The sequence below is a fragment of the Drosophila subobscura genome, chromosome O (genome assembly GCF_008121235.1).
Source record: "Drosophila subobscura isolate 14011-0131.10 chromosome O, UCBerk_Dsub_1.0, whole genome shotgun sequence".
Lineage (NCBI taxonomy): Eukaryota > Metazoa > Arthropoda > Insecta > Diptera > Drosophilidae > Drosophila > Drosophila subobscura.
This window is the reverse complement of record NC_048533.1, coordinates 9,270,523-9,389,299: the sequence shown is the minus strand read 5'-3', so window position 1 is coordinate 9,389,299 and position 118,777 is coordinate 9,270,523. Positions and strand designations below refer to the sequence as shown.

At 46.2% G+C, this 118,777-nt stretch overlaps 9 protein-coding genes across 12 annotated transcripts; 5 read left to right on the top strand and 4 right to left on the bottom strand.

The window, feature by feature from the left end:
• The first annotated feature begins 19,589 nt into the window (after window positions 1-19,589).
• LOC117898057 (mpv17-like protein) lies at window positions 19,590-35,837 on the top strand. 2 transcript variants are annotated; one of them, XM_034807224.1, is made up of 4 exons: window positions 19,590-19,709; window positions 33,168-33,350; window positions 33,419-33,626; window positions 35,398-35,837. In XM_034807224.1, exons 2-4 carry the CDS (start codon window positions 33,199-33,201, stop codon window positions 35,617-35,619), a joined length of 582 nt encoding a protein of 193 aa, XP_034663115.1. In that variant the 5' UTR covers window positions 19,590-19,709; window positions 33,168-33,198; the 3' UTR covers window positions 35,620-35,837. The 2 variants fall into 2 exon arrangements, with proteins under 2 accessions (XP_034663115.1, XP_034663114.1); XM_034807223.1 differs by having other exon boundaries at window positions 33,130-33,350.
• A 1,923-nt stretch (window positions 35,838-37,760) lies between these two features.
• Window positions 37,761-39,753, top strand: LOC117898791. Its single transcript, XM_034808428.1, has 2 exons — window positions 37,761-39,504; window positions 39,561-39,753. The coding sequence occupies exons 1-2, from the start codon at window positions 37,781-37,783 to the stop codon at window positions 39,751-39,753; spliced, it is 1,917 nt and encodes a 638-aa protein (XP_034664319.1). The 5' UTR covers window positions 37,761-37,780.
• Window positions 39,754-40,058: 305 nt separating this feature from the next.
• LOC117898778 (nuclear RNA export factor 1) lies at window positions 40,059-41,141 on the bottom strand. The gene has a single exon (XM_034808414.1). The coding sequence runs from the start codon at window positions 41,067-41,069 to the stop codon at window positions 40,059-40,061; it is 1,011 nt and encodes a 336-aa protein (XP_034664305.1). The 5' UTR covers window positions 41,070-41,141.
• An 8,651-nt stretch (window positions 41,142-49,792) lies between these two features.
• LOC117898014 lies at window positions 49,793-52,296 on the bottom strand. Its single transcript, XM_034807142.1, has 4 exons — window positions 52,037-52,296; window positions 50,803-50,912; window positions 50,129-50,543; window positions 49,793-50,063 (listed from the first exon to the last, which is right to left on the bottom strand). The coding sequence occupies exons 1-4, from the start codon at window positions 52,098-52,100 to the stop codon at window positions 49,912-49,914; spliced, it is 741 nt and encodes a 246-aa protein (XP_034663033.1). The 5' UTR covers window positions 52,101-52,296; the 3' UTR covers window positions 49,793-49,911.
• Window positions 52,297-56,135: 3,839 nt separating this feature from the next.
• Window positions 56,136-60,240, top strand: LOC117897500 (protein takeout). Its single transcript, XM_034806390.1, has 7 exons — window positions 56,136-56,237; window positions 56,704-56,785; window positions 57,700-57,818; window positions 57,875-57,996; window positions 59,592-59,725; window positions 59,790-59,942; window positions 60,008-60,240. The coding sequence occupies exons 2-7, from the start codon at window positions 56,719-56,721 to the stop codon at window positions 60,160-60,162; spliced, it is 750 nt and encodes a 249-aa protein (XP_034662281.1). The 5' UTR covers window positions 56,136-56,237; window positions 56,704-56,718; the 3' UTR covers window positions 60,163-60,240.
• Window positions 60,241-61,514: 1,274 nt separating this feature from the next.
• On the top strand, window positions 61,515-63,413 carry LOC117897501 (protein takeout). The gene is made up of 3 exons (XM_034806391.1): window positions 61,515-61,704; window positions 62,452-62,544; window positions 62,610-63,413. The coding sequence occupies exons 2-3, from the start codon at window positions 62,475-62,477 to the stop codon at window positions 63,278-63,280; spliced, it is 741 nt and encodes a 246-aa protein (XP_034662282.1). The 5' UTR covers window positions 61,515-61,704; window positions 62,452-62,474; the 3' UTR covers window positions 63,281-63,413.
• Window positions 63,414-64,329: 916 nt separating this feature from the next.
• Window positions 64,330-68,304, top strand: LOC117898718 (ubiquitin-conjugating enzyme E2-17 kDa). The gene is made up of 3 exons (XM_034808335.1): window positions 64,330-64,493; window positions 66,042-66,327; window positions 66,405-68,304. Exons 1-3 carry the CDS (start codon window positions 64,450-64,452, stop codon window positions 66,528-66,530), a joined length of 456 nt encoding a protein of 151 aa, XP_034664226.1. The 5' UTR covers window positions 64,330-64,449; the 3' UTR covers window positions 66,531-68,304.
• Window positions 68,305-68,636: 332 nt separating this feature from the next.
• Window positions 68,637-107,573, bottom strand: LOC117898716 (FERM, ARHGEF and pleckstrin domain-containing protein 1). Of its 2 annotated transcripts, XM_034808333.1 has the most exons (13): window positions 107,382-107,569; window positions 97,871-98,700; window positions 90,855-91,087; window positions 90,578-90,799; window positions 90,264-90,507; window positions 90,044-90,204; window positions 89,905-89,979; window positions 88,078-88,184; window positions 87,633-87,748; window positions 87,307-87,577; window positions 69,941-71,209; window positions 69,244-69,724; window positions 68,637-69,183 (listed from the first exon to the last, which is right to left on the bottom strand). In XM_034808333.1, exons 2-13 carry the CDS (start codon window positions 98,114-98,116, stop codon window positions 69,105-69,107), a joined length of 3,504 nt encoding a protein of 1,167 aa, XP_034664224.1. In that variant the 5' UTR covers window positions 98,117-98,700; window positions 107,382-107,569; the 3' UTR covers window positions 68,637-69,104. The 2 variants fall into 2 exon arrangements, with proteins under 2 accessions (XP_034664224.1, XP_034664225.1); XM_034808334.1 differs by lacking the exons at window positions 68,637-69,183; window positions 69,244-69,724; window positions 69,941-71,209 and adding an exon at window positions 74,553-86,419 and having other exon boundaries at window positions 107,382-107,573.
• Window positions 107,574-108,157: 584 nt separating this feature from the next.
• On the bottom strand, window positions 108,158-111,607 carry LOC117897255 (replication factor C subunit 1). 2 transcript variants are annotated; one of them, XM_034805978.1, is made up of 5 exons: window positions 111,481-111,601; window positions 110,182-111,414; window positions 109,970-110,151; window positions 109,063-109,917; window positions 108,158-108,999 (listed from the first exon to the last, which is right to left on the bottom strand). In XM_034805978.1, exons 1-5 carry the CDS (start codon window positions 111,487-111,489, stop codon window positions 108,210-108,212), a joined length of 3,069 nt encoding a protein of 1,022 aa, XP_034661869.1. In that variant the 5' UTR covers window positions 111,490-111,601; the 3' UTR covers window positions 108,158-108,209. The 2 variants fall into 2 exon arrangements, with proteins under 2 accessions (XP_034661869.1, XP_034661870.1); XM_034805979.1 differs by having other exon boundaries at window positions 109,970-111,414; window positions 111,481-111,607.
• Window positions 111,608-118,777: the final 7,170 nt, after the last annotated feature.

The window sequence follows — 118,777 nt, the reverse complement described above, 5'->3', positions numbered from 1 at the left end:
AAATATTATTTAGTTAAAGTCATCCCATTAAAAGGATTTCCAAACCATGTGAAATTGTAGAGAATGTTTGCATCAGCAGAACCATAATTGGTGAGTGTGAAAAACTCAGCCCCATATTCCCAGAACTCTGTTGAGATTCTGTGAACTAATGACTAATCCCAAAATCCTCGTAATTCGGTAGACAAATAAGTAAACTCATTGCCGTAAAAAGTAAATAAAATATCAACAGTCCGCTGGCACTGACGCAATGTCTCGACTGACTCACATAGGCCCATGCCCCGTAGGCAATCTCCTCCATAAATTAACCCATACGCAGACCCACACAAAGTACACAGTATAGAGACTTGCTCAGTTCTTAAACTACAAGTTTATGATTTTATTTTGAAAAGTCATACGCATTGTTTGAGCAACAATTTATCACAGACGCAGACTCAGACTCAGACTCAGATATGACATCGGAATCGACATCGGACTGGGACTGGGACTGGGACTGGAACGGAGCAACTCTGACTTCACCAAATATGGCAGGGAGCTGAGCTCTTGCCGGCACGAAAAGCCGCCACATCAATCACGGGCCTGACAAGCCACCTAAATACAATATAAATATATTGTGTGGCGTTGTTGCTGTGTTTGGGGCCATTGTGTATTGTATTTTGTATATTGTGTGTGAGGCCAGAGTCGTTATAATCTCGGATAGAGTAACCCCAACGACTTATCGCATATGTGCATTACATTAAGCTTAATTAGTATTTCAGAGAGCGGCACTGCACTCCACTGCCACAGCCGCTGCCGCTGCCACCGCCTCTGCGGCTGTCACTTCCTCCGCCAGGCGACAAGGCAAGGCACGGCACGGCAGGGTCTGGACGGACGGGTCTGTGGGAACGCTCGGACCCCCTGATTAATGAAGCGTTTTGTTCAACATTTTATGCATAAATTGAGGCACGTACAATAAATTACGCAAAATCATAAATTGTAAATTATGCAAAAGTTTTCAAATAATCAACGGAAGGTCGCCCTGTGAATTGGACTGGGTGTCCGACTGGGGGGAGAATTTATGCTCATTGGATTGTGTCATGGATGTGAAAGAAAATTTGCAAACCTGATTCCATTGAAGCCAAAGCGGCGATTGCACAAACTTGCTTCTGATTTCGGATTCCTTTTTGCCTAATTAGAGATACACAGACACACAGATACATCCAACCAAATTCAAACGAAAATGTACATAATTCGCCTTTGGAGTGAATGGTGAGTCGAGTGACCGGCGAATCAAATATTAATTGAAACGACTTTTGAGAATTTCCTTTGAATCATTGCAGCGACCTTTTCTCGGTTTTCTTCTTCTGTAATTCCCTCGTTTTCGTTTTCGTTTTCTTTTTCTTGTTCCTTTTTTCTTTATGCAATTTATCGTAATGAGTTTTATTTTTATTGCGCCAACGTGTCGAGTGTCTTCAAGAGCCCTAGATGGACGATGGGAAGATGGGCAGACGGGCAGATGGGTGCTGGGAGCCCGATGAGAGTGCAAGTGGCATGAGTCAGAGTCAGCAATTAATTTCCCAAGTGCCAGTCGCTTTGATGAGGTTGAAAGTTGTTGATAATGAAGAAGAAGATGCTGCTGCTGACTGTCGGCCGCCCTGCACCTCTGCCGCCCGTTGGTGTGCATTTTAATTAGAAATCAACCGAGGGCAAGAAGCGCTCCCAAAAGGTAAATGACATTAAAAATGCATGCAGCACAATTAGCAGATACTTACAAAACATTTCCCACTCACACTTTGCCCTGGCGGATTGTCAACCAACGAATGAATGAATGCCTCTGGGATTGCAGGGGGAAAAGCGAGGGATTTATGTCTGCCAAAAGAGGCAAAACATCAAAGCGGTTCGATGGAAGTGTAGCAAGTGGGGAGTTTGATTTATAGAGGAACTCTTTGGGAGGTTGCTGCTATTAAAACAGATTTATTGGCAGGAGTGGAAAGGGATAAATTATGATTATAAATGCACAAAAAGCTATAAGGAATATGAAGACTCTAAACAAAGAAGAAGTTACATTTGCAATCTATTCGATCCCTCATCACCTCTCACCTGTGTGATCCACAAATTGAGAACTTTTGCACTCTGTAAATTATCGAACATGGCGGGGAGTTACGAGCTGCGCGTTCACACCATCCTCTGTGCCCCTTGCCCCGTGCCACCCCACTGTTGGCAACACCACACAATGGCAGGCACCCCTCTGCATGTTGTTTGTTTGTTGCAGATGCATGAAACCATTTCGCAATGCAACCTCAGCAACAGACGAGAACGAGTTCACACACAAATACGAGTACGAGTGCCAGTACGAGTGCAAACATGTGGAAGTAGCAACAATTAAAGCGCTTTAATGCCAAGTCTTAAGTACTCCCAGTTACCCGTATGCCAACCCCTCTCTGCACTCACCCTTCTGCTGAACAATGGCTCATTTGCAGACGCGTCGGCAACTAAAAACAATTTAACAGACACGATAATATACATCTTATGTGCGATGTTTTATCGCCTGTGTGTGTGTGGGGGCCCGGACCCCAATGTGGGGCAATACTCTGCTGTCTGACTGTCCGTTGTCCGCTGTCCGCTCTGCGACTGTCCGCCTGGGCCGTGGGATGGGGAAGGCTATACCCCCATAGGCAAGTGTGATTTACAATTTGCCCAATACGGATGGATGCTCGTACTCACTCGCTCGATCGTAAAAAGCCAAAATATGTCGGCATATCTCTCTCTCCCCGGGTCCGCGTCTCTGGCAGGCAGAACCACTTTCGTTAGCTCGTAAAACTGTCTATAAAACGCAATGATAATAAAAACTGAGTCGGCCAGGCCAGCGGACAAACAACAGTGGGACCAACGGACGGACGGACAGGGCCGGGACGACTCATTTACGTACATGTTTCCAGCGAGGCCAAGACCTCAGACCTCAGATCTCAGTTCAGTTTAGTGCAGTGCAGTGTAGCGCAGGCTCTGACGCTGTGACTGAGGCTGATGCTGATGAGGAGCCTGGGACCTGCTCTCAGAGGCAGGCAGGCATTTCGTTGCGCTTCACCGCCCTCGTCCTTTAGTGGCACTTAGAGCTCGAGAGTTCCGAGCCCCGGGTCGGAGAGACGCTGCCTGAGCGTATCGCCTTTCACGATGCCTTTTGTAAATTGCTTTTTGAATTTTGTAAAAGCGCATACCCATGCCCCTATAGAGACACAGTGAGTGTTGGAAGCGGGAGGGGGGAAACGGCAACGGGAACCTCATAAAACGTCGCGAGGAAGAAATCTTTTTATGGATTTCTCTCCGAGTCTGAACCGAGTCTCACTGAACCCATAGCCATTGCCATAGCCAGAGCCAGAGCTGGACTCATTTTTATTGTTGCCCCGTTTTGTTGTCACCAACTGTTCGTCGTTTCTTTCACCAGATCCTTTGACATTTGAATAGTTCATTAATTTCGCAAAAGAAAGAAAAATATATATGCTATAAAACACACTCGCACACACACACACACACACACACACACACACACTCTCATACACACACTTATACGGCGACCTGAGCTGAAAACTTTGAAAGTCTTTTTCTATGCTCGGGATTTTCCTTTGTCTGGGTCCAGCCTTTTGTTGCTGTTCATCAATTTGAAAGGTAAGTCAGAGCAGAGCAGCGCAGAGCCATGCCCGGCAACCCGACCGGCATTTCCTTGAGCTGTCCAGGCCAGAAACGGTTTCAATTGAAATGTGCGTCGCACTCCATGGAGAGTGTCGTTGTGCCGTGTCTGCCCCTCCCGCCCGAGCCCTCGCTCTCGCACTCGCACTCATTCATTCGGTCATTCAGTCAAGCAGTCATCTGGAGGCGGCCTTGCAACAATGGCCTGCACATGGACTGGGCAACCGTTTCCATTGTCCACCTCTCATTAGCATTTCTTCTCGATTGTTGCTTTTCTGGCCAATTTCGACAGGAACTGGCGCAGTCAGAGCTTCGCTCTAATGGCATCCCAGCCCGATGCCGTGATTATAGGCCCAATCTGAATCCGTATTCGGAATCTTTGTCTAATTGCGAACGGTTTGCAGATGGCCGGAAGTGATTTGCGGATGGCGAGGAATAGAGGCGATGTTCAATTAACATAATTGGGGTGTTTTATGCCATCGTTATAAATAATGGAACCACATTATAGGAAATATATAGTATGTATATGGCATGCGCTAATTGGGAGATATTTTGCAGTGGAGATCTGAAAGTGTTACCAAAAGGTTTGTGTGTAAAACGTTCATCCAACTGATGAGTGTGTCAAATCTTCTACAGGTTTTATTTCAAGCCATAGATTCCTTTCTAATCTCCCTAGATTTGTTCCTTCTCCTATTGCATATTCGTTGCATAACCAGCTTATCAAATCCCTGGTCATCTGTCTTCAGACTCCATTCGAGCGTGATGTTGTATCAAATTCCAAGACAAGAACATTTCACACAACTGCAGATCCTGTCGACTGCTGCCATAACTAATTCCCAGATTAATGTATTCGTATGAAAATACTTATCAGGCAAGTTGTTCGTACAATACCCGGTGGGTTATGCTCGTCTTTCGCAGAACCAGCAGACGGACGGACGGACGGACGGACGGACGGACGGACGGACAGAAAACATTTTCTAGTTGGCCCCCGCTGAAGCAGCAGCAACGAAAATATGAAGAACAATTTATACTCAGTGGAGTAATCGGCCTTTCTGCACAACTAAGCAACCAGTTGGAAACAAAAGCAAATAAGTGGAAACTGGGAATTAAACACAGAAACAAAAAACAGAAAAAAACAGAACACAAAAACCAGAAAAACACACACACATTTTTCGGGCAGTGGGCTCAGAATTCACTAACTAGGTTGGATTTCCTAGAACCCAAGCCGATCCGATCCGATCCCATCCGAGCAACACGTACATACACTCCGGCAGCTAAACCAACTACAATAGACCCTCCTTGGAGAGGAAGGGAGATGGATACCCGCAGGAGCTCGGCTCTCATATCTATTACTACGAGCATTTTACTGCTTCATTTTCAATGGGCGAACACAAAACGAATGTTGTCCATGGGGACCTCTGAGGGTCCGCCTCGGCTCTGCTCTCATCTCCATGTGGCCTCCATGTGCATGTCCATGGCCAGTTCTCATGTTGCCCAAAATGATTATGTATTAATAAATGTACAATATTTCGCCATAAGGACGGACCAAGATAAAGTTTTGTGGGTTGGGGTGGGCCATAAAAAGCCAAAATGTAGTTAAAATAACATTTCTGGGGTCGGAGAGGGCGTGCCGTGCCCCAGCCCCAGCTCCGGCTGCGGCTGTGCGTGAGTTTGCCCATTCATGCCGAGCTCTATCCCCATTCCCATCCTAAAGAGTCTGCCCCATTTCCAGGGAATCTTCTGTGGTCTCGTGCGATTCTGTTTGAACACCGAACGAACACCGAATTGGGGGAATGAATGAGTCTCTGTTCTGGTTTTAGGTTCTGGTTTTGCTTCTCCTCCTTCCCGTTCTGGCACTGGCTCTGAGTCTGTCCTGGTTTCGGGTTGTTGTGTTTCGCTTTGTTTCACATTTTCAGTTTCAGTTGAGTTTTTATTCTTTTTCTGGTATTTTGTTTTGTCATGACCGAAAAACACACAAAAACCGCCTGCCTCCAGAAAAAGTTTTCACGAGATTTTGTATGCCCTTTTGTGAGGCCGCAGAATTTACCGCCGCGCCTCCCAGTGGGTTTTGAATCCTTTCTAAAGTCATCTTGTGTCATTCTTTTCATCGAATATTTACAACTTTTCGCTGATAAATTAATTTAAAATTTCTATCAGAGTTTTCCTGTCGATGGAACTTAATTTTGGGGTGCTGTAAAAATTATCCAGTAATTGCGGAAATGTAAAGAAAATATTTAATTATATCCTACACTTATTTTCTTCTCTTATGATTTCCATTCAATCAAAAAACATGATTTCCTGTCATTGTCAGGGGAACAGCCTGAGAAAACCCTTCAGTGGGCTTCAGCAGGGCATATCCAATTCGTCGTCAGGGACAGGGCTCGAGCTATTCATCTTGTTTTTCGACTTTATTGTTCTCAATGTTGACAAGAATGAACCGAGGATGAGGCAGAGAATGAGGCAGAGGATGAGACAGAGGACAGGACGTGCTCTGGCTGCTGCTGCGCTGCCGTTGTTCAGGGGAAAAATGTTCCAAGTTTTCTTTGAACAATCCACTTTGAAGGCATAAATTATGCCTTCAGTTTTCACTGTGTGTGCATGAGTTGTTGGCTGTCAGCTGTCGCCATGCCAGGCCCCGTCCTGCGCTGCCCTGCCCCTGCCCCGTCCTCTGCCTCTGCCCCTGGCCACCGCCTTAGCTTCTTCCCAGATTCTGTGTCCCTGCCATCTCATCCTGGCCCTTCCTCCATTGCAGTCACAAAAGCTTAACTCGCCTTTTGTGCAAAAAGTTTTCGGGCTCGTTGGATGGCTGCAGCCCCTCGGCATAAGAAAACAATCTTCAAGGGTTGTCTGACAGTTAGTCTGCCCGACAGCCAGGCAGACACTCTTCGGTAGGTTCTGCCCTGCTCGGCTCTGTTCTCTCCCTCTTTTTTGGGGGGCCTCTCTGTAATTAATTTGATATGCAACGAAGCGTTTTTGAAGTTTATATTGTTTGTCTTACTTGAATACGTCCGAAAACGAGTAGGGGTAAGGGTACGGGTACGGGTACGAGTACGAGTCAGAGTCCGAGGTCTCGACCCAGAGAGCGGGTTGAAGTGCCAGCCGGCACTCGAAAATTCTTCTACTTAAGCACTTTCAAACGCACACACTCAAAACGCAGAGCGATATTCAAACTCATCTCCCGCATTGAAATACAAAATTCATAAATTTTGAGTTATGCCCAACTATTCAGACAATAGTTTTTCCACTCCATTCCCTCCCAAGACACTTTTGACAGAGTCCAAAGTAAAGCTTCAATTCGCTTCTCTGCGGCCTGTTTTCGGGCTTGAGGGGGGCCCCACCGGAACACTTGTGTTCTTTGTTGGGAGCGGGACCCGGACTGGGGACTTTGATCAGGTTCGTTCGGGGTGTACTGAAACTGGAACTCGTCATTGTTATGCATATTGTAGGTACAATTGTTATGTGAAATTTATATTGTACACCACACACACACATACGGCTCATTCGATTGTCTGAGCTACTTCTTAGAATTGTAGTTGATGTGAATATTTCATGACAGCAATTTTCAATTAAAGTTTAGCTGGGCAAGGGGAGGATACCCGATCAAGAGGTGTGGCTGGCTCTCTGCTCTGTTGATTGAGTTACGAACTAGAATTGACTGGAACTTTGTATTGATTGCAAATTTACACAATTTTTGGACAAAAGAGAACTTTTGATAATTGATTGCAGGTAGGGTTAAAATATTCGAGAGAATGGAGAGGGAATGGCTTGCAAATGAATGCAAAATTTACATATTTACATCTCTGATGCTAAATTTAAATCTAATCTGAACACATTCCTGCCATCAACTAATTTGTTGTACTTCATAATCTACTTCATATCCAATGCAAATATTTTTGTTAATTTAGACACATTCCAATCAAACATGTCAACATATTTACCCTCCCCCAAACGAAGGCTAATGGAATTCTTTCTTAGTTTCTTCATTGTTGCGCTGAAATATTCATACGGCATCGCTGGGGCTCCGCCAAGAAAGCCTTTCCAAAGTTCTCTGAGTTGTGCACACACATCTGGCATGGAGCTAGGCGCAGGGGGCATGGGCAACAGAAACGTCTTCCCGAGTCAAGCTCTCAGCTCATGTGGGACGGGTGTGGCAGTTCCTTCGCAACATCTCAGCATTGTTGTCGCAAGTGTTTCGCTTTTCTCATTTTAATACTTTTATTTTTTGAAGTTGTGCAAGCAAAGTCGTCCAAGCGGCATGTATGTACATATGTATGTATATACATATGTATATATATGTATATATATATATGTAAATATGTATCTGCAGCATATGTTATAACAACAATGTGCCAATGGACCTGCCGCTTTTGTTAACTTTTCGCTCTGTATAAATGTACATATCAATGTATGTAAGTTCCTGAACAGCAACCTTTACAGCTGGGGTCACAATAATAGTAGTGTTGGAGCGAGGACAGCCTTATTTAAGTATTTCTGCTTAATACAACTTTTCAGCGTTTTAGAGATTGTAAAAAAAAGACTTTTACTTATTAAAATTTAGTTCAAATCTAATATCTAAAATTCAACAGCATTCCATCGGTTGCTCTCTTTATGAACCAAAAATTTGGAGCCCTTCAATTACTTGGATGCTTATCTATCGTTCAGCTGCTTGACTATAATTTTGACCTGACCTGTGCCCCAACATTCAGCACTTCGTAATGGTTCATATGAACATACATACATAAATATGTATGTATGTATGTACGAGTATGTATTGTGCCTCATTTGTTTGAGCAAGTGCCGGCAAACGACCTCGAGTTATGTACATTTGGGCACATGGCATATAGCCCGCCCGTGCTTTTGCCAAAACATACCCACACACACACAACACACATCTATAGATACTTATTCGTACTACCATTTCTCCCTTCTAACGTGGCATATGAACATCTGTGTGAGTTCACGTGTATCTGTGTACATGGCGCACACTTGCGTCTCTGCCGCCTGTCTCTGTCTGTCGCTCCCGTCTGGATCGGCTTATGTCTCGGCATTCACCCATCGACAGCCCATACCATGGCATGCCATGCCAGACCAGACCATATTCCATCCATGGCACAGCCCAAGCCCAAGCGCAACCCAACCCACCCATCGACATCGACATCGACATCGTCGGGGCCGGGCTCGGCTTAAGTTAATTACATGCCGGTCGACGCCTCGTTGCATAAATGTGTGACCCTCTTCTATATGTCTCTCTCTCTCTCTCTCTTATGCATTCTCTTCTGCTCTCTCTTTGTGCAAGTGTGTGTGTGTGTGTGCGGTCCAGCTGTGCCGTTTGGGCCATTTTACAACTGTTCGCAAACGACCTTCCCAAAATGCGGCTTATTGTTGTATCTTTGAGATGGCATTGTTGCTGCTCCTGCGACACGCCCGTCCAATGCGCAGGCTCTCTCCCACATTCAGCTGAATGAGAAATGAGAAACAGAGAAAGAGAGTTGCAGACAGAGAGAGTTGCGCAGAATCTCTCTCGAGTGGAACCCACGGGAAACCTTCCGCAGAGGAAGGCTTTTTCCAATGAACCTGAAATAGACAGCCGCCTGTCTGTACTGTGGCAGAGAGAGGGGGCCGTGTGGGAAAACTCCTGCAAGGCGTGGTACCATGGAGAGTGGAGACGGGAGACGCAGAGAGGGCGGCGGCACCGGTCTGGTCTGGCTCATGAAGTTACTCAGACATGCATAAAAATGCCGGTTTTATTATGTCGTTAGGTGCCGCTGAGTGTCTGTGTTTGTGTCGGTGTGTGGCTCTGTGTGGGTGCTCCTGCGAGTGAGTATCTGTGTGAGTGTGTGAGTGTCTGTGTGGGTGTATTTTTGTATCCGAGGCGAGTTGTGGGTGGTCTTGGGCATGTCCTGCCCGCGTCTAGCATTCCGAAGACTCCTTTAAAGTTGCCTCCAAAGAAAAAAGTTGCCCAAAAAAAAAGTGCAGGAATAAGAAAAATATCTTTTTATGGCAGCACATTTTGGGGTTGCAGAATAGATAGTTGCAACGGCAGTGGAAGAAGCAGCACGAGCACAGGCTGTCGTAAAATTTCCGTAGACCCCCAACCCGGAACCCAACCCTTTTGGGCCATAAACGAGTTTTATGTAACAGTCGCCCACGGCATACATAAAATGAAATAAGTACGAATAAAAATGTCGCTCGTTTCGGACCAGGCTCTCCTCCGGTTTTCCTATGTTTTATTTGCTGGCCTGCATCCTTGGCCCTCAGCCCCCTACACCACCACACAGAACACAGAAAAAAAGAGAGAGAGAACGATTTATATAGATCGTTGCTGGGGTCTGAGACCATCCATACGTACTCGTATATGTCCTTGTGTATATGCCACTCGTACAATTTTGAAATATGCTTGTGACTAATTTAATTTATTTGCCATTGTTGTTTGTGAATTGTGGGATTTCCTCTTGCTTTTCTAGGTTTTCTATAGCTTTTCATTGTTGCTCGCAAATTCCTCACGAGCGCCCTTCGCCCCCGCAAGCTGTTCGGGAATTGCCCTGCCATTGATTTCATTTTTCTTTCCGTCTTTTTTATTGCCCTAACGAGCCACCAAAGAAGAGCTCTCCCCCCATGTGGTTGTGGGTGGTGGATCTGCGTCCGTAATAAATTGTTATAATTTTGTCATAAAATGAAAACTTTTACAATTAGGATTTTTGGCATTTTATTTATGTGCTGAGGCTATGCATGGCCATTTGTTGGATTGCTCGAACTCGCAGAATGGGGGAAGGCAACCATGTCAGAGAAATGGACAGGGACAGCTAGCTGTAGAGGGAGACACAGAGACAGAGACAGCGACAGAGGTTCTGGGGACAGGGTAAAGTTATTGCTTAAGTGGACCTTGAAGTGAGTGCGTTTCGCTCGGTTGGGCTGACTAGAACTGGCGCTCAGCGGAAATCTTGACAAATTGTCGGGCTGCATGAGGGCGCCATGGATGACAGAGGATGACATCGGACAATGAAGACCCTGAAGAAGTGTAATGAGCTCTCAAGACAACTCAATCTATGACAGAAAAATGCTTCTACATAATAGAGCTGCGAATGGTAAGTAATCAGTGGGGCAGAGGGGCTTTAATAGTGTTCTCTCACAGCTGGAATGAGCTAAAATATAGGAGAATTTTCTTGCGAATGCTCAGCTGAAGACTCCAACCCGTTAAGGTTTTAATAAAAAGTCTTCCATGCTTATGACGCATGAAAAATCACCCTCAAAGTGCATTTCAGTACTCGGCATTCAGCACTCGTTCACTGCCAACTCCTTCTCCTTCCACATCTGCGCACACAAATGCGAATACGAATGCCAACAATTTACGCAAGCATTTCCCATTTATATAATTCAATTTGCTTTTATTGTCCGATGGACATTACAAAACATTTTCCCAATGGCATTTATCAAATTTTCCAATCTCTTCACTCGTGTGTGTGTGTGTGTGTGTGTGTGGCTGAATCTCATTGATTTTGGCTCTTGTGGCAATGGCAGGCAAGCCCACGCCGAACAACCCGCCCACCCACACGACCTTCACAGCTGGTGTGCCATAAGCGCCCCAAATATATGGCCAATAATTTTGTGTGCATGCCAATGCCAAAAATATGCAAACTATGGCCGAGAGGAAAGAAAAAAGTTATCAGCCCAAGCCATAGCCGAAAGCAAGTCCAAAGCCGTGGGCCACATAATAAATTCAATTGAATTTCTGGTTGCGGAAAAGAGCCAAAAAACAAAAAACAAAAACCAAATAAAACTTTGCCGGATAAGAGAAGAAATAAAATTAAAAATACAATTTTTAATTCCGCTTTTCTGCGTCTGTTGACACAAACTAATTTATGGCATTTACAAGACAACAAATGCAGCAACAACCAACATTTTTGCACATCAACAATTTCCACTGCCTGCTGTGGCAAATTAGCCAGCAACAGCCAGCAAAGTTGGTTTTTCTTTTTGCCTTTTTTCACAGCCTCGTGTATAAATTTTGCAACAGCAGAAAAAGTCAGAAAAATGGCAAGAAATACTGCAAGAGATTTGCCTGCTGCTGCTGTTGTTGGTGGTGGCACTGCTGCAGCTACTGCTGTGGCTGCCACTGCCACTGCCACTTCTGGTGCTGCACAGTACTGCTGATGTTGCCCTGCTGGGGCTGCTGCTGCTGCTGCATGTATCTGTCGCTTGTTTTCTGCTTAAATTATAGACATTTGACTTGGCTGCGACTACACAAACAACATTTGGCATGCAATTTTTCTTGCTAATTTGCATGACAGTCAGCAGTACGAGTCGTACGAGCAGCAGCCAGCACTGCGCTGCCTTTGGCCTGGGAAGTTCTCGGGAATAACACTTCCTAGGACCCTGCCCCGGCTCCTACAATATTTGTAATTAAGCAATTTATTTGCTGCCTGCTGCTGCCGCTGCCGTTGCTGCTGAGCAACATTTCCGCTTTGACTAAGCTAAAATAAAATCGATTTTCAATTGATTGAAGGGCCCTGAATGTGAATGGAGTCGAGAGTGGACCCGACACGAGCAGAGCGGAAGGGAGCGCAGCGGATGTGACCATTTGGCTTTGCAACATGCCAGCAATTAGTGAGGAAATCTTCACTGAAAAGAGATGCCCTCGAGCTGCGGGCCCAGAAAGCAATTCACTGGCAGGCAGACTCTTGTCATGGGCGGGCAGGGCGTATGCGCAATGATACTAAAAAGCAACGAAGGATAGGGTAGCAAGGGGTAGACTGTTGCATCGACTGGTGGATTAGATTCCGGTTTATTTGTAACTTTAAATTCTGTTTTAATTGCAGTTGCACCTGAAATGAGGTTTAAGCGAAAGGAATCCCCACATTTATTTTGTGTTTAAGCTTAGAAATATTCTCAATTATATTCCTAAAATATGTATTGCCATTACAAGTGCATTTTAATTGGTAAAAGAATTCCATTAGTTAATTCACAATAAATGAAATACATTTCGTTGCATACTTTCGGGAGCACACTGATGTGCAATCCGAAGGATTTGGAACATTCCTGCATGGCATGGAGCAACTATTTGAGCTTAGAAACTTTTCCTTTATAAGATGCTGCACTTGGCAGTTACATTTCCATGCCACAAACCCACACACACACACATGCCACATGGTTGCACAAAAGAAATGCTTGCCAGCATCTTCTTATGGGCATTCCCATGATGATGATGATGAGGACGATGATGAAGATGCTGGAGAATGGGATGCTTGGGTTTGTTTGCCTTGACTTGGCTTGGCTGAAAGCAAGTAACTTTGTCATGGAGCCAAACTTCCTCGGATCCCTGGACCCTTATTGAGCTGTTCATGTGTGTGTGTGTGTGAGTTTCCGTCTGCCAGACATTCAGATTCTCCTTCCTTCAGTCAACATTCAAGTCAATATTGATTTTTCATTGCTCATGCAGGCGACAGCAGCAGCAGCAGCAGCAGCAGCAGCCACAATAATAATATAAAAAGCGTAGAGCAATATAATTGGAATTTGAAATTGGAAATTGGATATTTCTGCAACAAAAAAACACGAGTGGAAAAGAGCAGAAGCTGAAGCAGAAGTAGTCACAGAGTAGAAGCTCCACCAGCAGCAGCAGCAGCATATTTTATTCGATTATTTATTCAATAAGCGTCGCTCTGTTTGGATTTTATTGTGTGGACAAATCGGGAATGGGAACATGTATGCCATACACGAGTACCAACCAGTACGAGTGTCCGCACAAAGGCCAATTCAATTTAAAGCAGCAGCAGACGGACAGAGCGGACACAACGGACACAACGGACAGACACCCAATGGACACATGGAGAGTCACTCAGTGCCAGAGACGATGGAGGCCCAGAACTTTGAGCAGACAAAACGCAAATAACTCAATTTAATTGCACGAAAAACTAAAACTAAACCGAAAACTAAACCTGAAACGAGTATCTCTCTCTCGTTGGCCCAAGTAAAGCATGAAAATAAATTGGAAAAACATTTACCATCGCCTGATCGATGGCCACTGACGAGCGTCTGACGTTATGCCTTGCCTGCCTGTCTCTCCATCTCCCAATCTCCAGTACTCCTCCGAAATGGTCGAGTGACCAACTGGTTTCGTCTCTGAGCGATTGCGAGCTGGACAAACAGCAATGCTCGTAAGCGGCAGCGCTGGAGTGTTTATATGGAAAATATAAATCAAATAATGGTGCAGACATTAACAAACAACAAACGACTGTGTCCAGAGGGGGGCAGACGGACTCACGGCGCAGACATCGAGATGATTATCGGGTCTTACAAAGGTTTCAATGTGTATTTAATTGCAGACACATAAATGTGCACCGCTAGGGGGTACCGGAAGACGGGGAGGGAAATTACTATACCAGCACTCATATGCTTCTCGATGGTGGATTATTTCTAGAAAACTCTTTCCAATGGGGTGTAAAATCAACCTATTTAATAGGTTGGAACAATTCGTTTGTAATTGCCGAGTTGTGGAAATCTGTTCGTAAATGCCCGCAGCGTAGTAGAGCTGTACAAATTTTGTAATTCTACATTTCACAATCAAAACAATCGGCGAAACTAATGAAAGATTTGAAGAGTATTTATTGGAAACAAATTCGAGTAGTCTCTGATATTATAATTCCCTTCTAATACCTATTTATCTATATGTAAATTGAGAAATATTCTCCGTTATCTGAAATGATCTCTCAAATTTCCCTTAATTTAATTCGCAAACTATAAAATAGTGGGCTGAAGTGCAGCATGAAATAGCCGATAATTGGCCAATTGTATTGGGACAGATTCGACTTTGGCTTGAACAATAAGTGGGGGGCAGGCAGACTGTGCAACAGCCTCCTCTGCCCACATCAACACGTGTTTTTGGGCAGGGAGTGAGTTGAGAGAGTGCCGGCTGGATCGACCGGTGTATCAGTGCACACAGCCCACTTAACGAGGTCGGGCCCCATAGCAGCACGTAGCCATTACCCATGTACACACTCGCAGCGTAGTCAGGCAGTCAGTCAGACATTACAACGAAGCCTCCAAAGCCAAAACGAGACCATAGCGAAATATCAAGTATACGGGTCTATTCACTCATCGAGGGGAACAGCTCGTACTCGCATTGTTCGTGGCAGCCCGGCTTATCGTTGTGGCTGCTGTCGGGGGTAATTATAATGCGGCATAGTCACGCCAGACACGCTGCATAAATATTAAAATTAAATAATAACAAATGCTAGAAAATAAATAAGTCGAACAACTGTAAAAACAATACGTAATACCCACGGCGCAGGGCAAATATTAACCAGCGTTAAATTCCAATTGAATAATGTTTTTGCTGCTGCCGAGGAAGGGGATGCGGACGGGGGGGAAGGCTGATTGTGGGCTGTGGTTTGGGGACTGGTGATTGGGGAATTTTCGAAATGAGTTGCTGTCAACAGAGTGGGATCGCTTTGTTCTTTCTCTTTATGAAGATGGCCTGCGTCTGGCACTCCCCCGAGTTTATATTTTAATTTCTGTTATGGGCCCGAGCTCGAGTTTCAAAAACCAATAATGCGGCTGCCATCATCAGCAACAACGGCACGGACAACGACTGACGACAGCAACATGGCGCACAACAAGCAATAAAAATGGCATAAAATTCAAAATGAAAGCTAAATGCTGCTGGGTCATATAAACTCTCGTATAGCCCCCCGGTTACACCCCCTCCATGGCCACAATGGAATGGCCGCTCTTGTAGCTGTGTAGCTGTGAGCTGCATAAAAATAAGTAATATCGTAAAAATTACAGGAAATAAAAATCGCAACGTAAATACGTGTAAGTGCGAGAGTCGGCCAACTTTCCCGACTTGCTGAAATTGGCAGTAAAATTATGACCAAAAGAAAGAGAAAGAGTGAGAGAGAGAGAGAGAGAGAGCGAGAGCGAGAGAGTGCGAGGAAAAACAGTAACAATATTTGGGGTGGGACTCGGAGTTCAAGTTGGCCATTACATGGCCATATTCTGGGCAAATGTTTTGGAAAATAAATAATTCCCAGTTGCCATAAATGTGTTTTAGGGGGGACTGCGAGGACTCTCCGCTTTCGGGCGGTTGAGCCACGCCGATAAAAACAAATGAGATAAGTTTCTGCAACAATTATTTCCAACTTGAGCGGAATCAGCAAAATGAAGTCAGGCAGGAAATTAAGCCAAGAAAGAAATAATAATCTCCTAAGTCCCTGCGTTAATCCTGCAATTAGGCTTACAATTAGACTTTTGCCCATGTCTCAACTCAATTATAACAATCATGCTGCTGGCCAGCCAACCTGCTGCAAAGTGTGCAACATTAATTGGCCACTGGACAAACAATCGCCTTCGAATCGGTTACTTCAAGGGTTTCCAGTGGTGGGGGCAATTTAATAATGAAATGTACATAAATCGCAAGAGACAGGGGCCACAACTGCAGTGGAAATCATAGCCATAACTCTGCATGTTGTGCATTAATATTTCCTCTGCAACAGTAGAAACATCAGCTGCAACAGCAACAGCAAGAGGCAGAGGCAGCCACACTTTAGTTACAACTTGGAGATACCCTTGCGACTCGTTGACTTCCCTCTGGGATGCGTGTCAACTGAGAACGATGGAAATACCCCTTTGGAGAGGGTATAACAACATCAGCAATTGCAATTACCGTCCGTCCGTCCGTGTGTCCGTCTGTCCGTGTGTCCGTGTGTGTGAAGCACCATAATCATTTCAAACGGCAAATTATGACAGCGAGGAGGGGCCCATAACAACAATTGCAACTGCAACTGCAACAACAACAGCAAAGCGAACAATTGCAACTGCAACATGAGCGTACAGCAAGCAAATGAAATGAGCTTTTAATCAATTTCCGGTATTAAAGCCTAGCCAACCCAACCAACCAACCATCCATTCAGGTATGGCATTCAAGTATCCGCCCGTCCAGCCATCCAATCATCCCACCACATCCCACCACAGTGTTTGCCGCTGGCCGTTCGTTATGAGCCATTGTTGTTGCTGTTGTTGCCGTTGTTGTTGTTGCATTTAATTAACAAACAATTTATATTCATAAACCTCAATCGGTCACATGCAAATGCACATATGATTGCCCGCTGGGAGAGTGCGCGGAAAAAGCAGAGCGCGGTACAACAATAACAAAAATTGAATGAGAGATAATTTCATTCAAGTGTGAGTTAGAAAATAAAGAATAGAAAACAGAGAATAGAGATACTCTACTCATAGCGATGGGGAAAGCCAAGCCTGAACTTTGGTGGGAAGCAAATCTAAATATTCAATCTAGGGGTGGACTGTGGGCGCTGTTTTAGTATTTTATTTAATAGGTTCCTCTGCCTACGCCATGAAATGTTTTATGAACTACTAAAGTCAACTACTTTTATGACCTCTCTGAGTGCTAGAGTGCTGGCTTGATATTCGCAGCTATAAATCGATGTTTTAGCATAAGCCACAACGGGAAAAGGTCAAGTTTCAAAGAGCAATTAAATTTGGGAATATTATTTTCAGAAGACCATAAAAGAAAGAGCTGCGAAAGGAAATTAAAAACTATTAAAAAATACATCAAATGGTAAGAGATTTCCTGGGAAATATGAAAATATTTTACGTGCTTCTAGATCTTTAAATATTTAAATCTTTCCCTAAGTTCCGTGTCGTAATGTCCAACAAAGTTTAGATACCTTTGCGTTAGCATGCTAAAATGATATTTCTCAATGTGAATGTAATAAATATTGCAAATGCGTGGCCTGGCAATAAAAAACATGTGCACACAGATGCGCTTACATAAATAAATGTATACAAATATGTATAAATATGCAGGTATAAATGTGTGCGTGTATGAGTGGTGGTGTGCTTTTTGTGTAACAGAAACGTGGCACCGGAAAAGAGCAGTTGCAACGAGGCGAGTTACAGTGCCCCCGTGTACTGTGCAGCAACAATATGAAAGCTGATTGGGGGCGCCCGGGTTCGAGATTTGTGGCTGCCACGTGTTGCCAGCACACTCGCACACTCCGACTGGTACACATCGCAGACACATGTTCATTTATATTGCAACAACGGGCACACTGCTTTCGACGGCCACAATTGGACATGGCCCGAACGGATTGCGAGGCGGTGTCCAGGGATGATGGTGGCCAAAGCCCTGACACCCAATTAACCCTGACGTACGAGCGCCAACACACACAGGGAATACAGGGACTCTTTGGGGAGGTGTGGTAGGTCTGGGCAGGGCACTACACACTCAAACCAGCTTAGCAAATCATTAATTAAACCTGGCCGAAAACAGAAACCAGACACAAGAGCACCAAAAATTATAATAATGAACAACGCATGGGAAATAAACGCAAAAAGCTTTGCGTTCAGGCATGGGCATCCCTGTCCACCAGTGGCTCTGCAACCCCCCAAACTAATTAGCATGTTGAAATGTGTTTAGTGGCTGTTGTTGCTGCTGCTGGTGGCAGACACCACTCAGGGGTCAGAGCGAGGTCCAAGCGAAACGAGCATTAAGCATGTGGAAATGAAAATGGGAGTGGGCCAGCGGCAGTGGCAGTGGCAGTGGCAGAGAAAACACAAAAGTTGCAGCCGAAAGGGCAAGTAACATTAAGGCAAGAGGTCAGAGATAGACCAGGGATATACATGAATCTGTGGGAAATAAAAGAAAGAATGAAAAGCACAAATCTATGCCTCAAAAAACATTAAGTTCTATCGATAAAATACCCAACCATCTAATTGTGTTGCCCTGAACTGCTGGGTACTTTGCGGCTTTAATCGATCACTGCCAACTAAAAATAAAACTCATTTGAGTACACGCTTTTGTAAGTCTCCATCTCTCCCACAGCGTTCTGCCTTATTATATTTATGATGTTCTTTTTTGCAGACTTTCAGCGACTGCTGTGGCATGGCATGGCATGGCATGGCTGTGGCATGGGATGGGTAATGTTAATGATGATTATGTACAGTCGCTAAAATAAAGTACTTACAGAGTGGAAAGCACATAACATTGTATGGATACAAATTGCAGAGGGAACAAATATAAATATGGGCACTTATACATCATAGTCTGTGGGCAGATTCAGTCTAACCGCAAACTCATTATGGCCCATTCTCTGGCGGCTGGCCCCCATTCTCCTGCAACTCTCCCTCTCTTCGGGGGCCCATTCGGGGGCTCCTGCCACTTCCACTTTTGCCGCCCTCTCTCCCCGCGCACTCTTGCTCTGTGGCAGAGCTTTAATGACGGGCGAATATTTTGTATAATATAGACATTTTCTATGGCCCCGACATGGCCAGGCGCTGAAGAGGAGACAAAAGCGGCAGCAAGAGTAAGCCAGCAGCTGAATGGCAACAGCGAATGGCGACCTGGCAGTAACCACAAAAACTTGCCTTTTGGTTATTTTGTGTCTGGCATTGTCATTGTGGTTGTTTCTGCTGTTTCTGTTGCTGCTGTCATGGCTGTTGTTGCTGGCCAAAAGTGCAATTAAATGCTGTATAGAAGCTGCCGCAGCCATAAGCTATCGCCGATGCCCGCAGCAGTGGCCACAACTAAGGCTATATGGTCGAAGCCAACTTATTGGCAGTTGCTTGCCAAATGCAATGAATGAAAATTGCACAAAAACACAAACAGCAGAAGCGAAACAACAAAATAAGGAAAAAGAGAAAGAGAAAGACACAGAGAAGAACACAATTACCGCAGAGAGGCATTCGCCAGGCATATTATTGATTGGCAACCGCAGAGATACTCTCAACCAGAGACCAGGAGATACAGATGCTGATGCTGATGCTGATGCAGATGCAGATGCAGTTCACATAGTGACTAAGGCTCTCTCACTAATGATGATGATGATGGCTAGTGGCTCTGGCTATGGCTGTGGCTCTCTGTGAACGTTTTCGGCTGCCATTGACATTGAAAATCTGGCAATTTGCAATCATTGCAATTAGTTTTTATTCCCTGTCGGACCACAACGCGTCGCGTCGCTAGTCGCTTGGCCAGAAACTTTCCCATACAAATTATTGCCCAGGAGTCGAGGAGAGGAATTTGTGCGCGAAATTATTGGGTAATTTATAAACAGAAATGACAAAAACGAGCAATGCGAACGGAATGATTTCCAAGGCTTGGGCCTGGGCTTGCATAACGAGAGGTTTGTTCGCATTTGAGAAATGTTAATTATCTTTCGCGCATTTTCAATTTCTCATCGTGCTCGGGAATCGACCCTGAAAACGGGAATTGCAATTGCAAATTGCTAATTGCCAGCCGATTATTTATAACCGTGCATTTGCAAAGTTCAAATGTGCGTTTGGTCGGAAGTAATTTGCTCGTTTAACGCGTCTATAAATAGCCACCCCTCCCTCCCTCCATCCCTCCATCGCTTCCCCCATTCATCCTCTGATAGCGACGACAATCGTTGGGCCGCCAAAGCTTTCGCGTCAGCACTCACGGGGGCAAGGTGGCGTATACGTAATGGCATGATATGAGCCCCCAAGGCGAGGAGTGACGACGATGTTGTGTGCTATGGTTTGTCATTCTCTTTGCATGTGGGTCGGTCACACGGGAGAGGAGCGTAGGAGCCTTGCTCCACATTTATCCTATGGGTTGTGGCCCCTCCTCTCTCTCTCTCCCTCATTGAATCATTGAATTTTCAGCTTTGTTCTTGCTTCCGCTAACCTCTAGCTGCGAATGGGAAATGGGCTGCAATGAGTATCCATGAAGCATCTATGGAATACGTGTACTGACAGCTTATAGATCTCTGCTGTCGCGAGTGTAACTCTGACCTCATTTTTGGCACACTCCGGGGCGTGTTTTCATTCAAAGACTGCCGTAAACCGAAACATTCTCAGTATTTTACATACATTTAAATTACAGAAGCTTCAAAGTGTCGAAGTACCTTTCAGTCGAGGCACTCTGCTTTTTCTTTTATGCTTTTCTTTTGCCGCCTTTCCAATGTTTGTGATTAGGCCCCCAAAGAGACGTAGTCCCATTCCCAAACCCAATCCCATTCGCATTCTCTGTCACATTAATCATGGCAACATTTGCCATGCAATTAAGCAAATGAAGCCTGCATTTAAGTGCTGACAATGATGATGATGAGGGGTCTTCGACTCAGACTCTGATTCGGTCTTGGGTGCCAGGGACTGCGACTGGGACTGGGACTGGGTCTGGGTGTTTGGACAGTGGAAATCTTGACGATATCATTAGGCTAATGTGGTTAGTCGAACATCGATAAGTGAGTGTGCCCCAAGCAGGCGCCTAATGCGCATTTAATACCCCTTTGAGTCATTTGAAATTCAATCGAGTCACTCGCAAATATTGCCTAACCGCTCCCGCCTCCCCCTGCGTGTGATCAGAACAAAGAACGCAACGCATTCGATTTCAATTGAATTCGAGTCGAGTCGAGTCGACACTCATTTCTGGCAATTCATCAAACCCGAATCACAATTGAAATGCAATTTTCTGATTTTGTGATGTGGCAAATTAAAAACCAGACAGACAGCAACAGCAAAAAAAAACCCATTGACGCAGACCGCAATTCAATCAGTCAACGTTGTCGTGGCCTTTTTCGTCAGTCTTATTGGCCATACACTTAAATGGCCAACAAATCCCCGGCCAGCTGTCCGTTTTCAGATTTCAGGCAGCCCAAGACAGCGCAAATGTCAAACGTATTCCGCCATAATTAAATTATAAATATTACAACAATTTGTTGCTTTCTTTGCGCAACAAACAAACAGTTCATTTAAGTATTTTGAGCACAAGCCGCCATTGCGCATTCGCCACGTTGCATGGCCAAATGAAATCGCATTGAAAGCCAAACGAAATTGCATTGAAAGTGAACAAATGGGTTCGGTTTATGGGCACACAACGAATGGGGAATGCACTAAAGAGGGGGATTTCCGCAGCCGAATATTGAAATATCCATTTAATCCCACATCCCGCGTAACAGCAATAGAAACCCAAAGGACCCAGAGTGTTCCCAGAGTATTCCGAACAATGCGAAAATTCGCATATGTCATGCGAAGCGGCATTCGGTGAATGTAATTTCTCGTGCTCGCTTTTCCGGCTGCCTGCGCCCCTTAACCCGTTGCTAACCCACACACCACACACCACCATCCTCCTCCCCCCCTGTCTGGGGGTCGCCAATCACGTGTCGCAAACATGATTTATTTCGTCAATTTATGCCAAAAGTGTAAAACGATTTTCTGCCGTGCCAAATGAAATATTATGACGTGCACTATCATTTACATGTGTTTCACAGCCTCCCACTTGTGTGGGCGTGGCATTGCGTTTAGGAATGCGACAGTTGACTGACTGACTGACTGAAGCCATCTCTCTCTCTGTGGCAGTCTCTTTCTAACGCACTCTCTGCCGTCTCTGTCGCACTGCTTGAATGTGTTGGCATTTTGCAATTTAGCAAAAAGGGAAATTACATTTAAATTGAATTGTAAACCGAATAAATTGTGTGGATGTGCAGAGGTGTTGGGGGTGTGCGTGCGCTGTACATTTACGATTGAACTGTGGAATGGCATTCGAGTATTTCTGCGGGTGCTCTTCTGAATAATTTAGCATTTGAAAGTTATCAGTCACGATGAGGGCTTTTCCCCAAAGTGGAAATTGCAGAAAGAGTGAGCAAGCGACAACAAGAGGCAGAGAGAGAGAGGGAGCATTGATGAATGATAAAGTCAATTAGCAAATGCTAAGAGAACTTTATCAATTTCCTGTGGGATCTTCTGCCATGATTCATTTAGTCCGATTTCGATTGGAAAAACGTTGCAGCTTTAAATTGTATTTTTGATTTAACATTGTTTATTGTTTTTGGCAACAAATGCAAAGAGCAAACGCAAATGTGTTTATCATGGCCAACGCACACTCACAAAGTGTCTGCGGAATAAAATGAAAATTTTAATTTATTTAGCATATGGAAATATTTCCACAAAGCCGACACAAAAACCCAAACACACACAAACAAAATTAAAACCCGCATTTATACGTGAACGAGTGCAGTTATGGGATGGGTTGGCAAAGAGGTTAAGTAAAACAATTCTATTTAATCTGCCAGATATATATCCTCCATGCACAGCAGGTTGGGTAAACACATAGAGCTGGGTTATGCCCGTAGAAATGCGCAATGGATTGCCAAACCGCAGAATGGCAACTAATTTAATTAATGGGAAACAAATGCGTGACCAGGATTGCAGCCCCACAACATCCCATACCCAAGCACTATCCATTCAAATACAAATACAAATGTGTATCTGTATCTGCAGCTACATCGGCGGGGAGTCAATTAATGTTGTCCAATTGGAGGCTGATTTAAGTGCAATTAAAGTGCAAATTCTCAAATATTTTTTCTGCTGATGTGCTGCCAGTCGTCCGTCTTGCCGGACGTCCATGCGATATGCAAATAAAGCAAATGCCAGCTAAGCGCAATGCCAGTCGCAAACGTACTCGTATCTATGCATATCTCTGGCCAAGTACGAGCACAGATAGCCGTATCCATAAGATACCAGAAGCCAGACAGCGGCAGCAGCTACACACAACTTTTATCGCATGTGCATTTTCTTAGCCCACGACGCCAGAGACGACGATAAATGCAAATCTTGACAGTTTTCTTTAAAACATTTTTATTTATTTCGGTTGCAGTTGCAGTTGCATTTGCGTTCCGTTTCGTTTTTTTTCAGTTTCTTCTCTTTTCAATTTCGCTTCGTGGACGAACAAAGTTTCTTGGCTTTAGTTTTCATTGTCTGGCGGGGTCTGAGGTGGGGGCTGGGCCATTGGGAAAGCACGTTTCGTGCTCGCATATCCGCCGTGCACTTCCAGCAGATATGTGGATACAAATGTGTTTCACACACAACCCACCAACTCACCCTCACTCAAGCTCACATAGACCCCAGCAAGATTGTCACATACAGCACCGTTCGCTTCAGAGTTGTCCAAATAGTCTCGAGGTGGCTTGAAGGGCTTGAAGACTTTTCAACATATTTTTAAGCAAGATAAAAGTCTTGTACCATTGGATATCCATTATCTGTCTCAGACAGTTGTCGATAAGTAATTATCAACTTTAATTCTGTAGATACTTTCAATCAATATCAATTGTGGGATTAAAATGTTCAAGTTTTCGTTGCTTATCTTTCCTTTGAAATATTTGCTCAGCTAAAATATGCCGTATACCTGTGCAACGTACTGTCCACCAGTTCTGCCTGACTAGTAATTGTTTACTGCATTGAAAAGATTTAAAGCTCTTCCACTCGAAGATGGTTTCTCATGCGTTGGCCGCATTTCCTGTGAATCAGCTCACCCATTCAGTGCTTCCCCCATTGAATGAACGTACGTGCGACTAGGGAACTACTCATCTGCATTGCAAATAAGTAGCGGCTCTTATGATACAAGGAATTAATTACAGCGGAATGTTTATTAATCCATCAGATCCATTTCGCGGACGATTACAGCTTCCGTTTGGCATCGGGATCGGGTTTGCCAGCCCCTGCCAAGGGCAGAAATGTTGTTCGAATAATTGTGTTTTTCCGCCCTGTGCCTGGATGCTCGCAATCACAATCTAAATCTCAATATCGATTGGTATTTACCTGCTCATACATAATTCATGGCGCTGGGTGGGTCTAACGTTTAATATGAAAACCAATTAATTAAACTCTCAACAACAAGCGTCACGACTGAAAGCTTAGAAATTACTTAATAAATTACTTTCATTAAAGCCACAAAGGAAAAGTCGAACCAGCCGGCAGCAAAGGGCAGGGCACGGCACCCACTTCCCCTTCCCTGCGCTTCCCCATCCGACTTTCCCCCCACTGGATGACACCGCCAAGGCGTTGATTTATATTAATCGACCCGCTGGTACGGCTCAAAGCATTATTTATGTGAGGCAGCAGCAGAAACAAAGCAGCAAAAAAGAATATGCCAAGTAAAAAATTGAATGAAATCTACACATCGTGCGAGTATAGGGGTGGTTGGCTATACGATATATAAAAATATATATAAAGAGATCTGCATTGGCGAGGAAAGAAAATGCAAAATATGCGCTAATTTTTTATTTAAATTGCGTATGCCAAACAAACGGCTCGGAACGGAACCAATGTGCGACATGATTTACGAGTATTGGCCAGAAGAAAAGTCCCCCACTACAAGCGGAAAATGTGGTATTGCTGCCTAAGTGCGGGGGACAGCGGTTTCTCGAGTGGGTCAGAGTCAACGCTTGAAATCAGCATGATCCAAATGTTATACTAAAACTGGGAGTAAAACACAGAGATTGGAGGATGGGTTCAGTTGAGAATCGGGCCAAGGAAATGCTGACTACAAATTGCAGTTGCCAGCCGGACCGAACCAAGAAGAAATTGCCTCATGATTACGTCGACTGTCCGCTGTGTCCGCCCGCCTGTCCGCCTGTCGGTCTTGGTCCGTCACGTCCATGTCGTCTGGCTGTCTCTTTGGGTCTCTGAGGAAATACAAAAGTTTCCAAATTTCTGCGCTATAAGCACGTGCCTGCTCGTGCCCGACTATTGCTCGAATGCTTTGCCAAAAATTCAGTCTTTTCCGTCAGCCAGAGCAGGCCAGAGAGTCAAGCAGTCAGTCAGGCAGCCAGTCAGTCAGTCGGTTGGACTGTCTTTTCCCCCTTTCGAAATTCACTTCATGTTAATTCTCTTTTCTTTGATTTTGCGTTTGCATTTTGGCCTGCCACTCGGGGTTTAATGTAATTCTTAAGCATTTGCCTTTGCCTTCGCTCTGTGTGCCCGCTCGAAATGCCTGTGAAATGGGGTTAAGCTGCCTGAGCGCTGAATGGCAAATGCTAGATGGTTGATGGTAAATGGTAAATGGTAAATGCTAAATGGCAGGCACTGTACGAGCACTCGCATCCGAGTGCCATGAGGCATAGCCACCGAAATGGGTCACCTCGAGCCAAGCATTTTTCGGCGGCTGCTTTCGTGTTAGAATAAAAATATAAAACGCCAATCGGGATGCAATCTGTACTGTACCTTAATAATCAACAGAAAACACACATCTGTGTCTCCCTCTTGAGGGTTTCCCCAATGGCATTCAATCATCTTTTAATCATCATTTGTCATAAGCAAAGACTCATTACCATTAGACTTCCTCTGCAGTAAGCAAGTTCCGCCCATCTACAGTCAGCACTCCACTCATTAGGAGCGCATCCCGAAAACTCTTAAGCTGCTGCCTGATTGATAAGCAGTTAATAATAATAAGTGAGCCCCAGCCAAGGAACGGAAGAGGCCCAAAGGCAGGGAGCGCAGTGCAGGAAGGGTGTAACTGGGCTCATAAATGCACTGACTGGCCATACATATAATTTGAGGCTCACACAAGCGGCACGCAAGGTGGGGCCCAGACAAAGTTCAAAAACTCTGCAAGCCATCAATGTAATTACGGACACGGCACGCAGTCAGCGCAGTCATACTGGTATTCCCACTGTCCCTGTCCCTGGCCCTGTCCAAGCCCCTGCCCATCGCTCCAACGATAATGACTACACCTCAAATTGCACAGTGGAAAAAGATACACTCGAAGAGCGCCTTAGGTTTCCAGGCGAGAGATCAAAACGAAACAAGGAAACGATGACGTACCGAAAAAACAATAACCCCAAATGGAAAAAAAGAAGAGAGAAGGAAAATGAAAATCAGACAAACAACCGAATTAACAGAACGCAAAAAAAATATAACCACCAAAGCGAGCGAGGGAGGGGGGAGCGGGGAACAGGAACATAATGCGAGTTTAAGTGCATGAAATTACAAAAACAGGCTGGAGTTTTCGGAAGGGTTCCTCGAGCGTCGGAACGGGGAGGACTGGTTCTGTGACTGGAACTGGGTCTGCGCCTGTGTCTGGCCTGGTGCCCTGTTTGCCGTTGGCTTGCACCCTTTTTGCTTCCTCCTCCTGCTCCGCTGCGGCTACTGACAACTAATTTTGTACTTCGTGTTAGTTAGTTATTTTCGAGAATTAAAGGGTGTCAGCGAGGGAGAGGGAGAGGGAGAGGGGAGAGGACATAGAAAGGTTGCATTTAAATAATTGCGGAAGTTCGTTCGTTTGAGGCTGACATTTGAAATTTGCAGAGTGTGTGCACAGATGTGTGTGTGCTTGCCCTGCCCTGCCCTGCCTGCCCGCCTACCTGGGGGCCAGGGGTTCAATGTTGGCCGTTTGCTTATCTTGTAATTGTTGGTTTAGTGTGTGTGTGGTGTGTGCTGCTGCTCAATTTTTATTTTCGTTCGATGGATGGCAGTGCTGCAATGGGCCAGAGGGGTTCGGGTGTGGGTGTGCTGGGGGTGGGGTAGGTGTAGCCCGTTGGCGGTGTGTTTGCCCGCCTGGTTCATTGTTCGATCGTGGTCGCGGTCGTGGCTCGTTGGCGTTCCCGGCGCGTGACAAATGACTTTGACGTTGCATTCGCATATTATCGTTAATACACTGGCACACACTCGTATGCGTACACCCTATATGAAAATACCTTCAATACCTTATGGATGCCTGGTGTACGAATACAAGCTGCACCGAGTGAATGACTTGGGATATGTTTGGGCCTCCACAGCGTCCTACGTAGCCATCAATCCAAACCGAGTCAACCCCCCTCCCTGCCGAATCAACAACAAATTGAACTGCCGCTGTTTGTGCCTACAAAATTTCGTATCTACACACACGTACTCGCAGATACATCTATCTTAGCTGGATGTTGTTGCTGCACGGTGCACCACCACCATAATTGACAGTTGTGTCGGCATTTATTTATTTTTATTTATTTATTTTCTAGACAAAACACAAACAGACACACACACACATAAATATTGAACCTGGCAGTGCACTGAACCGGTCGGTCGCTAAATTCGGGCCCAGCTTTTGACTGGGTTCAATGTAACCCCACGGGGCTTCCACCTAACGTGGCCGCTCCCCTCTAGTCAGAGTCGTGGTCGTGCCTGATGCAGCGACTGTTGGGTAGGGGGAACACCACAGTGTTCGAGGCATTATCAAGGATTGATAGTGCGCCCTGCACCTGAATAGATGGGAGCGCAGATGCAAATACAGATACAGCAACAAATGTTGTGTCAGTTGCAATGATTGCGCATTGGAGACTCTTCAAGGAAGAGCTGAGTTCAACCCTTGACAAGGGATTGGCGTACAAGTAGAACTTAATCGTATCCACAAGAACAATTTTGACACCTGCAGCGACACTTCAACGCTACAGTCAGATTCAGAGTCCTAAAATTTGTATACTCCAGCCTAAATATTCTGCCCTTCGATTACATCTACTTAACAGATTTTCAACCCATTGCCTGATGGCTGCAGATGACACCGTTCTTCACTCTGCTTCTCTCACTCTCCGTACACTTTCGCATCTCGCTGACACGCTCTCTCCGGGGTACAAGAGCGGACACCAAACGTCAATTTGGCGTTTCTGCCAGAGCAAACTGTCGCATCCGCTGAGGGGTCGAGGGACAGATACAATATACCCAGAGTGAGCGGGATAGACGAGGGGTAGAGGTGGAAACTAACTAACTAAAGTGTCATACGCGCTTGTTGCCAGACTAATATCTGCGGACCGCCGCCGCGTCAGCTGCATTTGACACTTGTGCGTGGCATGGCCTGTCGTGGGGTACACAAGTATTTATGATATGCCCCGGGAACTCGACCGATTTCTAGCGATTCCCGGCGATTTCTTTGTTTCTAATTTCAATGGATGGAATGAATGGTGTGGTGTCCCTGGCAATCTGTCGACCTCCCTGTCCGTCTATCTGTCTGCCCTGACTTTCTGCCCGAGTTTCTTCCTGTCCCTTGCCTGTCCCTGGCACTGACACTGTCTGTCTTCTTGCTGGGACTAGCTATGCTTCTGGGTCCTGTCTCTTTTATGTGCTTCCTCGTTATTTTGGTTGACAATCAAATTCTAACGAAATTGGATTCCCTTGTTCTTGGGCACGCTCTGTCGGGCCCTGACCTCATCACCCTTACCCTCACCCTCACCCTCATCCCCTGGTAAAATATTAAAAAATAGCAAATGGCAAATGGAAAATGAACAACAAAAAATCAAGTAAATTGCCTGCAATTGCAATTGTTTTTCCTCGCTGTCCAGCAGCATGTGTGCTGGCAGATATTTTCGAATTGTTTTCTTTATTTTTATTTGGTCCCAGAATTTTTAATGCGAAAATGATTTCTTAAATAGTTTGCCGGCGATATTTATTTTTGAAAAAACAAAATGTAGTTGCCGTTGTGCCCCGGGGACGATGTACTAGCTGGAGAAGCACCCATCCCCCGTACCCCGTACCCCATACCCATTTCCATTCTATTATTTCAGCTGTCAGACATTTCGACACTTGAAATTGAGCGCCGTGTGTGATATTTTTATTTCGAGGCAGGGAAAGGGTGGGTCGCCTGCAGTCGAGTTTGTGGGAGATATGCCATGCCTCCAGGGGAAAAAAAAGGGAATATAAAAAGGGAGCAAAAGAAATTTGCACAACAGGAAGCTGTAATTGGCCCAGGAGCGCTTAAGTAAACAGCGCCAAAGCCAAAGCCAATGCCAGACCCCGGCCCAAGCACAGACAGGGGAGAAACAGCAATTGGAACAACAGCAGCTGTTGGCTGATAAGGTCGCACCCAAAGCCAGAGCCAGAGCCATTGCCAGGAGCTCCATACACAATGCCAACTGATTGCCGTCTTGCGTGTTCATTCGGGGTTTCCTTTCCTTGCCTTTCCTTTCCTTTACTGCCAGCCAGCCAGCCAGCCAGCCAGCCAGCCAGCCAGCCAACGAGGGTGAGGCTTATTAATTATGACGGACCATGAATTGACAATGGGCGCAGTCCCGACAGTGCCAGCAACGGGAGGCGTGCACCGAAGACACCAAAGAAATAAAAACCGTCCCTCATATGAGCAACATCAGCGTCGGGCATCAGCCATATGCACTTGATTGCTTTGCCCATAGATACATAGATAGTGTGCCTAATGGCAGTGGAAATAAAAATGTATAAAAGCATTAGGACGAGAAAATGGTCTGTAACCGAAAGCGTTGAGATATACCGACTGAAACATAATTTACATGCATGCAAATCAATTGAATTTAAATCGAAATCAGCCATAACAAACACACCCTTTTAGGGTTTAAAACCAGAGTGGTGGAATAGGAATTGCATTTTGTATTTAATTATTAAAATGCGCTTTATTTGTATCCTGAATATGCCTAAAACTATTCAGATAAATACGAGGGGAGGTCTGATAAATAGTCCGCCTTCCAAAGAAGACTTTAAATTCGTTTATTTGTAAACATAATCCTCTTTGAGCTCTTATTGAATTTTTAATTAATTCTCTTTTCATGCCCATTAATGTTTCATACCCAAGTGATGATTCAAGTTTGAAACCATTGAACCATTGCCCATAGCAAAATTGTCTTTTCAGAATGTCTTACAATTTCAATCTCCAAACGGCCTAACCTCTAGAGTCTAGACTATTAAGACCAATCAGCTGATAGAAAACATTTAAATATTATTAATTAAATATTTATTACCGGTTAGAGATTTGTTCTATTTGTTGGTCCGATTACTTTTTAGTCCGCCCTCGCATCCCATTTTGTAATTAATTCTATCCATCATGTGCTGACTGCATTTCGGATGAACTTCGCTTTATTTATTCCCCACTTTCAGAGAACTCTGAAAGCGTCGGTGGGGCCTGCTGTGGTGGGTTGGATGGATGGTTCCGTTGCCCTTCCCTAGGTGAGATCAGACAACAGCTGGCACTGACTGTCGCTGTCTCTCTCTCAATCGCTGCTGGCACTGGCACTGGCAAGAAGGAGGGGGCCTGGGCAACATCAAAAGCCCGTTCAAGTGGCGGCTGCCACTTCTCAAAAGTGCGAAATTAAAACAAAATGTTGCAAGATGCTGCGGGCTCTGCCACTGCCTCCGACTCCGACTGCGGCTGCGAGTGCAACTCCTCCTCTGACTTCGTCTTGGGCTCTTTGATCCCGTTTGCCTGATAAGCCGAGGCGGACCGGGCTCTTCACATCATGCGTAAAACGGCGTCAAAATGCAAATGTTGCGCAGGAAACTGCCGGCCAGGCAGCTCTGCTTCGCTCTGCTCCGCTCTGTTCCACTCCGCTCCGGTCCCTTTAGCCCCATCCGCATCCCCATCCCCATCTCCATCACACAGTCAGGCCGCAGCGCAAATAAACATTTTGCGTTTTAATTTATGTTGCAATGTTTGTGGCTGTGCGGCTGTTTGGCCGTGTGGCCGTATGGCCGTGTGGCAGCGTGGAGCATGGGGAGCATTTTATTGCACATTTGCTCGGGGCCCACATTGCAAAATTTATCATCAACTATACACTAAATGGGCAAAATGGGGCCACCATTTCCATCAGCATCAGAAGCGGCACCAGGGGGAGTGGGGAGCAGCGACCAAATAAGTTTTCCGCTCTAAAACTATGTAAAATATTTGGTTATGAAAACTCTTTTGTACACATTTTTATTTGGGAATGGCGGAATTGTTGTTGTTGGTAGTGTGGTTTAATGCCACAAAATTGCTTCTATCTCTGTACATATAATAATATTATTCTCATGCATCGAGAGGTTTCTATAAAAGATCAATAAATGTATCGAAGGATGCCGCAAATTTCGGGAAATTCTTTTATAGGAGTAAACCACTCAAAACTTAAAGCAAATCAGCTGCCTTTGACATCGTTGACCCCTGAAAATGTCTAATGGCCAATCAGCAAAATCTAAACCCTCAAAGCACACACCCAATGCCACCTGCAGGCAAGTTTCGAGTGTGTGTGTGTGTGTGTGAGGAGGTGCAGAGCCTCCCGAAGTCCGGACTCATTTAAAATTGAAATGTGAAAATAATGCAAATTAATGTTGAGGCAACATTTTGTTATGGCATCGCCGATAAACAACGACAGCGGAGACCAGCAGCAGCCTGTTTGGACAGTTGCTGGATGAAAGAGGCGGCGGCAGTCATCGCCATCGGACTGACGGACACACCTTGCGCCATCTACGGATACACCTCACCTCTCGGTGATCCTATGGTGGAAGGGAAAGCGGTACGTGCGGTATGTGCATGTGGATGTGGATGTGGCTGTGGACGTGGGCCTGGGACAAGGACAACAGCATGTACATGTTAATTACTTGTGAAAATATGCAACAGACGGCAGCGGCAAGCGGCAAGAGCAGTTGCCATGAGGTAGACTTTTTTTCACACCAGCCCAAACAGCTACAACCCGAGCACCAGGAACCGGGCATGGCATGCCATGGGAGGGACTTTGGATCGTACTGGCCTGGCCTTTTGTGCTGCTCATGTGCCCTTCAAAGTAAACTGCCTGGACGGATGGACGAACGGATGGACGGACTGCCTGAATGGGCAGTTTCTAAAGGCAGGGAGGAGGGCCTCTGCCTCTGGTGCCTCTCTCTCTCTCTGGTCTCTCCCGGCTTGCTTCCGTTTCTATTTTGGCTACGGGTCGGGTTGGCCCTGCCTGTTCTTCGAGTGTGTGTGTGTGTGTGGATGTGCGGGCATACTAATTACAGCAGCCCCGAACCCGAGCCCGACGTGCCATACTGCTGTGTGGATGTGGATGTGGATGTAGATGTAGTTGTGGATCTTTAATCGCTTCCCTACCCAAAGAACCCAACCTTTTGGTGGCGGCGCTCATTAAGCGAAGGCAGCCGCACAGAAAAAAAAAACAAAAACCAAACCAGAACAGAACAGCAAAACAACTTCAAATCACACGTCGTCCACACAACGTTCTTGTTCTTTTTTGTATATTTTTTATTACATTTCGGGACTGCTGCCGTTTGCGAGCAGGGCAGGCCAGACCGGGCCAGGCCTAATTGCTTTTTATGACAGTCGAGTGAATATGATAAATCTCTCGCCCGGCCCCGACATTATTTCGACATTTGTTTGGCTAGCAACATTCTTGGCAATTAAATTTATGTTTGTCTTTCACCCGCTTCCTTCGCACCAAATAATACTTGACATGTGTTGCCTGATGGCACAGCCACAGCCACAGCCACAGGCAGCCACTCCTCCAACTACATCCATCAGGGCATCCGCACAGTCATCCAGCCATCATCCCCCACTTCAGATGCTTAATGAGAGGCCAAAAAGTGTCAGATGTGCAAGTGCCAGGCATTTATTTGCAATTGGCTTGAGGTTTGGACTTGGGATTGAGACCGAAAGTGGGACTGAGAGTCCCATTCAAGTGGGTCCCATGGGAAGCCCTTCGTCAATGGGTTAATTTTTGTCGAGGGTAACTTCTGCGGGTGTTGCGGTCCCTCCCCCCCACTTCAATTGGATTGAGAATGTGCTGAACAGATTGGGGCAAGTGTCAGGTCCATCATCAGTAGAGCGGGAGGTGGTGGATGCATAATTGAAATGAATACTTTGATGAGGTTCGTTGAGCATTTTCTGGGTCAAGCGGTCAGAGCGGCTAAAGCCTAAGCAGGGAGTTTACCCAAAAACAGCGCTAAACACACTTCACATTCAACTGAAAACAATTTCTCTTTCAGCGTTTTGAGAACTGACAATATTAGCACACACCGAGGAGCAGAAGGAGGAGGAGGAGAGCAGCTGTGAAAATGTTTCGACACATAATCAACTTTACAAACAAATATAAAGTCCTCAGGGGCATGATTTCTTATGGGACCCTCTGGCCCTGCGGCTGTCTTATCGAGCAGACGCTGATCGAGAAAAAGACATTCCGAACGTACGACTGGATGAAGTGTCTCAGGTGGGTCAGTGGTCTTATGGATTGGTCCAGATCCGCCGCTAATTGGCTCTTCTGTTGCCCCGTTGCAGGTTCAGTTTATTCGGCTTCTTCTTTATGGGCCCCACAATATATGTTTGGATCCGATTGGCCGGCGTTATGTGGCCCCGGACGGACATTAAGTCATCGCTGTGCAAGGCGATCACCGAGCAGACCGCCTACGATCCGATGGCCATCAGCTCGTTCCTCTTCTTCATGACGCTGATGGAGGGCAACTCGTACGCCCAGGCCAGGCAGGAGGTAGGGCTCCAACCGAACAATGATCATCCATCCATCCATCCATCCTCCTACTACATGCAGCGATCTATCTTTTGGTATATTTTTGCTCTTTGCTATTACTTTGTGGCTTTGTCCAGCGTCCAATTAGTTATCGCCTCGGTCTCGGCTGTGCTGTGGTCTCGTTCTCAAGATTATTTATTTTGAAATTGGGTCTCGGGTTTCCCGCTCTCCACCCCTCACTTACCGCAATTCGGTGTGTGGGTTTTGATTTCTGAAATCCATTTTCTCACGACAGATACAGACAGTCGCAGCCTCAGTCTCAGTCGCAGCCGCCGTATCTGTATCTGCGGCCCAGCATCTGTGGCTGTAATGTAAGCATGCATAAATATCACCTGTCTGTCGCTGGGCTCTCTCACTCTCCAGCGTGTGTCTCGATCTCGTTCTCCATCTCAGAGTCTGGCCTGTCTCTGCCTCTGCCTCTGCCTCTGTCTCCGTTCCGAGTTGTCAACATTGATTTGTTGGCTTTGCGGCCATACTTTGAGATACTCGCACTCTCTTGCCCCTGTCCCCTAACTCTGTCCTCATCATCGTCGTCGCCTTGCAGCAGTCTGTCTATCTGTCCGTCCGTCTGCCTGTCCGTCCGTTCGTCTGACTTCTATATCATTAGAAACCATTTATCTTGATAAATGTAAATGTTGTACCATATATTTATGTCAAACGTGCGTTGTCTCATTTGCTTTGCATGCGTTGCCCCCCAAGATCTATGGCCCGGGTTTCCTGGGGTGATTGGCTCTGGTCTGGGTCCGCGAAAGAGTTATGTGTGAGGCCAATGAAGATGTCTGCGGGTCCCCAGACCAAGCTTGATCTTGCACTGAAAGTTGTCCAGAGGAATTAATGCTGCAGCAGATGCCAGTGAATAATCATAAAATAGCTCTATGGACCATCATCTGCATGGAAAACTTTAATCTAACTAAAATGATTGTCAATTTGTGGAAAATGTTAAATGGAATACAATTGAAATCCATTATTGGCATGCAATTTGTATGGAGCTCGAGTTCAACTACTTCTGAATGGATAACCAATCGAAACCAGATTCCTTTCATGGCTGCAGAATAGCCAGGGGCCAATTCAATCACTTCAAATGCTAAAAATCAGGTTACATTTACCCCAGATCTATTGGCCTGGTTTTGCCCACACTCCCTCCCTTCCTACCTCCCTTCCCCCTCGTGCTAGAAACAAATTTTTAAATAAATGATTTTCCCTGCGAAATATTGCATTTGAATGGAAAATTGTGCAGACACAGACACAAAGGTTGGATGTTTTATAATTAATTAGCAGACCCCGACAACTGCCGCGATGCTGACTTTTAACTCCACTCCCGCTCCGCCCCTGCCCCGCTGTGTCCCGTGGATATCATTTACAAATTTACACACAATTACGGCCCTGTGGTGGCGGAGAGTAAAATGTTGGCAAAAAAAAAAAAGGGAAAATTTTCCGTGCCGTCAATGCCTTTTAATTAACAGCATTAACAAAAATGCCACGCCCTGGTCCAGGGCCTCTGCCCCTGGGCGTCCTGTTCTCGGCGTGGAATAAAACCAGAAAGCATTTTCACAGAGAGGAAGCCGCAATAAATAAAATTTTTAAGGTCTCCTGGAAATGCTCGCCCGACACTTAATTACAATTTTCCGCGCTGGCATTTTCCAGTCCCACCTCCAGCACCGACCACTTCACACACATATTATGTCATTGCGCTCCCCCTGTGGACTACTTCTTCTCGTTTCTGTCTCCCCAGGTTAGCGATAAATTCCTGGACGCCTATAAGGTGGGCGTTATTTATTGGCCCTGCGTGCAGACGGTGAACTTTGCCTTTGTCCCGGCCCGGAACCAGGTCGTGTTCACCTCGTTCTTCAGCATGTGCTGGACCACGTTCCTGGCCTACGTCAAGTTCCTGCAGCTGCATCCCACCGTGGACGTTGACCACCATGCCATGGACATACACTTCCTGGAGATGTGAGCAGTCAGCCGCAGCAGAAACACAAAAACACAAACTCTCCCAGCTATTCCCAGCGATAATGTGATCAGACACGCCCACCAATAACACGCCCCCATCCCCACCCCCTAGTATAAGTTAATGACATGTCATTTCTCTTCTCTTTTTTTTGTTTTTCTTCTTTTACATTTATTTTGTTGTGGGCCACACAAAAAGAAGTATAAATATATGTATAAAACATCCATTAACTGCGCCCGATAAATGAGTTGTGATAAGTTTGTGGCTTTTTTGCTGTTTTTGCTGTTTCTACGTGGAATTGAATTGTTCCAACGCACTGAACTGATGGCAGTTTGTGTTTTATTTTAGTTGATTTACCATCACGGCATTAAAGTTGATAATTAACGATGGTTTGTGCTCCGCATTAGAAACATGTTGCGGTCTCATGGGCAATGAAATTAATCATGGGCGGAGAACTCTCATCGGTATCATCTAAAATCTTCATAAAAAATGCATTTATTGTGTATAACAGATGGCAGGATATTGCCGTTCCTATAGCTGGGGGATATCCTTGAAATCTTTGGCAACTTCTATCGAAATGCGACTAGCGAAAATGTTTGCATAAATTTGCCTCCCATTGACCCGCATCAGCATTTATCAAAATTAATATTTATTTGTTGTTGCTGGGGATCTGGGTTCCATTCGAATGCATACGCAACATCCATGCATATTATATACATAGTAAATATATACAAATGTGTGGATTTGTGGGTCCGTCGCAGTGGAACTGTGGCCTGGGGGCATGTGATGGTTGATGGGGGACAACTACGAGTACCTAAGTGGTCGAGCTGAATGCGAGAGCTGAATGCATAAATAATGCCGATTTAGATTATTCTGAAACAGAAACATCATCTGGCAGCGGTCTGGTCTCCGCTCTCCGCTCTCTGGTCTCTGGTCTGCATTTGGATTTGGATAAAAATGCGGCAGAGGAGAGCTGCGGCGGCGGCCGTTGCGGCGTTGCGCTGGTGATGACGAGGCCATAATCAGCCAAATTAATATGGAAATTTATGCTGAGAGAAAAACCGAAACCGCAAAAGTAAACGCAGAACGCAAACCCCACACCCCCAGAGGCAACCAAAGCCAAAAACCAAACGCATGTGGGTTCTGTTATCAGGGCAGGAAAACGTGGCGCACTTCCTGGTCGATGGACGGGCCTCTATCTCTATCTCTCTCTCTCTCTGTCGCTCTTTCTGTTTTTCATGTACATCGTCAAGCTGTGAAAAAACAATTGGAACAAAAGTTTCATTAAATTTTGCACAGCCCTCGGCTGGCAGGCCAATTTCCTATCCGCCCAGCGCCCATTTCTCAGTGTCTTGCTCTCGGCTCGGATCTGCCTTCTGGAGCCGCCTGCGCCCTGCCCTGCCGGCGCGCCATCGTTATAGCTGCTTTATAGCGCATTAATTTCGAAAGTAGCGCTACGTGTGCCAAAAATCATTAGCAACGGAATTACGCTCAATGAAATGCAGTCGACGTCGACGCAGGCGACGGCAAGCAAAAAGGGGGAGAAGATAATAAAGCGTGGCCGGGACGAGGGACCAGAGACCGGGCACCCCGAACCACGAGCCGAGCCGATGTCGATGCCGATGCCGGAACAGCGAATCGGGCGATGGGTGAGTGGCGAGCGGTGAGGGGTGAGCTGTGGGTAAGGAAGGGGGACGACTGCCTGACACCCGCCCGGCAGCCGCTGAAGTTGATGTTGCCGCCGCTGCTGCTGCTTATAAATTTACCCTAACGACAAGTTAAATGTTGAATACAAAATTATGCAGCCAAGAAAGGGTAACCACTTCCCATTCCCACTGCCACTCAAATAAGTTTCAGAGACTTTTCCAGGCAAGACATAGACATAGGCGAGACCAACTACCATCCGATGCACCGATCAGATTCAGAGTTCTGTTTCTTGCTTGCAGATTTCCCACCCGACTGCCAGGCGTTGGAAAATCGCAGTAAATATGCAGAAAATATCAATGATTTGCATTGGATTCGTGTGCATTGGGCGTAATCTTATCGCGTGGGTGGGTAAATCATTAGCTGATAATAGGCTGAACTAATTTGCTAAATGAAATTAGGCGAGTGGCAGGCGCGGTGAGTCAGTTCGGTTATAGCGGGACAGGAGCGAGCACACGGCCGTATGTTCAAGTCCAAGTCCTTCGATCTGGTCAGTGAGGAGAAGACGCGGAGGGCGGAGCGGCTCTACCAGCCGCGCCGGCTGCGCTGGCTCAAGTACATCGTCCTGCCCGCCGTCTTTGGGTTTGTGCTGCTGCTGATCCTCTGCAACGTGGACTTCTCCTACGACGACGATGCCGATGATGGCTTAGGGTCAGACTCTGGCTCAGCCTTACCCTCAGCGGACGGACATCCATGGTGGAGGTTCGTGGAGGAGGAAGGTTTGACTGTGATCAACGAACTGGAGCAGATATACAGCGAGAACGAGTGTCCAAACGAGAGCGTGCTCTATGTATCGGGCTACAAGTTTCCGAACGGCAGCCTGGATGGGGACTTTCTGACTGGCAGCTTCCGGCTGCACAGCATGGAGATCGTCGACAGTGTCCTGAGCCACATAGAAGACGGCACCTTCGACCGGAGCCAGCAGCACGGTCTGGTGACCCTGCAACTGAGGGGCACCCAGCTCCAATCCCTGACCGCTGCGGCCTTTCGGGGACTGCAGAAGCTGCAGAACTTTACGCTGATTAACGAGGAGGAGTCCTTTGTGGCGGAGGGCTTTTTGGCGCCACTCGCCAGCACCCTGCTCAGTGCCAGGATCCAGCAGAGGTACACGGACAGCTTGTCCTACTCTGTCCAAGACTTCTTTGGGGTCGAGAACTACACGCTGCTGAAGTCGCTCGATCTGAGCGGCACCAACCTCGGGGAGCTGCTCTCCTGGGACTCCTTCGTCTGTCTGCCCGCCCTGGAGCGACTCATTTTGGTGGATTGTGGCATTGGGCAAGTCCAGTGGCACAGTCCCCCCCGAACGTTGCGATCCTTGGACCTGAGTGGCAATCCGCTGGACACAATCAGTGGCAATCCTCCGACAGTCATAGAGGAGTATGGCATTGCGTTGGAACAGACTGACACCTCGCCCATGATTGGCTGGCAGGACGAGCCGGACATGGGCTCAACGCCAGTCGAGACCACAGTCCAAGCGTTTCAAGCCTTTGTCCCAGATTACAGAACAACCACAGCCGCAACCACAACCACGACCCCCGAAACATCAACAGCGTTGATCACATCAACTACTGCGACTACTACGACTGCGGCACCACTTGACTGTTGGGAGGAATTATGCGAAATTCTCAGCTGCACCGATCACGAGGGACGAACCAACGAGACGCGTGTGACCTACAACGCATCGCTTCAGTTCGAGGATCTGAGTAACGCAGAGGTGCAGGTGAGACTCTCCCATTTGGGGTCGTTGCAGTGGCGGCTGGTGTACTTCGCCACAGCCTCGTGGAGCGGCTATGTGGGGCAGGAGAGCGCCGTGGAGAGCACGGATCATGAGGGAGATCTGGTGGTGGTGGTGGCCAACTTGGACTGCGGCACACCGTTCGTGTTCTGCGTGGTGATGGCGGGGCAGAATGTCACCTCGCCACTGAACTGCCGTTCGCACAGGACGCTCAAGTGCTTGGCATATCCCGGGGTGTCCTGGTTCGCGGCGAACAGCGGCCTGGTCATCGGTCTGGGCATAGCTGGCATTCTCATCGGTGTGGTCCTGGGCATGCTGATCGTCTACGTGACACTGCGACTGAAGCCGAAGTGGCTAAAGGGCAGCCGGAGGCTGGTGCGTCCTCAGCGTGACTCGAACACGATGTTCCTGATGCCGAGGGGATGTAAGCAAGAGGAATACGGCTACCAGGGGTAAGATGATTCAATATCACTAAGTCTTAGCTACATATAATGTTTGTCCTTCAAAGGAATCCCAACACCAAAAATGACAACTACGACTACGTTGCCTATCACCGCTACTTGGAGCGAGCGAACTCGAATCTCTATCAAACGGAGTCGAACAAATACATTTCCCCTCCACGGGAGCGAGCTCCGTCCGTGCCACCGTCCAAGAACTACGTCTACGAGAGCTTTGAGTTGTACGAGGAGCTGCCTCAGTAGTTGCCCTGATGCAAAGTATTTCCTCTTTCTACTTAGTCATTGCTGTGAGTAATTGTTTGCTGATTGATAATACATAAAGTGGATATTCAATATATCGATCAGGCATAATCAGCGATAGGCCAATAGCCAGCAATAAATAGGCGGAGGCCCCAATAAAAATCGGGAGTAATCAGAGCCAAATATTCATGACATTCCACACGAACAAAAGCGAAATAAAAGATATTTTCACAAACAAAACGAAACCTAAACATAAACATAAACGAGAAACACTAACTGAACTAAACTAATCAGTGGAGATACTTGATTTAGGCAGAGTCAAACGCCTTCTGGGGTATTTGACCGTTTCTGTGAAATGTCCAGAATGCCCGCAAAGTCCTTGAGTAGTTCCAGTCGTTGACTTCGAGGGCCCCACGGCTCCAATGGGCGTTCATGCCCGTCTCCTGGCACAACCTGGTCACAAGATAGCCGCGGCTGTTGTGCAGTGAGGAAGAGATCCGCTGGTGTGGCCTTGGGTACAGCTCGATATTGTTGAGAATTCGCAGACGGGGCCATTCGTTGCGGACACTCCTCTCATGGCTGGGCGGCAGACGATTGCCGCTGAGATTCAGCTCGATGAGTGGAAGAAACCGGAAGACCTGCAGCTCCGAGAGACAGTCGTCCAGTTCGTTGTTCGCCAAGGAGAGGCACTGCAGTCGAGGCAGGCGACGCTCCACGCCGAAGAACGGCCGCAGATTCCTCAAATAGTTCTTGTCCAGCCGCAGGCGCACCAGATGCGGCATTTCCTCCGCCACGATGGCGATCACGGCTCTCAGGCAGCTGGGCTGAGCCAGAGCACAGAAATCATTTCTCCACTCAGGGTCCAAGTGGAAGAGTGTCAGGTCCAAGCTCTGCCGGATGGGATCGTGTCGCGAGAGCACTGCGTTTCGAATGCTCTGCGAATACCAGGGAGTCAGCCGCATCCAGGGCATCCTGCCGTTGACCCTGACCTTGAGATGACCCAACTGCCAACTGCTCAGGCCATGCAGCTCCCTGGCTTCGGTGGCGTCGTTCACGTAGAATGTGAGGAAGGCGCCGGCGTCCTCCATTGCATCCGTCTCCCCACCCAAGTGCGTGTATCGAGCAGTCAAGGAATGTGTCAGGCGACGCAGTCTATGGAAAACCCCACTGATTGTCTCCCTGTGGTCTCTGGAGAAGACGAGCACGCGGTACCATCCAAAGGCGCTGATGGGCAGTCTGTCGCGGCCCAAACTGCGCTCTGGATTGGGTGTGGAGTGGCAGCGCGGATAAAACTTGCGGCTGCGTCTTGGTGTGCTCATCCTTCTTGAAACAAAAACAAAAACGAAAACTTTGAAACAATTTTTAAAACAAGAAAATAGACTCTGATGGGAGTCGAAACAGTTTTGAACTGATCACTGAGTTGATTCGAATGTCTGAGAGAGGGAAACTCCCACTTTGTTTCGGGGGCCGAGTTTAATCATTTCTGAAGTGAATCCTTCTCAGTCTGACACTTTGTGTGTCCGGATACATCGTAGCTCCAAGCTGTGCGGCAATGTGTAAGCATCTCGCGATGTCTGGACCAAGTTTGCACAGTTCAATGCTTTCATTAAGCTTTAATGAGCCCCAGTTTTGCGACAACTGCAAACAAACTTCCTCTGAATGCTCCCCATTGTGTGCACAGCTTCAGCTTACAGCCCAGACACTGCCATTCCCAAGCCCAACCCCAGCCACCGATATACATAGTTGGGTTCTGTGCAGTTTGTTGACTTGCCACAAGCACAATAAAATATTTTTGTAAGCACTTTTTATGGCTGACATATCTCTTAATATATATACACACAGAGAGAGATATTTTTTGCCAATTTATTCCTGCCCCCATCCTCGTTCTCATCCCCATGGCTGTGTTTGCTTCGGTGCCCTGCAGGCTGTCGCTGCCATAATTTCCCAGGCACAAGAGCTGGAGAGCTGGAGAGCTGCAGAGGGAGGGACTGGAGCGGGGGGACTCTGTCAAAGTCCAGCCAAGTCTTGGCCATATGTTGCACACATTATGCTTACTTAACAATTAGAGACGCTCTTGTAATTCCAGAAAATTGCTTTGTTCGCTGCGATTTTTTCTCGTTTAGGGCGAGAGACGAGATGTGGCACACAGGGCTGGAGGGGGGGCAGGGAAGGAAGTGCCACAGAGTGGCTTTTGTGTTCGTTCTTTAGAAGTTCTCTTTGGTCACTGAGCTGTGAATGGTTATGAGCTTTGAAGGCAACCAAAATGCATTGATAACAAGGTTAGAGCTGGATGGGAATGAAAATGGAAATGGCAACGGGGACTTCTTTGTGATGTTTCGGGAAAGGAAAGGGAAAATTGGTTTCACTTCCCAACTCTTTGAGGATGTTCAGAAAACTCTTTCCATGAGAACTGGCAACTTTTCGATGGCAACTGAATGATAACATCAACAAAAATCAACTCAAGTGAATCCCGCATAATTTCCATGGCTAACATTTCAACGAAAATATTCAGAACAGGTCTGTGATGTTCTGAGAAGGTGAAACCCTACACGAAGCACATCCTACATGTCTGTACACAGTTCACTGATGATGTCAAGATGTGTATATTTATCACCGAGTGTGCTGTGAAAGGGAAACCCTAGACGAGTGTCACAATTGAATGCATCTGGAGCATCCCACATGTGAGCACAGCTCGATCGATACTGAGCTCTCGGATATCTATGAGAGTGTCTATTGGGATTGATATTAATGATTTGCAGCAGAATGCCATTAAGTTTGTTTTGTACCTTTCGCAGCGTGAAGAGATCGCGGAGCGGAGGCGTTGCCATCAGCTACAGCTACCCCGAACGGGCACCGGGAAGCCCCATTGAGCTGCAAATGAAATCAAAGACCCTTTTGCCCATATCCCTGATAACGGACACGGACGAGCCAGCGGACAGGCCTCATAACGTGGCATTTGTTTAATGGATTAAAAATAATGCTGGAAACTCTGCCTGGGGGTGAAGGAAACGCAGATAAGAATCGTAGCACGTTTTGGGTCTGTCGGTAAACGGAAAATGGGAAAATGAAAAAATAGAAGAGCAGAAAATGTGCCGCGGCGTGTCATAAATTAATTTTCATAAATTCTGCAGCCTGTCTGATTTGGCTACGGATTGGGAACGTAACGTTACGCTATCAGCATCAGAGCTGGGACTGGGATTGGGATTGGGACTGGGATTGGCGTTGGTACTACTATTATTATTATTAATAATGCCACACGACACGGCTTTGATGGACAGAGAGACAGACAGACTGGCAGGCAGGATTCTTCGCCTGACAAAGGACTCGCCATGACAATGGTTAGATGAAAGCCAAACCACTTTCATTCGAGCACTCCTTACGTGAGGGTTGAAAGCCCCTCGATTGTGGTTGCTACGAGCTCGGAAAGCAGGCTGGGAAGCTTTTAAAAAATTATGCAAAAATCATGATTAGGCAATTTCCCCGATGCTGGAACGCTCTGACTATGGTTGGGAGAGGTTGGGCCCGAGTCTGGTATCTGGTTTGCTAATTAGCCATTCATGGTGTGTTGTGGGGCGGCTGGCATGCTCGGGGAATATTTAAACAGTTGGCTTGTTCCCAGAAAACTGCGGCAAAAGTTTAATTAGTGCAGAGGAATGAATATGCCTTATGAATATGAAATATGAAATATGAAATCTATTCAGCCCCCGATCAGACATATCCTTGAGACTGCGGGGCGGTGGGACTGCGAGACGGTGAGCCTGTGAGACGCCGCCGCATTGAGTTGGGTTTAAGTTTAATGAGCCCTAAGTAGAAGTGCTTCGCTTCGGTGCAACAGCAGAATGTAGCAATTATGGAACGAGCGAAAGGAAAAAATGCACATTAATGACAAAGGCAGAAAGAGTGAGTACTTTTGAGCACTGAAAGTACTCTGAAAGGGGAAGGGAAGGGATGTGGTGTGTAGATGCTGCTGCTGCTTAAGACTTGCTACAAACGAGGGGCACTCAAAAGATGAAACATTAAACGAAGCCCCAGAAGCCCATAAAAAACACATTGTGCCAGGGCCGCACTTAAAAGGCAACTTCTCCATGTAGCTACCTCCATCTTCCCGTTCTCCCTCTCCTGCTGATGCTGCCACAGCCCACCGCCATATGGGGACAATGACGAGTCTGGTGTGGGGGCAAAGGGCCATAAAAATTGCAGCATAAAAATAAAAATTAAACCACTAAACGCAGTTTTAGACCCGGCACCCTGGACCCTTTTGATCGCCAGTTCGTTTCTCCGATTCCGACTTGACTCTGACTTTTGTTGGGGGACACGAAGACACAAAGTCAGACTCGAGAGTCGAGAGTTCATAAAGCGACCCCCAGGGCAGAAGCTGAAGCAGAAGCAGGAGCAGAAGCTGAAGCAGTGCCTCCCGCACGTTCCTGACTGAACATTGTTTGGGTGACAGGGTGGCCCGTACCCCTAATGATATTCAATAATAATACGCAAAGCATAAAAACCACTTGCGACCCCGAACCGAACTGAACCGAACATTTCAGACATGCTCCGGCTGCGCCTTTAGAATTTAATGTGCTTATAATGCCGCCTGCTGGCTCTTCGCCGTAAACAGATGCAGACACGCATTCCCAGAGCCAGACCCAATCACAATTCCGCTTCCAATTCGTATCGGATGTGGCTCTAGGTACGCGGAGGATATTGCGTGCACCCCTCAACGCATTTTTAACAGCAAATGATGTCAATTTCGAATGGCAGGACGGAGCGCACGCCTCCCCCCCGGAGAATATCCTGAATGGCAGCTCGGGGTCTTTGGATGCCGAGCGCGTTTTTGTTATTCTATCGAAAATTGAACTTAATTGGTGCGTGAAGTGTGCACTGAGTGGATTTGATGGCTGCCAGGCAACTATTGTAGTAGAGCTGCAAATTTGTCCGCTGCCTGATGGGCTCTGTTCCTCAACTGCCACTGCCACTGCCACAGCTCTGTAGCTCTACTAAGTTCCCCCAAAACTCATCCACCTGGCCTCATTATAATTCGCCACTCAACAGGCAGAGGCAGCAATCAACCTGGAGAGGCATCTCGTCATACGAGGGGAGTTAGAACAGAAGGGAATTACTCAAGGATTGCGCATAGAAATGGAAGATATCAGACAGGAATGGTGGTTGGCCTTTTAAAGGTTGGGACTAATAAGAAAAGATAGGTTGGATTCCGAGTGAAACTTAAATAAATGTGGCATAAAGAAGTTGCTGCAACTTTCCCTGTGGGTGGACTACATTTTATTGGTCTGACAGGCGAGAGAAGGCGAACAGAACCCATTTTTGCCATAAGTAAACTCGTTTCTGGGTAATCCCATTACGTTTTGGCAATCAAATTAATTTGGCATGCCCCAAATGTTGCATGAAACACCCAAACAACCCTCGCTGCCAGGAGGGGCAGACAGGCAGTGAGGCAGACAGTGAGACAGACAGGAGCTGGCAGAGTCTGGGGCAGGCATCCAAGCTGATTAGCATAAATTCGTCTATGTCGTTCCTGGCAACGTTGTCGTCTTTTGTCAACGTGTCTGGCATGCCAAGCTGCAAAACTTTGCCAGCAAGAAGCAGCCAGAGTTGGAGGTGCCTTGAGCTTCAGCTTCAGGAAAAGCAGTCACGGACCTGGGCCATGGCCCTTGGGATGGCACATGGAAACATGTGTCACTGGGGCCTGTCTGCTTATTGCACGACTAATGTCAGTTGCACTGCCAGCATACGGCGAGGGCTCCTAGGGCAGTCGCCTAAAAGGTGGCCACTGCCTGGCCCACAGCAACTGCAAGCCGACTGCAAGTGCGGGAATATTTTATACGTTGCCCAGGCTGCGGTATGGCAGTGGGGTGCAAATTATTTCCAGGCTGGCAGGGTGAAGGACGCAGGACAATGCCCCAGCTGAGCTGAGCTGAGAAGTTTTCCCTGTCTTCGGGTTCGCTCAATGAGTTCATTCATCGGACAGGTTTTTTCCTCCTAAACAATAAAAAAGGGGAAGAAGGAATTTTTGCATTACAATGGACTGCCGCGACAGCTGCAGATCCAGATCCAGATCCCAATGCTGATGCTGATGCGGATTGAGGAGTGGGATGGGCGCTGCATAATCTCACGCATTTCATTCATTTTTCACAGCCAGCGCCCTATTTTTTCCGATATCTTTTTATTGCCTGTCAGCAAAAGGAGTGTAATTAACGCAGTTTGTCTTCTTCCATTGCTCCAAAGAATGTTTCCGAGTGGCTGTCGCTCCTCCATCCCCCAATTTGAAGTCTTTGTTGGCATTATTTACGTTTCTATCCGAAGTTCAGTCACATTACAGAGGGCACTGTGGTGGGGGATGCGAAGACTGGGAGATGGGCACTAATCATATTTTAGTGCGGTCCAACTAATTGCGGACGCGGTTTTAGCAGCCCCGATCCCCGACCTGTTGACAGACGCAATGCACACAAGCAAACACAGCACACACACACACACGGATACACGCACGAGTATGCACACACAGCCAGATGGGCAGGGGTGCGGGTAAATACGCAGAAGCGGAAGAGGAGAAGAGTGGAGGATGAGTGGAGAGAGAGAGGAGAGGAAGGGAAGAGCAATTTACACCTGAGATCTGTAAAATTCACAAAGCATTGTACAGCCGTTGCGGTCCACAGAGATTGGCAGATCGACAAGGGGATACCCTACAAAACAGCTGCAAACAGTTGAATGGAAAGGGAAGTAAATTGTTGTGGGACTTAGAACTCTCTTGTCTGTTCAAGTGGCATTGCCTTAGCCACTCCTTCGTGCTTGTACAGGGTACCAAGAGGCCATAAGAAGCGTAGCCCGGCACTAAAGACGTGTTAATGAAGCAGACATGCGGGCCAAGCAGAACTCCGAAGCAAGTCGTGGTCTTTGACGTCGTCCTCTTCGTCGCTGAATGAATTTGTATAACTTGCAAATCATGTTGACAGACGAGCGGGCTTGGGCCTACGGAGGGGAGCACAGAGCACAGAGCCGCTTGGAGTTTACTTTGGACGGGCAAAAATTTGTAAAGTGTTGAGAGCGCAGACTAACAGAATACAAACAGTCAAACATACGCGCATTGTGCGATGCCCAGCCATGCCATGCCATGCCATGCCATACATATTATGAATTTACGAGGAGCACAAGGAGGAGGAGGCGGAGCATGTGAGGCGCGGTGCAGGGGTGGCCGTTGTCTGCCCGGTTGGTTGGCTCTCTGGCTCTCTGGCTGGGACTGCGATTGGGTTTTGGGATGGCCGCCCGGCTGGGCTGTTCTACTAAATCAACATCATTAAGTTTTCTGTTTATAAAGAAAACACTCGAACATCGTTTGCGAGCTCTTCTTTCTTTCAACTTTTCTCCTCCAGTCAGCCAGCCGCTCACTTGTTCGGCTTATTCAGCTCTGTGCGGCGAGTATTTACACAAACTGAAGATGCGTGCTGTGTTATTTTAGGCTGGTTCCATCACGGACATCACTGACATCACCGACACACCACACAGACAGCCAAACGACTTGAAAGACCGATACAGCCAAGTGTTAAACACAAATTAGTAGGCAAGCTGTGAGCAGAGGCGAAAAAAGAGCCTCAAGAAAAGTGAAGTTTCCTGCATATTTGCTTGGCAATTTTACCAAAGCAAAGCCCGAGATGCATTCGAACAAAAGCAACAACAACAAAAGGCGATAGTCGATAGTTGGTGCCTGTCCCTTGGCAAGACCCTCGATCCCATTCCGAATCCCATTCCCAATCCCAATCCCAAACATCCATTATATATGTCGAACGGGGCAACGACGGCGGCGGCAGCAGTGGCGGTGCAACAAAATGTGAAAGAAAATAAACAACAAAGTCACGAAATTGTTTATACAATAAATAAAAGTGTGGAGCGCAGCAGCAGCGTCTGCAGCCCGAACAGCAAAAGTATCTTAAAGATACAAACAAGATCTGAGCATTGGCGCACGCATACCACACCGAGCATGCCATGTCTCAGGATGTTGCTGCCGCCTCTGCTGCCAAATGCATCTCTCTACCCGTACTCATACTCGCACTCACACTGATACTCGCACCATTCATTTAGTTAGAGGCCTCTGCTCTCCACTTGCATGCAGCTCAAATTACAAGCGGGCAAATGTTTAAATACTTGAGTGCCGAATGCATATTAACTTTTACCCAGCTCTCAGTATTGTCAACACGACAATTCACTTAGATCTCTGTGCCCCATAGTTGCCGCCGTACAGACAGACAGACAGACACTTTCCTCCAGTCCTAAGAGCAGATGCAGCCGTTGCAGCATTTGTAATGTCATCGGGAGGCATCCACGCCCATCCTGGCGCCTGAGGACAGACACACAAAGTGGGTGTCGTGTCCTCCGCATCGTTGGTGTCTGTGCATTCGGAGGGAACACCCAAAAGATAACCGTTGGGCTGCAGATAAAACTTGCAACTGGCAAACATATTATCTGCGGGTGCATTGTTGCCTCCCCATGTGAATGTTTCGACAAGTTTCTTGTTAAACCGAGACCAATGCGTGAAGTCACGCTACAAAATCATTTTGAATGCCTCAGAACCAAATCATTTCAGTTAACAGTCAAAGCTGCGTCATGGTAAGAGGATAAGCGGATCCAAATATATCCAAATCTTTATTTATTCAAACTTTTTAGAAAGTGCAACACTTCTTCAGAGTCCTCATGCTCTCCTTCCTGGCCCTGTCCTGGAGCACCAGCGAAGCGCGTAGGCACCGCATTCGGGTGCGGCACAGACACCGACATCGGATATCAAGATTCATGAGATTCAAACCCCCACCCATGTGGCCCACTTGCCCGGCCATGGAGCGCGGCACCCTAGTGCCCCTGGTCAAGTCTGCCATCATGGGGCAAATGAGCAAGAAGCTGCTGGAGAAGTGCGGCTATGAGGAGGAGCTCTCCCAGCTGGAGGTGTGGCGGGAGACAATGCACAGCAAGTTGGACAACGACATGGTCGTGGACGTCATTGCGTGGCTCTACGACGAGGTGCAGAATCCTATAAATACGCCGGTGGTCCCGCAGGCTGGTCAGGCCGGTCACCCAGCCGTGATTCACTCTGACAGCGAAGGTCCCACAGCGCCCGAAAATTGTCACGACTTCAGGCTATATGTGCAGGTCGTGGATGATGAGGTTAACGTTAACGATGCCGATTGGTCCTAAAAGAAGTTGGAATAAAAAAACTAAAGCACTAGGTAATGGAAAATGCAGTTGAAATCTTACCTAAAGCGCAACTTGAATTTTGCGCCAAAAGTGTTGCATTGCGCAGCCAAGCGAAAGTTGACTGCTATGACACAAGGGACAATTTAGTCATGTTTCAAACCTCTTCATAGACTAGAATACTTTGCGGCGTTCAGAGCCAGTTAAGAGTCATGCCAGCCAGCTTTCAGCAGAGTGCAACGCATATTTGATATAATTTCCCACATTGGGACTTTTTTCAAGACCGTTTGCATTCAAACGTAAATTCCTAAGAAATTTAAATTTTACATGTTTTCTACATCTGTCATCTGTCATCTGCATCTACATCACTTCTCACACCAACACGCCCTGCAGGAGTATCGCTGCATGTGAATTTCTACATTTTTAATGAGGATCCAATCTGATCCTTATTCGGGAGCTAATAGAGATGAACATTCTCTGCGGAAATGCGTTCTTAGTTTTCATCTATCTTTAAAATTGTGAATGTAACAGATTTTCGTTCTTTATGGTGGCCCTTTAAAGTCTCTGAGTCTCTCTGTCAAAACAAGGTGGACAGACGGATATCTATCTATGTCTATAACTATATCTATCCCTCTCTACTGTACGCTGCCTATCCTATTTACTTTACTTACTTATACCCTATATGTGCTGTCCCTAACAGTTTATCTCGGCTATCGATCTGGACTTGTGTCATGTCTATGCACGAGATGGCAATCGCACTTCTCCAATGCAATGCAATGCCCAATGTCTCAGCTTCTGGGCGAGGATTCCTTTCCTTTATTTAACTCCTTGGATAATAAGTAAAGAATGTTCTGGCTACGATGTTCACACCACATACAATTTAATACTTGGCTCATAGCGGCTTAGCGGGTAAGTTAACAATTAAATAAAGCTTACAGTAGGAGCTTAGACTAGGGTGTGGGGCCGGGGCTTCGACTAGTTCACGTAGAACTGCTCGATAGGAACGTTCTTCAGCAGCTGGTTGGCGAGTTTTCCGAATTCGCTGGCCAGTTTCTTCTGCAGCTGGGCTTGCATCGCCTCGAGGACAATCTGACTGTTGTCGCGCAGGAAGAGATTTGTGGCCTCCACTGTGGGTACAATAAAAAATCGATTTAGTCATTCGTTTGCCAAGAATGGGCCACAGAGAACTTACGCAGGATACGATTGTTGTTGAACGCTCCGGAGATGCTCATTTTGACATCCTTCACGTCCAGCACCAGGCTGAGGGAGTCGATGTGCAGATGGTTCTCGCCCTTGGACGTGCGCACCGAAGTCTTGCCGGTGAGATCCGCGCTGACGCCCTCGAAGTTAGCATGGAAATCGCCGCCGCCCGAGGCGGGCAGGATCAGCAGGACACCGGAGCTGGTGTACTTGGCCTCGATCTTCAGCTTGGGCATCACGATCTTCGCCTTGAAGGGCTCGTTGTTCTCAGACAGCTTCAGCGACTTGACCTGGAAGTTGCTGGCCCCAAAGGCCTCCATGTTCTTGAGCGTGATCTTGTAGCCCTGTGGCCCCTCTGTCAGCTGCAGGGCCAGGGAGTCCATCTTAAACGGCTCCACCGAGGGCAGCTGGTGGGGCGAAATGGAAAGATTAGTCGGAGATTTGCTCGATTCTGCACCACTGTTCGAAGAGTTCGAACTGATTTCCGCACTTTTCACACAAAAAGAGTTGAAAGGCGTTGCGCAAGTCAATCTCTAGCCCACTGACATCCATTTGACTTTGCAACTTATGCAACGGCAACTTCGACTTTGCAGTGGAAAATCAGCAGAAAAGAAAGTGAAAATGGAGGAAAAAGAAATGCAAATGAGGGAGAGAAAAGTAACCCACCTGGATCTCGGGAATTCCATTGGCCAGATAGGGCTTCAGGTGCTCTATGGCACTCATGAAGCACTCCACCAGCTTGGGATCATCGCGCTGGCACTGCTTGATGTAGGCAGCTGCGAAATAGAAAGAAAACGGAAAAATCACTTAGCAGAGTCAACAGCAAACACGGCAAAAATGGAGATCAACAACAACTAAAATCTCTGCTTTTCAATTCCTGTAAAGTTCAACGACTCTGCAGACAGTCGAGCACAAACCAGTCGCGGCTTTGGGCGGCCTTCAGCTGGCCAGATTGAGATCTCGAACTCGAACTCGATCTTGGTAATGATAATGATACTGATTTGAGTCTCTGTGGGCAAGGTTGAGGCTGTGCCCGAGAAGTGCAGCTCTAGAACCTGTTGTCGCCTCGATTCTGACGCACATGACACACATTTCGGCTGATAGGCGGGGCGGCGGGGGCTAATCGGTATAACCATTACACAATACTACTACAACAATGCGGCCCGGTTGCCACTCCACTGCGGTTTCATTAGCGCCATTCGCCTGGCAAGGCAAACTGCAGCGAGAGCGTTCGAAATTTCAAGTTGAAGGCTGTCCAACGGCCACACAGCTTCGAGGAGCTAATTAAATATGTATTTGGCTCATAGTCTGCATTTTGAGTTCGACGCTGAGATGCCACCTAATGCCACATGCTGTGCCATGGAGCTGCAAACATTTATAATGCGGAAGCAAAGTCTTTGTTGACACTCATCAATGCTTCCGAAGCGGGGCTTTGTCCCCCTTTTATTTGTTTCTTTTTTTGTTTCGCTCATTTGTCAAATAAAACTGTGTCGGCTTAAGCAATTAACACTTTGAATATAGTATCGCCAGATCGATTAGGAATGTGCTGCACAGGCAAATAAATTAATACTTGAATAACTTTTCCCATTAAACTTGACATTTGACATATTCGGGAAGATGCAAAATGCATCTTTTACCCCGCCAGAGTGTGAAAATAGTCGAAAGTGTTAATTGGTTTGCTTGGGGGTTCACCAAAGGTTCAATAATTTAAGTCAAGTCAAATCGAAGATGGAATACTCTTTAAAAGTTGTAGCTAAAAAGGTAAAAAGTTAGCATCTTTCCATGAGTAAAAAAACCAGAAACTTTTAGCTTTCAATTTCTAATAAGGAAAGATATTTCCCTGCGCTTATTCTCTACATTTTTTAGCGGAATATTCCCCAAGATCCTGGCTCCAACTTACGAGCTTCAGCCTGGACCATCCAGACGGTCTGCAGCACAATCACCAGGCACACGTACTTCAACATCTCGGATGCGAACAAAAGTACCACTTGATCACTTGAGTTTATCAATTATAGTTGAACAAAAACAACAACGAGCAACACGCGACACGGAATGGGAATGATAATTTATTTAAATCTTTATATGATGGGTCGTAGTCGTGGTCGTGGTGGTCGAACGTCTGTCACCGCGAAGCTGAGAACGTGAACTGCGAGACAGCCGCCAGTCGATCGCCGATTTTAAAGGCCCCTCCAGTGGTGGAGCGGGAAGTGGAGACTGGGGACTGCGGACTGTGGGGCACCACTCGCACATACTCGTAGTACATAATGCAAAGCGCGGACAAGTTAAGGCAGAGCTCAAGCCAAGTCCCGCTGTTTAAGTCGACGCCGGCAGAGAACTTCAATATTTCCGAGCAGATCTGAGCTGGAGCTGAGCGGCAATTGGCCAACTGACTAACTGACTGACTGACTGACTGACCGACTCTTTAACTGCTCTTCGGTGGCCCTCTCCTTCTGTCTGACTTCTCTGGCTTCTTGCAAATTTTTTGTTTGCCCACTTTGGCGAGTGCCATAAAAACTAATTTAGCAATTCCACTTACGCAATGCACTGCAGATTTTATTTGTCAATCTCGGATGCAGTAAGAACCTATGGGTAAGGGGAATCTGACAGCGTCACCCGATGAACTTCACACCTGGTCACATGTGACCCTCCTCCAGTTGACCGCAAAATAACCCTGAAGGCAGTCAATAATTGTGGCCATTATTTAGAAAAATAATCACTTGCATTGGCTGAAGATATAATAGATAATATCTCTTGAGAAACCAAACTTTGGCACCAATAAAAACCTACACAGAATTGGTACATTCTTGGAATCAGAATGGGAGCTAAAAGGGAGCCTCATTACGCGTACTCTGGTAAGCCAAATCCAATTAAAATACTATGGGTCGTTGTCTGCTGACTATGAAATACTCTTAAGTACTCGTTTAAGAATTTATTTCCAGTGTGGAATGGTCGTAAAAATACTTTGGCCAGACAATACAAGTTATTGGCACTTTAAGTTGGAAAAACATTCATTAACATTTGGTTTAATGTTAGTAACATTGACTACTGACTCACCCCTAAGTACTTACTATTTACTACAGTATTTACATGTTTGCTTATTGCCACTCCATTATAACTAGTTAATCGGGCACTTTTACTTGTTGCACAGCGCCATCCGTGCTTTCCTCACGCAGTGCATCGCATGAATAATGGAGGAGGTTAGACTGGTTTCCAGCATAGATCTTATCCGTTGGGTTCTAGTTTCCAGCCAGACCAGTCGCCCGAGAGGCATTTAATTAATAGTTGTCAGGCAGTGACTAAACCTGTATAACAATGCGCAAATACTGCGGACTTCAACGGAAGTCACGCTCTTCTATGTGGAAAGGGAAGCTGTCTATCCCCCACAGAAGAGCCGCAGAAAGCGCAAATACTCTGCCCCCAAAACTTTGCACTACAGCCTCGAGACTTTCGACTGGACCGCAGCTAGACGAACGAAACTGAACTCTTAAACTGTTTACAATGGCCCTGAGAGCAAACAAACAGAGCTATGGGGAAGTAGTACAGTACAGTGCTGACTCGTACTGAATCTGGGAGCGTGGAGCGAGGGCCAAATACTTATTTGCCATACAAAAGGCCTCTTCGCCGATTCTAAAGCTTGTTGACATCAGCAGGCAGCACGAGCACAATGCGAGTAAGTATACGAGTTATATGTAGTTATAAATATATCTCCATCTCCATCTGTATCTGTATCTGTATCTGTATCTGTGGCTGTACAAAGGCCTGCGAGAATAAAGAGAATTGGCTGGGAAGTGGCAGTGCGCGCGGCATGGAATGGATAAATGCGAGGAAGGAAAACATTACTCAAATCTTATTGTTTCATTCGCATCATTGTAATGCCTCCAAGTGTCTTCTATGGGTACATAAGTCCGCATCCCCCACATGTTCCCAGAAGGTGGCAATTGGCGCTGTTTGCCTGCTCACGAACCCATCATTTTTTAGTGAGACTCTCTAGCTAATTAGCAAAGTGACTAGACAAATGTTTTTTTTGCGCAAGTGGAGAATATTTAGGAAAAAAAACGACTGACAAAATAGCCATAATTTTGTTTAATTAAAAGTTAAATGCTTTAATCGTGCCTAAAGAGCGGAAAGAGTTCCAAGTTTCCAAGAAACAAGTTCTATAAAATGTCGAAGCATCTCCACATTTGCATTTAATTCTACTTTCAAACTGCGGTATAATTCCATATATTTAAGCTTCCTTCTTTTCCCCCATTTAATTAGCAATCAATTATCCAGTTTCGGCCATTAAACAGGAAGGAATATGACCCAGAAATTCATGGTTTTAGCCACACAAAGCAGTTGGTCAAAAAGGAATTGAACCACAGATCCACAATTGCATTCACAGTCGGTGGTTGACCCAATAACCGAACCACCTTGACCTTGAGGCGAGTCAGAGCAGGAGCAGTGGCAGTGGCACAAGAGCCGCACAGTGGGAGCCTTCGTTGAAATAAGATGTTAAAAGTCAAAAGGAAATCGTATATTTGGTTGTTAATGTTTGCATTGGCAATACACAAAGTACATCCCTATGCACAAGCTGCATCTGTCACGTTCTTTCAGCTTGAATAAAAAGATGAAAATGTGATTATTATCACATTATGTAATCCTTTTTTTTGGTCTTTCTTTTAAGTTATTTGAGGATAAATAAGCAACAGTTTGATTCCCTCTAACGGATCTAATCGGTCGCTGCCATTGTTTCGAATGTTTTCGAATGATTTTAGTTTATTTAAATGGAAAAGAACATTAAAAATGGCATTTCCTCGTTGCATGCAAATATTTGATTTATAAAATTTGTAATGAAAAGCGCATATAGAGTTGATTCGATCTGGATTCTGCAACAAACATGGTCTGAAGGTCGGGCTGAAGGCCTGAATATGGGAACAAACGGGAAAAACGGGACAAATAAATCAAATTTACTCTTTAAATGGGCACATGTGCACCAGCAAAATAGCTCAAGTTCCCAGCTCTAAATATTTATCACCATTCACACGTGCAGACCTCGAAGCCCTCTAAATACACTTATCTAATGAAGATATCTTAATACCTTCAGAAGTGATTAGTTTAGCGAGCTAAAATGCAAATGCCCACCACCCCACTTCCACTCTTTAGCCCTGACGTTTCCTTGGCATACTTTCAGGCGTTGCAGCTACAGTGGCGGTGCACAATATTGTGCCATGCTGAGTTTACAAGTCGTGCACGAAAGCGATGAAAAAACTATATTATTTCCTCAAAGTTGCTGGGAAATATGGACTGTCCAAATGGACAACATTCCATTCAACATCTAAACAATGCGCAGATTCATATCTCACGACCCCTTTGCCATCTCTAGATGTAGATGAAATTTAAATGCAAAACGCACAATCATAAAGAGTCGGAATTATTCTCGACAGCGAACAAAGTTCAGTGACAAAGTTCTCCGAGGCATGTGCATTTCTTTTGGAGGGCTTGTCACTCGCTGTCAATGGGCGGAATGGATGGATGGATGGATGGATGGATGGTGAGCCCAATAAACATTGCTGATTTATAAAGGAAAGGGTTCAATGAATGGCTGGATAGATGGGTGAGATAATGAGGTGCCTGCCGCTTGGCCATCGCCATCTCTTGACACTCTTTAGAACAAAGGCTGCAAAAAAAAAACAAGCTGGGAAGTAAAATGAGGTGGATGCTAATCCCAGCGTGTGGAATCGCTAATGATGGATTCATCATGCATGTCAGACTCATTACCAGACTGCAGTTTTAGATGGTGTGATGTTACAGTGCGGCACCCAAGTCAGAGACCCTTTGGGGCCGGGTTAACCTTCAACTTCGAGGCACCCAGAGTCAGGCCCCAAAACGACGACGACCTGTCTACGCCTGCCTGCCTGCTGGGGTGTGTCAGAGTCAGAGTCAGAGGCAGTGGCAGTGGCAGAGTAGGAGGCCTCTCCTTTTGTTCGTCTTTCTTTCTCTGGCTCTTTCGCTGCATTTCGTCGACGCTTTCGAGCCGACTTCTTGTTGGTTAAAATGGCTTGGACCAACGCACTGCGAGCTCATTCATTCCTCGACCGAGTCGCGTGAAAGTTGGACGCAAAGTAAGCGCAGGCCAAGTCACGCCGAAGAAAGCAGCGGACAACAATTCGATTCTTTATTCAAGAACAAACAACGACGGACTGGTGTGGACTGGTTGTGGCTGGCTTTGAGTTTGGGCCAGGGACTGGGACTGGCACTTGGACTGTGTCTTCGGTGACCCACTTTGCGAGCCCGAAAGAATTTCCGTCGAAGTGAAACCCACAGATTAGCCGAGTGCGAGTGTGTGTTCAAGATTCTTTACCAACTGTTTTCGCTTTCGCTCGTAAACCGGGACCAAGTCGTAGACCAACCAGCCAACGACGTCATTTGACCAAAAATTAGCATATAAATCCACACATTTCCGATGAGACATTAGACAGTAGACTGTGGCTGCAAAAAACGTGCTAATCAATTACGAAACTAGCGAAAAAGAAAAAGAAAAGTGAAACACCATCAATAATTTCCTCTGTTACTTGTACTTTCCTTCAGACGAACCACACAAAAATGTGCCACAAACTCGGATTCATTTTGCTCGCGTCCATCGTGGGCGCCATTTGGGCCCAAGAGCAACGTAAGTACTCGCTTCTAACCATAACCAACTGCAACTATGATTAATTGATATCAGCCGATACGATTGTGCTGAAGAGCTTTCTTTTCAAAGACCCCCTCCTTAGACACGTTCGCGGCCCCAAAGTTGGCTTAAGTGGCCCATGGATTGGGCTTTAATTACCCACCCCCAGACGTGCCCCGGCAACAACGAAAGTTGGCCAATACACGTCTCTACGGCGAATGGCAATGAAGTTCCCGGAATAGCATTTGATGGCAGTACCAGAACTATCTCTGATCTCTGACTTCTGGTTCGCTTTCGGTACTTTACCCCCTTAGCTGCAATCAAAATTCGAGCGGAATTACTTGTGCCATTTCGCTATTTTGGGAACTTTGAGGCCTATAAAGATTTTTGGGATGGAACGTGTCTGGATCTGGCTGAGATATAAAGCAAATTTCTGGAATCAAAGTTCAAGTCAATTAAAAGAGAGACTCACAGAGTACAGGGTTCTGCATCTTCCGGCAAAGCCTAGACCCTGCCGCAATTTCAGAGTATGACTTCCATTTATCATGTCTGCCTCCTACATTCGAGTACATCCTCAATTGTGTCGCTCGGAGCACACCTTTCTTAACCCGGCAATAAACCTGTCACCAGCCTCATTTCTCAGTGCAGTCTGAACATGTTCACAGCGATTATCCGCTGTGGCTGTGAGAGATCCCCCGAGATAATGGCGAACTTGAACCCAACGACAACTCACGCATGCCCCGTGCAACGGGGAAGCGCAGCTAATGGGACGAAAGCTCGAGAGCGAATCCTCAGCGACTGCTCCATTGTGCACAGTTTCCGCTGAAACAATGTAAACTGCGAACAGGCAAAAGTTGCAGCAATTATAACTCATTGCCAGGCAGCTATTCTCACCCATTACCGATCACTTTCAGCCTACTATCTGCAGCAGTGTCCGCGGGATGAGGCCCAAATCAACGACTGTCTGCGGGACAGTGGCAACAAGCTGGTCCACTATCTGCAGAAGGGCGTGCCCGAGCTGGACATCTACGAGGTGAGTGAACGTCTTACTCCATTGTGATCTTTAGGCCATGAGTATATCCATTCCAGATTGAGCCCGTGATGATCGATGAGATTGGAATCGTCTTGGGCAGCGGTCCGGATGGCTATCGCGCTCTCTTCCGCAACATCCAGGCCTACGGAGTGAGCAACATAACTGTCACAAATATCCGGTAAGTTCGGGTGCACTCAAGACCAGCTACACTGTACCTTAGTCCCCATTGCTTCTGTCGTGTCGAGAGGGTCAAGCTTAGCTCTGAACCCGCATAACTTGACCGACACTTAAAGTGTCGTTGTACATCATCACTTTGTGTCACAGAAGTTAGATAAATGTTTGCTTAAGGGGAATGAGCATTCAAAATTCTCTGTTTTTAACCAAGCCAATGAGTCAGTGGAGACTACATGCGTTCAGCTCTGTGTGGCTTAATAGAACTTCCGTTAAAAGAAGATCAAATGGCAGACAATTATGGTTAAAGTCTAAGTACATTCCATGGTTCAAATCCCAACTCTAGCATCAACCCATTTGCTCAGCATCCAAGTCAATCGGTCAGTGAGTCAATCGTTCACCTACGCATTCGATCAATGCCTCTGGGCACGCGATCTGCGCCAAGATCATCGCTCACGTTGTCAACATTGTGTTGTGGGGAGCTCATTCGAATGAGCGCAGTTTCCGATAGTATTATGTATGTGTGTGCCGCCAGTTATGGGCACTCAAGATCTTAATTTATGCCCACACGAAACGATTGGCACTCGCATTCGCACTCGGTTCGATCGAGCCACAATTGATTTACATTTGAGTGGTTCTTCAGCTCTAACTTAAACGTTTTATGTTTGCCCCGGTCGATTTGCATGCGCACGGGTTTTCCATTGCCCTGTAAGTAGGTACATTTATTTGTACTCGTATTCAAGCACGTAATTGCCCCCAGGTATCGGCTCGTGCCCGTCTGGTGTGTAGGCGAGCAGCTCCAGGGAAATCTAAGCCATGTCTTAGCTGGAATCAGCCGGAGACATTCTCGACTCTGTTCGCTGGAAATGTGTTTGAGGCTGTGTGTTGGGCTATAACCAATTAGTCGAACGAAAAAACCATTACCTGATTATCATTTAATGGGAGACTTGACGACGCGTTTCGCGGTTAACAAAAGATTCTTGGGAAAGCAGGGGAAACCTTTCATTCGGATGCATCATGCTTTCCCCTTTATTTCGTTTTCAACTGAAACTAATCCTCTTTCAAATGAAAAGCTGACCTACTCTCCTGATTGGCCGCCGTATGTGTGGGGCTCTTGGATTATGCAACGCCCCTCCCCAAAGCCAAGAGCACTTTTGGCTCAACTTTCCGGTATTTGGAACAAGAGAACAACAGCGACTCACGACTACCGTTTGGCCATAGACACTTGCCACTCAATTGGCCAAAAAAGTGACGCCAAGTCGCCACATCAACGACAGATCGTTGACCAAGAAACGAGGCATGAAAATGTGTGCCAACATGCGCCATGTGGAGTGCAATCTTTGGGGCCGGTTTCGGTATTGATTTGTCCAGCGAAGGTCACTGCGGGTTCTCTTTGGTGCTGGGGCGTGTTAAGAGAGTTTCGTTTCGGTGTTACCATCCAGCAGCAGTCAAGGTTGTGGCAATAATCCGCCGCTCATCGTTCAGCGATGAAATGGCACTTTTGTAAGGAGCTTTGAGAGTCATTACGCAGAGATTGTCACTGTCATTGCCATTAGATATTTATATTCATATACCAGTATAAACATTTCTATATCTGTGCAGCTCCGACTTGGACTCGCTGCAGTTCCAACTGACGTGCGAGATACCCCGTATTCGCGTCAAGGCTCAGTACCGATCCACAGGTGTTCTGATCTTGGTGAAGGCCTCCGGTGCCGGCGACTACTGGGGCGAGTATGGTAAGTACTTCATCAGATAGTTTGCATCGCTCTTCTGGGTGCTAACAATTCGCTTACTTGCCAGAGGGCGTCAAGGCCAAGATCTACTTCAAGGCGGTGGCCAACGAGGGAGCCGATGGACGCACTTACCTCACCACCGATTCCGTGAAGATGGACTTCAATGTGAAGGACATACAGATGGGTGTCGACAACATTGCCAATGGCAATTCAGTCATACGTAAGATTAGATCTACATTTGGTCGCTGTGAATCATAAACCATCCAATCCATCCCCCACTTGCAGAGGCTGCTCTCAATCTGTTCATCAACTCGAACTCTCAGGAGCTGCTCAAGGAAATGAAGCCGGCGCTGCGGACGAAGCTCACTCTGGTCATCAGGAACTTTATGGATCGCATATTCGCCAAGATCCCCCTGGATGAATGGATCAACCTCAACTAGTACTCCCCCAGACACTGTTCTACTTCTAAGTCCTAATTTATTGCACAGATTTCAAGCTAAATAAACAAAACAAAAACTCCAACTAAAAGCCCAGCGATGAGGGGCTGGAAAAGGGAGATCATGCCTCCCGTGTTACCCAAACTAACTGGTTGCAGGTTGCCATATTATCAGAGCTGTGGAGCTCATCAGAGCGGGCATTAGGCAACCGGGATCGGGGTTATCATTAGATGCACGTTTCAAATGTTAGAAAAGTTGCCCACTCTCGTTCAGGTTTGGCATGTTAATTCAAGGCCATCGATCGCCTCCGTCTCAATGAATGGCAAAATGTTTGTAAACAACTGGATGCAAACGCCAAGTATTGCAGAAAGAATCCATTCCTCTATGCTCCTATGAACTGAACTTTGTGCCCCCCACAAACACAAACAATCCAAAGCTGCATGACCAAAGGGAGTTGCCCTGAGGGAGGATTATCACATCCGATTGAATAATAAACGATGAATGAACAGCAATCGAAGGCGTTCCATGTTATCTAACACATAGTGGGGCCGCTAAACCGAAGCCTGGCCAAACTGATCTTTGGGTTGACCCCCGAATTGCGTGCAGTTCAACAATTTGCCCCATGCCACAATCAGTCGCAGCACCGAACCATGTCAGAGGCGGCCGCCCAAGCCAAGCGAGTGCCCAGCGTGAAAGCTGAGCTCCTCGTCACATCAGGGACATTACATAATATCCAAAGTGAACAGATTGTCAACCAACACACGACCTCAGCTCCACTACACAACACTACCCCAACCGATGCGATGCGATGCGATCAAAATCGTCTCCACAGAACAGAGCACACAGGGAAGATGTGTTCTCGACACGTAATTGCGACTGGCACGACAGCGACCTTCCTGCCCATTCCCTTCAGGCCCCCAGGCAGTGTTGAGCCCCTCCCTGATCCCCGACTGAGTTTTTTGGGTGGCAAGGCTGCTGAGGTGGGAAACAGCCCTCAGCTTCCTGCCTGACCTGCTGGCTGTCTGCATTTTCCCAGCGGCAAACTGGCAATTTTCCCCCTAGCTCGCAGATACATTTGTGTGGATGCAATCAGTATAAACATTATTATTAGTATTAAACAGTAGCTGCTTAGCGTCTTTCTTTATCGCTCCCTCGCTCTCTCTCTCGCTCTCACTAGTTGTCTAAACGTTTTGCCAGCAATGCTTGCAGCAGGGTGGTGGGAGCGGAAGCCGGGGGTATTTCTGAGTTCTACGTCGTGCTGCTGTTCTGGCCCAGCTCCACAACACACAACTTGCCCGAGCTCTCATGTAAATCGTAGCGAAATTTTTGCTATAAAACGTGCCGGTCTCAACAATTTTGCATTCAGTACGATCTGTAGACGGTTACTAAAGCAACACTCGAATCCGAGACTCTGAAACAAACACACAGAACAAACCTCAAGCAGCAGCGAGAACGTTGAGCGGCCTTCCCACATCAAGAAGTTAATCAAATAAAGTGCCAGAACCCACACCAAAAATCAATTAAAAAACTAAATAACTTCAAAGTGTAAGTTTCAAGCCAGGAATTATTTTGAACACATATCCTAGAGAACTCCCCCAGGAGAACAAACCGAACGTGAACCAGTGAAAACTTTCAAATCAAAGGAATATTCATTCTGCAGCAGATCCCATCTGAATGGGAATGAACCCTATTTACCAGGGACCAATCCTTTGAAAGTGCCCAAATTCCAATAATCCCAGGAGGTGTTCAATCTCTCTCAAACCATTCTCCATTCAAAATCTCTCTCTGTCTCTCTGGTAAAAGTTGAACCAAAGTTCGCTCTTGCTGGCAACCCCCCGCCAATCAGTGGCCATTCATAAAAACCGTAAAATATTGATAATGATATAGTGCAAAGCCCCCGATGAGAATCAGTTGAATTGCAGTCTACAAAGTGAACAAAACAGACATCTGATGATAGTAATCATTGCGGATCGGTTCGGTCTGTAGGTGCCTCCCACTTATTTGAATACGACGCAGTGACCATAATGCCTATAATCGGGACTGGGACTTGAGATGATTATGGCAGTGGGAGGAGGATCGGTTTAAAGGGGGCTGAGTGGGCCGGGCCGGGCCGGGCCGACTCGACTCGGCCATAGAGGTTAATGATTTTTGAATAGATATTCATTATGGAACATAGACTGTGACGTCAATGGGCCCGCTAATGGTGGGATGTTCGGGCATGTTCGGGAATCAAACAATAGTTTGATAGTAACCATTATTATAATACAATACCTCTTTGATATCTTCCCATAGGAAACTACACACAATCAATCAAAATGCAGTCCACACTCATTGTAGCCTCTCTGATGATGTGCTTCCTGGGAGTCTCCCTGGCTGGCAGTATGCGTAAGTGGAAGACTGATTCCATGCCATGTATCCTATGCTCACAGTATCTCTTCCTCCATCTATAGCTGAGTACATTCAGGTGTGCCATCGCAACGATCCCGAGCTGTCGAAGTGCCTGAAGAGCAGCGTCCACAACCTGCGTCCGTATCTGGCCAAGGGCATCAAGGAGCTGAATGTGCCACCGCTAGAGCCCCTCTACATTGGCGAGCTGAGCATTCTCGACGGATCCGCTGGCATCACAGTGAGGGCCAAGAAGCTGAACATCCTGGGAGCCTCCAACTTTGAGATCACCAAGCTGCGCGCCTCCACCCAGAACAGGCGCTTCGACTTTGAGCTGATCCTTCCGCACCTGCAGGGCGAGGGCATGTACGAGATTAACGGCAACATTCTGGCGCTGCCCATCAAGGGCAACGGACCCTTCACCGGCAACTTCACCAACTTTGTGGCCTATGTGCGCGTCCAGTACGACATCAAGAAATCGAATGACTTGGACTACCTGCACGTGAAGGAGTTCGCCCTGAAGATTCGCACGGGAAAGGGAAACCTGAAGCTGGAGAACCTCTTCAACGGCGACAAGGTGCTGGGCGATGTCATCAACGATACGATCAACCAGAACTTTGAGGTCTTCACCAACGAGGTGATTGCTCCCATTGCGCGCGCTCTGGAGACCAATTTCCTGGCCATCACCACCAAAATCCTCGAGAATTTCACTTACAACGAGCTGTTCCCCGTCTAAGATGAACGCCACATCATGCTAGGATTGGATGCAGCTGTCGAGATTTAGAATTAAGCTTGTGATACACTTTAATTGTTTTAATTAGTCCTAAAATATTAAAATATTCAATAAATTAAACGAAATTTAACAGAAACACAAGGCCCATACATATATTTTATTAAATTAAGATTTTAATGAGAGCAGCCCTCACAAACCATTTAGTTTTAGGATCAGCAGAAGCCAAACTTTGGATTAGAATTATTATCAGGTTGTAGTCTTAGAATTATTCCTACATCGTACTGAGATGTTCCTCCAGCCGCTGATCAATATCGCTGTCTTCGTTCTGCATCTTCTGCAGGTGTTTGCAATCATCGGCTTTGCGGTCCTTGTTATCTGGGGAACTCGAAAATTTCAATAATCGAAATATTGCGTAATATGTACAATAATTTTAATCATTGACAGACCCGACACGCGAATAGCTTAGATATAAGTTTGTTTTTTTGTCGAAGTATATGAGGCGCTAAAGGAACATTTTCAACGCCAAAGGGTTTGCTTATGGTTTTAAATATATTTGATATTTAAATATATGATAAGAAAGACTAAAAAATGAGACTTCTAAGTATAAATTTGTTTTCTTATTAATTACATTGTGTGAGTACCCGAAAATAAGGTAAGCTTTAGCGATCACACGCTTTCTATATTTTCTATATTTTAGACTTCAAGAGTTTTTAAAAAGTACTGAAAACAAGAATATACTAAAAACATGCAAAGTGTGTGACCTAAACAAGGTCGACTGAAAACCCTTCACCGCATGATTGGATGTCTATTTCGCCGATATCGAATTTTCTATACAATATTACTAAGAAATATGGCTTTCTGCCAACAGACAATTGATTCATAGGTCGAATGAAATTATTGTCTTATTGCTGAGAGTCCTAACTAGCTGATTATGTTTAATAGAACATCGAAATTGAGAAAAATGATTCAAGATTCGGTATATTTTGAAAATGAGAAAAGATATTTTGGTATTTTTTTTAGGGTCGGGCGGTATATTTTTTGACAAACCTGCGGTCACACTGGTGTCCTCAATTAAATTCCAAAATTTCACTGTTTCTGTTTATAAAAAAGGCGCATATTTGCTTAGGATTACAATTCACAATACACACAAAGTGTTAGTATCGTTGTAAAACATGTCAACACCCGCACGCAGACGTCTTATGAGAGATTTTAAAAGGTAAGAAAACGCAACGAAAAAATGTAAAGAAAAAAAAACGCAAAGTACACACACTTTGAGAGGCCTCGTCGTCGTCGTAGTCTTCGTTCGTCGCTCGTCCCCCTACCCAAATCGTGTTTCGTGGTATGAAATGGAGAAACCTGGGGGCTGCTCTGCTGCCTGCCTGCTGCCCCAATACATGTGAACGCAGACCAGACCCACCATTATGTCTGTATGTCGTGGAAAAGTTTGCGCAGCCAAAATATACACACACATACATACATATACATAGGTGCATACATACGTACGCCTTTGACACTTGACTTTGATGTGCTTTGGTGCTGCTGCAGAAGAAGAGGAAGAGCGCGAAAAACAAATGCAAGAGGAAAATACAGAATGAATATGTGAAAATTGTAACAACGAAAATTCGTCTTCCGTTTTCGCCAATTGCGTCGCAGACAAAAATCATTAACAATAGGAACGAACCATGAATGTGTGCCCCAGAGAGAGCGAGAGAGCGGAAAAGCAGATCCGAAAATGTTGGGAATTGAGTCAGAGGAGAGAGCAGAAAGCAGCAGCAGCAGCAGCTGCCCCAAAAGTCATTCGCATCCTGGTAGCTGCTCTCCCGCTCCGGCCACCACTCTCGCGTAACCTTGTTGACTCACGCGACAGAGATAGCAAGACTCGAGTGTGTTCCCAAATGGAATTTCATGTGATTTCGTCAGTGCATTCTGTTTTTGTCAATTAGATTTCACCCCTGAGATTGCACTTTGTATCGTCATGGCCCTGGCATAATGTCAAGGCTGCACCCGGGCGAGAAGTGGGTGGCACGTGACCCTCCTCCATTAACTGGTTTATCTCTTGGTACTCATCCATCCATCCCTAGTCAAGTCCCTACTCCCTAGTTCTTGTTTAATCGATGATTTCATTCGCTGGCCAGAGCAGCATTTCGCGTTTTGGTATTGATTTAAGCCGATTGAAGGGCGCGGTTGGATAGTTGGTTTTTGTTGTTGTTGTTGCGGTTTCGGTACGGTTCAGACCACCCGCTTGTTGCAGACCGCGCCAGCATTGACCTACATTCCTTGCAGATCCCCCGAACAGATAACGTGACAATTGGCAGTTGCCATATCGCAAATTGGATTCCTTTTTGGTTCGACTTTTAGTCTGTGTTCTGTTCACATGATACAAACGAATGAAAGTTGCTTAAACAACCATTTTGCGGTTAGATGATGCCCCTGTAGTTGCATCTGAGCTTTTCATATCTTTATATTGATTACATCATACACTGCTCTAAATTACCATATCTCAAACAAAAATAAAAACCAAAGGCACTTAAAATGGTACTAAAATTGTGTGTTTATGCCTATTTATAAATATATACAGATATTTACAAGCCATAAAAAGCCTTCTCTTAGTCACAAAGGAAAATGATTAATAAACAGTTTATGACTAAGAGCTGTCTCTGCTTTTGAGTGGATTAGTAAACAAACAAACAAAAATACAGATACACAGTCTGATTTTGCAAACGTATTCATATTCCTAATATCCAATTTGTAATCTCTTTTACAGACTTCAGGAAGACCCACCAACGGGTGTTTCGGGTGCGCCAACAGATAATAATATTATGATATGGAATGCTGTGATTTTTGGTCCACACGATACACCATTCGAGGATGGAACCTTTAAGTTAACCATAGAATTTACGGAAGAATATCCAAATAAACCGCCAACAGTTCGATTCGTTTCGAAAGTATTTCACCCAAACGTGTATGCAGATGGTGGCATATGCTTGGACATATTGCAGAATCGCTGGAGTCCCACATACGACGTGTCGGCCATACTAACATCTATACAGGTGAGGTCTTCTTCAATTCAACCGTGACATACTGAATGACTTTGTGCATGTTAATTGATTTTTTGTGTTTCTGGTAGTCACTGCTGAGCGATCCCAATCCCAACTCACCGGCCAACTCCACTGCCGCCCAGCTGTATAAAGAGAATCGTCGCGAGTATGAGAAGCGTGTGAAAGCCTGCGTGGAGCAGAGTTTCATCGATTAGCCATGCGCCCAAACCAGGAACAGTAACAGCAACAACAACAAAATCAGGAGCGACAGCCAGGGCAGCAGCAGCAGCAGGAAGGAAACCAGCTTCAGATTGAGAAATCAGCAAACTACAGCAAACAAAATATACAATAACATACACACGTTTAAATTAAATAACTGCATGAATATTTATAACAGAAATAATGCTATAAAATTGTAACAGTGTCACAGAAACACACACATTTACTATCCCTCACAAAGTCACTCACGAAAGTTCGATCCTAGTTAGATTTGTTTGGCCCGTTTCATCGTTTCATCCCAAAACCAGAGACACACTCCCAGAAAGAAATGCGAAATACTTCCCCCAGAAGTCAGCAGCAGCAGCAGCGTTCGCGGCCGCTGCAGCTGGAAATCTCTCTCGTAAGCTAACAGCGATTCAAATGTTATATTAGTAGCATAGATATCAGCGGCGGAAAATGATTAATAATTATAATAAAACACATATTATAAAAACTATGTCAAATAATTGCAAAAACAAAAATAGTTTCATTTTAGATGTGTGCAAAGCAACTCTACTAAGAACAACTAACTAAACCCACACTAAAACTCAATCCGAAGCAAAACCAAAAATAATTAAAAAGCCTAAAGAAACAATGATAAAACAATGATATATGTATGTTATATGTGTATCCATAGTAGTTCGTGTCGTAGCAAGCAACAGCACAGCAAAAGTTGAAAGTTAATTGATTGGCGGCAACTTTCCAGCTGCCCAAGAACCCGAAATTGAAATTGTAATTGTAATTGAATGTTGAATATGGAATGTCAATGATAACTCTCCAACCATGCCCACTTCCACGCGCACAAACACTCCAACACATACATACATACGTACACACTCGAACACATGCTACCTAGATTGAATCATAAGTTTATTGGCTATAAAATGTGAAATTTACTAGAAATTGAAATTAAATGTTAGTTATTAGCAATCAGAAAGCAACCCACTTGGGAAATGCTAACAAATCCTGTTGGAAATGCTTGGAATGAGCTAAGAAACGAATGCATGAACGAACGAGCGAGTATTGAGCATCCTATAGTAGTAGCATCCAGTGAGACCAATCCAAAATGTATTTTGTATATTCTTTTTTTGCTAACCCAGCACAGCACCACTTTCCTAGACTAACTATAAGATCTTGGTCCTCCTCTGCCAAACCTGAATTCGGGTTTGGTCTATCGCCCACGCAGAGACACACAAATTATCCCAAATGCAATGGAGACAAGAGTGTATCCCCTTTAGTGTATAGTTGGATGCAAAAACACCTCATAAACTGCCATTTGCCACGCTATATAATCTCTAGGTTCAACTGTGTCTTGGCTGCGGCAATTCATTTAGTTAGTCTTAAGCGTTTACAATCGAGTTTTGATCTGGTTTTCTGTGTTGAATGCAAATTGCTGTTCCTTTTGCTATGAAACCAACCTCCCTCCACTTTTTGGCACTTTGTGTTGGACGCGAAACGAAACGGTATGAGATGAGAGAGATCCTGCATTGAATTGGAATATAAATGAAAAAGATGGCAACGAGAACGAGCACTCGTTGACGGTGATGATGCTCTGAGCATCATGTTAATATTATATATGTATGAATAATCTACCACATAGCAACCCATTGATTTATTATTTAAAACTTATTATGAAACACCTAATAATGCAGAAAAGGTAGACAAAAAGAGTAACTTACGATAAAATATGAAAAAGCAACAGAATCCCAAAAGAATCAAACAAAATCACAGTAAAAACTAACAGACGATTGATGCAACATTTCAAATTATGTGGATTTTCAAATTACCTTATTGTAATTAATATTATTATTATTATTATTAATAAAGTATAAGATTTCAAATATCAATAAATGAGAATATGACAAAACTTATCCCCCCCACCGTTTCCAATTTCATTCGAAAACTTTTTATTCGATTTTGTTAAAATTGTTTTTATTAATTTGTTAAAGTCTATTAAAGTTAATGACTTAAGCTTATGATTAAACAATTGCATAATTTATACGTATATGAAAGTCGAATTTCAATAGATTTATTTAATTTTTGCAGAAAGTTTTTAACTCTTCAACTTTTTCTATAATTTATTTTATTGCATACCGAGTAAACATTTGACACAAGCGAATAAAAACTTTGAATAATAAAATGCATAAAACTTTCCACTTAAAGCAAAGTACAGATAAAAGACACAGGATAAAATGATGCACTAGATACCGAAACAAAGACAAGACGAAACGATAAAAGACGACGTTATTTACAGGGTTACTTAAGATACAAATAGAGTACACAGCGAATGTGTAGAATGTTTAGGGAGGGTGGGGTGGTACAGTAGAATACAATACAATATATATAAAATGGGAATATTTGTTGTGGTGTATACGTTGTATAAAAAATAGAATACTAGAGGGCATTTCTATGCGTGTGTGGTTCTATACGGTTGCTTGAGTGACTCCTCCATGGAATTGCACAGTGATTATACATAAGTTGGGGGAGGGTTACGTCAAAGTACGTCCATGCTGGGTTCAGGTGTCCCCTTCCTAATTGCCGAGCACTGCATGGCTGTGAATGTTTTTAAAGTCCTGGGTCTGGGTGGTGCTCCGCAATACCTCCAGCCATCTATGAAGAGAGGAAACCCAAAGTTAGCTGGTTCTTTAACTCATTTGTAGCTCCACTCACCTGTTGTATGTATGCGCACTCTCTGCCCGGAAGAAGTACACATGGTTCTTGAAGGAGAGCTTGAACACAAACTCCTTCTGCACGGCATCCTGGTGACCGGGCGGCCCCACTGTATATCCCAGAAGCGGGAGACTGGCGAGGGCAAACTCATCCTGGTAGCTCTTATAGAAGTACAAGCAGAACGAGGTGAACACCACCCAGAGCTTCTGCCAGCCGGAGCTGTTCTTGAATTTACGCAGCAGATAGCCGGACAGCTGGTGCTCGGCCGCGATTAGATGATCGCCCAGTCCGACGGTGGCGCCACGATGCCAGCAGACGTGCAGAGCCGTATTGCTTCGGGACGGTTGTGTCTTGCTTTGCTGCTGCTGCTGGAGCTGCAGCTGCTGGGGGGTTAGTGGTCCGCCTCCATTGATGCTGCTGTTCAGGCTGCTGTTGTTCCCATTCGTCAGTCCGAACAGATCGAGACCTTCCTCCGAGGAGCCTAAAGATAAAGAACGATGCAGAGAGGATCCTAGATTAATTATGATTCGGTATAAAGCTGAGACTGGGGTTCTGGGTGCTTGCTTACAAGGCCTTGCAGCGTGCTTTTCTTGCCAGCCATAAACAGAGAAAGTTAAAAGTTTAACAAATAAAAGAAGACTACAAAAAATACGTTTCTCGTCACGCTTCCCATTGAATCCCCTCGAGAGATACTCACTGCAGTTCTTGAGCGTCGTCAACTGGAGCTGCATGTTGGGCGGACGATTCTTGACGTCCGCCGCCGCCTTGGAGAGCTCGGCCAGCCAGAGGGTCTTCTCGGCGGTGGTGCCCGCACTCACCGTGATGGCGCACTGACCCCCAAAGATGGAGAAAGTGTTGTGCTCGGCGTTCTCGGTGAGCAGGGAACGCACCGGAACGTGGCCGAGTATGCGAAAGCTTTGATCCAGCGGCGACTTGGACCCGTACAGAAGGATGTCCGAGAACAGGAAGAACATCCGCTGCTGCAGCCCGCGCTTGGAGTGCTTCAGCAGACAGCCCTGGCGGATGAGACGTCGATGGGGCTGCACCAGCTGCTCGAAGCTGATGTCGCGCTGCAGCTCGCACAGCTCCACGAAATTAGCCGAATCGGGAAGCTGGGCACGAATTTCCTTGGTGCTGCGTATGAGCAGATGGTAGACGGCCTGGCAGTCGGCATAATCGATATGCTCCTCGGCGTAGTAGTCGCAGAGCCGTTCCAGGAGCAGCTGGTAGTGCAGCAGGCGATTCAGGGGCTTCAGCAGCAACTCCCCGATGGGCAGATAGCAGACCTTCTGCTGCTCAAAGTCCTTGTACAGCTGCTGGAAGCGATTGTCCGACTCGTACATGTCGTTCAGGCAGTGCAGGATGTCCAGGTGGGTCTGCACGTACTCATCGTAGATGGGCAGCGCCGCCATGTGCTTCATCATCACGTCTCCGATGCGGTGGGAGTCGTGGGTGCCACGGCCCTCCCACAGCACCATGCGGTGCTCAATGTCCCGCAGAAAGAGGTTGTGGTGCTGGGCCAGCGAGTCGAGCAGCTCGAACAGCGGCTGCAGCTGCTCCACATCCTCGATGCTCAGCACCTGGCGGAACGTGGTGTTCAGCACATCCAGATCCTTCTTGTACGTCCGCTCTGTCATCAGCAGCTCCTTGGCCAAGAAGTAGCTTGGCTCAGTGGGCCACTTCCTCTTCTTGACCTCCGCCTCGATGTCATGCTGAGTGCTCATCGGATGGCCATTGCCGTTGTGGCCATTCTGGTGGGGTGCCGTTGCCGTGGCCACGCCGGTGGCCAGTTCCTGCCTCTTGGCATGTTGGATCTCGGCCTGAATCACGTCATATGTGCCGGCCTCTGAACGGGAGAGCGAAGAGGACTTGTCCGACCCCAAAGTGAGGTCGTAGCGCGTCGGTGGAGTGGTGATCTCTCCCCGCCTATCCAGCGACATGTTGCCATTGATTCCGTGATAGACATCTGAAAATCAACCAAAAGAGGAACATAAAAATAATGAAATCATAAACTTAAATAATCAAATTAAGCTTAAAGCAATCTTTTAATAATTAAATAAATATCTTAAGATGAAATATTTAACGTAAGAATAACTAAACTAAAACGAGAAGGGACGTGTGAGACGCTTCTTACGCGTCACAACTTTTATACCCGGCACTCAGTACTACATCTGCACTTTAGCGGTTATTTGTCCAATTTTACATTTTTTCTTCATCTGTCATCTACATCAACAACACTACTCACGCCAACACGCTCCTTTAGCTCGCCACCCTCCCCTAGAAACACACACTGCAGAGTCGCGGCAGAGTCAGCGGCAGAGGCAGCGGCAGAGGCAGCGGCAGAGGCAGTGACGTGTCAGGGGCCAGGCCATAAACAGCGCGAAGCAGATTGTGAATGCTGCGGGACGGGGTGGGTTTGGCCACTGCAAATTAATTTCTTCATTGTGGCTATAATAATGATCCAATCGTATCCCAATTTGGTGATCTGATAGATATGGTCATTCCCTACGGAATGGCGTTTTTAGTTTTCTGCTAACTGCAAAATTGTAGATTTGGGAGGTTTTCGCCTTTTTGCAGAGGCGGAAGGGGGCGTGGCTCATTTTTGAAATACACTTGTAACAGTGTGAGCATACAGAAGTCTGGATGCAAAATTTTGTGGCTCTAGCTCTTATAGTCTCTGAGTACTAGGCGCTCATCAGGACGGACAGACGGACAGACGGACAGACGGACAGACGGACAGACAGACAGACAGACAGACAGACAGAGACTCGGCTATTGATGCTGATCAAGAATATATATACTTTATGGGGTCGGAAACGTTTCCTTCTGTGCGTTACATACAACCGTTATGTGCACAAATACAATATACCCTATTTACTCTTCGAGTACCGGGTATAATTAAAGTAAACTAAAATATATCTCCCCTTCTCTGTCTTAAAATTAAAGACTTTCCCGATCTTTTGTTTGATTAATGAAGTTTTATTTATTTAGTTTTTTGTTTCTATATAATTATAATTTAATGCTTGTTAAATCGATTGCTCGTGTACATGTCATTTTGTATTCATATTGTTTTAAGACCTTTTCCATCATTGGTTTGGGTTGCTTGAGTTAATATGGGAGATTCTTTGGTTTAAAATGGAACTGAAAATTCTTTGAGTATTATTATTTTTCTTTCTTGGGTTGTATTTTCTCAAACTTACTTTCTAAAATTCAGCTAAATGTTGTGAGTGTGTGTTTTCTCGAGATAAATACAAAGTTTCAAAGGAAAAGAAATTCTCAATTTGCACTTCAAGGAAAAGGATAAAATTACATCTAGTAGATATTCCATTTGGCAACCGAAAAATGCGGTTTATAAAAAGTATCCTAACTAAATAATTGGTTTAAGAAATCAACAACCAATTTTCGTTTAAATATCATCATTCCCGACGGAGAGCTAAACACAAATGGATGTTTTTTTTTTTTTTTGATTTGAATACTTTTGATCTGGATTAGTTTTTGTGAAATTATTGTACGTAGTACGATCTTCTCTGAAGCTCTCTTCTAGGGCCCGCTCCTGTTCCCACTAACAACTCTTAAATATCTCTTCCAACTACTATCATTTTAAACTTAAATATATCTTGATGGAGTTTCCCAATCGGTTTAAAACTTAACAGGGTCTGTCGCTTAATTCCTTTTGTTTCTCCCATTTTCAATAGTATAAATTTGGAATGGGAAGTGGGAGTTTTTTTTGTTTGGCACATTTATATACTAAAACGAGAAGGGACGTGTGAGACGCTTCTTACGCGTCACAACTTTTATACCCGGCACTCAGTACTACATCTGCACTTTAGCGGTTATTTGTCCAATTTTACATTTTTTCTTCATCTGTCATCTACATCAACAACACTACTCACGCCAACACGCTCCTTTAGCTCGCCACCCTCCCCTATAGACACACACTGCAGAGTCAGCGGCAGAGGAAGCGGCAGAGGCAGCGGCAGAGGCAGAGGCAGTGACGTGTCAGGGGCCAGGCCATAAACAGCGCGAAGCAGAGTGTGAATGCTGCGGGACGGGGTGGGTTTGGCTACTGCAAATTAATTTCTTCATTGTGGCTATAATAATGATCCAATCGGATTCCAATTTGGTGATCTGATAGATAAGGTCATTCCCTACGGAATGGCGTTTTTAGTTTTCTGTTATCTTCAAAATTGTAGATTTGGGAGGTTTTTGCCCTTTTGCGGGGGCGGAAGGGGGCGGGGCTCATTTTTGAAATACACTGGTTTCAGTGTGAGCATACAGCAGTCTGGTGCCAAAATTTGGTGGCTCTAGCTCTTATAGTCTCTGAGAACTAGCCGACAAACAAGACGGACGGACGGACGGACGGACAGACGGACAGACGGACAGACGGACAGACGGACAGACAGACATGGCTCAATCGACTCGGCTATTGATGCTGATCAAGAATATATATACTTTATGGGGTCGGAAACGTTTCCTTCTGTGCGTTACATACAACCGTTATGTGCACAAATACAATATACCCTATTTACTCTTCGAGTACCGGGTATAACTATGGCTAACAGCTAATACAACATTTCTTCGATTTTGTGATAATTGTAATTAATACTTCAATTGTTGATTGCTTCTAAAAACATTTGGCGTGTAAATTAAAAACGTATATAGCACAAGGACTATATAAAATATATGGTTAAAAAACTGTTTGGAGGCATGAAGTAAATGCTTTCATTTCAAACAGTGATAATACTGAACATTTGACGGGGTATCTGAACTGATCAGCATTGATCTGGAGGATCTATCAAGAGGAACTCCCAAAGACATTAGCCTCCTTTCTTCTTTCGATTTCAGTTGGGTATTTCAAAGCATTTGGCTGATTTGTCGTATCTTTAACAGAGAGATTACTAGACTTATAGCTTAGGCATTTGCATATGTATATGGCAACTATCGTAGTTAAGAGGTTTGATTCCATATACAATACAATAGGTGTGTACATATATGGATTGACACTTTTGACTGGAACTCAGATTGATAGCTATACGAGTATAGTTGTGGAAAACCCATTCTGACTGAATCATTGGCAACTCGAATGAAGAATATATATAGATAACTTTCATCTTAAATATCGTGTCTTCTCGATTTGTATTGTGTGTGTGTGTGTATTAGCTAAATAACAATTAAACATTTTTGTTGGTTTTATTCCATTATTCGATGATTAAACAGTGCATTAAAATTTGTTCAACTCGTTTAACGTTTACGCTCTCGATATATCTCATATACTCGTGTATATATATCTATATATTTGAATGTTGAATTGATCTATAACATTATCATATATATATATATATATATCATAATATATGTATTAGATACCGCTAATGGGCAACTCAATCTACCAACGATCTAACATCCAACCATCCATCTGCATCCATCTTTCGATTCTTTCCATCCGACATCAACGATCGTCACATCATTTCGATTATTTAAGGTATTTTGTAAGTATGTTATTTGATTTGTTTAATGTTTAATTTGATTAAAATGTCCTTTAATTTGGAATTTGATTTGATTTTCCAACGCTTCAATAATAGTTTCATGGCTTCTTCATTTTTTATTGGGTTTCAGTTTCGCAGCTGGTTGGGGAGATTCTTGGGAGTTTTCTTTCTTGGTTTGTCGTAAATCAGTCTCAATTACAAATAAGTTGGTTATACATATAAGTACTTGGATTGTGTGTAAAAGTCGTAGAGTTTATCTAAAAAATGTTGTTCCAAGGCAACGGAAGAAATCAAAATGCTGCACTCAAAAAGGGAGAGGGGGCATACGCAACATCCTATGTAGGTATCCTAGAGATCTCTTTTATCCCTTTATTATCCACTGATCCGCTACTGATCACTTAGGTCATCCGAGTCATGGAACTTGGGCGGAGGATCGACGCGTATGTCCAGGCCACAGGCATAGCGCTCGTACTCAATCGGTTCGCTTTCGTAGTCGGACAGAAAGTCGGGATAAGGCAGCTGCTGTCGGGGCTGTTGTCCCTCCTGCTGCTGCTCCATGGTTGTTCCTCCTCTGGGGGCTCCCCTTCGTATGGTTCCCATGGATCCTGCTGATCCCGAGCCGGCTGCCACTGCACCAAAGCCACTGCAGCTGTCCTCACTGGAGTTGGCCAGCTCATCAGAGAGGCCTCCTCCTCGCGTCTCGTACTCGCTCTCCTCGGGATTGCAGTAGCTTCGTCCGTGGTAGGGCTGCGCTTGAGGCCCAGCTGCTGCCGCAGCCGCAGCCGCCGCACTCGAGGTGCTAGCTGCCATGGAATCCTCCCGCTTCAAGGTCCGCTTCTTGGTGCGTGCCGGCTTAACGGGCTGCCCCGTGGCAGGTGGCATTGGGTGATTGGCCGGAGCCGGACGATCCACCAGCGCCTGGTACATCGGCTTCGTAATGTGTCCGAGTCGATCGTAGCGGGGGAAGCCCATCTCGTCCACGTTGTCGCTCATGTCGAGGCTCTCGAACTTTCCGCTGTACTGCGGATAGTCATCGTACTCGTCCGTCTCCCCTCGCTCCAGCTCCTCGTCAAACTCCAGATACTGGTCGTCGCGTTGGTACTGGGAGGAGTACTCGGAGCTGCCCGAGTCCATCTCGGGCACATACCCCTCCGAGCACTCGGAGCTCTCGGCCTGCTCCAGCAGAGCAGCGGCCGTCATGTTGGCCCTGATCCTCTTGGCCGGCAGCTGTCGCTTCTTGCGGTAGCCGCGACTTCGCAGCTTCGGGTCCTGTCCGCGGACATCCAGCGAGCTGTCCGTGTCGTTGCCGCTGGGAGGACTCTTCATGGAGGTGGCCACAGCTGCGGCTGTCAGCTGAGCGCTGGCGCCCTTCCTGGGTGGCTTCTGCACCAGCTGATTCGGGGGCGACTCCGAGCTGAGGCTGCTCGAGTAGTAGGGGGAGCAGCGGATCAGCTTGTCCGCACGCTGGGGCATGTGGGGAGAGTAGGGGTCGGTGCTCTCGCTGTTCAGGGTGTTGGTGGTTGTCGTGGTGTTGGTGGCCGACGAGGTGGAGTGCGCGTCGCGCTCCTCGTCAATCCGCATGGGCTGCTCTTGCGAGGACTGCTGCGACTTGCTCAGCATATGCTCGTGGAAGGAGCTCGACTGCCGCAGCTGCTTGCTGCTGGTCTTGAAGTCCCTTATCTGGGTCTTGGACAGCGTCTTGTCATCGTAGCTGTGATGCTTGGCCAGCGGCTTGGGTGGCGGCGCACCCACATCCCCGGGCAGATCGCTGGGCTCCACAATCGGCGGCACAGTGGGCACCGGTGGTGGAGCTGCTTTCACCACCACTGGAGGCACCTTCTTCGCCGCCTCCTCCTCTGCCTCGGCGGCGGCTGCAGCCTGCTCTGCCAATCCTGGCTGCTTCATCTTATTGAGGAGTGCCTGCATGATGGGTCGTGTCACTGCTGGCTTGGGCTTTGTGGGTGGCTGTGGTGCACGCGGCTTGGGGCGCACCTGCTGCTGCGACTGTTGTGTCTGGATCTGCGTGGTGTTCAGTGCTGCTGCCGCTGCCGCTGCAGTCGTAGTCTGAGGTCCCGCTCCATGCAGTGGAACAAACTCCTGGCTCTGATATCGCTCCGTTAGCTTCTCCGTGTGCGCATACAAACGCTCTACGAAAGGCGACTCCGACTCTGAGCAAATCTCCTGACTCTGGTAGAGTTTCGACATCATTTCGAGGGAGCGTCGCTTGCGGGCCGCCGCACTGGTCTCGGGCTGTCCACTGGCGGTCAGTGGGGAGTTGTCAGTGTGCTCCTGACTGGAGCGACCCTGATTGCCATTGCTGCCACTGCGGCGGTGCACTTGCGGCAGGGAGCAGCGCTTCTCCTCGCTGGGTGAACCCAGCGAACCCTTGGCACCCACCCGCTGCTGCTGTTGCTTGAGAGGCGCTGTCACAAGCGTGCGGCTGCTAGAGGTGGACCATTCGCTGATTGTTTGGGCCATCTCGGTGAGCGTCAGAGTGGTGTCGTCGCTGCGTGTGGCCGATGTGGGTTCGCTCATCTTGTCCGTCTCCGAGTTGGAGAGCATGTCGTAGCGCAGGCCGTCGGAGGAGCCATTGTCCCCGCTGAACTTGTGCGATAAGCTGCCGCCGCTCTGCTCGTTCAGGCTCTCCGCCGACTTGTTGATGGAGCTCATGCTGGACTTGGTCTGGTTGGATTTCTCGCTCTTGGCGCACGACTGCGTGGACACGGCCGACAAGCTGTCGGAGCCCGACAGATTGGCATACTGCCGCACCGTGTTGGTGCCCGTGGACCACTCCGAGATGCTCAGCCCAATGGAGGTGTCCTCGGAGTGGGAGCTGTGCGTGCACTTCTTGTGCTGCAGTCCCATGCGCACGGTGCCATCCAGGTCCGTGCCAATGGAGCTCGTCTCCTCCTCGGAGTGGCTCGAGTGGCTGCACTTCTTGCAGCTCCCGCCGCTGCTCAGCCTCTTCTCGTAGTTCCGCCGCACCGTCGTCTGGTCGTCCAGGTAGGTGGTGCTCGCCGACAGAATGTCATCGATGGAGGTGTCCGAATTGTTCGACCCACGCGACAGTTTCCGCAAGAGGGGATCGGGTGAGAGCTGCACCTTGATGGTGCCCGGCATAAAGACGTCGTCGTTGGAGAAGAGTTCGTCCTCGGAGAGGGGACTCCTTGGAGCTGGCGAGCGTGTGGGCTGGGCCACAATCACCTCGGGACTGGAGTTCTTGCGGGGCCCCGCTCTGGCTGTGGGCTGGGTGGACGAGGTGCTGCAGCTGACATTGAGCGAAGACGACAGACAGGAAGCCGCACTCAGCGTGGAGCTGAGACAGCTGACCGTGTCCGGCTGGATCTGCTCGCTGCCAAAGTCCTTGTCCTCGAAGGCAGAGGACATGAGGTAGGCAGTGTCCTCGTAGGGCAGCACCTTAGCCACATCGGGCGCTCCATGTCCATGGGCCTCCTCTTCGAGCAGCACCACTTGGTCGGCACTCTGGGCCTCGCTGGCGTAGTACGTCTCAATGTTCTCCACGATGATGGGAGCTCCGACAGTGCTGGAGGGCGGCGAGGGCCAGTCCACCGAGTCCTGGCTCTGTTGGAAGGACATGCTGGCCTTCCAGCAGAACGACTTGGGCACGGGTTTGTCCAGATCCGGCATGGCATAGAGGCTGTCGGGTGGCTTCACGGGCACATGATCGAAGGGTATCTCGGGCAGGGGCCAGTCCTCCGAGTCCTGGCTACCCGCATTCGACAGACACATCAGCGTGTGCCGCTCCCCGTCGTCCCCATCCTCGTGCTGCTCATCCACGTGCGTCACCGAGAAGCGTCCCGTGACGAGGGTCGGCGACTTTGGATCGTTTATGCTCCCCAAACTGGAGAGACGATCCCCGGTGGCCGAGTCGCAGGGAATCTCCGGCATTTCGGCGGAGGTGCGACGATCGGCATCGGAGATGTACGCCAGATTGGTGTTGCTCCTCGAGTCGGAGCTGAGACTGGGCTGGTGGTCGGTGGAGCCCACCGACTCGTCCCGCATGCTCACCGAGTGCGTGGAGGCCTTGCTCACATCGTCCTCCATGCTGGACTTCTCCGAGGCGGTGCTCCGCTCAGAGATACGCGACAGAGTCCGGCCCAGGGTGAAGCCTGTGCTGTAGCCAATGATGTCCGTGGGGTTGACCCCGATCCCACCCAGATTGCTGGTCATCGCCGGATAGCCGAATGTTGTGGGGAAGTCATTGAGGTCGTCCTGGTAGCTGGTGTCACTCTCATCCCGCTTCTGCTCGTCGGGTGACACCTCCTTCACGTCGCTGTCCGAGGAATCCCGCAGGGGATGCTGTGCATCGTAGCGCTCGTATCCCCCGTCCGTCTCCACGTGATGCCACGGATCGTCGGTGCTGGAGCTGTTCGAGCTCTCGATCGGGAATGGTTTCCAGGTGCTCTGCTGCTCCTTCGCGGCCAGATCGCCTCGCCTCTGGGCGGCTCCCAGCGAGCCGGAGCTGCTCTCCGTCTCGAAGGAGCCTCGCGACTCAACGCTGAGGGAACCCTTCGAGTCGAAGCTCGACTTTGACTCCTGGGAGCTGCGATCACTGCCAGATTTTCCCGGCTCCGCCTGCGTCACCGACAGCTTCTTGCCGGCATTCGCACGGGCCGGCTTCTCGATCCGCGGCGGCTTTCGCGATCCCCCGGAACTCGATTCGCTGTCCTCGGTGGTGCGCTGCAGGATCTTGGCTATGCGCTCCTCAATGGGATCCAGGTAGGACTCTGTGCTGTTGCCCAAATCGATGGGGCTCTGCTTCTCCAGGGTCGGAGTCGTTGGCTTCTTGCCTGGAGTCAGTACTTTGGGTGGCGGCTCATTGGTAGGCGTCTGCTCATTGGATCCTCCGGCGGGATCCTCCTGAACATCCTTGCCGGCGGCCACATCCAGCTGGAGCATTCGTTGCTTGAGCTCCTGACACTTTTTTGCCTCCTCGTTGCCAAAATCCTGTGAAATGCCCAGCGGCCGGGCGATGGAGCAACTGACACTCGACTCCTCCTCGACGGAGCTCTTCTCCTTGCCCACCGACAGACTCCAGTCCTGCTGCCGCTGCGGGCTAGTGTCCTTCTCCCCACTGGTCCACGAATCAGAGCTCTTCGATCTGTCGCTCTGCTTCTCCAGGCTATACTTCTTCTTGCCATCCGAGGAGGTGTACTTCTCGAAGGTTTCCAGCACGGACTTTTCGATCATGGGACTGGCATTTGGCGGAGTCACCAGTATGTTCAGGTCCGACGTGGGTGTGGCACAGTTCGAGTACTCCAGAGGGTTGGCATCCTCCAGAGTGGCCTGCGTCTCGAGAATATTCCGATCGGGCTCCAGGGTACGCGGCTCGTTCTCGGAGGTGTCAGATCCAATGAACTCGTCGCACTCCACGGTCATCCAGGAGCCGGTCTCATCGCTGCGACTGCGGTCGAGGCTCAGGCGATTTGTGTCCTGCCTCCCGACCTTCAAGTGTCGTCGCTCCGAGGAGTTGTCATCCTCCTCGATGGAGGGCTCCTCGCACTCGATGGTGGGCACGCGATGCGGGTAGCCTTCTGTACCGGGCACCGGCGACTTGCTGGCTGGGGAGTGACTGTCATCGGCCGATACGAACGAGTCCAAACTCTCGGCCGTGGAGGCCTTGCGGCTGTGGGTGCACTCGCTGTCGCGGGCATCCTCGGAGGGCAGCGAACGCTTCAGGATCTCCAGCGAACGACGCTCCGAGATCACGGCCTGCATGTCAATGTCCTCCTGGACATTGTACTGGTGGGCGAACATGCGGCGGTCGCCGATGGCGCTGCGTGTCACAGGAGCGGGCTTCTCCTCGCTCTTCTTGGATGCCGCTTCGGCGGCAGCTGCTCCCGTCTGTTGACGCTTGTCGTCCAGGCTGCGCGCCTTGATGTCCGTGCCGAGATAGTGGTGCTCGGCGGGTCGCTCCAGGCTGTTGGACTTTCCATCGATCTTCTTGTGGACGACGCTGCCCTCAATCTTCTGCTTCATCTCCTGCGCCTTGGCTATCTTCTTGGGCGACTTGATGAGCATATCTTCGGGAATATCCGACTTCTCCGAGTCCTCGAAGGACTTGTTGCGATCCTCAAAGCTGCGATTGGCCTTGTCCAGTTTGTCGGGGCTACGGCCCTCGTCAAAGCTACGACTGAACTTTACAAGCGATGTGTCCAGCTTTCGCGGTGCCTTGGCAATCAGCACGTGATCCTCCGCTTTCGACTTGAACTCCGTTTCGATGATGATCTTGTCGCCTTCCGTCTTCACCAGAATCTTGTCCTCTGGCGCTGGGAATGCGGGCAGCGTGTCCTTGACGGGACTCAGCATGGTAATGGTCTGCTTCATGGCCGATTCGTACAGCTTCTGCTGTCGCTCCTTGCGTTTGGCAATGTCCGCTTCCGTCTCCTCCTGCGACTTGCTCTTATCCTTGCTCAAACGCCGCATGTCAATGGAGCGTGGTCGCTCCTTGGGACTGGACTTCTTGCTGCCACCGCGCCCTTCCCTGGCCTTAATATCGTCCGCACTGGTGCGCCGCGACTCGGGTCGACTGCGCGACATGGGCTTTCCTTTGTAGGGCTCGGAGGTCTTGAGCTTGCCCTTGCCCGTGCTCTCGATGCTGCTGGCCCGGGACACTCCAGGAGAGGTCTTGCGCGAGCTGTTTGCCGAGCTGTAGGGCGACCAGTCGGTGAAGCGATACTTGGGAATGTTCAGAATGAGATGGTCTCCGCTCTTGAGGCGCGTCTTGGACTTCTTCTTGTCCTTGATCTTGACGCCCTGCAGGGCTATCTTCTCGATGTACTTCAGCTGGTTCAGCAGCTGCACCTCCTCGCTGTCGATGGTCACGGCACTGAGGAGCGAGTCCTTGCCATTGGCATTGTTGTAGCTGCTCTGCGTGGGAATGGAACCAGCGCAGGAGTGCACACTGTCCGCGTTGTCGTCGTCCTGTGCGGCCGTCTGATTGGCACGCTCCAGCGATTTTTCCTCCAGTATTTCAGCCTCCTCCTCAAAGCCCACAGTGTCGTCCTTCGAGGAGAAGGCATTCATGGGCGGTAGGCGATGCAGCGAGATGACTGGCGTGTCCAGGCTCTTGGCTCGACGTTCTGCCGTCGGCGACTGCACCTGTGTGGCCTTCTGGCGCTGCAGCGACACCGAACCCTCCGACAGATTGAGTCGCGCGTGGGCAAAGAGGATGGGGGCATGGCCCTTGGACCGCAGCACAATCGAAGAGTCGATGATCTCCTCGATCAGCTTCACCTTGGACTTGGCCGCCTGCGATCCGCTGGCCGTCTGCTTCTTCAGCGTGTAGTCAATGTCGGAGCCGGTGATCTTCTCCTCGTGGCACGTCTCGTAGATGTCGTCATTGCTGCGGAAGAACTCCGCGTGCTCCAGTATGGGCGAGGGAATGTTCTCATTCCGCTGATAGTCATTGGTGCACTCGTCCATGCGTCCCCGCATCGGCACGTGGGGCTCGTCCTCCGAGGAGGGTATCGAAATGGAACGCTCCGAGATGCGCCTCAGCTCTGTGGCATTGGCGTACTGTGGATCTAGCTTCTGGGTGTGATAGCGACTCTCCAGATCGGCCAGACGACGGCACTGCGGCGGCGAACCCTCGATCTCCGTGGAGCTCATGGTCTGGCCCCTGCCCCAGGCGGCCGAGATGAGGCGACTCTGCTCGATGCGCAGAATCGATTCGATCTCCTTGCGCGACTGCGGGGGCGAGAACTCCAGCCGGTCGGGTATGGCCTCGGCCGAGCCAAAGACATCGTCAGAGTCGAGACTCTCGTCGTCCGACGAGAACGAGGTGATGCGTGTCTTGCCATGCTTCTTGGACTTGACACCCGACTTGGTCTTGGGGATGACGCGCGGCTTGTTGGCCTTGCGGGCATTCGCCTGCAGCTCCTTGCGCAGGCTCTGGATGAGCTCCATCTGCTTCTGCTCAAGCTTCTGCTGCTGCTGCATGCTCTCGGTGCGCGAACTGGTGGCCGAGTCGCTCTCGATCTGGCTCAGCTTCTTGTTGAGCTTCTCCAGCGTGGAGGCATCCATCTGCTTGGTAATGTCCCGCTTCGGCGAGGACAGCTGTATGGTCGGTATGGTCTTGTCGATCTCCAGCGTGATCGGATCCACCTTGGAAAGATCAATATTCTGCGTGAACAGGAACTCCTTGGTCTCTGCCGGCAGCAGGCTGTCCAGGATGTCCGGCAAGAAGTCCGCTCCCATTACGGGCAGCACTGCTGAACTGGCCTTTGGCGACTTCGGTGACTTTGGAGACTTGGGCGACTTGGGAGACTTTGGCGACTTGGGGGACTTGGGCTTCGTGTGCTTCTTCTCGCTGGGCGAGGGCGCGGTGCCGTTCATGATGTGCCGCTTGTGCAGGACATAGGGTATGTCCTCCTTGAGCACCTTGGTGAAGCGTCGCTCGTAGTCGCGGAAGAAGCTCTTCGGCAGCTCGAACCCAGTCTTTGGCAGCTCCTGCTGCGTGGGTGTGCCGCCTCCATCGTAGCATTTGGGTATCTCAAAGTTTCCATGCGCCTTGCACAGCGGCGGGGCACTGGGTATCTGCTTGTAGATGTAGTCCTCGTCGCTGGAGTTGGAGTCGGCCGGCGTTAGGTCGATGGACTTCTGGTGCATGAGGACATGGCGACGAGAGTTGCTGCCGAGTCGCGCTCGATTGGCCAGCGAGTTGGGGTCGCTCTTGGTGCGCTCCACGGTGGCGTGGCTGTAGTTGAGCGGCACCATAATGGGATTGTACTCTTCGAAGTGCGTCTTGGCCATCAGCTCCTCCTTGCGCGTGATCTTCTGGTGGGCCATGACCCGTGCCTGCTGCTTCTCAAACTCTGATATTAGCTCCGGGGTCAGCGGATATTCGGGGCTCTGCTTGGACTCTTTGTCCTTCGGCTGGCCCTCCCACTGCTTGGTGTACTTCTGGATGCACTCGATACGATCCTGGTCGAAGCTGAAGATGTTCTCGCTGTCGGAGCGCCGTCGGAAGGCGGAGATCTTGCACGACTGCGAGTTGCTCTTGCGGAAGGGCGCCGACTGCTCGAGCGATTCGCCTGTTTGGATGTCCTTCTCCTTGCAGCGCATGCCCGAGGCGGGTGTGGACACCGATTCGGGGGACTTGGCCCCAAATGACTTGGCATTCCGCTCGATCTCCACATTCTGGAGGCTAATCGAATGCACCTTCGAGGTCTTGTGGGTCTTGTTGCTGGGGAATGTCGAGTACGTGTCCCGACTGTCGTAGAACGAGCTGTTGGCCGTCGAGCTGTGGGTGTCCGAGAGCAGGCAGTCGTGACTCTTGACCTTCGGCCGGGAGTAGAGACCCTCCGGGGCCTCAGCTACGCCACCGACAGCGACACCGCCCGTCTCCACAGCGTCATAGTAGTCACTCTTGGAGTCCTGCGAGGACTGGGCAAACTTGTCGTAGAGATCCTTCTTGTTGAACTGCTTCACCTTCTTGCAGGTGGTCGTGGGCATCTCGTAGTTGCGCCCAAAGCAGTCACCGACCAGGGACTCCTTCGAGTCCTGGCTGGAGGCCACCGAGGTCTTGCTCTTGGTGGTCTCCCGCGACTTCTTGCTGTCCGTGTGGTAGAGGCTGTCGCGTGACTTCTTGCTCGAGTCGGAGCTGCGCGAGATCTTTGTCTCGAACATCTCGCTCTGGCTCTCCTGACTGGAGGTGCGTGTCAGAGCCTCCTGGATCTTCTTGTAGAAGTTCCCGTCCGACTTCACGGAGAGCTTCTCGCGCGGCAGATAGCGCGGGTCTTCGGCGTCCCAGATCTCGTTCATTATGTCCGCTGCGGACTTGGACTTCACGTCAATGGCCGATCGGTACTTGGGCTGCTCCGAGACGGACTCGTCGTCGCTGGGTATGTAGTTGCCAGAGTCCAGTGAGCAGGAGCGCATGTGGTCTTCGGTGCGACCGCGACCGCTGAAGAAGTCAATGTCGTACTTCTCCAGCAGCTCGTAGCTGTCCTGCGAGATGTCATCCTGGGAGCCCGAGTAGTCCAGGTGCTGGCCATGGCCATGCCGCTTGTCCTGGGCGTTGTAGGTGCTGCCCGGATAGCTCGAGGAGTAGACCTTGCTCTGTGGCAGCGGGGAGAAGTCCTGGTGGGCATCGATCGAATGGTTCTTGGGGATGTACAGTGAGTGCCGCGAGTCGTCGTATCGCGTGACTGGCGAATCGATGCGGTTCGAGGAGAGGAACTCTTTGTCGAGGACCGTCATGGGCTTGGGATGCTCGCGGTCGTAGTATGTGCTGCTGTAGCGCTCAAATAGGTCCTTGCACGAGCTGCTCTTCAGCCAGGACTCTCGCTCCACCTGATCGTAGATGTTCTCGCCATCGCCATCCTCTTCGTCCTCATCCTCCTCCTCGTCGTCCATGTAGTGAGCGGCCGCCTCCTCGGGCTTCACAAACTGTGCCGTCGAATAGAGATTGCCCGAGGACAGCTGATACTCGAGCTTCTCCGAAGAGGAGGACTGGCGTGCCGGCGGCGGCAGATTGCCCACCGAATGATGGGTGATGTAGTGGCTGTCGTACGAGTCGACCGAATCCACGCCCGAGAGCTCCGAGTTACGGGGCAGCGAGTGCGTGTGCCTGGAGCTCTGCGAGTCCATCGAGGGCGTCAGGTAGTTCTCCGACTGCGCTAGCTTCGCCCTCTCGCTCTGGCCGCCGTAGCGCTTGGTGCCGAAACCGGTGCCAAAGTATGAGGAGGAGGACGACTCCGAGGGATGATTGAGATCGTTGTGGTACTGGTTGTAGTTCATGCTGTTGTAGTTGCGCTCCTGGAGAACTGCCGCCGCATAGGCAGACGTACTGGGCTGCTGCAGGAGTGGCGGGCCACCCATCTGCTTGGCCCTGGCATACTGGATGATGGACTGATCGATGAACTCATCGCTGAAGTGCTTCTCGCGCGTCTTGGACTTGGCCTTGCGATTCACCGTCGCGTAGATGTCGTTGCGCTCGTTCAGATTGAGGTGCTCGCTGTTGGAGATCTTGTGCTCCTGCGCATGCGGCAGGGTGCTGTGGAAGTCCGGGTACTTGTAGTGGCCCATGTCGTTGATGTCGGTGTAGATGATGTTGTCGGTCTCCGTTTCGGTTGAGTTGGCATTGGCGTTGGCGTTGTTCAACATGCACTGCTTAGACATCGAATAATTGGTACTGCTATAATGGACTGGGGTGACAGTTTGCGACTGGGACTCCTGTGACCGAAGCGGCTGACGATGGGCACTGGCCAAGGCCGATGCCGAGACCGAGGCCGATGTTCCCGATGCCAAGGCCGATGCTGCCGCCGCTGATGCTCCCGTTATAGTCTCCCGATTGATGGTAGATGCTGTCAAGTCCGAATCCGCTTCCTCCTCGACTAATTCCTCCTCCTCCTCCTCCCCCATAGGCTCCTCCTCCGCCTCCTCCTCCGTGTCCACAGGCCCCAGGAATTCCTCCTCCTCCTCCTCCTCCAATTCCATGGAGCTGCTGAGATCCACCGAATGACCCCCCGCCAATGTGCTGTGTGGCATAGTGTTGCTGCTGTTGTTGTTGATGCTGATGCTGGGATTGGCATTGGGATTGGCATTGTGCGTGCTGTGGGTGCTGATGCTGATGAGCTGCGGCGACGCAGGGACAAACGCCTGGGATCCCACTGAGACTCGACGAGGGGTGCTGCTGCTGTACAAGTGGGACAAGTGGTTCAGACCTGCATACGCGCGCAGAGACAGAGCATTAGCAATCAATCAATCACGATCAAGTGTGGGACTGGGACAAACGAAAGCCAAACCGAAATCATATCGAACACAAGCTATCACAAGGAATCACAAATCAAAACACTGAAAACAAAAGTGGGTTAACGGTTTCACACTTCACATTCCCTTGGAATTGAAGAGAAATAATACACGTAATAAAATTAAAGCTACAAATAACTTGGGCTTAACAAATATACACTTTAATTGAGGCTGGAATTAGAGGTCTGCATGAATGGCCATCAACAATTGTGAAATAGAATGCCACGTCCATAGAGTTGGAGTAAATGAGTGCGTGCCCTTAGACTCGGATGAACAACATTTAAACGAAGAGGTTAGGATTGAATTGACGCTGTATTATAAACTGTTTTGATTGTGTGCCTCCCACTCACTCAATTCTCCATTATGGCATTATATTCGACTAATGTTGGTAGTGTAGCCTTGCAGATCTCTAGTTGGAAGCCCCCTTTGAAAGGAAAACATCATGCAACATCTATAACTAAAGACTAGGAAGTACCAGTGGGTACCCTTCCACTTTCTTGTGGGATTTAAATTATACAACTATAACTAAATTAAATCTAAGAATTTCTTAAATCATAAATATCATCTAAATGTCTAAACTAAATATAATCCCACTATCCTTTGTTGGGAAATAAATTATATTGTAAATGATATTATAATCCATTAGGTACAGAGCTTAAGTCCACACCTTAAATGGCTTACAAATCATTGAACATTAACAAAATTATCACTAGGAATAGCTTAAACCATATGAAAATATAATTAACAATAAACTCAAATGGTGGTTGAGGTGGAGGCACTCTTTTGCTATGACAGGACTCACCTAAATTGTGATCGCCTGGATGCGCACGAGCCTGATCGGGAGCGTTGCGTGGCGGTGGCTGCGGCTGGTGGTGGCTGCTGCTGTGACTGGGCGAAGTCCACGATTGCGGACCCTGTGGCGAAAGCGAGCGGTTCGAATTCATTTGGTCCATAGCCACTGCCGAGTGGTGTTGACGTTCCGCCGCCGAGCATGCCGCCGTTTCCTCCTGCGAGGTTGGCGATTCCGCTGCATAGTTCTTCGTCTGATAGATCTCCACCTGGGCTGCTGTGACCTGGAAAAAGCAATCTTTAGATACAGAACTAAATACATGTATTTGGAATACCAACTTGAGAACGCATGTGGTCGATAGGATTGTCGCGTCGGCGATCCAAGGTATCCGCTGCCTTCTTCGTCAGAGAAGGGGTCATCGAGTCGCTGCATTGATTGCGATAGTCCCATGTCGCTGTACAGATCCCAAATGAAAATCGAAAATCATTACAAATCATACAGGATATGGCATATAGAAGACTAGAAGAAGTAGAACTCGACTCGACTACACACACACGCACACAAGACTGGTTGCAGATAGCAGATAGAAGGCACAGGCACGTGTGCCCGCACATTCTTTCATCAGCTAAGGCGCAATAACCGAAAGGCATATACATAGATATGTAACTCAAAAAAGGAACTTAAATATCGAAATAATCAAATCAGAAATCAAAATAAAGAAAATCGAATACATTGAATACTTGAATAGTTGAGAACGCATGTTGTAACGAAATAAATACAAACCAGTGTCAATTGGGAGTAGGGGATTGGCTGAAATGCTGGAATTCACATACGTATGCGATTGACTTCGGCTACTAGCATTCAGTGGCCCTTGCCGGAATGACTGAGACCTGCAGCAAAAGAAAAGACAAGAGGATACCACGCTTTATATATTTTCACATGCTCAGTTTTTGTTTTTGTTTTTGTTTTTTCTTTGTGTTTATTTTTGTTTTTCTTTAGGGTTTTTTAGGGTTTAGCTTTAGTTCAAGTTTTTTATTTACGGGATTTAGTTTTTGGAGATATTTAGTTTGTTTAGCACAGTTTTTAGTTGTAAGTTTTTAGTTTGAAAGTTGTTCAGTTTGAGAGCTTTGAGGGGCGTCAGTTAAAAGTATAACAAACTCAAGACACAACAAAACTGAGGAGAGTTTCAAATGTTAAGGGGGTTAGAGTAAACAACTAGAAAACAGAACTTGGAATAAAAAACACAACACAAATATCCATTATCATAGGCAACTACTAGGGTGGGGTTCCTTAAAGGAAGTCTCAGGACTCAAAGGCAAGGATTACTCCTATTTAATATTATAATTATCGAGTATACCAAACATTATCCGAATTAAAATGTTCTAAGCTCTAAGGGATCGCACACGACTAATAAACTACACATTTAGTGGGAGAGATGGTTGGGTGGGGTAGGAGGAGTCTTATGATCTACTTTATGCTTGTAGGTACAGTCTAAACAAAACGATAAAAGCAGCTTCATATTAAGTGTTTTTGAGTGCAGGGCAAACCAAAGATGAGAACCACAATGATTAGCGATGATTTGTAAGAGTTATTCCATGAAATTGTCAGAGATGAATGATATAAAAACTATTACTTTTCATAATACACATATGTACATACGTACATATACATTAGGGACAATTTAGTATAGTTTATAATGATTGTCTCTAGTTAATTGTGTTCAAACAAATGCACACACACCCATAAACACACAAATCTGTTAGTGAGGTAAATTATAAATGGAAAATACATTGGAAAATTAAATTGGAAATCAAGAATGATTGTAATTGAAATGCTCGTCATTGCTCTGCTGTACATATCGACTAAATTTTGGTATATTTTTTGGGGGGGTTTTCTTTGGGGTTTGTTTTTCTTTACTAGTTTTATGCAAAGGTTTTGTTTTTAGTTTGTTTTTGTGCTTTTGTACCAATTGGTTTTTTAGATCCTCTTCTCTTTTCTAAAGCGCGCCACCAACATTTCGACCAAGTTATAGAGTTTCTTGTGGTGTATTTTTTTATTGTGGGGGTGGGTTTTTCTTTTGTAGGTTTTACGGAAAACATAATATATTGATTTTGGAATTAACAACAAACGAAAAAAAGAATATACAAATGTAGTAAAAAAGTGTAAAGAAACAACAAACAAACGAACGAACGAATGAACGAACGAGCGAGCAATCGACCGAATGATCGAGCGAGCGATCGAACGAACGATGCAAACGAACGAGCGAACGAGTCGAGTTTTTGGATGAGAACGAAGTCTGGATGAATTGGCAAATGTAGGCTGATGAATATATTATTTGCTTATAAAATATATTTATATATGTATATATAAAGATATAGATAGAATATTTGATATTTTGTTAGATCATGATTTGGAATTGGTTTTTGGTTAAGGAATATACGAGTATAAGCTGCAGAAGCCAAAAATTTCACAAATTCCTTTCTCAACCGAACAAAATAGATAGAGTTAAAAAATTAGGGAGGGAAACTTGTCAGAGAAAAACAAAAACTTTTTTGCCAGAATAAGTTTTGATTCACAAGAAAAGGGGAAAATGCGAAAAGCTTTCCTTACCTTTGGAAATTCTGTCGCTTTACATAATTCTCGCGCACAAACTCGATAATCTGTTTCTGCGTCTTGCCGCTATAGCTGTGAGGGCCAAAGTCAAGCGATTAGTTATGATAAATACATGAATTCCCAAAGATAATCCTACCGAAAAGAGCTGCCACGTGAAAGCACACGAGTCTTGCGCCTGGGGGTATTTTGCACTGCGGTACAGCGAAAGAATCCATGATTCTCGACGCATTTCTTCCAAAAGTTTTTGCACTCATTGCGACCCTCGAAGAAGAATTCCACCGTGTCTTTGTAATAGCCCTGCAATATAAACAACAATCAATAAGATGCCATAAACTATCTTCATAACTCATATTTACATATCCCTCTGGATGTAGTTTGACCAGAAAACGTTTGCGCTTGAACGATATCTTGCGTATCTTGGCCCACGAGAAGGTATTGATGCGCGTTATGTTTTGAAAGACGGTGATGCCCATATGGGCAACCGCTAGATTGAGCGGCACGCCCTCCACATCCTTGCCCGGATGCATTTTCATGCCATAAAGCTCACAGCGTCGTGCGGTCTCTAGGAGATTAAGATCTGCTTCCGCTGGGGACTGTCCGCTATGGAAAGACATAGAATGGAAAATATATTAGAATCGTTTTAGAGAGCTCTAAAATTATAGCCACTTACACATGCTTCTTGTGATTCTCCATTATCTTCCGCTGCATGGTGGCATCCTGATGGGGCACAAAGCGATACGACGATAAATACGTATGATCGGGATAGTCCTCGGGCACAAAGTCCCCGCACGAGGCCTGAACAATGTAGCTGGCCATCAGGGCAGCCGTATTATCGTTGCACTGCAGACTTCCTGTGGCCAAGTCTCGTTTGATTTGCAAGCAGAAGAGATACCTACAAGAAATACATTTAACCTTCCATTCTCTCTAAAGGTTTCCGAGGGTTATACCTGGTATACTCCTCTTCTAGTTGCGCCGGATCTGGTGTATAGAACTTGATGCAGAAGCGCAGTACAGGATCGACGAGCGAGAGGCCCACCTGACGATTCATAGGCTTCTCCAGATCCAGCCAGTATTTGGTATGTGTGGACATTTCCTGGTACTCCAAACCGAAATAGTCCGCTTCAAGTAGGTTCAATTGACGGCAAACCTGTTCGAAGAGCACACGACCCAATGCTTTGGCCTAGAAAATAAGAGATGAAATTTGATTTAGTTATCAAGGCAAAAGGATAGTTTGAATTAACTTTAGCCTGTTTAGAATATCATCTAAGAGATCAAGAAACCTCTTGCATTAAATCCCCAGAATCCTTGCCACACCGCTTTTCAATGTCAGATCCGCAATTAAGTGCCAGGCTCTCCAGCACAATTAATAGCATGCCCAATTTCGAAAAGCCATGGGGTTTCGGGGAGTTCCTCCCAGCTAGTTTCTTGGACCATGCACTCTCGTGCACACTCATTGAGCTCGTTAAAATCTAATCTTGCATGCAGTTTTCAGATCATCTCAGACGACCACAACGCCGCCACACGCCACACGACAAATGCTTTTTGTGGGGGCGTTGCAGCGTCTGATTGCATTTGAATAAATTTCAATTGAGTTTGACGCCTAGGCTTGGGCCACACTTTGCCACTTCTGCGAGCAAGTAGAAATAAACTGGGCCAGCTTGTCTCGGGCCGCAATTAAGTTATATAAAAATTATTTGGGTCGTCGCTTTTCGCCAAAGTTCGAGGAGTGAATGTGTAAAATAATGAGTGAGAGAGCGAGCACTTTGCATATTTTATAAAATATGTGCCATAAAATGCAGCTTCTAGACTAAAGAAAACTCAAGCGAATGATTTGTGTGTTTCTAAAATTGCGATTGCTGCCAAGAGAGCAGTTACGAAAGCGATAAGAAAAGCACACTTTGAATTTATGGCATATCAAAAAGAGATGTTCATCATGTTGAGCCACTCCCTAGTGTCACACCACACCCTTTAATCGTTTTCTGGAACCACTCCCAGCCGAAACCCTCTGCAGGAATATTCCTTGAAACCTTTCCTCTAATTACTTACACGGATTAGCAAGCAAATGAGTAAAACAGCCAGCTAATGGGCCATCAAAACCTCGGAGCTTGTGCTTAACACCTATTAGGAATCCAATTTCAATTTGCTAATCCTCTTACGGCAAGCCATGTGTGTGCTTCGTGACTCGTGGAATATATTAATTTGGGATCGGGAAACAATCTCCTCTACAGATGTTTCCACATTTGGCAAATAAAGGGATTCCGTCTAGCGTTGGCCTGGCCAATCAAGGAAAGTGCTTTGTCAGTTTGATTTCGCCAAAGAATCCCATTCCACACACTCACTCCTCAGTCCACAGGACACACAATCTATCAGAGTGTGAAATGTTCTGCAAGGCGTGCCAAAATGTTATTAAACCCTCTGTCTCTCTCTCTCTCTTTTCGCTCTATTTGAATATTTTATGGCTCTCATACATATACATAGAAATGTAAACCCAGATATTAAGGACAACAAATTTGTTGGCAAAGGACCAAAATGCTTTTGCGGCTTTCATGCGCATAAATCGAACGAATAGAATCCAAACGGAATTGGGCGTGGTCAGGGCAGGACACTGCATGGCATGGCATGCAGGACATCATATTAGATAAAGATACTCGTAAAAGCTCTAAAAAAAAAAAAAAAAAACGAACGCTTATATGTGGCAGTTTTTCGCAGTTTCCGTTTTCGTTATGCGTTATGCGAAAAACCGGGTTAAAAAAAGGTACAAATAAAATAAAATATCTCATGGAGAAACAAAAGAAATTACTGATGCATTCGTTGTGATCGAAATTCAAATTAAAGATGCTATTACTTTGAGCGACCTCGAGTTCCCCGTAGAGAAGTAGAAATATCATTCGTCGGATTTGCACAAATATAAATCATGTATATTGCTAATAAATTGCTTCATTTGAATGAAAAGATGTGGTTGGTGTGAAGAGATATAGATAAATTATTCTTAAATTCATTAGAATAAAGTTAGTTGTTGTGGTTCCCCCCTCATGACAAATGCAAGCAAAATTGAGAGAAATGTGCGGTCTTTATTTCAACTAATAATTCAATTGTATTTCCAGATGAATAGATTGAGGACGCTACTGGCGCCAAATGACACGTAGAGACTTTAAAACTATTCGCACCCAAATCTAATTTATTATTATTTAATATTTTAAATATTTTCATAGTTGAATGATTTTTGAGAGGAAATCCCTTCTGCCGTTTTCGCTAGTGCTTGTGCAACGGCAACAATTGTGAACAGTTTATTTTTAATAAATGTACAACTTTATCAGCAATTTTTTAATTTCATTCAATTATAAATTCAATTCACAACCAATTCGAAATATTATTTTCCAGCAAAGACCTCAAATATCAAGCAAATATTATATTGCATTGCGTTCATTAAGCTCCCCCTTTTATGACACAAAACTCTAAAACCGAAAACCAACAACGAAATGAAAACCCCAAAAACCGACAGCAAAAGGCATGTCATGGAAGCCACAATTTAATTTTCATTTTAGTTTTCCCATTCAGCTGTCGACGAAGCAAACCCGAACCGAACTCCCCAATGGCCTCGCAGAATCCCCAGCGAAAAACTTTGTTATAACCCTGTTAATGTAATTTATGGCACTTGCCACAAATGCAATTTACAGGCTCGAAAAACTAAAATGTTATTTGCAACATTTTCGACAATTGTTGTGCCAATTCTGGGACACTTTTAATTAATTCGACAAAAAAGAGAAAAATAATGACAGAAGCCACAAGCAGCAGAGATACAGATGCATGGGGGTAGAATGCAGAATATTCTCTGGAGATGCAGTGGCTCTTTGTCTGCTGTTTGAGACACCAATTGGAACACGGCCACGCCCAGAACCCTTTTATAGGGCTACTCCGCAGAAGCATTTATCTTTTCAGGGCAATTCTAGTCGACTACACCCCTCTTTGCCGGCTACAAAACAAACCAATTAACTTTGGCGACTTCTGGAGGCTATGAAAAGCGGAAATGGCAAAACGACAGGAAGCTTTTCAATGCAAACAAACCTCCACCCACATATGCTAAAAGTTGGCCCACAATGGTCGGTTGTTCAATTTGTCGCTGTGTCGAGAGAAGGAAGCAAACAGCAGCTGCAGCAGCAAAGCCAGTGCCAGTGCCAGTGGCCGGGGCAGTGGCAGCCAGCAGAAACTGCAAGAGGCAGGTGTCGACCTCTATCGGAAGGAGAGTGGAGAAAAATTCTACGAGGGAGGTCCACATGCGGGCGTTTCCCTTGCTCCGTGTCATTGTTGTTGTGTTCCACATGCATTGTCCTTGGCTATCCTATTGAGTGGAGCGCCCTAGCCCTAACCCCGTTGCAATTGCTGCCAAATTTCGGAGCTGCGGGCTCTCAGTTCTCAAATGGAAAACTTTTCACGGTAACCAGAAAAGTTGAGAATGTCTTTTCAAAGAGTTCTGAACTTTATGGGAAAATATGTTTTGGTTGGATATAACTTTTTGGCAAGTAGGTAATGCTTGTTGAATGGAAAAAGGTTTAGTGTTGTGGCCCCTGCTCCATGGTTGGGTCTAAAAAGAGACCGAACTTGTAATATGTATCTGAGAACTAGATTTAAGTTTTAAACAGTGCTTGCTATAAAAAGCAACTCTTAGACTCGTTCCAAATGATTCAAATGTCTGCAATTGAAACCTCTTCTACATTTGTATACATTTTCCTACAAAGAAACCGCATGTACGCCACAAATCGTAAATGCCTCAATTATTTGCGTCATAATTTAATAAACTGCTCGGAGAATGCTTTCCAGTGTTCGTTCCTGCATTATCAGCAAAATGTTTTCCCTGTTGGTAGATAAGCTTTTAAGAATGTTTGCACACACAACACAGCCCAACAGGCAGACAGAGAGACAGCCAGGCACTAGGAGGGGTAAAGAGGGGCAGGCTGGCAGAGTTATTTTGCTGGCTAAAGAAATGAAATGGCGTCAGAAGGAAGCACTGAGAGGTGAGGCTCTTAAGGAAAGTAGCAAACATTAAACTTTCGGCAGATGCAGAAGCAAAATCCATGAAGTTTTCAACTGCAAACATTTTTGGCCACATTCTTCTTAGGCCGCTCACATTTGTAAAGTTTGAGTGCGATTTTTTATGAACCACATGATCTACAAGGTCTGCCACATCCTAGCAGTCGCATTCAGAGCTACATTATCGTTCACAAGCCACAAAATCCATTAGGAGCCTTGATTAATAATGCAGCTGTTGACCAAGACCAAGCCACAAAATCATTTCTGTTTAAGGGCCAACATGCGATGGGGAAAACAGTTCTGCAGTTGATATTATGGTTACACCACACGGCACCGAAAGGAAGGAAGGGGCTTTGGGTTGCAGGGTGCCTTGGGGGGGTTGGGTTTCTATTTTTAAAATGTAACCATGTCAATATACATTACGTATACGCAGTGCACAGCAGAAGAAGTGCATGGCACAGCAGAAATTGTAACGTGATTGAATTTTTAATACCAGTCGGAGCTCAAGGAGAGCTTTTCATGTCGAGTATGGAACGATGATATAAGTACTTTGTGAGAGGGTTGAAGCGCTTTAAGCGGTTGATAATGCAACTGCTTTGATTTGCCGTAATATTTACGAACTGTTTTGCTTGGATAATTTCATGGGGATCGGACTAGATTTCTAAGTCTGATTAGCCAAGGAAAAGCTAAAATATGTTTATATAAAACCCAATGTTTGAAATTTATCCTCCGTCCTGCTGTGTCCTGCTCTTTAATTGTTTTACTCGAATACAAGCCACATCCTAAGCTTAATTTCACCAACTAACTTTCATCCTTTTTGAATCCTCTTAAGCCCAATGCTCGGGCAGAGTCCTTCCTGCAGTTGCACTAGCAATGTCAGTGCTGCAACAGAGACACGACACAACAAATAAGTTCAGACTCCACCAGCTGCCTTGCCTGTTTTCGGATAAAATGTTGAGCCAGAAGCCTGGAGGCCTGTGCAAAAGCAGAGAAATACCACAAGAGTGGAATGCAGACGGCGAATGGCATGGCACATAAGTAAAAAAAAAATATTTTTGTGTGGAGCAGCACTTTGCAGCAAAACATTTACCGAGAGCGAAGCGACGACGGGCAGGCAGCGCCTCAAGTGCAACTGGTTCACGAAAAGGTTAGTCCAGAGAGAAACCACAAACCCCTAACCCAAGCCCAAACACAAGCAAACCCCATCAGTGTGCTGCAACCCCCCAACAATGGCCTCCATTCTGTTGTAGTTGTTGGCTTGAAACATTTCCACTCCTCGCTTGTTGAAGCCTTTGAAATGTGTCTGCACCAGCGGAGAGGCAGAGGCTGGGGCAGAGGTGAGGCTTTGGGCGTGTCCACTTCAATGGTAGGCAGAAAAATGCCTAAGCCTTGCCACGAGGCCGGGCTAATGGAGCCAGGAAGTGGCGCAACAACAGCCCCAACAATAAGAACAAACAACAAACTACGACAAAATCCATTAACCAACACAGAAAGTGACGGACAGCTAGACGTGCGAGAGGGGAGAATGAGAAGGCAAAAACAAAGGAGCAAGCAGGAGTAAAAGCAAAAAAGGAGTACGAGCAAAAATTGGTCCGTGTATAAAAAAGAGTAAGCAATAGTAGCAAGACAGGGTCGACACAGTCCTATCTCTTGGACAATACATAGGAAAAAGAGTGTCAAACAGTGATCGAAAATTACACTCATTCTATTCCGTTGTGCCAGAACAGGTGTTGGTTCCAGATCGACAAGTATATGCTTGTAAAGCAATGTAGAAAGGATTCAAAAGAAAGAGAGAGTTAGCAGTGCAGTAAGCAGAAGAAATTATGAAGCGCCGCAGTATTTTTAGGTTCAATTCAGTTTACATACACCAAACGAAGACACGACTCGAGAACCACAAGCGAATGCTGCAAAAGAGAAGGCCAGGAAAACAGCGTCCGCTGATAAGGGTTTTCTCTTTATTTGTGGTTGGTGTTGTTGGACTGCTCCCAAATTCAAAAAGGCTGCCCATCGCTGGTTTACGTTAATGCGATTTGCGGTCAACAAATCAGACATGTGCAGTTCCCCGGTCTTGGGCCACAGACAACACAGTTCGTAGACCCCAAAGAATGCACCACTGCCTGGCCATGCCCTTACCACTTTCCTGCACTGAAAAATAGCCAAGTATCATGGGGAAATCTATGCCAAGCCGTTGACTTGGCCATGTTTTATTTTGGTGGTCTACAAAGCGAACAGAAGGGCAGAGGGCTGGGGAAAGAGAACGGATGTGCAGCATCTGCACCATCCACCATCCACCATCCACTTTCCGCTTGCTACTGCAACTGCTGCTGATGTTGCTCCTGTTCCTCCGGCTGCTGCCGCTTCTGTTGATTTCTGTGCCTCTTGTTTGCCAGAGGAAACACCGAAAAAATGTGCCTCATTCTCTGGCCGAATGCCAAACAAACTGCCAGCCACGCCTTCTCCTCCCGATACAAACGCTGAGCCCCTTGTCGCATAAGTCCCTAGAGATTCCACACAGAGTGGTGTGTGGAGTACGCACTCCCATATACTCCCTATATCTTTCTTTTTTACTCCCCGACTCTCTGCGTACTTTTCGACTCCACACAGTTTCATTTTTTTCGAGTTTACATTTAATTAAAAGTAGCTTTTCACATATTTTCCCATTTGCACGTGAAATTGTTTGTTCCAAGAGGGAGATGCACACATGAAAATGTATAGCATATGGAGGGAGATGCATTTGTGCAATTTCCATTTAACGGACGACTTCCGCTTTGGCAGGTGCTTCCTGTGTGAAGTGGAAGATAACTCCATCACTGGATGGAATTTTCATTTAATTTTCATTGCTTTTTCATATTGCATTAACTTAATGAACTTTACGTTTAAATGAATTGAAGGACTGACACGAATACAGTAGCTAAAATCTACTTCTTGCACTCACCTGCACTTGAAACATGGTAACCGAATCATCCAGCATTTGTATGCGAACGGTAAGCTTCTTGCCGCCGCGATGCCTGGGCGTTGAGGGTGTGCCATCCACACCAGAGGGTGTGCTCAGCGAGTGGGTCATCCGACCACCGGGTAGACCTCCTGGGCCCGGACCACCGCCAGAGGCCAGATCATAGTGTCGGCCACCGCCACCGCCTCCGGTGGATCTTGAGGCCGTGCCCATGTCGGCGAGGGACATTTTGTAGACGAGAATTTTGGGGTAGCTACCGCTGGAACAAGACTCCGATGACTCCGATCTCTGGCATAGATCGAGGGTCTGTCTTCTGTGGCTGTGTCTGTCTTGTCTTCTTTAGGAGTTTCTTTTAAATGCTTTAAACATGGAATGCTACTGGGGTTCTTCGTTTCTTCGTTTCTTCGTATATTTGTATTTCGTTTCGTTAATTGAATTCTTTTTTTCGGCTGTATCTTCCCTTCTGTTTTTATCTGCGTCTGTTTTTGTATTCGCATCTGTGTTTGTGTGCTTTAATTCGATTTCATTTCGTATCCAGAAAAGAACAGCAACAGAACAAATTGAGAGCTATAACGCCACACATCACACACACACACATTCTCGCATGTGTTTCACATTTGCCACGGCTTCGGATGCGGATTCGGATTCGGATTCGATGACTCCTCTTGACTTTTTCCCTCTCGCATTATTCGCTCAGAGAGCTACAGATATATTCGTTTCGTTTTGAAATTGGTTTTACAGCATTTGGCTTGGGGTTGGGGCATTCGTGGATTTCCTCATCTTAATTCTTCGCCGGATTTTCCGTCATTTTCCTATAAAGATTGCAACAGAAAATGTGTTAGTCAACATTTAAAGTGGAGTGGAAATTATTGTCAGATGTTAAAACGAAAACTCTTGATGGTATTTCAAAGGCTGTTTTTTAGGATTATCTATAAGTTCTTGCTGATTTATTGTACGACTCCGAATAAATATTTTTGTTGGCCTTCTGGGGAAGAACAAATCTGGGGGAAATGGGAGCTAGTGAGTTTCCGCTTGGGGTCAATTACAAATAAAAATCCCCTTAAAAGTATCAATAGCCCATGTTTATGATCTTTCACGGACAAGTCTCATTCAATATTCAAGAAATCTAAAACATTGCATTGTATTTTTTTCATATTTCCAAAGCCCCTTATCTCAGGATCATTTATTTTCAAAGAAATCGAAATAATCGCCTTAGAAATTAATCAAAACCCTTGCAAAAAGTGGGCGTGGACACACACAGAGACAGATTCCTTAAGACATAGGCTTGGATCGAAAACCATTCCTCAGGCCTCAAACAATAAATGACAGACGACAGCCGGCAACAGTGGGCGACAATCTCTCGTTTGGGCTGTTCCTCTGAGACGCAAACAAACAACACGAAACCTCTTGGACTATTGAGAAATTAAAAGCACATAAAAGCACCCAAAACAATGACCCAAATAAATGGTTGTCAGGGAATTATTTAAACCATTAAAAGCCCATAAAATGGGAAATTGGGAAATATGGAAAGAAGAAATTAGGGAAAACACCTGTGAAAATAAATGGGCTTATCACGAGGAGGCAGCCACATAGCGGCACAAAATCAAATGGAAGTGGAAGTACGAGTATAACTTCTGGTTTGCCGCCGAATCAAGTTTGATGGGGCACCAGCTCCACCTACCCACGTGGCTGCTGGCCCACGCTTTGGATCGCACCCGAGAAAAGAAACTTCTCGCCTACATACGAAAAGAGACTTAGAGATACAGATAGATTGAGGATTGGAGTTTGGCGCCCAATTATGATGTGGGATGCGAGACGAGAGGCATAGAGAGAGAGAAAGAGAAATATAATAATAAAATATGGGAAAATTATGAACAAGAAGTCGTCTTCCCTGTCCGCTCTCTGTCCATTTATTTATGGTTTTGTGTCTCGTAAATTTAAATGCGAACGTGGCCAAACGGCTGGCTGTCAATTTGCGAAAGATAGAGAGAGGGAAAGATACGTACAGGATGCTCCCAGTCCCCAGTCACATCCACAAGTTGAATGGGGCGTGAAATGTGTGAATTTACGATGCTATATGAGAATATCTTGTATGCCGCAAGAGTCGTGGCAAATTTTTCTTGGCTATGGAAGATGATAGCCGCAGAGACAAGCGTTGAGTTGACATCGTTCAATGACCCACAAAAAAGATCTTCATACATTGAGCAAGTTCCGATAACAGAATATAATCCAGAGGCCGAGAACTCTCTTTCATACCGATGGAGAGGGTGGAAAAGTATTTTTCTCTCCCTCTCTCTCTACTTATCTCTGTTTAAGCGGCGACTTTTCTGTTCGCATAAGTCACAATTTGCCATAAATAACACACAAATGATTAGCATGTGGACTCGTAAAAAATATTTCAACATATGAAAAGCTGGCATCGCTCTCCATAGTTTGTCTTTTGGCCAATTTTGAGATGATTAATGTGGAGTAGACCGCTTAAAGTCCTTGGAAACGGAAGAGCAACTAGAAGACTATGGGGGATTTCGGCAGAAATTTGTTAAGTAAGAGGAAGTGAAGATTTTAAACGAGAAATACAAATAAAATAATAACACATATTCTAAGTATATTATTTTATCTTTTCTTTTCGGTTTTCTTTTCTTAGTTTCTGTTATTTTCATTGCTTTTTTTGAGCCTCTCAAGCGCTCACCATCGATTGTTCCGCAAATGATTTGCTCTCAATCTTTGGCCACTTCTCTTCTCTGCTGATCCTTAATCATAAGAGACTCACACACACAGAAAACACCTTAAACGGCAGCAGAATCAAGACGTTGCCGCAATATTAATGATGCTCTGCAATTTATGGACAAGCTGGTCTCCCAAACATGTCGCTAGAAGCGGTCTCTGGTCTCTCTGGGAGCAAAAGCAGTGCTAGAATGGGGTTACAGTACCGCTTGATGAGCTACCAACTTGGGCCACGGCAAGGCTATATCTAATCGTATCTGTTGGCCTTATTGGCCTGCCTGGCATACTCCTCAGCATTCCATAAACTTCACATTGGCGAATGATGTGCTCTGTACACCCATCTGTCCCCTGTGACTGCGAAACGACTCCCCCAAAAGTGGAGGCATGAAGAAGTTTTTAACCAGTTTTCCCCATCTCCCCCTCTCTATCTCTGTCTCTCTTTCTCTACGTGTATGTCTCTTTTTGTATATGTGTGACCCAAAAAATGTTTTGTGTGTCCCCATCAAAGTTTTATGACTTGTATATGCAGAAGAGTGACATAAATTTATGTTTCTTTAATTAAGTTTTTGCTTGCCGTTTTGCCATTCTGACACTTTCGGTGTCTCTGTTGGCTAAGGTCGGGAAAAGGGCGTGGTTTTCATTACATTTTCTTTGGTTAAACATCAAAGAATTCTTTCCTTGTTAAATTCAGCTACGGTTCCTATTTAAAGTCTGCATATTTCTATTGCATTATATATCTACATATCAAAAATCAAGTAATTCATTAGGAAATTTAATGAACAATTTCTCAAGATTTCTCTTAGGGATTTCCTAATTGCCTAAAGGACTTTCCTTCCATATTCCCTGTAAGAAATCATAATAAATCATCCCCATTCATTTCTTGCATTCAAAAATCCATCATATTCGATATTGGATCACAAATAATTGACAATATCAATTCGAACAGTCAATAACAATTTTCTTTTCAATTTATAAAAGAGTTTTTCCTCCGCAGCAATCCCATGCGATTTCATTCTTTTGTCATTTTTTTAATTTAAACAATCTCAATTTTTAAGCCCCCTCTCTCACTTCATTGATGTATCTTTGTGTCTGTGATGGCAAATGCATCTCAATTAAAATGTATCTCGAGCATCTTTCATAATTCTGCTGCCAAACGAGAAGATGAATCACTCGGGGCCAATTCTTTCCGAGAAAAATGCACAGCAGGCCAAAGCCCCTGCCGAAAGATCAACAATTGTTGTGCCTGTGTTTGTATAGGGCCAAAAGCCAGAGAGAAAGATGTAGATATTCTTTTTACAACCCACATGGTGGCTGCAACTCCATCTGTCTGTCTGTCTGTCTTTCGGGTTGTGTTTTTTTCACGTTTCACTGTAGTTTAAAAATAAAATGCACTGAACAGAAAATGTATTTTATGAGTGTGCCTGTGTGTAAAAGGATGCACTCCGCCGGCTGTCCGGCTGTCCGCCTATCCGTCAGACGTTCCTCAGATGTGCTACTGGTTGCTGGCGGCGAGTGCATTTCAAAGTCAACTCTTTTTAGGCGTCAGCGGCACAGCACTGCACTGCACTGCACTGTCTTTAGTGCAGTTCATTAAAATATTTATTTAAAGTTTCCCCCGCAACAGAACCTCAAGAGAACCCAGGAACAGCATCATCATGGCACCCATCCATGGCAGAACTCCATTGCCAGTTGCTCTTTTTATATGACTCGACGACTCTTTGTTTATCATTGGATTATATATACATTACAGCCTTACTTTATGGCATACACACATAGGCAGATACACAGATGCACAGACACAGCCACATAGCCAGAGAGAGGGCTGCACATGTGTGTCCCTTCAGCGTCTGCCTTTTTTTTTGTACTTGTCAGCAGATATAATATTCCACAGAATCTGCATCTCTTAATTGCTATCTGGCTCTGACGGGCATCGTCCTATGGAAACCTTTCTTCGCTATAGGAAGCAGATACTTGAATTTCAGTTTTAATGGAACCAATAGAAATGGCAACTGACTGAATGGTACTTCAGTCATCTATGGCCATGCGACCGCTTTAAAGATATTTTCACATGATTGAGGAACCTCAAAGACTATAAACAAAAAGATTTGCTAATATGCAAAACAAACCACGAACTCAAGAAGCAGAGGAGGGGAAACCACTCATAAATAGACACAACAAAACGCAATTGAAAATGCCGAACGAAATCAATTAGTATTGTCGTTAGGTAGTTCCACAGATACACCGCAGACACAGCTCAAGCACAGATATATGTAGCTACAGAGACGCAGGCACAGATACAGATACAGATAAAAGTACTGTTTGAAAAGGGGAAAATAAAAGTCGTTGACAGCCGGACAACACTCTGACTGAACAAACAAGTGGCTCTGGTTATTGATTAGACGGCTAGCAGTTCCACCCATAGACCATAGACCCCGTAGACCCCATAGACCTCGCCCCCTTCGAGCCTATTTTTTCATAGCGGACAGGCACTTTCATGGAATCTACAACAAATTATGGCAATTTGTTGAACAAAGTCAAGATAAAACGCACAACACACCATACAGAATGCGACATTTGCAAGTAAAAAGAAGAATGAGGGAGGAGGCAGTGCAAAAAAGTTCTTGAGATGAGGTGACAGCCTTGTCGCAGAACACTTGACTGACATTTTCAACGAGTACAAAAAACGGGTTAAGGATAAAGCCCAACCACAGTAGGACAAAAGCTAGCAAAAGGATAGAAAAGCTTTGATTTATGGGGATACAGAAATGAAATTTTGACATGAAATACATGAACATTTTAAAGGAAAAATATTTATACATGTGAACTAAAACTTGTGGTAAAAGCATCAAAAAAGCCAGTTGCTAAAAAGGACTTTCATCTCTCTAAGTGAACTTTATTCTATAAAAGGACTTGCATCCGATTACAAATATTTATACGTAAGTATTTTGATGTTAGCCTAATTAATTTTGTTACGAAAGAACTTCGATTTTCACTGGCAAGCCCAAACTGACAAGCTCTTTCATATTTTGGTTGCACCTATCACATACCCACTATAACCATCGCATATCCATCCACTTTCTGTGTGCGTAAAGCCCACTGTAGCCATGGCTAAGCAGCACTTGAAATTGTCCTCAATTTGTATGCAGCTCAAGTGAAGAGACCGCCGTCACAGCCGACACAAGATACATTTTGAATTTATGAGTATGGTGCCCCGAAACGGAAATGAAAATCGTTTTATGCTTTTGACCAAAGCCAACGCCAAAAAAAAGAACCTGTTAACGAGTGTAAATCACAACCGAAACCCAACCAAAAGACAACAAATTTCAATTAGACCTCTGAAAAAAAAAACATAAAACAGAAGAGAAAACAAAGGCAAAACAAATTCAATGAATGCAAGTGCCCCTCCCCAGCATTGGGCCACCCTCAATGGGAGGCCGAGTCCATTATTTTGGGTTCATAAAAGCGCGGGGGTATGGTGGAGGAAGGGCCAGCACAGAAATCCAACAAAGCGTATTGAGATCGCAAATAAATAATGTATGGCCTGAGAGATATGTATAGGCACAGAGAGACGGACTCAGAAGTTGGCTCGCAACTTAATTTGCTTTGGCCCATTGGGGCCTGGGGACTGTCAGCAGGCTTTTGTATCTGTGTGTCTTTGAGATACTCGCACAGACAGACTCACTGTTGACCCATTTCATCTGCACGATTAACTCGTTCTCTTTTGGCCAACAAGCCAGGCGACGGCAACGCCGACACCGACTGCCCAAGTTTTATTCGCCTGCTGCTACCACTACGTGTGAGCATTTCTATGTTTGAACTCTGCATCCGTGTTGTGTTTGCCTAAACTTTTGCCATACATGGTCCGACCTATCCATTGGATACTTGTGGCATAGTATCGCACGCGATGGAAACGCTCTTATTGGGTTAGGAATTCATATGTACAACGTGTAAGTTTCCATTTGGACCACTTTGGTTTCTGAAGCTGCTTTCAATTGATTTCCAAGCTAGTTTTTAAAACAAGTTAGATGCCAATATTTGATCTCTAAGACCCTTGATCAGAAATTGTAATAGCTAAGAACCAGTTCTAGGCTAGAGGCTGCTCAAAGCCGGTTGCTTCTCAGTACAATGTCTTAATTGCTAACATCATCATATTACAACCATAATTTAGACGACATTTAATCCACTTTTCAGTAATCTAAATAATAAATAATAATTGTAGAGGGGCTCATTGGCTGCGACCAATCCATATCTCGGAGCACTGTTTGATTTTCAACAGAAAAACAAAATACATGGGAATACAATTTATTCGATGTAGCCTCTGAAATTCCTCTATTTGCACTACAAATAGTAATCAAAGTAAGGGTTCCCTCCATTCTATCAATATTTTATTAATTTCCTTGACGACTCGTGATCGAAACACGATAAAAAAATGTCCCTCCCTAGTTTTCAAATTGAGCATGAAAATCTGTGGATGATGATGTCAGCGGAAGGGAGGCGGGGGATAGGTAGAGTTGCCAAAATAACGAAAAATGAATAAATAAAATTCACAACAAAAAAGGTAGAAAAAGAGCGTAGCAGCTATGCCAACAAACGGGTATTTTTAACAGCTACAAAGCAAGTGTTGTCGTCGCTCGCTTATCTCTGTCCCGTCCCTGCTCTGCCCTACCCTACCCCATGACAACCCTACACACACTCACACACACACCACACGCTCGCTGGCATACAAAAACTGATAACGAAGTGCGCTTGAAGCATGTAAGCGGCCGTGTGTAAATAGACAGCAGCAATACACTATACCCCACATCCCCATACCCATCAACAATCACCATTCCAGGGACTGACTGCCTGCCCTCTTTTACCCATCGTTTATCTATTTGATTGTTGTCTGTTTCGGCACCCCGTTATAGGCAAAGGCTCTCTGGTGCTGTAACTGTATTCTGGTGTGTGTGTGTTTGTGTGTTATCATCAATCTTTGAACCGTTATCTACAAGTTTGTATTTTCATTCTCGTTCTCTCTTTTTTTTGCACTACAAGTATCGAAGGAAATGCTGACATGTTCCGTCATTATGCAAATACAGATAAGGAACATGCTGACATCATACCGAAAATACTAAATAATAATAAATAGTGTTCTAAAGTTGGTACTGTTAAATGTACCAAGAATGAAGTGGTCAAGCGAGCGGCTAAGATTAAATAAAAATTAAATCCCATCTTCCGCTCTCTCTCAAGAAAAAGGTTTAATACAATCCTACATATATCGTAGTTTACTGTGAAAGTCTAAAACAATTTCCTTAAATCCAGAACCACAGAAAGCTTGAAACGAAAGCGAAAATCCATGGAAAAAACAGCATTAACACGCAGCAAAAGAGCAGAATCCAAATAGAAAGAGAAAGAGACAGAGAGAGAGTGTGCCAGTAAAGGAGAGGGAGATACAAGAATAGAGTGGGAGAGCATGTATAATGGGTGGGTGGGCGCTGCTCAAACAAATGCAATGACCTGAATTTGGAGCATTTTGTGCAAGAAAATGAGGCAAAGGGAGGAATGGGAGAAGAAAAGGCAACAGAAGGACAAGCAACGGGACAAGAGAAAAACACAAGTGTTTTAAATATACAAAAGAAACTGCAGAATTTACGAAATAAGTCTACGGAAACAAAATTGTCAACTAAATTTCCTCAACAATTTTCCCTCATTCCTCATCAATTGAGTCCCCATTCACAAGTTATTTCAATTCAAATATCGCCAAAAAAAAAGTAAACATGAGCTGCCAAAAACATAGGAAAATTGCAGAAAAGGTGCGGCTACTGCGACGCCAGCGTCTGCGTCGACAACAACAGCGCAGGCGACAAGTGTTTACAAAAAATTTCGGGGCCGAAAACTGTAACTGTAATTCTTGTTGCCCCTGCCACACACCAAGTCCCCTGCTGCGCATGAATGTATGCGTGAGGCACGGCGTGTCCTTGTGCCTAACACAACAGCAAAAGCAGCAGGAGTACGAAGGAGAAAGAAAGCGTAAGAGAGACTCAGCAAAGTGTTGAGGGGGGCCCAGGCCTCGGTATATTCATGAGAAGGTAAGGAAGTCCCAGAGAGCGGTCTCTAATCGGCAGCTTTTACTGATGTATGCACATATTTAATATGTATGCCGTGCAATGTGAGTCATTTCAGCTGATTGTTTTCATTTAAAACTCACTCTCTTTTATAATCAATCCGAACTTTACACAATATGCACTGTAGTTTGATCTGCGAGTCCCTCGCCCTACACAAATGTACCTTGCAAAGGGCCACCCACACATTTTGCTGTTGTCAAAGTCTACACTTGCCTTTGATTCGCCTTCCTCTCTCTCTCTGTCTCTCTTTGCCAATCCAGCATTCCTTATGGCGAGGGGGGAATGGAGTATATGGTTGTGCGTAAGCGCGGGGAAAGCAGAGCGGGGTGTGCGGTGGCTTGGGGTGTGTTCCGGAATTTACGTGCTTATTGAATTTTCAGCCCAAAAACGAGTTGCGCAAAAAAGAACCGAGAGCTGGGGATGTCGCTTTGAACGGCAATTAATTTCAATTAAATTAAGATCCGGGGCTAGAATTTTCTCATAGATTTTTGGCTGTTGCTCCGGTTTTCTTCTTTTGCGATGCTGCGCCCTTTACACAAAAACATATGTACACATAATACAGCGAGAACTTAGGGAATTTTTTACGCATACAAATTTTATCAAGTGACAAACTGAAAAAAACGCGCCCTTGAGCAAATGAACGGTGAAAAACCATCGGTACACACTGTTTTCTCTTGTCTGTCGCTGTATTCCACTTGCACTCAAATTTTGCCCACTGTTCGGAGGCTTGGATCGCGCAATAAATGCAATTTCATTGCATTTTTCACAGCTTTCTAGAGGCTGGAGTATTGACTGCGGCGACCCGTGTAGAAATTTCTCGCCCCGCTCGCGACAACTAGAAATGGCACTTTGTTCAATGTTGGCTGAAAACAACTGAATCAGTGTGACCGCTTAAATATACCGTCTTACCCTCAGAAATATACCGTCTCATTTTAAAAATATACTGTAATCTTCAATCATGTTTCTCGATTTTGATGTTCTATTTGATATTACTAGCTTGCAAAGACTTTTAACACTGAAACAATAATTTAATCCGATTGAAGAATAAATTTGGCTTAATATAAACACTAATTTTTATTGGATTTCATACTTTATGACCTTATATTTTAGAAATTCGTACTTGAATTTTTTATTCAAATCACCGCTTCTGGAAGCAAAGGGAGCTTTTTCTTCAGTATGTAAATGTAGGTAATTAATAAAATAGACACATGTATACTAAATGCCGTAAATACATTGAACTCATTTTCGTGGTTAGAATATCCCGAAAGTATTCAATATACCGTAAATGGTATTTTAATTTACTTTACAAACTTATGGAGTGAAATTATTTCCTAATTGTTTTAATTATTTAAAAATATAATTTATTTGCAAAAAAAATGTGCTCCCAACACTGACGGTACTGACGGATATATTTCAACATGAATTTTTATTGGATGAGGGATTCGAAAATGGAATAACATTTAATGAAATAATTAGTGCATAAACTAAATGTTTTACTTTTTAGCCCTGGACTTGGGTTTGGCGGCCGTTGCACCGGCAGTCGACTTCTTGGAACCGCCCGCTGCCTTCGACGTGCTGGCAGCTGTCGACTTCTTCTTGGCCTTGATCAGGCCATCTAGCTCTAGGTTATCTTTATCCTCGTCCTCGTCCGAGTCTGCGCGATTCGTTTCCCCCTCTTCCAGCCCCTCTTCTAGGCCCAGCAGCTCCTCATCGCCGGCACCAGCCTCTGACTTTTTCTTCTTGATGTTCGCCTGGGCGGAGTAGGAATAGGCCATCACCTCCTTGTTGTAGGAACGCGTCAGGGCCGCCTTCACGCGCCCATCCACGGCATCCAGCGGGGACTTCTTGCCTGGCCAGGCGGTCAGCTCGACCAGCGAGTCGAGATCCTCCCGCAGCAGGTGGTACTCCTTCATCACATCCAGTGCAGCGGACACCCCATCCTGGCCATCTCTGGCCAGCGGACGAGCTATGTTGTCCAGCAGGAAGGGTGCATAGTCCAGGCGGATGGAGAGCCTGGAGCCGGAGGTGCAGGACCTCGTGTGATCGTGCAGCTCCTGGGCGAGTCTTGCCCGCTTCGTAGTCCTCGAGTTCTTGCCCAGCCAGCCGGGAAAGTTGATCTGCCCCGTGAAGTGGCCTGCCATGTGCTCTCCCGGCAGAACAGAGCTGAAGAATGCCTGCGTGGGCAGCAGACTCCAGGCGGAGTTGGCACGGATCCGTTTATCTATCATATCGCCAATGCTGAGGGCATCCGCAGTGGCGGCCACTTTACCAAGAATATCATTTCTGAAAGAACATAAAATGGAAGTTATTGGAGCGATTTCCCCCTGGGGAATGTTCGAGACTCACTTGTTGCCCTGTGGCGTGACCTGGAGGTAATTCTGCTGGACAAACAGTGGCGCCAGGCTGTAGTCGTGGAAGAATAAATCACATTTGTTGGCAAAAGACATTCGCTTGTGCTCCTCGGCGGTGAAGACCTTGCGCACCACCTCCCAGGGACCCAGCTTCAGGTCTTTGCAGGCCACCTTTGGCTCGGCCTTGGCCTGCGATTGGGTGGGAATCTGCTCTCCGGCACTCATCAGGGAGATGTGGTTGATGGACTGGCGAATATCGTTGTTTGTGGCTGCTATAATCTCCTCCACTTTGGCCGGGGATATCTTGACCTTCTCCTTGAAGCAGATGCTCATAATCTTGCCCTTGATCTGCTCGAGACGCGGCCGCTGGAAGCGCAGATCAAAGCAGTAATTGACGAGGGAACGGATCTTCGGGTGATTGCGATCGTTGCACATGCAAATGATGGGCACGGAGCTGTCCTTGATGAGCGCAATCAGCTCCTGCATGCCGCCACGATCCTCGTTGCCCGCCATGCCGTCCACCTCGTCCATGATCAGCACATGCTTTTTGGACACCGCCTGCGACTGTCCGTTCACGTAGCCATACAGAGACTTGTTTCCCAGCAGCGTGGAGACCTCTTCCTGGAGCAGACGCTTGCTCCGAGTGTCGGAGGCATTGAACTCAACCGCATCGAAGCCCAGTTCCTTGACCACCAGCGTCGCTGTCGTTGTCTTTCCTATGCCTGGCGGTCCCGACAGCAGGGCCGCCTTGTAGAAGCTGCCATCGTCGTTCTTGGCCCAGGGATTGGGTCGCTGCGCCTTCTTCTTGCCATCGTGGCTCACATACCACTTGGACAGCCAGTTCATCAGCCTGCGCAGAAGATGGTTTAATAAAAGGTCGGCATGGGGGTGGCTCTACTTACTTGGTCACATTGCTGGCTGCGCCGGCCTGGCCAACGATCTCCTTGATGTTCGTGGGCTTGTGTTTGTCCACCCAGGCCATGCTGCCCAGATCTAGGGGCTTCTCTACGGGCCTCTGTTGCACTTGGGACGTGTCCATGGATGTGGGCTCCTTCTTCACCTTGAGGGTAACTGCTGGCAGGGACTCCTCTTTCTTCACCTTGAGGGTAACTGCCTCTTCCTTCTCCTTCTTCACCTTGGAGTCTTTCTTCTCTACTTTGACCACAGATTCCTGCTTCACCTCCTTCTTTACCTTCGGCTCCTCCTTCTTTGGCCTGGACTCACTCTTCTCCTCCTTCTGTGGACTCTTGACCTCCTCCTTCACCTGCTTCTTCTTGCCCTGGCCCGACTTCTCCCTGATCAAATCGAACAGTCCATCCTCGCTCAGGATGGGTATGTTGAGGTCCTCCGCAGTGGCCAACTTCTTGGGCCCCGCCTCCTCACCCACCACCAAATACATGAGCTTCTTGCCCACCACCGTCATCACACGGCCGCCGTAGCCCTTGATTACCGACTCGGCCTCCTCCCGCTCCATGGACTCCAGCACGCCGGTGACCACAAACGTGAGTCCCTTCAGGCAGTCGGGCGTTCCCGTGGGTATCTCCTTGCTGCCTGGATTGAGGCAGGCGCTGCGGTTCTTGAACTTCTGGTAGAGCACTGCCGACATGCGCTTCCGCTCGTGGCGCTCCTCGTCAGTCAGCACGCTCGTCTCGAGGTCCGCGGGCGGCTTCTCTTTCTTCACACGTGGCGTCGTGGTCTTGGGCTTTGCTTTGGCCTTTGGCGTGTCCGGACTGCTGCGCTTTGGGGGCTCCGGAGTCTTTGGCTTTGCCGCCTCTGGGCTGATACGCTTTTTCGGTTTTGAAGCCTCTGGACTGCTCCGCTTTGTCGGCTCGGGGCTGCTGGGCTTAGCTCGTTTGCGGGAGGGCGACTTGGGAGCCACTGCCGCTCTCTCTTTTTCGGTGTCTTTGGGTTCCACCGCCTTTAGGCTCTGATCCAGATCGACCTCCATGAGACTCTTGTCGATATCCTCATCCTCAAACTCGATGACAGCCTTCGTCTTCTGCTTGGGCTTCTCCACGCGATTGGTCTCGCCGCCAAACAGCTGCGAGGGATCCACCTTTTGCATCGGCTTTAGCTTGGACAGCGCTGGCTTCTTGCCTCCAGCGCCATTTGTGGCACGCTTCTTTGCCCGCGACACGTCTGGACTTGCGACCACCTGGTCCTCATCGCTGGATAAGACTTGGCGGTTAGTCTTCCGTTTCTTTGGCTCCTGCGGGCTGGCAGCTATTTCCTCCTCATCGCTAGATATTATCAAGGGCTTGCGGCGTTTTGGCGCCTTCGATGGCGTCTCATCGTCCCCATTGGATTTTTTTGTGCTGCCTGGCACTGGCTTGAAGAACTGGTCAATCTTTACAAAAAGATACACAATTAAATTAGGCATTCAATGAGCTTATAAACATAATTTTCGACATACCCGTTGCATTATAACATATATTTTGTTAAATTTCAATTTTAAGTAGAATGTGGACCGGCCGGCAGTGTGACCGCGGATTTGGCGATACAGCAAATATACCGCATGGCCCTCAAAAATATGCCTTAAAATACCTTATCATTTTCCAAATATACCGTAAACATACCGTATTCTAAATCATTTACCTACATTTTGATATTCTAAATAATATTACCAGCATGTTTTAAAACTGATCTCGATATGTAATTTGGTAAAATTTCCTTAAAATAGCCGTAAAACAGATACTGACAAGTTTTTGCATTGACAGGAGCCTGAGATTTCGAACTTTTCTTCAATTTTATATATCTTTATCCGCAAGGGTAGCAGAATGTTGCTCATTGATTACGATTGCGACAGACAAAATTCCCTACGTATAAGGAGAAAATCCCCCAGACCGAAATTGGAATAAAATTCGTATGCCTGAATTGATACCCTATAATATTAGCAGAGTCACTGGTTTCAGCAGTAAAAACGGCGTTTAACAGCACCGTCTTAACATAACTTGTACCAAACAGCTTTTGTGTAGCAGCAATTTGAAAATTCTGTTGTGTTTTGTACTAACCTCTCCTCTTCTGGAGAAAGGGCAGCAGAAAGGCCATTTGAAGGCTTGTTCGACGTTTTTATGTGACACATTAGTTTTCACTTAAGTGTGACTTAAGGAGACAAATAAAAGAGCTGAAACCCTGCTGTCCCAATGATAGAGTCAATTAATTGATTTCAAAAAATGAAATTCATTTTAAAAACAACACTTTAAAAGTCAATACAAATTACAAATTACTTTTTGCCAAGCAAAAAATAGCTGAAACAACAAATCGGCTTACATTCTTGTGCATTTTACATGTTATTTGACGTATGCTTCATCAATCTTCCGCTAATGCAATGCAAACTAATCAAATAAAATCAAATCAGAGATGAAATCACATCATCAACGGCACTTTACGCCGCAGCGAAGTCAATCCCCTGTGCACACAAGCTGTTTTGTTGCATTTACAGGGCATTAGAGCCTCTCCAACCCCCCGCCTGACACAGCCCCTGGGCACCCAGATTACACGCGCAATTAAGGGTTGCGGACAGCCGACACGACACCCCCCAACACCACCCACAGTCGTGGCACTCTGGTGCGGCTGGCGGCCTGTTGCACGTGCTAAAAGCCATCAAATGTTACCCTTGGGGCCGCTTTTGAATGATCGTTTGCTCAACACCGATTTTGATTAAAATTATTACAAACAAACGGTGACTGTATTGAAAAAGGAAGAGCTAGGCTACACAGTTGATTTATAACCCTTTATGGTGCATAATTGAATCAAGTTTCGTTCAAATTTAACTTATTTACAACTCAGGATACTTTTTGGAAGGACAGCCCCATTGGCTAACATTCAACAAGTGGAATCCGTTCACTCATTAAAAAACGGAATGCATTCAGGCAGAAAATCAAAAAAAAATTCATAGATTTTTGGGGGAAAATAAGCAAAAAGGGTTGCCTTAGTCCTGACATTCTGACTGATGCGAAACCACATGTCAGAGTTCCCACACTTGGAAAACAACTATGAATATAAATTGACTTCGCTTCGGGTGGATTATTCCCTTTGGACAGGCCTTAAATTATGCGCCCGAAAGTCGGTAAGTAAATAAATACAAATCCGGGGTTGGACCCGGGCACGGACCCGCCCACTGAGCGCATTTCACACGGATTTATTACATTTGCATTTGATTTTCCCGATTATGTGACATTTTGCCTCTGCAAAGTGTTGGACTCATGATGCAGGCGCGGTAAGAGGGGTGCGAGCTATTCCTCGAGGGGTTAGTTTTTCTCTTTGTTTTCCACTAATTTGGGAATGGCGTGTGATGCAAAACACTTGTTCTGCTCCCACTTTGCTCGCTACCTCCCTCCCGTACCTCATTTATCGATCATTAGCAGTGGCGTGGCTAAGCCTACAGTGGGGAGCAATGATGAGTACATGTTCACATTAACTGACTTTCGTCGCCCATAACTTCTAAACGCATAATGCAAACGTAGCCAATTTTTTTGTAGACATTAATCACTTTATCCTTAACAAATAGGCAACACCAGAAAATCACAAATGTGAAGCTTTTAAATAGCGAAAAATAAAAAACTAAAAAAAGTCGCATGTACTCATTTATGCACTTTTCGTTGTTTTCACTTATTTAATATTTCAAAATTTTCTAATCAACAATATGCCTGCACATTTGATGTTAAATATTTTTTTGGTTATATTCTAGTAATACTAACATCAAATTAAGACATTTCTCATAATAATCGAAGCAGATTTCATGAACTTATTAAATAGTGCCCATGTTGTACCTGAGGCTGAAGAAACAATATCTAGAAAATGTAAATATTATTGTGTAGCTCACTGAAAATGGCTATACGATAGCTAATACTGCTGAAAAACATTGCATTAGTCAATCGGTGGCGATCAGAGTGGAAAAGACGCGAAATTTTGTCCCGAAACTGCAAGTCCAAGGACGCCCTAAGGCGCTAGCAGACCCAAAAGCCACACTAATAATGTCGCAAATTAGTAACAAGGACTTTCTAAGGCCCAAAGAGGTTATTTTCGCATAATACTATCAATTTTGTTCTAGATGGCTAAGTTTGGCCATCGTTCCACCGCCTAAAACATACTTACACCATTTTACATCTACCGGCACTTTTCGCGTGGTAGGTAAATAATGGTAAAGCAAACCCGAAAATTTCAAATTAGCATAAAAATTTGACCACGGATGATTGAGAACGTGTTATCTGGTCTGATGAGTCCAAAAATTCATATGGGTGGTAGTAATGTTAGCGTAAGACCGAAAAAAGGCTTCAAGGACATCATTTAAAGCAAACCATGAAACATGCCGGTAGATATAAAATGGTGTAAGTATGTTTTAGGCGGTGGAACGATGGCCAAACTTAGCCATCTAGAACAAAATTGATAGTATTATGCGAAAATAACCTCTTTGGGCCTTAGAAAGTCCTTGTTACTAATTTGCGACATTATTAGTGTGGCTTTTGGGTCTGCTAGCGCCTTAGGGCGTCCTTGGACTTGCAGTTTCGGGACAAAATTTCGCGTCTTTTCCACTCTGATCGCCACCGATTGACTAATGCAATGTTTTTCAGCAGTATTAGCTATCGTATAGCCATTTTCAGTGAGCTACACAATAATATTTACATTTTCTAGATATTGTTTCTTCAGCCTCAGGTACAACATGGGCACTATTTAATAAGTTCATGAAATCTGCTTCGATTATTATGAGAAATGTCTTAATTTGATGTTAGTATTACTAGAATATAACCAAAAAAATATTTAACATCAAATGTGCAGGCATATTGTTGATTAGAAAATTTTGAAATATTAAATAAGTGAAAACAACGAAAAGTGCATAAATGAGTACATGCGACTTTTTTTAGTTTTTTATTTTTCGCTATTTAAAAGCTTCACATTTGTGATTTTCTGGTGTTGCCTATTTGTTAAGGATAAAGTGATTAATGTCTACAAAAAAATTGGCTACGTTTGCATTATGCGTTTAGAAGTTATGGGCGACGAAAGTCAGTTAATGTGAACATGTACTCATCATTGCTCCCCACTGTAAGTCCCCGTCCCAAGCCACTGACTGCCTGACTGCCTGACTGGCTGACTGCCTGACTACTTAATCGTGATTAATTATTTTGACGCATTATTTTGATTCGATATTTATCAAAATGTCGCAAAAGGCCGCTTAGCCTTTTATTATGTTTGCTTAACTGATTAATCTTTAAAGGGGGGAGTGGGATTTGTGTAGTTGACTTTTATGGACTCCAACACCCTTGATGAAAACCCAAGATATTAATATGAACATATTCTGCATTTGGGTTTTGCTTTTTATGCTAATTCCGTGCTCATATTGTTAAGGATAAACTAAATAAATTTTTGAGCTATAAAACTTGCAAGTAAATTGTTCACCTATTCGTACTCCATTGCCTAACCCATCAATGATACCTTAAAAGGTTAATTGTACATTTAATAATGGCCATAGATATCATTTAATTAAACCAAATGTAAACCCACCGCACCGCACCGCACCGCATCGGCCAGAACCCAACCCAAATCAAACGAAAAGCCAAACAAAATAGAGGCCACACGGAGCGCCACGATCGAGGAGGGAACAAGTTTCCCATGGATAGAAATTAATAAAATTTGCAATTTACAATTTGGAAGCGACTTATATATCAGTGGGAAAACATGGCGCGATGTGCGCAGAAAACATGTTCAACAGTTAATAAAACAAATAATTGCATCGTGTGTGCAATAAAAAGAAGGTTAAACGTGGCCCAGGCCGAAGCCATAGAAAGCTCCACAGCGCCAGGGAAAGAGAAAGGGCGATGTGAGTGAGCGCCAGAGAAAGAGAGATGGATAGAGAGGGAGTGAGCAGGGGAGAGTGGGACAGACAGAGAGACGACAACTAATCATCAGCAGCAGGAGCAAGACCTAGACGAAGCGAAGACGTCGCGCCAATTGGAATTGCAAATCTGCCATGTGTATGCGAAAGAGAAAAAGATTGTTGTAAAAGAGAGAGAGAGAGAGAGAGAGAGAGAGAGAAAGAGAGCGGGAGATGGAGGAGCTTAATCGAGGATGTGGAAGAACAGGAGCGGTTCGAGTTGCTTAAAGCGAGAAAAGGTTTCCCCACATAATTAGGATAAATGGATTAAGTAACTTTTATGGATCACTATGATGTGCCTGTATAGTAAACCAAAGTATTCCAATATTATTCCCTCTAAATCAAAAGCAAGAAACACATCAACATCCTTTATAGCGCTCCTGTCAGCCAACATACTCAACTTGTACATGCATTGGCCCCGTCTAAGACAAAATGGTGGAGTCATGGAGGATGACGATGTGAATGTGGATGGGAATGACGATGACTACGACCACGACGACGACTAAGACCACGACGAAGACTACGGGGACGACGAAGCTGATGATGAGAAGGAGTAGGACACACAGGTTCATTCTCCCATAAATACGCTCAGCGGGTGTTAAATATTTTGTACGACTTCTGCAAGTCCTCAACTTTGGTTCGACTCTGCAAAAAGACTCTCTGTCCAGGGCCCAGACACAGACATGGCTCTCTGCTATCTCTTAAACAAACGCACAACTTTTGGCCCAAACGCCTTTGTTCATCAATTAAGCTGTCTGTCCACTGTCCTGCTCCTGCTCCTGCTCCTGCTGCCGCTCCTGCTGCTGCTATCTTCTTCGCTGTCTGCACACACACGAAAGGGACACAGATATATGGGATACGAGTACGAGTGAGCTTGTGGTACGTGCGCAGGGCGCGGGGCGGTCGTTGGAGACACATGCTATGGCTTGTAAATTGTGCGTCGGTCAGAAATTGAAATATGGCGTCGCAACGCAGGCAAATTGAAATCAATGAAAATGCTGTATTCCTCTGACTAAAGGAATGGGTCTCAGATGGGGGTTGTTTGTCGGGAAATGGAAAGGAAAATTCAGCTTTCTTAAAGGGAATTCATACAACATTTCGAAACAATATGGACCCCATTTTCAGGCTCTGCAACATGATCATCTATTAGATCGTACATTTACCCATTAAAGTATCCATTCTTGTAACCGAAAGCAAACTCATCTTTAATAATTACGACATCTACCAGTTTTATGGAATACTCTAATCTCGCAGACGTTTATGACTGGGATAGGTATATCCGATTACCTTCCAATTTGGCCAGCCGCCGAACTGATTTGAGCAATTCGGTGGGAAGTAACCCTCCACTGTGGCGCCCCAAACTGATGGAAGACGAGTAACAGGCGCAGCTAGCTGGTAGCTGCCTCCACATCTGCCATGATTGCTGCTCCCCGAACTGTTTATAGATATATTTTAAATGCCGATAAAAGCGCATGTACGACAAGCAACTAAACAAGAGGCAGAACATGCCATCATTACCACCAGCCGATCCAAACCAAACGAAACGAAACGAAACGAACAGAGCCGAGCTGAGCCGAGCTGAGCTGAAGCCTCGACGCTGCGCCATGTTTGATGATTAAATCTCGAAAATGTTAATGATGCCGAAAGAGGCAGCCGTAAAAGAAGCCCACTAGAAGGAAGGGGCTCCAATCGAATCGGCCAGGCGACAGATGGAACCAAAACTCAGACATGGAAATTAGCTGACGATTGGAGCAGGCTCGGGCTTGGAGGAGAAGGGGCAGAAGACTGCTTCCATATCGATCGTTAAATGAACGCCAAGGATCCCCATCGCCATTCGGGATCGATATCGGGATCGGTTTTCATTTGACGCGCTCCGCTCTGGCGGCATTTTCATATTGATTAACCAGACTGAGCCAGACCCTCGATCCCTGAACGATCAAAATACCTATTAGCAATTAAAAGACAGACAAAAAAACACAGAAATCTTATGACAAGTTGAGAAAGTCGAGTCTAGGTACCGTTGCAGGTCTCGAAGATCGTTCGATCCGTCCTTCGCGGGTCGCCTCTGTCCATATATGAAGTTGGAAATTATGGGACATTAATTGACTGTAGGTTAACAACCAACCAACCAACCAACAACAACAAAAAAAGAACGACTGAACAGAAAATTATGAAAAATATTATTGCATTGTCTGAGCTAGCGAGGTGCAAAGGGGTCTGTCTTTATGGGCTTCTCTCGCTCTTCCCCTTTTTGGGTTCTTTTATGTAACTGGTTTCATGTAACTTGTCTTCCTAAACCCTTGTCATTGGAGGGGACTCTCAGTCTGTGCAGCCATTGTGTCGTATATATTGATTATGGTGTTTATAACTATGCCTTTTGGACGTGGCTTAAGAGCTTTCGCGGGGGAGTGATGGCATGCTTAGCATTGTGGTAGAACATTTGATTAAATCCCTTATTTGCCATTAGATTTTGATCGTAAAGAATCTTCAATATCTTCATTTGGCTAACCAAGCAAATCTTTGGAATTCCTGGGACTAACTTTGGTTCTGTTCTGCCTTGAAAGTTCTCTGATATAACCAAAAAAAAAAAAACAAACCCATATCCAAAACACATCGTCCGTTGTTGTCAAGTTTTGTGAAGATTAATTGAACAATCAATTTTAAATTTTATAGGTTTTCAACTTTTCATTTCTCTTACACGATTTTCTGTGTCTCTCAGTCTCTCTGTCTCAGCCTCCGTTGCAGTTGTTGTTGGGTTATAAATTCGTTTTCTTTGTAGCATTCGGACCCTCAGTTCTCTCTGGCCGAACCACTCCACTCCACTCGCGATCAATTTAAA

Bases quoted from the DNA above. Each gene is read 5' to 3' on its own strand.
- LOC117898057 (XM_034807224.1), top strand. From the start codon at position 33,199: ATGTTTCGACACATAATCAACTTTACAAACAAATATAAAGTCCTCAGG. The intron at 33,351-33,418 runs GTGGGTCAGTGG...GCCCCGTTGCAG, and splicing joins GACTGGATGAAGTGTCTCAG to GTTCAGTTTATTCGGCTTCT. The intron at 33,627-35,397 runs GTAGGGCTCCAA...CTGTCTCCCCAG, and splicing joins ACGCCCAGGCCAGGCAGGAG to GTTAGCGATAAATTCCTGGA.
- LOC117898791 (XM_034808428.1), top strand. From the start codon at position 37,781: ATGTTCAAGTCCAAGTCCTTCGATCTGGTCAGTGAGGAGAAGACGCGG. The intron at 39,505-39,560 runs GTAAGATGATTC...TGTCCTTCAAAG, and splicing joins GAGGAATACGGCTACCAGGG to GAATCCCAACACCAAAAATG.
- LOC117898778 (XM_034808414.1), bottom strand. From the start codon at position 41,069: ATGAGCACACCAAGACGCAGCCGCAAGTTTTATCCGCGCTGCCACTCC.
- LOC117898014 (XM_034807142.1), bottom strand. From the start codon at position 52,100: ATGTTGAAGTACGTGTGCCTGGTGATTGTGCTGCAGACCGTCTGGATG. The intron at 50,913-52,036 runs GTAAGTTGGAGC...TCTATTTCGCAG, and splicing joins GATGGTCCAGGCTGAAGCTC to CTGCCTACATCAAGCAGTGC. The intron at 50,064-50,128 runs GTAAGTTCTCTG...TTGTACCCACAG, and splicing joins CAACAACAATCGTATCCTGC to TGGAGGCCACAAATCTCTTC.
- LOC117897500 (XM_034806390.1), top strand. From the start codon at position 56,719: ATGTGCCACAAACTCGGATTCATTTTGCTCGCGTCCATCGTGGGCGCC. The intron at 57,819-57,874 runs GTGAGTGAACGT...TATCCATTCCAG, and splicing joins CCGAGCTGGACATCTACGAG to ATTGAGCCCGTGATGATCGA. The intron at 57,997-59,591 runs GTAAGTTCGGGT...ATATCTGTGCAG, and splicing joins ATAACTGTCACAAATATCCG to CTCCGACTTGGACTCGCTGC.
- LOC117897501 (XM_034806391.1), top strand. From the start codon at position 62,475: ATGCAGTCCACACTCATTGTAGCCTCTCTGATGATGTGCTTCCTGGGA. The intron at 62,545-62,609 runs GTAAGTGGAAGA...CTCCATCTATAG, and splicing joins CTCCCTGGCTGGCAGTATGC to CTGAGTACATTCAGGTGTGC.
- LOC117898718 (XM_034808335.1), top strand. From the start codon at position 64,450: ATGTCAACACCCGCACGCAGACGTCTTATGAGAGATTTTAAAAG. The intron at 64,494-66,041 runs GTAAGAAAACGC...TCTCTTTTACAG, and splicing joins CTTATGAGAGATTTTAAAAG to ACTTCAGGAAGACCCACCAA. The intron at 66,328-66,404 runs GTGAGGTCTTCT...TGTTTCTGGTAG, and splicing joins CCATACTAACATCTATACAG to TCACTGCTGAGCGATCCCAA.
- LOC117898716 (XM_034808334.1), bottom strand. From the start codon at position 98,116: ATGTCCCTCGCCGACATGGGCACGGCCTCAAGATCCACCGGAGGCGGT. The intron at 89,980-90,043 runs GTAGGATTATCT...TGGCCCTCACAG, and splicing joins TCACGTGGCAGCTCTTTTCG to CTATAGCGGCAAGACGCAGA. The intron at 88,185-89,904 runs GTAAGGAAAGCT...CTTTTGCTGCAG, and splicing joins AAGCGACAGAATTTCCAAAG to GTCTCAGTCATTCCGGCAAG.
- LOC117897255 (XM_034805979.1), bottom strand. The intron at 109,918-109,969 runs GTAAGTAGAGCC...TCTTCTGCGCAG, and splicing joins GCAGCCAGCAATGTGACCAA to GCTGATGAACTGGCTGTCCA. The intron at 109,000-109,062 runs GTGAGTCTCGAA...ATGTTCTTTCAG, and splicing joins GTCACGCCACAGGGCAACAA to AAATGATATTCTTGGTAAAG.